The following is a 144,179-nucleotide window of genomic DNA, read 5'->3' on the forward strand; positions in this document are numbered from 1 at the left end:
CTGTTTGCCACATGGGTTTTTTTTGCCTTCCTCTGGATCAACATGTTAGGGCAAGTTAGGATAGGATATGGGGTGAACTAAATGGACTTAAAGTCTTCCTTCAACCTTAATAACCATGTTCTTATGTTACTATTTTAGAAAGTCAGCTACAGCTGCCATTGCTGGGCTTCAGCAACGTTTGCAGCTTCCAGCTCACCGACTGGTGTGTGATGTCCCCACACATTGGAACTCTACACTGCATATGTTGGAAAGGATTTGTGAGCAGAAGAGGGCAGTTGTTGACTACCAGCATCAACAAGGCCGTCGATATTCAGTTCAGATGCCACACATAAGACCTCTGGAGTGGACATAGATGTCAGACATATATACCATCCTCCAGAACTCTGAGGACTGCACCAAGATGGTGAGCGGCGATGACGCCATAATTAGCATCACCATCCGACTTTTCAGCATTCTGAAAACCTCTCTGCTCTCAATTAAAGATGCATTGCAAGGAGAGCATGAGGACATGGAGCAAGGAAACATACAGGGTGATTACACTCAGCCTAGCCCCATGTCGTCACAACGTGGATTGGTAGACAATGAGGAGGAAGAACAGAAGCTACTTTCATGTGCTATAGACGGTACAAACACAGCTGTCATACAGTCTGTTCACCGGGGATGGCCTGAGGACAGGGAAGAGGAGGAGGACAGCATGGTCAGTCATCCTTTTGGTGAGGACACGGAAGTCTTGCCTGTTAGTAGTCTGGCACGCATGGCTGACTTTATGTTGTGCTGTGCTTCTCGTGACCCTCGCATTATAAAAATTTTCAGTGACACTCATTACTGGTTGGTGACACTTCTAGACTCACGCTACAAGGAGAACTTTCAATCTCTTATTCCAGTGGCAGTCAGGTGTACAAAAATGTTGCTGTACCATAGGGCCCTTGTAGTGGAAATACTGAAAAAATTCCCATGTGAGAACGCTGGCAGCAGACGTCAGAGTTTGTTGTACAGCCAAGGAGTCCAAGTGAGAGAGACAGAAGTACAATCCAGCTCAGGCAGGGGAACAATGGCAAAATTCTGGGACAGTTTTCTCAGACTCTCCCATCGTGCCGCCAAGGGGTGTTGTCACAAGAAGTGCAATGTTTGGGAAAAATTGTTCCCAGATGGTGAGGGAGTACCTTGCCGATTGTACAAATGTCCTGCGGGATTCCTGTGTGCCCTTTATTGGGTATCCAAGCTGGACACGTGGCATGAACTGGCTCTCTACACCTTGGAGGTCCTGGCCTGCCCAAGTGCTAGCGTTCTGTCAGAGCGGGTTTTTAGTGCCGCTGGTGAAATTATAACAGATAAACACATCCGCCTGTCAACTGACAATGCTGACAGGCATGCAAAAACAAAAGCCGCGGAGACACCATCACATGTTTCTCAACGCAAGCAATGACTAGCCAGGTCTTTCACCGGGAAGGAACAACCACGGGAAGGGCAGTCTCCAATGAAGGAAACCACCTATGCCAAAACATGGTATCCATCCACAGACAGCTGTTTCGGGGTATTGCCCCTCATCAGTGTGGAGTAGGAAACTGGCTAGTAGGAGCAATGCCTAGTAAAAGACTATTAAAAAATAAGGATGATTGACCTCATGGAGATCAACATCCGACACTGCGGAGACACCATCACGTGTTTCTCAACGCAGTGATTCTAGAGCACTGCCCCCATCCCTTATGGGAAATATGTAAAACATGCAAAAACAAAAGCCGCGGAGACACCATCACATGTTTCTCAACGCAAGCAATGACTAGCCAGGTCTTTCACCGGGAAGGAACAACCACGGGAAGGGCAGTCTCCAATGAAGGAAACCACCTATGCCAAAACATGGTATCCATCCACAGACAGCTGTTTCGGGGTATTGCCCCTCATCAGTGTGGAGTAGGAAACTGGCTAGTAGGAGCAATGCCTAGTAAAAGACTATTAAAAAATAAGGATGATTGACCTCATGGAGATCAACATCCGACACTGCGGAGACACCATCACGTGAGAAACATGTGATGGTGTCTCCGCGGCTTTTGTTTTTGCATGTTTTACATATTTCCCATAAGGGATGGGGGCAGTGCTCTAGAATCACTGCGTTGAGAAACACGTGATGGTGTCTCCGCAGTGTCGGATGTTAATCTCCATGAGGTCAATCATCCTTATTTTTTCATAGTCTTTTACTAGGCATTGCTCCTACTCGTGTTTTTATGATGGACGTTACTAATTTGAAACCGAAACAAATGTTAGTCCCCCAGTGGGAAATCTAATCAAAATAAGATGTACTTATATTACTCCCATTTATTCTTATATTTTCTATTTTTCCTATTTGTGGAACATTCTCTTATTACCTAGTGTATACCTCGCCAATATAAAAATAGTGAAATCCTATCATATTTTTATTTATATCCCTGTCTCTGAGCTGTTGCTAAGGAAAAACATATCTCGTTGAACACAATCTGGCGTCATATTTATGAACCTGTGTTCGCCCCTCCCTTTTTTTATTTTCTTTCATAGGTCGATTCACCTTTTCTTATTTAATATTTTGATTTCAGTATGATTTATCATTATGTCTCCTCATTCTCCGCCACTAGATGACCAGGGTTAACGTTTTCTGTGCTGCTAAAGGCAGTCCAATTTTTGGCAAGGGTGTCTATGATGCCCATAGTATTTTTTAATTTTTAAATGTACCCCCATGGGGAAATGTTTATCAGCCCATGCACTGCGTATATGGACATTACAAGTCTAGGAGACCCGTTCCTTTACATTGGGCCTAGTTTTTAATAAAGCCTTCCTCCACGTCTCATCATCTGCCGCCACTAGATCAACAGCATTAACGTGTTCCGTGCTGTCACAGCCAGAGTCGAATTCTGAAATGTTACGCCGCTCTCACCGCGTACCTCCGGAGCTGGTGCAAGCCGCCTGACTTCACTTCCGGTCTCACAGCCAGCGCTGATGTCCTGTAGGGTGTACACGCATGCCCGGTTCCAACCCGCAGCTCTGACTGCGCCTGCACGGACTCTGACGTATCTATGGTCCTGGAGGACCGGACCCGGAAGTCCCAGCACACATTCCCTAGATTAGGCTGCCTGTTCCTGTAGGCTTTCTTGGTGCCTGCATGGTGGCTCTCTGTACTCAGGTCCACTACCTTGTACTCTGGTGTGCTTCCCAGCATGTGCTCTGCTACGTCTTGTACCCAGGCGTGCTTCCCAGTACGTGTCCTGCACCATCCTATACCCTGCATGCCCCTGTGTACACGCTCTATGCACTTTCATACCCAGCGTGCCTCGACTACACACTTTACATATTCCTGTACCCTGCGTGTCCCCATCTTCACCTTGCTAAACACGGTCTCTCATGCCTCCTTCGAGCCGGCCACCTGGTTCCAGCAGGCGTGGAACTTTATTCCCCTGGGCCTGCCTCTGATGCTCCCTGTATAGGGGGTGGTCCTCACTAGGTCAGCTCGCCCGGGTTGGGTTGGCATCACGGCCCAGAGTGTCCACTCCAGGAGTCGTCACATGAACAAGGGTGGGTGGGTTTGCTGGGCATAAAAGGCTTGTTATGGAAAAGGTTGAGGTGTAACCCACAGGGGAAAATGTTTGACAGCCAACACTTAGTGTTTGGGCATTCCAAATCTAGGAGACCGTCTCCTTTCAATTGGGCATAGTTTTATAATCAGGCCTTCCTCCACGTCTCATCATCCACCGCCACTAGATCACCAGCATTAACGTGTTCCGTGCTGCTATAGACATTGTCAAAATCCTAACAAGGGTGGGTGTTTTTGCTAGGCGTTAAGTACTTGTTATGGAAAAGGTTGAGATGTACCCCACAGGGGAAAATGTTTGTCAGCCCAATACATTTAGTCTATGGCCATTACAAGTCTAGGAGACCCACTCCTTTTTAATGGGTCTTTTTTGTTATGAGGCCCTTCTCCATGTTTCTTCCAAGGGGGGACTGGGGTTATTGGGGTGCATATGACTTGGTAGCAGGGCAGGCCTTGCAGTCAATGCATAAGAAAACAGAATGGGAGTAAAAAATGAATAATGTGAATTGGATTTTCCTGTGCACATCCACTAACTGGATTCAAAAGCTTACTGGGGTGCATATGACTTCATAGCAGGCGAGGCCTTGCATTCAATGCAACATTTTTTATAGAAGCCCTCCTGGACATCTCGTGAAAGGGGTATTGGTGTGTGTCGTAATTCTTGGCAGCCCATCCACTCACTGCATAGGTTATAACAGTTTAGGAGACCCACTGTTTAATAATTGCATTTTAAGCAGATTAATGCTGCCAGATGCCCCTGTAAAAATAGGCTCTGCGACGCTAAGAGTCCCTCCTTCATAAATGAAAAAAAGATGTGTCTGCTTATGTGTCACACACCACATGGCCAGCTAGGGTTGGTAAATGTTACAATGACATTTCCCAGTGAATGCATTTGTTTTGGTTGAAAGCAATGTTAAAGTTGAAAAATGCTTCAAAAACGCTGTGTGTGAACATAGACCAAGTGGTGGAGGAACATTTTGATCAGGGGTTAATTATTTTGCCTTATATACAAGTCATTAACCTGGAAAGGATGTGCCTTAACATATTTCCAAGCAAAATCCGTTTTCGTATGTTTTTTGTTGCACCAGGTAAAAATGGCATGAAACTCTGACAACATTGTTTAAAGCTGTGAACTAGGAGTCAGGAATGCTTCCAGGGGCTATCCCCATGATGTCCCTGTGTCCATTGAGCAGTGTTTCGATCATTTTCAGACCTTAAAAGGACCCCCGGGGGGAGGATCACGGTAAAAATGCTCGGGTCTCCATTAGACTTACATTGGGCTCGTTGTTCTGTCTTGAGGACGAGTATTCCAATTTGCTCAACCCGAGCATTTTAGTGCTTGCCCATCACTGTTAGCAATGCAGTTTCTGTACACTGACCTGGAAGACTTCCTGACATGCACTGCGCATGACAGGAAGTCTCTCAGCTCTGGAGACCCGGATGTGGTCATGATGACATCGGGTTTCCATGGCAGCGATCGCGACCCCACGTCACGCTGTTGGGTCTCAGATCCAAAGGCAGAGGGGACTGTCAGCCCTCTGCCTGCTCTGGAATGTTGCGATCATGTTCGATCGCATAATTTCATGGGTTAAAGTGTCGGGAGCTGTCCATGCCAGGTGTCCGCTGTGAGAAACAGCTGACATCCAGCCGCAATCGCCAGCGCACCACCCGTGTGCGCGGCCGATCTGCGATGACATACTATTCCGTCCATGGGAAGTAGAGCCCAGGTAACCTGGATGGAATAGTACATCGGATGACAGAGAGGGGTTAAAGTGAAAACAGGCTTCGTCACAAAGGGGTTAATTAAATTTTACTTGATGGTAAGGGGGCATGGCCAGATGTGGAGCTGAGCGGACTTGTACAGCGCTAGCTCCGTGCATTCATCAACCTGCACAGCGGCTTACAAGATTTTAAAATGCTGGAGACACAGCTAAGGGGAGAGTCCAGTGGAAAGATCATCTCATGAAGAGATAAGAGACCCCATCAAGCAGCCTGATCCATGAGCTGCGGCCACTGATAACAACATGCCGTGCCTGCCCTTCAAACTAGCGCCATCTGGTCACACAATGCCTATCAAGCAGCCACCAAGCTCCACAATGATGAACATACTTTACTGTAAGTTTATTCTTCTCCCCTTTGCAAACAGTTCAGAGGTCCCACCATAATTACAGACACTTGTATTGTCCACACCTAACAAAAGCCTGAAAACAGCCCAACTGAGATCTCTCCTAGTGGATTAGAAACAAGCTATCCATAAAAATATCACAACAGCCTTCACGGATCTACAAAATGAAAGAGTGCAAATTGATGACAGAAACTCACATATAGAAGAGAAACTAGAGGAGTTCACCAAAGGACATAATAAAATTGGAAACTTTTGGGCATTACACCAATTGGAAATACATATGAAAAGGAGGTATTAACTTCCTTCTCTTCATTTAAAATTAAATGTAATCTACAAAATAAAGAATTCTACATATTTACATACACACAGCTCTGCTAGATACACACATTTACATACACACAGCTCTGCTAGATACACACAATTACATACACACAGCTCTGCTAGCTACACACATTTACATACACACAGCTCTGCTAGCTACACACATTTACATACACACAGCTCTGCTAGCTACACACATTTACATACACACAGCTCTGCTAGCTACACACATTTACATACACACAGCTCTGCTAGCTACACACATTTACATACACACAGCCCTGCTAGCTACACACATTTACATACACACAGCCCTGCTAGCTACACACATTTACATACACACAGCTCTGCTAGATACACATTTACATACACACAGCTCTGCTAGATACACACATTTACATACACACAGCTCTGCTAGATACACACATTTACATACACACAGCTCTGCTAGATACACACATTTACATACACTCAGCTCTGCTACTTATGCACATTTACATACACACGCATCGCTGCTATACACACACTTGCATACAAAAAACTCTGCTACATATGCATATTTACATACACAGCCCTGCTACATATGCACATTACATACACACAGCTCTAAACCTACAAATACGATAGTCAAGGTTTTAGTCAAGAACTAGCAAAGGCAAAAAGCAGGTATGGCATCTAAATGTGTTATAGATAGTAAATTGCAAATGCATGAAAGCAAGCAGCAGTATACTGACCACCAATGGACCCTGAACCAGCCTGAACCTGACCCGACGTGCGTTTAACCTGAGCTTTGACGAGGGGATCCTTTGCACTTTACTATCTATAGCACCTTTAGTTGCCATACAGGCTTTTTGCCTTGCTAGTTCTTGACTAAAACCATGACTCTTTAATAACACTTTTGTAAGTTGTCTTCCACATTAATTTATTTTTTACCCTTGTGGCAGCTATACTTACTGGATCAATGAATTTGTGTCCCATGGTCTTATGACATATTCAGAAAAAGATTATTCCAGCAGCTGACCCTATTATTTTGCACATTTGATATCATACATATTGTACATTTATTTATACTAATCCTCTTACATGATGCTCGTTAATTTTTTTATGCTTTCTAAATCATATTACAATTATTTGTTTACTCATTTATTGGGCTAGATAGGCATCATATTCTGGATTTAATCAGGATCATGTATTTATTTATTTGGATCAGGTTTGTGTTTTGTTATGGTGATTTAACACTTTTAAGTTGTGCATATACTTACATATTGATGCACTTACCTGTTGATGTTCAACACGTCTGAAGGCGGGAACAGTGAAGCTGGTGCTGATTGGGTGCAGTGCTCATGTGATCTAATAACCCACGAACGCGAGTCCAGAAACTGCTTCAACGGCGATGGCAAGGAAGGTGAGCATGAGTGCTTTTATTTTATTCAGGCCAAACATGAGGAATGACAAGAAGTTGTCTTGGTAGTGGACAACCCCTTTTTAGAAGATACAATTTTCAGTTAAAACATTTGCAAAATTCTGAACATTAAAAAGGCTTTTTCCCTGTGTGACATCTCTGATTTTTATTAACAGCTAATTTATAGATAAAACATTTCCCACATTAAGCACATGAAAAAGGCTTCTCCTCTGTGTGGATATGAAGGTGTCTTATAAGATTTGATTTCCTGTGAAAACCTTTACCACATTCTGAACAGGAAAAAAACTTCTCCCCTGTGTGACTCTTATGGTGAGTATTAAGATTCGCTTTCCGGTTAAAACATTTTCCACATTCTGAACATGAAAAAGGCTTGTCCCCTGTGTGGGTACGAAGGTGTCTATTAAGATATGATTTCCGGTTAAAACATTTTCCACATTCTGAACAGGAAAAAGGCTTCTCCCCTGTGTGGGTTCTCTGGTGCTTAACAAAATTTGAGTCATTTGTAAAATATTTGCCACATTCTGAACAGAAAAAAGGCTTCTCCCCTGTGTGGATTCTCTGGTGCTTAACACAATCTGATTTACTGTTAAAACATTTCCCACATTCTGAACAGGAAAAAGGCTTCTCCCCTGTGTGGATTCTCTGGTGCTTAACACAATCTGATTTACTGTTAAAACATTTTCCACATTCTGAACATGAAAAAGGCTTCTCCCCTGTGTGGATTCTCTGGTGCTTAACACAATCTGGTTTATTGTTAAAACATTTCCCACATTCTGAACATGAAAAAGGCTTCTCCCCTGTGTGAGTTCTTTGATGGATATTTAGATTTGCTTTCCGGTTAAAACATTTTCCACATTCTGAACAGGAAAATGGCTTCTCCCCTGTGTGAATTCTCTGGTGCTTAACCAAATCTGATTTCTGGTTAAAACATTTCCAACATTCTGAACATGAAAAAGGCTTGTTCCCTGTGTGAAATCTTTGGTGTACAACAAGATTAAACTTCTGGTTAAAACATTTCCCACATTGTGGACACGGAAAAGGCTTCTCCCCTGTGTGAGTTCTCTGATGCTTAACAAAATCTGATTTATGGTTAAAATATCTCCCACACTTGGAACAAGAAAATCTATTCTCTGCTGTGTGAATCTTTTGATGTTTAAGAAAATAGTTTTTGAGGGGAAAAATATTTCCATATTCTGAAGGTGAAAATGACTTCTTTGCTTTTGAAGCAATTCGTGTTTTAATGCTTATTTTGTGATTTTGATTTTCCTTAGTTATCGCTAATGAGTCAGAAGACAGGACCTGTTTCAAAGGATCAGATGAGAGATCTTTGCTGTGAAGGGATGATGGTATATCTGGAGTAATGGCATTCTCTTCAATTGTATCCTGTGTGATCTCAAGTTTATCTGATTTAAAAATTGATGATGTCAGCTGTCTCTCTGATCTCCTGGTACAGTCATCTGCCAAAAATAAAATCAATTACTATTTTTTAATAAAATATCCTTGAATTTTATATTTTTGAACAGTTCTACTTAAACTGTCTGTAAAATTAGGTTATGTAAAAAAAAAGAATTACAAGACAAAGACAGTTCACAGTCTAATAGAAAACCTCATAGCACGAACCAATGGAGCGCGGTGTTCAACTGTTTGTTCTGCCTCTCAAATTTAGATTAAAAATCCACCAATGTTATGCAGGTGAAAATTATACCAATAAAAATTCATCTCACAAAAAATCCCCCACTCAGGTCCTCATCTGTCAATGGAAAAATAGAGGTTTCCACATTATTAGTGGTTCAAAGGCTGTTGAAAAGCAATATGGCTTCCACAAACCAATCCAGCAATATCCACTATCCGAAAATTCAACTCTTCCCCTCACTTCTGAGCCTTGCAGTTTGCTCAAACCACATATAGCATTCATGTATTTGGCATTATGACAGGTAGAAGCCACTTACGCACCATAAATTATGTCTGTCCTGAAGCACAATCTGGCCACTATATGTTCGATAATAAAATGGCAAATGTCCTATTTTTACTCTCCAACATCTACTGGGTGCTAAGTTCTGGATAGTGGTTATGGAGTCAAAATTGTCACTACTCCTATAGATTAATTCACTGAGGGCTATAATTGTCAAAATTGAGTCACTTTATGGGAATTTCTACTGCTCTGGTTTTCTGCCATTTTGTCATATTAGGGATTCTGCAAATGGTGTGTACCATCTCCTGTGGGATCTGCTACTGCGACATCTGCTTCTGTCACCAAAAATATGTACGGGGACAATACAAAGACCTTTCTAATGATCTTTTACTCTTAGACCTGTGACGGGGGCATCCTCTACGTCTGGATGAAAGAAGGTTTAAGCATACTCACAGACTCGGATTCTTTACTGTAAGAGCAGTGAGACTATGGAACTCTCTGCCATATGATGTTGTAATGAGTGATTCCCTACTAAAATTTAAGAAGGGACTGGATGCCTTTCTTGAAAAGTATAATATTACAGGGTATATACACTAGTTTCCTTAATATTGCGTTGATCCAGGGAGCTAGTCTGATTGCCGTATGTGGAGTCGGGAAGGAATTTTTTCCCCAATGTGAAGCTTACTGTTTGCCACATAGGGTTTTTTTTGCCTTCCTCTGGATCAACATGTTAGGGCAGGTTAGGATAGGATATGGGTTGAACTAGATGGACTTAAAGTCTCCCTTCAACCTTAATAGCTATGTTACTATGTTACCAGGAGACACCTTATTAATTCTGCAGGTGACACTGGTGAAGTCATTGAAACTAGAAGTTCTGGGTGGCACAGGCCCTGTCCAGCCATTAAGATTAGGGTGCCTGGTACTTCTAGTACCATACAGTCTGGAAGCTGTCAGATACAGCGTTGTTCTCTTCTGGTTCAGTCCTCTGTGCTCAGCTCTCGCTTGTGTATTTGTTTCTTGTTGTAATCCTGGCCCGTTAACGGACTACTCTTGTGTCTTCTGATTTTGTATCATCTATGCCCTTCTGGCCTTGACCTGGCTACCTCATTATTCTTCTTCCCATCTCCCACCACGGAAGAGCAGCTAACACTGTGACCGAAGCCTAGGAGTTTCTGTGTAAGTCCAGATTTATGTATAGGAGTTAAAAGGTGATGAACAGGGCAATCCATGGGATCCGGAAAACACAGTAGATAGTGCCAAACCTGTTTGCAGTGCACATCTTTTGAGCTGCCAGGTGACCACGAATAGTGCTCCCAATACATTGTGTCTGCAAAATATTCCAGAAAGATCTGCATTCAAATAGCTAAATGGTGCTCCTTCCCTTCTGAACACCGCCATGTGCCCAGGCAGTAATGCACAACTGTATATGTCATGTCAGATTTAAGAGAAGCTGGAAAATAATTTTTAAGGTCCATTTGTTTTCTGTTATGATTTCTGAACAATTCCAAAGTTATCACCACATAAAGTGACACACGTCAGATTTGAAGAACAGGGTCTGATTAGGAACACAAAACTGGCAGCAAGAAATGGTTAAATCAAAGCATCTTGGCCACTAACTACTTTAGTTAAACTTTGAGTATAGACAATAAAACATCTACTGAAGTGATCAAACTCAACAGACTTTATCATAGAAGAATGAGAAACTAGTGGTGAAACGGCTCTTAGTCTAAATTATGATAAGGGCCAATAATTTCAATCAGATGAGTTTCTTTAAAAAATATTGGACAATAAAACTTTTATTATTTATTAGTGTAGAACTGAGGGGTCTTAAATTTAGATCTCAGGAATTTGGAAGAGGCGATGGAGACCTTTTTTTAAAGCCTATCAGGGAGCTACAGACTCACAATAGTGAGGCAGGCCGATCCCACCACAATAAAACTATCATACAGAATGAACCTGTAAAATAAGATATAGAATAAAAAAAAAAATGTTACATTCCCAACAACAACGTATGGTGGGGAGAGATTGTGCAGTAATCTGAATTCCTTAGAGTCAAAAATGTAATGGAATTTATGATGTGAAGTGAGTCCCTAAAACCAGGGCTCGAGTCATGCCAACACATCTCCTGCAGGGGTGAATAAATGTACCGTATATTACAGCCATCAGCCACGCACAGCTTAGAGATATATCATGGCACAGGTGTAATGGTTTTTGTATAGTTTGTCGCAATCTTGTTTAAAAGTAGTCAGTTTTAAAAGAAATGGAAAAGTTAGAATAAAAGGAAACTGTCAAGATATCGTACAAAAAATTCACACTTGGCCTTGACTGCAAATTTAATGTTGGCATTCATAAAAGCGAAGTTTGGCCAGAAAGACTGGACCTGGTCTTGGAGGGACCATATGAGCACATTCAGCAGCACAGAAGGGCGAGAAGGGAGATTCATCCAATAAGAGATCAGGGATCTAGGAAGCCAACAGCATCATTACCCTCCGATTTCTCTTACAGACCCATCGTAATAGTTTTCTTCAAGTGATTTTCTAACTTGTCAGCACAGTACACTGAAATTTGGCTTTGTAATTTACAGATCTGGGTACATAACGGTCAGCTTCTTCTAATTGATGTAAGTGAATTTTCCAGTTTGTAAGTTCTATAGAAAAGGGCTTTCAATGCCCAAAGTCAATTGAACAGTTTTGGGTGGAGAAGAATGCTGTGGTCTAGAGGCAAAATGGTGATCATGGTAATACGGCCGGATTACACCAACGATATAGCAGCCACAGCCGGTGACTGAGAAGAATCTGTGACTTCTCTGCATTTAGTGGTTACTACTCACCTGGGTAGTCATATGTGGGAATCTCCTCTTTACACCGCTCATCACCTCTCACATATGTCTCTGTAATATTAATATGGGTCAGATCTTCACCCTGAAACAAATATTGTAAAAGTCACAGACAGATGGAGAAGTCACATCTATGATCAGCTCTAATCCTGCCATCTCCACCGTTCTCATTACACAAATATAAAACCTATAATACTGGTGGATAAAACAAGACTGAGCACAAGACCTTCACAGCCGTCTACACATCATAGGGGAGATCTCATGACACCTTCTCTCCATCTACCTGATGATCCTGAGGAACATTGGGATCTTCTTGTTTACAGTCCTGTGGAAGTAGAGGATGGGGACATCTCTCTGGTATTGTCCTCTTACTGGATAGAACTGGAGGAAACACATACAGGGACTGAATTCATTATTTTCATATAGATATAGGCTGAGTATATTTAGTCCTGTCTATTACCTGGTGATGTGAGGGACTGGGGAACCTCCATCATGACACTCTTGTACAGATCTTTGTGTCCTTCTAAATAGTCCCACTCCTCCATGGAGAAATAGACGGAAACATCCTGACACCTTATAGGAACCTGACACATACAATGATACCGTCATCCCCCCGATCCCTTCATAGTGTTACTGTATAATGTCCCAGTATTCCCAGCAGTGTCACCTCTCCAGTCAGCAGCTCAATCATCTTGTAGATGAGGTCTAGGATCTTCTGGTCATTGATGTCCTCATGTATCAGGGGGTGAGGCAGAGGCCCCGTGATTGGGCTCAGGGGTCTTCCCCATCCCTCAGACACAGGGTCCTGACAGTGCTCACTAGAAGTCTTCTTCACTACTGTGTAATCCTGGTTATGGAGAGACACATTAAATCTCACTACAGACATTTCCAGAGTCATCACCTCTCCAGTTCTGTCCATCTGTTATTCCCATAGATAAGAATGATGTAATGTGACGTCATCAGAATCTCTCACCTCTCCAGTAAGCCGGAAGAGGATCTCTAGGGTGAGGTTTAATATCCTCTCCACCATCTTTTCTCTGTCCATATCCATCTTTCATGGGTAAATCAGGAAAATTCTCTTATGTATAAGATCTTTACTGAGAGGATCCGATATTGTAGAGACCTGAATGAGAAGAAGATGAGCCGATGTAACATCATAAAATCCTGTGTAATAATGTGGCGCCCCCAGGGGTATGGTAGCCACACTGGCTTTGCCTTCCTCCAGGGGAGGGTAATGCCAGGCTTGGAAGCAGTGATGGGTCTCTCCAGCAGTTTACCTATACATGCAATTCAGTTCCACCCCAGGCCAACAGGGGGAACTCTGAACCAGGATTAAGGGGAGGGGGGCTTTCTGAGGGCCAAGAGAAAGGAGTGGTCAGTTAGTTTGAGGAGGTCCACGTGTGCAGACGTGTGGAGAGAAGTGGAGGTTGAGCTCCGGGTGGAGGGCCCCCTGACTTCGAGAGCGCAAGAACTGGAGCCTGGTCTCCACGGTGGTACGGATACTAACGGTCCTGCCACAGATACCAGAGGAGTAAGAGGCTGTAAATGTCCTACTCCCATCAAAGACTTTGGAAACAACAGCAACTGAATAGAGAGCCGGGATCCAGGAAGTCCTCGAGCAGGCTACAGCTGTCTGTCATACAAGTAGAGTTCTAGGAACATCTGAAGAGAAGCATTCCAGAGTAACTAAGTACTGGAGTGCTTCACACCACCAGGCACTAGGAAGGAAACTGCACAGCCCTTCTGCGGAGAGAGAATCCTGATCTGCTTCCAGGATAACCTGCTCCAATACCATCTGTAATCAGGACCCTGGACTGCATATACCGAGTAAAGGTACATAAACTGCAACCGCTGTGTCTTGTCTGTTCCCTACGCTTTCCGCACCGCTACATCCCCGTGCCGGCAACATCTACACTGCCCTGGGACTACAGCTCCACCTGTGGGGAGCTACACCATCTTGCTGCACCACACCATCGTCCCAGCGGATCTGTATGCAGCGTTGGCCTAACACCATACTTGCCGAACACCACGGGTGGCGTCACAAACTATTCTACCATTAACTACATCTCCCCATTACTTGGGCGCCCAGGGCCACGGACCGGGTCACCACCACCGCAGCACATTCCCCTGACACCGGCCCGGTACCGAGTACCCCACAGCCCTGGGAGGGCAACCCAACTTGGCCTCACAAACAGGATTACGGAGCCCGGTATCCCCGGGTCCTGTGTGCCATAGACTGTGTTTGTGAACTGTGTGAATTTGGCGCAAGCTGCCGCCATTGCCGCGCTGCTTGGCGCGCACGGGAAGAAAGGGGAGCGGCCTTCATGGGCGGAGCCTGCTGCAGAGCGCGAAGAAGAGAAGTGCCGCGCGGGAAGAGGACAGCGCGCGAGAGGGGTAGGAGCTGAGGGTTAGAGCCCGGAGTGTCGGGCCCGTGAAGCGGCCGCCAGTGAGCTCACCCCAATCCCCCAGCCTAGCTAATGTTAACTAAGGGGGAAAGAAGATGTCTGACGATAACGACGATGGAGCGGGGGGCGCTCCCGCTAACCCCGCAGCGGTCTCCATAATGCCGCTGTCCATGCCCTACATACCAGGAGCGGCCTGGTTACCGCAGTACTCGGGTGAGTCACATACCCTGATTGAATTTAAAGAAAGACTTTGCAGCTTGTTTAGAGTTTACCCCCTGTCCGAAGACCAGAAAGTGAATATCCTGATTGGACAGTTAACGGGTGCAGCACTGAGGGAGGTGAAAGCCTGGCAGGACACCCATAAAGAGACTGTTGCAAAGGTCCTGGCCAAGCTGAGAAGCACCTTTGACACCCGTACTGCAGCTGAAATCAAGATGCGATTCTTTGGCTGTAAACAGAGGGCGCAAGACAATATCAGGGACTATGCCCTCAACCTGCAGGAGGCGCTGCGAGCAGTCAAGCAAGTTGATTCTGACAGTGTGAAGGAGGAAGATAAACTGTTGAAGGAGCAGTTCATTGAAGGACTCCTGTCTGGTACCCATAGGGGGCAGTTATGCATCCTGACAATGCAAGCCCCTGATCTGAACTTTGCTGATTTTTAAGGACAGGGCTATACGGGTACTGCAGGAACCCGCTGACAGCCGTCCAGCGCCCCAGAGGCACCTAGCGATCACCTACCACCAGGAAACAACACCTTATCCTTCCATCCCTGCGGAGGCTCATGCCCAGACTCTGGATAAAGATCCAACAGAGGAGCTGCGTCTTCAGGTCCAGGAGTTGACCAAAGGAATGGCTGCACTTACCAGAACCGTGCAGTCCCTGCAGGAGTCCTCCAAGGAAAAGGTCCAGCTTGCTTCCAGTCCAGAGGATGTCCCGTGGCTCCGGAGGATGAGAGCCCCGCCACTTCGAGGAAGGAATAACGATCGCTATCACCAGGACGGACGTCCCATCTGTCGTTGCTGTTACAAGGCCGGTCATCTTGCAAGGTACTGTCCTTTAAATGAGCAACCCCTGGGGCAGAGGGCCAACCCCCAGGAGTAGGATCAGCAGGCCCAAGGAACTGGAGAGCCAAGTATGTGGGAGGGAGACCGATCCTTCCTGTGGTGATTGACGGCATCCCCATGAACGCTTTGCTGGACATGGGCTCCCGGGTGACCACTATGCCGTACATTTTGTACAAGAGGTACTGGGCTGATTCTGAACTGATGAACAGTAGTTGCCAGTAATGGTCATACCTTGCCGCAGATTGGATGCAAGGAGATTACTGTTAAAGTGGGGCGGATAGAGCTAAAATCGCAAGGTCTGATAGTTGTTGATATTGATCGACATGAATGTAATCCCATGATGACTCTTGGTACAAATGTAATTGAAAACTGTCTGTTCGAGGTTATTGTCTTGTTGCAACAGGTGGCTGAGACTGCTGGTTCCGGTGAACAAAGAGTCCTGCAGAAGGAGATCCGAGCCCTGATGCAAAGACAACAGGTAGAACTCTCTGGCGGAGAGATTGGCAGCGTCAGAGTGATTGATGCTTTCCCCATTGTAATACCCCCCAGAAGTGAAATGTTGATATGGTGAAGGGCAGCTATAGGCCTTAGAGGGAGGGATTACCAGGCATTGGTGGAACCAGTATACTCCGAAAGTAGGCCCACTGTCCTGACAGCCAGAGGGGTGGTTGATATACAAAAAGGGAGAGTACATGTACACCTTTTGAATTGTGGGGAGGAGGAAGCCACAATACCTCGGTACGCCACAGTTGCTAAGCTGCTCACTGTTAATAACAATTCATTGCAGGCAGCAGAGCCCTTGGTCTCATCCGACCAGGTGGAGGACAATGGCTCTGCAAAGCAGCTAGAAGAGTGGTGCCAGCAACTGCAGGTGGGAACTGACTCCATGCCCTCATACCAGAAAAAAGGGGTTTACAGAGTGACAAGAGTATGAGCAGGTATTCGGCAAACATCCACTAGATTTTGGGCAGGCAAAAGGGGTGCAACATCATATCCCCACTGGAGACCATCCACCCATAAAAGAGAGGTACAGACCTATACCCCCAACACAGTACCAATGTGCTAAGAGTATGTTGAAAGAGATGAAGGAAGCTGGGGTTATCAGGGACAGTTGTAGCCCATGGGAAGCTCCCATAGTTTTTGTAAAGAAAAAGGATGGTACCATGAGAATGTGTGTTGATTACAGGAAAATTAACAGTATTACACATAAAGATGCCTACCCATTACCTAGAATTGAGGAGTCATTAGCTGCACTTAAAACTGCTAATTACTTTTCCACCTTGGATCTCACTAGTGGGTATTGGCAGGTTCCCGTGGCAGAGGCAGACAAGGAGAAAACCGCATTTACTACTCCAATGGGTTTCTGTGAGTTGAATTATATGCCATTTGGGCTCTGCACTGCTCCAGGGACATTTCAACGGCTGATGGAGTGCTGCCTGGGACACATGAACTTTGAGACCGTACTGCTGTACCTGGACGATGTCATCATTTTCTTCAAGACCTATGAAGAGCATCTGGAACACCTGGCTGAAGTATTTGAAGCTTTGTCCAATTTTGGCCTGAAGGTGAAGCCTTCCAAATGCCACCTCCTGAAGCCTAAGGTACAGTACCTTGGTCACGTGGTCAGTGCAGAAGGTGTGGCACCAGATCCTGACAAGGTCACAGTCATCTGGGACTGGACGAAGCCCAGCAACCTACATGAAGTACGCCAATTCCTTGGACTGGTAGGCTACTACCGAAGGTTCATCAAAGGCTTCACTGAAATAGCTACTCCTATGCAGAATCTCCTGGTGGGGCAGTCGAAGAAGGCCAAGCAGAAGAATTCCACATATGAATGGACTGAGGCGTTGGAGAGGTCCTTCACCAGATTGAAGATGGCTCTCACAGGTGACGAAGTTCTGGCCTACCCAGATTATGACAAACCCTTTGTGCTGTACACGGATGCCAGCAACGTGGGATTAGGAGCAGTACTGTCGCAGGTACAGAATGGAAAAGAGAGAGTGATCTCCTACGCCAGCAGGAAGCTGCATCCCACTGAGAGGAACCCTGATAATTACAGTTCTTTCAAGCTGGAGTTCCTTGCCATAGTCTGGGCTGTCACCGAAAGGTTCAAGCATTACCTAGCTCTGGCCAAATTTACAATCTTCACGGACAACAATCCGTTGACCCACTTGGACACTGCCAAACTGGGTGCCCTGAAGCAGCGGTGGATGGCTCCGCTGTCTAACTACGAGTTTACTATCAAGTACCGAGCAGGGCACAAGAATGCCAATGTGGATGCGCTTTCCAGGATGCCTAATCTGCCAGATGCAGGAAAAGACCCTGAGGCTCTTGAAGAGGTAGAATTGCCTCCCTTCCACCGGCCACTGGCGGCCCAACGTGCCCAGGGAGTGAGAAACAGGCGGTCTGGCTTGAAGGAAGTCACCCTGAATCCATTGCCCCATCATGACTGGGCAGAAGCGCAAGATAATGACCCTGCAGTCCACCTGGTGAAGGAGCTACTGCTACAAGCTGACTAACGCCCAGATTCGAATGCTCCTGAAGAAACCCAGCAGTTGTGGAAAGAGAAAGGTCGGCTGTTCATGTATGAAGGGAAGCTGTGTCGGAGAATAAATGCCCGCACACATGAGCTGGTCTGGCAGGTGGTGGTCCCAAAAGAGAGAGGCATCAATGGTCCTGGAAGCATACCACAATGGAGCTGGACACTTCGGATGGAAGAAGTTGGAAGTATTGCTCTGAGAGAGGTTCTACTGGACTGGCATGAGGAAAGCCATTGAGTGGTGGTGCTGGGAGTGTGGACAGTGTAACCTGCGCAGAAAGGATCGAGACAGCCAGAGAGCTCCCCTACAGCCAATCATCACCAAACAGCCACTTGAGTTGGTGGCACTAGACTATGTGAAGCTGGTTCCAAGCCGGTCAGGCTACCTCTATGCCCTTACCATTGTGGACCACTATTCAAGATTCCTGGTAGTTGTGCCTGTCAAAGATCAAACCGCCAGGACGGCAGCCAGAGCATTCCAACTGCACTTCTGTAGACCACATGGGTACCCTGAGAGAGTGCTTACTGATCAAGGTCCAGCTTTTGAGGCAGAAGTGTTCCATGAGTTCTGCAACTTGTATGGTTATAAGAAGATCCGGACAACCCCTTATCACCCACAGACGAATGGCATGTGCGAGAAGATGAACCAGGTAGTGATTGATTTACTGAAGACATTGCCTTTGGAGGAGAGGAATCTGTGGCCAGAAAGGTTGCCAGATCTGGTAGACCTCTACAACCATATTCCAGTGAACTCTACCATCTGTACTCCAGAATACCTGATGAGAGCAAGACCGGGTAGGCTGCCTGTGGATTTGGACATGGGAGTCCTAACACCTGAAGTAACGTCGCCAGATGCTGACTGGGACAAGGAGAGGCAGCAACAGTACAGAAGAGTACAGGAGTGTGTGGAGATGAGTCTGGCCCAGGCAAGACAGAAGCAGAAGCTTTACAATCAAAATGCACCTGCTGTTCCCTTTTCGCAGGGAGAACAAATCTTAAAAAGGAAGAGGAGGTTGCACAAGCTGGATGACCAATGGGAGGCTGAACCTTATACCATCCTGCCCTCGAACTTTGATAATACCAAAGTCTGCCTTATTAGCAAAGATGGGGGAGAAACCTCGGCAGCCATTTCCAGAGATCACCTGAAGCTGTGTCCTGACTTGTTAAAAGAAAGAACAGAGGAACCAGATAACATCCAGTACGTAGAGGAAGAAAAGAAGGTCAGCACAGTGCTTGGAGAGTTCCCTGCGAAATGGACTAGAGTGAACAATGAAGTAGTGGTACCAGTGTTATTTCCCCAAGTGGTAGCACAGGAAGACGGGACTCGAGAAAACCCTGAAGATCAGGAAAATCAGGTAGCAGATGCCACACCAGCAGTGGAGCCAGAGAACCCTCGCCCTGCCAGTGGTGAACCTGTAGTGCCCATGGTGAGTCCAAGAGTCTCTAGACAATCACGTATCCCTGTGCCATGTAGAACCACCCATAGTGTATCTAGAGCATTACACACTACACCGGTAGTTAGAACCAGACAAACGATAAGGCCCATTACAGCACCAGTGTTGCGCAGATCCACTCGTACCACACAGGGTATCCTACCAGTTAGGTTCCGCATCTAAAGTAAATGTGAATATTGAAATTGAATGTAAATAGGTAACTGTTTGCCAAGTTTCTTGCCTACAGGTAACCTGTAAGAGTTTCTCTTTTGGAGTTACCAGTTTTGTTTTATGGACACTGAACCACAGGACTTGTGTGTGGTCAAAAACTTTCTTTATGAATAGTTCACCATTTGTAAGGAATGGACCATGGACATTGATGCTGGACTTATCAAAGGACCATTTTTGCAGCACTTGGTTTTTGTACATTTTTCCTTTTTCAAAATCTTGTACAATTATTATTGTTTTAATGTTTATATGTTATTCATGTTTTCAATGTTTTGTTCAGCCCAGGAGTGCTGACTTGCACTAGGGGGGAATGTGGCGCCCCCAGGGGTATGGTCGCCACACTGGCTTTTCCTTCCTCCAGGGGAGGGTAATGCCAGGCTTGAAGCAGTAATGGGTCTCTCCAGCAGTTTACCTATACATGCAACACAGTTCCAGTTTCAGCTCTGGGTGGAGAGCCCCGACTTCGAGAGCGCAAGAACTGGAGCCTGGTCTCCACGGTGGTACGGATACTAACGGTCCTGCCACAGATACCAGAGGAGTAGGAGGCTGTAAATGCCCTACTCCCATCAAAGACTTGGGACACAACAGCAACTGAATAGAGAGCCGGGATCCAGGAGGTCCCCGAGCAGGCTACAGCTGTCTGTCATACAAGTAGAGTTCTAGGAACATCTGAAGAGAAGCATTCCAGAGTAACTAAGTACTGGAGTGCTTCACACCACCAGGAGCTAGGAAGGAGACTGCATAGCCCTTCTGCTGAGAGAGAATCCTGATCTGCTTCCAGGCTAACCTGCTCAAATACCATCTGTAATCAGGACCCTGGACTGCATATACCGAGTAAGGGTACAGAAACTGCAACCGCTGTGTCTTGTCTGTTCCCTACGCTTTCGGCACTACTACATCCCCGTGCCGGCTACATCTACACAGCCTTGAGACTACAGCTCCACCTGTGGGGAGCTACACCATCTTTGCTGCACCACACCGTCAGTCCCAGCGGATCTGTATGCAGCGTTGGCCTAACACCATACTTGCCAAACACCAAGGGTGGCGTCACAAACTATTCTAACATTAACTACATCTCTCCATTACTTGGGCGCCCAGGGCCACGGACCGGGTCACCACCACCGCAGCACATTCCCCTGACACCAGCCCGGTATCGAGTACCCCACAGCCCTGGGAGGGCGACCCAATAATACAATTACCAGAGATAATAAGGGAAACATATGAGGAGAGAGAACATGTACATATCGTATTCTCTAGTCTTATATGGATTGGAACACAAGTTGAATTGCTAAGACATCTCCTCCATGCTCCCAATCACTCCCTAAGTTACTCTCTGCTTCAGCAACTGATTAGCTGTAGGAATCACAAAATCGTTGGGAATGACCAAGAAATTCAGAGACCAGCGGGGAACCTAGCAGCAATGGTATTTTTATTATTTTGAAATATTCTTTTTTGCCCCTGACATCTAGTAATAAAACCTATATATTTTAGGCCACAGACAACAAGCAGTTTCTTCCTCGGAGTCGGCAGCTGAATATGTTTCTCATAGACTCATCTTCCATAACGCTAATTCTCGTCTAATTTACCGACACTGGAATCGGCATTAGCAATACTGCAGGAGATATTCATTACACGTGACAGGAGGAATAACTACTTCATGATAAGGACGACATCTTCATCTTCTACTACGGCTCTAGAAACAGATTAATGCTGATACTATGAAGCTAAAGTGATTAAACAGACTTTCTGTCACCTCCATAAAGGGGCACTTTTCTGTGTTTGCCAGAATTGTTTAAGGATTATTAGAGGTGATCGTTTCCCCCCAATTAGCAGGGACACCTGTGGATATTGGGGTCTTTACCTGCTACAGTCCTGGCGGGATTTACTCAGTACAGTGCTGGAATCACTTTCTCCCCAAGAGTTAAATGGCGTCTGTAACTTCAATGTCTTTCTATGAAGCTTCTTCTCTGAACTTTCTTCCTGTTTTCTGCCGTATTTCTATTACTCTCCGAAATCAGGAAAGTATTAAGTCCTATAGAAACTGCGGAGAAAGAATCATTTCTAATTCTGTGTTTCCGTGAATTGGCTGTGATATCCCCTGTGCAATAGATTTCTAGTATTATTGCGCCAGTAATGGGGAATCTCCACATCCCCCCACATAGAGAATAATGGAGCCTCCAGCACCGACCTCCACCCGCAGAGCCGCACTCCACATAGAGAATAATGGAGCCTCCAGCACCGACCTCCACCCGCAGAGCCGCACTCCACATAGAGAATAATGGAGCCTCCAGCACCGACCTCCACCCGCAGAGCCGCACTCCACATAGAGAATAATGGAGCCTCCAGCACCGACCTCCACCCGCAGAGCCGCACTCCACATAGAGAATAATGGAGCCTCCGGCACCGACCTCCACCCGCAGAGCCACACTCCACATAGAGAATAATAGAGCCTCCGGCACCGACCTCCACCCACAGAGCCACACTCCACATAGAGAATAATGGAGCCTCCGGCATCGACCTCCACCCGCAGAGCCGCACTCCACATAGAGAATAATGGAGCCTCCAGCACCGACCTCCACCCGCAGAGCCACACTCCACATAGAGAATAATGGAGCCTCCAGCACCGACCTCCACCCGCAGAGCCGCCCTCCACATAGAGAATAATGGAGCCTCCGGCACCGACCTCCACCCGCAGAGCCGCCCTCCACATAGAGAATAATGAAGCCTCCGGCACCGACCTCCACCCGCAGAGCCGCACTCCACATAGAGAATAATGGAGCCTCCGGCACCGACCTCCACCCGCAGAGCCGCACTCCACATAGAGAATAATGGAGCCTCCGGCACCGACCTCCACCCGCAGAGCCGCACTCCACATAGAGAATAATGGAGCCTCCAGCACCGACCTCCACCCGCAGAGCCGCACTCCACATAGAGAATAATGGAGCCTCCGGCACCGACCTCCACCCGCAGAGCCGCACTCCACATAGAGAATAATGGAGCCTCCGGCACCGACCTCCACCCGCAGAGCCGCACTCCACATAGAGAATAATGGAGCCTCCAGCACCGACCTCCACCCGCAGAGCCGCACTCTACAGAGAATAATGGAGACTCCGGCACCGACCTCCACCCGCAGAGCCACACTCCACATAGAGAATAATGGAGCCTCCAGCACCGACCTCCACCCGCAGAGCCGCACTCCACATAGAGAATAATGGAGCCTCCGGCACCAACCTCCACCCGCAGAGCCGCACTCCACATAGAGAATAATGGAGCCTCCAGCACCGACCTCCACCCGCAGAGTCGCACTCCACATAGAGAATAATGGAGCCTCCGGCACCGACCTCCATATAGAGCACGGTTCCCCAACTCCAGTCCTCAAGGCCCACCAACAGTTTTCAGGATTTCCATTGTATTGCACAGGTGAAGCAATTATCAAGTGAGCAATACTAAGGAAATCCTGAAAACATGATCTGTTGGTGGGCCTTGAAGTCTAGAGTTGGGGAACCCTGGCAGAGAATAAAGGAGCCTCCAGTACCTACCTCCACCCGCAGAGCCACACTCCACATAGAGAATAATGGAGCCTCCAGCACCGACCTCCATCCGCATTATTTATTTATATAGCACCATTGATTCCATTGTGCTGTACATGAGAAGGGGTTACATACAAATTACAGATATCACTTACAGTAAACAAACTTACAATGACAGACTGATAGAGGGGAGAGGACCCTGCCCTTTTGGGCTTACATGGTGGGGAAAGAGACAGTAGGTTGGTGGGTTGCACCAGTTCCGGTGTTGGTTGAGGTGATATCTCCGGTAGTGGTGGGGAGGTAGTGGGGTCATTGCAGGCTGTAGGCTTTCTTGAAGAGGTGAGTTTTCAGGTTCAATCTGAAGGATCCGAGTGTGGTTTATAGTTGGACATATTGGGGCAAAGAATTCCAGAGGATGGGGCTATTCGGGAGAAGTCTTGGAGGCGGTTGGGTGAGGAGCGAATAAGTGTGGAGGAGAGGAGATCTTGGGATGACCGGAGATTATGTGAGGGAAGGTATTGGGAGATTGGCTCAGAGACATACGGGGGAGACCTTGTAGATGGCCTGGTAGGTCAGTATTAGTAATTTGAACTGGATACACTGAGGGAATGGAAGCCAGTGAAGAAATTTGCAGAGGGGAGAAGCAGAGGAGTAGCGAGGAGAAAGATGAATTAGTCGGGCAGTAGAGTTAGGCTATGTGCACACGTATGCAGAAAATTTCTGCATAAAAACAGGACTCCTTCCCAGAAAACGCACGTTTTGCCGGGATTTTTGCGCGTTTTTGCAGCACGTCCCCTGAAACATAGAAAATAGCCAGAAATGCAGAATGTACCGCGAAATTAATGAGCATGCTACGTTTTTTACCGCGATGCATTTTTTTCGCTGTAAAAAGCGCATCAATATGCACAATAAGTGCAAAATGCATTAAAATGAATGGGAAGCTTCTTTTAGGCTATGTGCCCACGTAGCGTTTTTCAAGCGTTTTTTTCCTGAGCAGAAATGCATGCCCTTGCCGGGGAAAACGCATGCGCTTTTTGACACGCGATTGTCAAGCGTTTTGACATGCGTTTTCCTATGCGTTTTTGCAATTACAGTGTCTGTATATGGAATCGCACGCGATTCCGCACAATTAATGAACATGCTGTGTTTTTTGCCGCTAAGCGTTTCCGCAGCGGAAAAAAACGCACCATTAGCACAACATGTGCGTTTTCAATTCTATTACATTAGATGCTTTTCTTAAGCGTTTCCGCAGCAGAAACGCTTGTCTAAAAGCGCTGCGGAAACGCTTAAAAAACGCAACGTGGGCACACAGCCTTAAGCATTTTTTGAGTGGATTTTTTTGTAAATCCGTGGGAAAAACGCGAAAAAAAACGCTGTGTGAACACAGCCTTAAGGATGGACTGGAGAGGTGCGTGGGTGTTAGCAGGGAGACCACAAAAAAGGATGTTGCAGTAGTCGAGGCGGGAGATGAGGAGGGCAGGCACAAGCATTTTAGTAGATTGAGGGTTGAGGAAAGGACGGATTTTGGAAATATTTTTGAGCTGGAGGCGACAGGAGGTGCAGGAGGTTTTTATGGACAGTGCAGAGTCAAAGATTACTCCGAGGCAGCAGACTTCCGGTACTGGGGAAAGCGTGATGTCATTAATTGTGATAGATAGGTCAGGTAAGAAAGATCTGTGAGATGGAGGAAAGATGATGAGTTCAGATTTGTCCACACTGAGCTTGAGGAAGCGAGAGAAGAAGGAGGATATGGCTGATAGACACTCCGGGATTCTGGATGGCAGAGAGGTGATGTCTGGGCCAGAGAGGTAGATCTGAGTGTAATCAGCATAAAGGTGGTACTGGAATCCATGGGACTAGAGGAGTTGACCCACGGCAAGGTTATAAATTGAGAAGAGTAGGGGGTCCTAGAACAGAGCCTTGGGGGACTCCAACAGAGAGAGGGTGGGATGAGGAGGTACTATGGGAGTGGGAAATGCTGAATGTGCGGTTGGAAAGGTAAGAGGAGATAAAGGATAGGGCGAGGTCTTTGTTGCCAAAGGAGTAGAGGATCTGTAGTAGGGGGCAGTGGTCAATTGTGTTGAATGCAGAGGACAGGTCTAGAAGCAGGAGTATAGAGTATTGTCCATTTGCTTTGGCTGTAAGTAGGTCATTAGTAATTTTGGTCAGGGCTATCTCAGTGGAATGCTGGAGGCGGAAATCAGATTGTAGATTGTCAAAGAGCAAGCTAGATGAGAGGTGGGAGGAAAGTTTAGCGTGGACGTGCAGCTCCAGGAGTTTGGAAGTGAATGGAAGCTGTGATATTGGGCGATAGCGGTTGGGTTGAGGGTTGGCTTTTTAAGGATAGGCGTGATTGTGGCATGTTTGAAAGCAGAAGGGAAGGTACCGGACATTAGTGATAGGTTGAAGAGGTGGGTTAGGGATGGGATAAGTGTGGCGGTGAGGTTGGAGAGGAAGTGGAATGGGGTCAAGCGCACAGGTTGTGAGGTGCGACTTGGAGAAGAGACGATTAAGCTCCCCTTCAGTGATGTTGGAGAGGGAGGTTATGGGGTTTGGGCATTGGTTTGGTATACAAAGGGGTTGTGGTGGTTGAACAATGAAGACTTGCCTTGTTTGGTCGATCTTATTTTTGAAGTGTGTGGCAAAGTCCTCAGCAGAGATGAGGGAGGTTGGAGGGAGCAGTGGTGGGTGGAGGAGGGAGTTGAAAGTTTTGAATAACTGTTTGGGGTTGTAGGATAGGGAAGATACGAGGGTTGTGAAGTAGGACTGTTTAGCAGAGGTGAGGGCAGATTTGAAAACGAGTGTTGCCTGTTTGAATGCAGTGGAGTCATCTTGCAAATTTGTTTTCTTCCAACGCTGCTCTGCAATCCTGGACACTTGCCGGAGCTTTTAGTGGTCTTATTGTGCCTGGGTTGTCTGTTGGTACATCACATTCTGCCATGAACGACAGGGGCGACCGTGTCAATAGTTGATGCGAGAGTGGCATTGTAGAAAGCAGTTGCACTGTCTGTGTCGTGAAGTGAGGATATGGATGCCAGTGGTAGAATAGAGTCAGAGAGCGTGTGGGTGTCTAAGTGTGCAAGGTTTCTGCAGAGGTGCCCATGTTGCTGGACATGGGTGCCAGGAGAGGACAGGGATGAGAAAGTGAGTAGATGGTGGTCGGAAAGAGGGAGGTGGTGTAGAAAGAGAGCAGAGTCGGGTGAAGACCAGGTCTAATGTATGTCCATCTGTGTGGGTGGCTGAGGAGGACCACTGAGTAAGTCCAAAGGATGAAGTAAGGGACAGGAGTTTGAAGGCTGCTGACTGAAGGGTATCAGTGGGGATGTTGAAGTCACCCATGATGATAGTGGGGATGTCAGTTGAAAGAAAGTGAAGAACCCAGGTAAAGAATTGGTCAATGAAGTGGTCGGGCCTGGAAGTCGGTATATGACAGCCACTTGGAGGTTGGAGGGAGAGTAGATGCGGACAGAGTGGACTTCAAAAGAGGGGAGGATTAGGGAGGGAAGAGGTGGTATTGGGTTGAAGGTGTAGTTGGAAGAAAGGAGAAGACATTCTCCTCCACCGTGTCTGTTGCCAGGGCAAGGAGTGTGGGTGAAGGCCGCCGTAACACAGAACATGAAGCTTATGGCAGATGGAGCGGGCATTCCAAAGTGCTTCAAAGAGAGGGAGCAGGGGGTTGGGTGTCAATGGCACGGGTTTTAAGTTGGAAAGATTGCGGTAGTTAATATTAGATAGAGAGTAGTAGGAAGGGGTAGTAATGGGGGTTATGAGCTGTGGGGGTCCAGGAGTAGTAGGAAGGGGTAGTAATAGGGGTTATGAGCTGTGGGGGTCCAGGATTGGGAGATATATCGCCAGCAGTGAGAAGCAGAGAAAGGGAGAGCAGATGGGAGAAGAAGAGTGGGCAGCTTGCTTTATGCTTCATTAGGACAGATTTGAGGTTGAAGAGCAGGTCAGCAGAGGAGGTCAAGTGGGGAGGGAAGGGGAGATGATTATTTGGTCATTGGGTGCTTGGTTTGGGGATAGCAAAGGAGAGTGAGCCATAAGGTAGCAAACACTGTGAGGGCATATGTAAACATGGTGAAAGAGTAGGAGCGTTAATAGAAAATAGAATTAGTCTTACTGGTAATTCGGTTTCTAGGAACCTTCCACGACAGCCATATCGGAGGATGTCTCCCCACCCTAATGGGGGACAGGAAATGCACAAGAGGTTAAATAACCCTCCCTTCCTGCTACCTCCAGTGTTTTTTCTGTACACACCAGCACGTATAGTTACCACCAAAGAGCAGGAATCATCCAGTAAGCATCATATAGGGAGGGAAATTAGTGCTGTCATGGAAGGTTCCTAGACTAATTCTATTTTCTCTAGTCACCTTCCTCGACAGCCAAATCAGAGGAATACCAACAACTAATTTCTTAGGGAGGGACAACAGCCTGAAGAACACATCTGCCAAACGTTAAATCCCTGTTGAAATTTAGTCTATAATGCCTGGTGAATGTATGGACAGATGACCAGGTGGCGGCTCTGCATAACTGCTCAGAAGATGCGTTCCCTCTTTCTGCCCACGATGTTGATACTGAACGAGTGGGTTTTCAAAGATGTAGGAGGGGGAACGTTCTGTGACGAGTAGGTGAGGCTATTAGCTTGCTTAATCCAATTCGCGATTGCATTTTTTGCCGCCTTTTTGCCTTTATTCCGACCGGAAATTTGAATTAATAAGTTCTGGTCAATCCTCCAACTCTCTGCCTGCTGGAGGTAGAAGAGAACTACTCTACAGACATCAAGGGTGTGAAAGGCTTCTTCTTTTGTGTTGGAGGGGTTTGCACAGAAGGAAGGCAAAACAATGTCTTGGAACCTGTTGAAGTTCGAGACTACCTTAGGCATAAAGGAGGGATCTAACCTCAGGATGATGCTATCCTCTGTGATGGTTAAGTATGGCTCTTGTATTGAAAGGGCTTGCAATTCTCCTATGCGCCTTGCGGTAGTAATTGTCACCAGGAACACAGTTTTTAGCGTTAAGTTTTTCAGAGTCATGGAAGACAGTGGTTCAAACGGCTCCCTGGTCAAGCCCCTGAGAACTAGGTTCAAGTCCCAAGGGGGAACCTGTCTACGGAGTCTGGGACGGATCCTAGAAGCTGAAGTTATGAATCGCTTGATCCAACGAAGGTTTGCCAGATCTTGGTCGTAGAATGAACTAAGGGCTGACACCTGGCCTTTTAGAGTGCTAGGTGTGAGCCCCAGATCTAGGACGTCTTGAAAAACTCTAAGATCTGTGCGATATTAGGATGGAAGGGATCTGGAGCATTTGGGGAACACCAAGATGAGAACTTATGCCAAACCTTCCAGTAAATGGCGTTAATCACTGGTTTCCTACTCTTCTGTAGAGTTTGGATTACTTTTTCGGATAGGCCTTTAGCCCTTAGAATTCCGGCTTCAGTAGCCAGGCTGCAAGGTTTATTTTGTGTGGGTCTGGGTGCAGTAGAGGGCCCTGGTGAAGGAGATTGGGGCAGAAGTATTGGACCTTCCTGAGCCATGTTTCGTAGGGCTCCGTACCAACTTCTCCCTGGCCACAAGGGAGCTACTAGGATTGTAGTGACTTGCTCTGCCCGTATCTTCTACAGCGTTCGCGCTATCATGGGAATCAGAGGGAAGGCGTAAGCCAGATCGAACTGCCACGGATGGGAGAAGGCATCTACTTCCCACACTCCATCGGTGGGTACTGAGGGAAAAAACGTTTCCACCTTCGCGTTTTGACCGCTAGCAAAAAGTTCCCCACCTTGACACCAGAGACAAAAAAACTGTTTGGTCTAGGCTCCATTCCCCAGGATGAACATCCTTCCTGCTGAGGAAGTCTGCCTCCACATTGTCCAATGCCCGTAGATGTACTGCTGATATGGACAGCAGATGTTTCTCTGCCCAAGAAAAAATTCTGTGAAAAGAAAAGGGGGAGACAGGGCGCTTCCAATGCGTAGGTCTGTATGGAAAGTAGATGAGTGCACAGCAAGTGTTAAGCTCACCTGATAGGGTTGTGAGAGTCACAACACCTATAATCGCATAAAACAGCTGCAGCAGTCTGCACGAGGTCCAAGGACTTGGTACAAAGAGAAGGCTGGTAGTGCAATAAGAGACTGTGCTGCTGTGGTAGAATTCAAGGTATCTTTATTGCCAATGCGTTTCCTGAGCCAGTCCCAGCTCACTTCATCAGGGCATGTTACAGAAGTTCATTGCAGGGGTATATATACACATAAAAAAAAAAAAAAAAAGGGGGAGGCGCCAAGAATAGTGAGGTGACACGTCAGCATGGATATATACACATGAATCATACAAAACAATAAAACTTTATTACAACCATATTAAAAACGATGTTTAAAATGCCATAAAAAGAGTGTTGGTATAGAAAATGTGATTAAAAAATAAAAAGACACGGGGGGATCACGAGGTAAAAGATTAAAAAATGGCTCTCGAGTCCTGGGGTGGATTAGAACTTGCCTCAGAGGATATAACTCTTGGTATTAGTCCACTATGCTACATGTGAAACTGGAAAGTAAGGAGAAAATGGTTAAAATCATGTGTAAATAGCTAAAACTACTCTCATATATCTTTTTTCTAGGTGGAGAAAAGAGAAGAACAACAAGAAGAAACTCTCTGGAATAGGTGATATAAAAATGGTTAAAAATTGAGTGTTAAGACATAATAAAAAAAAAAAAAAAAAATTCATGGGTGAAAAAAAAAAAAAAAAAAAGTGCATAAAAATCCTTCTCAAAATCCTATAGCATCTTTGACTTTTCTTTTACTTTTGACATATCCCAAAAATCCTTTATTATTGCTTTTGACATCTCTTGCAAGCCTCAATTCATTTTCAGCTTTAGCTAATCTGATTTGTGCCCTGCAGGTTCTGCAGACAGCATTATATTCTTCTTTAGATATGCCTCCTTCTTTCCATTTTATAAACATTTTTTTCTTCCTTTTTAGCATGTGCTTAAGTTCTGTGTTCATCCATCCTGGTTTCCTTAAATGCTTCCTATTCTTCCCTCTTTTCGGAATTGTTAACAACTGTGCTTTGAGAATTTCATTTTTCAAGATTTCCCATCCTTCCTGGACATTTTTGACTTTAAAGGAAATCCAGCCATTGGATCCCTCCAATTCTCTTTCTGAATCCCTTAAAATCTGCCTTTCTGAAATCTAACCTTGACGTCTGAGTCTTCACAGGTCTTCCGCCTCTAGTTATCCAAAATTCTAAAATAGCATGGTCGCTACCTCTTAGGGTCCCAGCCACTTTTACCTCCTCAACCATTTCCTCCCTGTTTATAAGGATTAGATCCAAGGTAGCAGTTCCCCTTGTTTTCTCCCTTACCTTTTGGAAGATAAAGTTGTCAGCAAGAGAGGATAAGAATTTCCTTGACCTGTTAGTTTTGCCTGAGAGAGATTCCCTACAAATGTCTGGATAGTTGAAATCTCCCATGACAACTATGTCATATTTTTTGGAGAACTTGGCCATTTGATGCATAAAGAGTTCATCCATATCTTCAGCTTGCACAGGTGTCCTTTCCATTGTTCTGTCCTTGTATTCTTACCCAAACAGTTTCCACAGAACTCCCAATCTCTGAAGCTTCAATCTCTGTGCAGATATACGCATTTCTAACATACAATGCGACACCTCCTCCTCGTTTATCAAGTCTGTTTCTTGCAAATAAGTTGTATCCTTCTAGTCTTGTATTCCAATCATGTGTATTGTCCCACCAAGTTTCAGTGATTCCAATGACATCATACTTCTTTTCCTGTGTTAGTAGTTCCAATTCTCCTTGTTTGTTGCCCATGCTATGTGCATTAGTATAGAAACATTTTAGTTTGTGATTGGTTTCTCTTTCTCCAATATTTTTATTAATTAGATTCTTTCGTCTTTGTTCTTCCTTTCCACTTCTAATAGCAGAGTTCTCAATAGCATTTGTCAGGTGTATGGCTTTTTCTGGTCTTTTGCTTCCCTTCCCATGTTGTTCTAGTTTAAAGCTCTCCTTACAAGTGTAGCAAGGCGACTTCCAAATACATGCTTTCCAGTCTTCGTAAGGTGCACCCCATCTCTAGCAAGTAGTCCATCGTATAAGTAGTTCACTCCGTGATCCAGAAATCCAAATCGTTGCTGACGGCACCATCGACGTAGCCAGTTGTTCACCTGCAGAATCTTATTCCACCTCCTTGTTCCATGGCCATCCACTGGGAGGATGGAAGAGAAGACCACCTTCGCTCCCAGTTCTTTCACTTTCTTGCCTAAGTCTTCAAAGTCTCTGCAGATGGTTTCCAGGTCGTTTCTTGCGGTGTCTTTTGTCCCCACATGTAGTAGCAGGAATGGGTAGTCATCTGTAGGTCTGAAGAGTCCTGGTATCCTGTCAGACACATGTTTAATTTTTGCACCTGGAAGACAGCACATTTCTCTTGAAGTTATATCCGGTCTGCAGATAGCGGCCTCTGTTCCTCTCAACAGGGAATCCCCCATGACCACCACTCTCCGTTTCTTCTTCACAACATTTTTCTTTCTCCATCCAGGAGGACTCTGAAGGCGTACAAGGTTGCTGTTTGTTGGCAAAGTCTTATCCTGATGTATTTCTTCATCGTTTTCCTGCGTGAGAGCCTGGTACTGGTTTCTGAGCAGTATGGGTGCTGACTGCCTCCTGATCCTCCTGCTTCTCTGGGTCACATGTCTCCATTCCTCTGTTTCTTCAGGTGCACTTCGAATTTCTTCTCTTTCTGTAACATGAAGAGATAATTCCGTTCTGTCCAAGAACTCTTCAACGTAGCTAACCTCTCTTCGAGATTTTGCAACTTTTCCTCCAACAGGGACACAAGCTTGCATTTGTGGCATGTGAAGTTTGGCTTTTCCACTGGTAAATCTGTGAACATGTAGCAAGAAATGCAGCTCACCAAATGGCTCCTGGCCTCTTCCATCTTGAGATTTCTTAAAAACGATGAAAGATTAGCCAAAATTCGGCGCGCGGTTTTTCCGATTTCCTCTTTTCAGCTGCAACGGCCAAAACCCAGTGATCGTTGAGCTCGCGGAGACTCTTCACTTATCCCAGAAGGCACTGGGAATATGCAAATGATCTCCTCAAGACTCTTCCCCTGGTTACTTCTGTAACATGCCCTGATGAAGTGAGCTGGGACTGGCTCAGGAAACGCGTTGGCAATAAAGATACCTTGAATTCTACCACAGCAGCGCAGTCTCTTATTGCACTACCAGCCTTCTCTTTGTACCAAGAAAAAATTCTTGCAGCCACCAATTTCAGGTTGAAGAATTTCATACCTCCTTGGTGACGGATGTAGGACACTGTAGTCATATTGTCTGAGTAGACACGTACATGATGGTTTTGGACAAGGGTTGATGCTGCCTTCAACGCTTCCTCTACCGCTTTCAGTTCTCTCACATTTGAGGAGCTGGCTCTGACGTCTGGGGGCCATATTCCCTGGAAGTGTGATTTCTCCACTATAGCACCCCAGCCTCTCTGACTGGCGTCTGTGGTGACGAGTTTCAGGGGGAGCTGATCCCAGCTGACACCCCGTTGGAGATTCTGGTAGTTCAGCCACCATAGAAGGGACGCCATCACATGACCTGGAAGAGGTGTTCTCTTGGTCAGTGTATTCCGACATTTCTTTGAGCATCGGAGTACATAGGACTGAAGGATCCGATTATGGGCTTGAGCCCAGGAGATGGCTTAGATGCATGCTGTAATCGAGCCTAGGATGGACATTGAGTCTCTTAGGGTTTGTGTCCTCTGGTCTCTGAACTTGGAGACTCTCTGGACGAGGTCGAGCTGTCGTTCCCTGGGTAGAAAAGATGTTCACTTTTCTGAGTCCAGGAGTATCCCCAAGAACTTTTTCCTTGCAGAGAGATGAAGGTCTGATTTTTCCAGGTTGGGAATCCAGCCCAAGGACTGTAAAGTTTCCAGAGATTTCTCTACATCCTGGTTCAGGCGAGATATGGATGGAGCTATTATTAGGTCGTCTAGGTATGGGACAATGCAGATCCCCTGCCAGCGAATGAAGATCATTGCTTCTGCCATCACCTTGGTAAACACTTGAGGGGCTAACAACACCCTGAACGGCAGGACATTGAACTGGTAGTGGTTGACCTGGGACCCCTGGGACACCGCAAACCTGACGAATCTCCTGTGGTCTGGGTGAATCGGGATGTGATAGTAAGTGTCCTTCAGGTCTATAGTGGCCATCACCCAATTTTGTCCTATGAGGGGGGATTGCGGATTTGACCGACTTCATCTTGAATCGTCTGTACTTCACTCAGTTCAAGGGCTTTAGGTTTATTATAACCCTGTGCTTCCCTGAGGGTTTCACAATTATGAAGAGGTGAGAGTAGTGGCCTCTGCCTATCTCCTGTTGTGGAACTGGGGAGATCGCTCTTGCTTGCAGAAGTATTTTTATGTCTGACAGCAAGGATCTTTGGAGATGCGCCTGTAGGTTATTCTCAGGCATTGAGGGGGAGGACTCTCGAATTCCAAACTCAGTCCGTCGCGAATGGTGTGAAGAACCCATTGGTTTGAGGTTATGGACTGCCATTGATCTATGAAATTCGAGTCGGCCCCCGACCGGAATACTGTCATTGTTTGTCAGTAGGGTTTTGTTGTTGGGGGGGGGGGCAGAATATTTCTGCCCTTACCTCCTTTTGGATAACTCCACCGGCCCGTTTTGCCCTCCCCTTTGAAATCTCTCTGGGAGGGCTGGTCACGGGGGGGACGAAAAAGTCGATACCTAGGTTTCTTTTGTTCTGGAATCGACTTCTTATCCATGGCTTTCTCCAGGATGTCATCCAGAGCTGGGCCAAACACATAATTCCCCTGGAAGGGAATTGCACAGAGTTTTGTTTTTGTTGTAATGTCTCCTCCCCAAGATTTCAGCCACAGTGTTCTTCTGGCGGAGTTGGAGAGGACCGCAGACTTTGCTGCTACTCGTATGGATTGCGCAGAAGCATCAGCTAGGAACCCTGTTGCTTTTTGTAATAGGGGAAGAGAGTCAAGTATTTCTTCCTAGCCAGCAAAATAGCACCCTGGCTACACACGTAGAGGCTATATTGGCCTTAAGCAGGGTTGTGGAGGCGTCCCAGGATTTCCTGAGCAGGCTCTCTGTTTTCCGATCCATGGGATCCTTGAGCTGAGATGAATCTTCGAATGGAAGAGCCGTTCTCTTAGTCACCCTGGACACCTGCATGTCCACTTTAGGGACCTCCCATTGGGAGCAATCTCCTAAGGGAAACCGATTCCTCAGATCTGCGGGGACACTAAGCCCTTTCTCGGGGAGGGCCCATTCCTGCATAACCAGGTTTCGGATGTTTTCGTGAATGGGAAACCCCTTTTGGTCTGTGGGCTTCAGTCCCCCAAACATCTCATCCTGGATAGAGCATTCCACTTCCGCCTCCTCCAATCCCTTAGTGCCCCTTACCATACTAACTAAATCCCCCATGTCCTCAGAAGAGAAGTAATATTTTTTGTTATCGGGTCTGGGGGTGGAAGTGGAACTCTCATTTTCCCATGCATCCTCCGAGTTAGAGGTATCAATTTTGCCCAAGTCAGATTCCACAGGGGCCTCTTTCCTTTTCCTAGCAGGAGGGGGCTGCGGCGTCGGGGTCTGGGCAATGGTCATCATAGAAGTTTGGACTTCTTGTTTGATGAGGGTTTTTATACATAGAATAATGGAGCCTCCAGCACCTACCTCCACCCGCAGAGCCGCACTCCATATATATGGCTGCTCTGTGCGCACAGGACCTGTGATGAGGTCACAGGAGGGGAGGAGTCAGGGGTCACATGATCAGGGGCCTCAGTGTATGCAGGACTCTGCTGTCCTGGTTGTCATGGTGCTGGATGAGGGGAAGTTTATGTGTGGGGTCAGGAGGGGTTTACAGTGTGGATGTAGCAGAGCCGTGTGTGTACGGGGTGTACGGAGCGGAGCCGTGTGTGTACGGGGTGTACGGAGCGGAGCCGTGTGTGTACGGGGTGTACGGAGCGGAGCCGTGTGTGTACGGGGTGTACGGAGCGGAGCCGTGTGTGTACGGGGTGTACGGAGCGGAGCCGTGTGTGTACGGGGTGTACGGAGCGGAGCCGTGTGTGTACGGGGTGTACGGAGCGGAGCCGTGTGTGTACGGGGTGTACGGAGCGGAGCCGTGTGTGTACGGGGTGTACGGAGCGGAGCCGTGTGGGTATAAGGTGTTTGCAGAATGGAGCCATGTGTGTATGAGGTGTACGGAGTGGAGACGTGTGGGTACGAGGTGTACGGAGCGGAGCCGGGTGTGTACGAGGTGTACAAAGCAGAGCCGTGTGTGCATGAGGTGTACGGAGAGGAACCGTGTGTGTACGAGGTGTACAGAGCGGAGCCGTGTGTGTACGGAGCGGAGCCGTGTGGGTATAAGGTGTTTGCGGAACGGAGCCATGTGTGTATGAGGTGTACGGAGTGGAGACGTGTGGGTACGAGGTGTACGAAGCAGAGCCGGGTGTGTACGAGGTGTACAGAGCGGAGCCGCATGTGTACGGGGTGTATGGAGTGGAGCCGTGTGTGTACGAGGTGTACGGAGTGGAGACGTGTGGGTACGAGGTGTACAAAGCAGAGCCGGGTGTGTACGAGGTGTACAAAGCAGAGCCGTGTGTGCATGAGGTGTACGGAGAGGAACCGTGTGTGTACGAGGTGTACAGAGCGGAGCCGTGTGTGTACGGAGCGGAGCCGTGTGGGTATAAGGTGTTTGCGGAACGGAGCCATGTGTGTATGAGGTGTACGGAGTGGAGACGTGTGGGTACGAGGTGTACGAAGCAGAGCCGGGTGTGTACGAGGTGTACAGAGCGGAGCCGCATGTGTACGGGGTGTATGGAGTGGAGCCGTGTGTATGGAGCAGGTTTTTGTTCCACCATGTTTTGGTTCATTTATCAGATTTTTTATAAAACAATGATTGGATCCATCTGAATATTCCATGTTTTGCTCTCCAGTATTTCCCGTCTATTATTCCCTTCTGTGTATTATTGTGTTGTGTCTTTTTCCTTCCTCCTAATCTTATACTCTGCTCTGCACAGGTCATCTTGCTAAAGACCATTGACTACAAAGCCCAGGAACGGTCTTGGCTCGGTCACGTAAATCAGGTTTCCAATAAGATAGCACCAACAACCTGGGACTCTAAGGCTCAGAGTATGAAGGATTTTAACGGTTTGATTAGTGATAAGCGAGCACTAAAATGCTCGGGTTCTCGTTGCTTGGGTCGAGCAAATTGGAATACTTTGGTACTCGGACAGAACAACAAGCCCAATGTAAGTTTATGGGAGACCTGAGCATTTTTACCACGATCCCCCCCGGGGGTTCCTTTAAGGTCTAAAATCATCTGAAAATGATGGAAACACTGCTCAAATGACACGGGCAGCTTCGGACTGGAGTACCTTGCGCCCACCTGAGAAAAATTATTCTTGGGGCCCACCATCATACCTCCCAACTTTTGAAGGGAAAGAGGGACAAAGGTTGAGTCGATCTGCTGCAAATTTTAGGCCATGCCGCGACCATACCCATTTCACTAGTCACACACATGTCCACGCCCCAACTGCAACCATTTAGCACTGCTGAACATACCGACTGGTACTGAGGGCACAGTGGCTGGCATTATGGGCACAGTGGCTGGTACTGAGGAAAAGAAAGAAGAAAACACAGAGACAACGAACGGAGGGAGAGAGAGAGAAAAAGAAAAGAACGAACGGAGGGAGAGAGAGAGAAAAAGAAAAGAACGAACGGAGGGAGAGAGAGAGAAAAAGAAAAGAACGAACGGAGGGAGAGAGAGAGAAAAAGAAAAGAACGAACGGAGGGAGAGAGAGAGAAAAAGAAAAGAACGAACGGAGGGAGAGAGAGAGAAAAAGAAAAGAACGAACGGAGGGAGAGAGAGAGAAAAAGAAAAGAACGAACGGAGGGAGAGAGAAAAAGAAAAGAACGAACGGAGGGAGAGAGAAAAAGAAAAGAACGAACGGAGGGAGAGAGAAAAAGAAAAGAACGAACGGAGGGAGAGAGAAAAAGAAAAGAACGAACGGAGGGAGAGAGAAAAAGAAAAGAACGAACGGAGGGAGAGAGAAAAAGAAAAGAACGAACGGAGGGAGAGAGAAAAAGAAAAGAACGAACGGAGGGAGAGAGAAAAAGAAAGAACGAACGGAGGGAGAGAGAAAAAGAAAGAACGAACGGAGGGAGAGAGAAAAAGAAAGAACAGAGGGAGAGAGAGAAAGAAAGAACAGAGGGAGAGAGAGAAAGAAAGAACAGAGGGAGAGAGAGAAAGAAAGAACAGAGGGAGAGAGAAAGAAAGAACAGAGGGAGAGAGAAAGAAAGAACAGAGGGAGAGAGAAAGAAAGAACAGAGGGAGAGAGAAAGAAAGAACAGAGGGAGAGAGAAAGAAAGAACAGAGAAAGAACAGAGAAAAAGAAAAGAGAGAAAAAGAAAAGAGAAAGAACAGAGAAAAAGAAAAGAAAGAAAGAACAAAAAAGAAAGAACAAAGAAAACGAAGAGAAAAAGATTAGAGATAGGAAGAACAGAGAAATAAAGAGGGGAAAGAAAGAACAGAGTAAGAAACGGAGAAAGAAAGATTAGAGTGGGAAGGAACAGAGAGGAAGAAAGAACAAAGAGAAAGAAAGAGGGGAAGGAAAGAAAGAGGGAGAGAGATAGAAAGAACAGAGAGAGAAAGAACAGAGAGGGAAAGAAAGAAAGAACAGAGAGACAGAATGATTAGAAAGGGAGAGAACAGAGAGAAAGAACAGGAAAAGAAAGAGAAAGATTATCGTGGGAAAGAACAGAGAGAGAAAGAACAGAGAGAGAGTGTCACGGAGTCCTTCTCCGATACCACACAATCAACAGAGCGAGGGAAGTGTGAACAAGCCCAAGACCTTTATTACAGGCAAAATTAGAAGGTCCATAAATAATCCACCACACTGAGGATACAATAGTCCAGAACAAGAACGTAGTCCCGTAACAGGACAAAATGTCCAGGGAGAGGAGATTCCAAAACTAGCACAAGAGGATAAAGTAGGTCCTTCTCTCTGAGGTGCAGTCTTTACACGATCCTCTCCACACAGGAATTGACTTGACCAGCTCCTGTCAAGAGGGGAAAGAAAGAAAAAGAAAGAACAGAGAGAGGGAAAGAAAGAACAGAGAAAGAATCAGAGAGAGAAATAGAGAAAAAAAGAAAGAACAGTGAAAGATAAGAGTGGGAAAGAAGAGAGAGGAAAACAGAAAGAACAGAGAAAGAAAGAACAGAAAGAAAGAAAGAACAGAGAGAGAAAGAAAGGGGAAAGAAAGAACAGAGAGAAAAAAGATTAGAGAGAGAAGGAAAGAACAGAGAAAGAGGAAAGAAAGAAAAAGAGAGAACAGAGACAGAAAGAAAGAACAGAGAGAGAAAGAACAGAGAAAGAAGGGAAAGAAAGCGGGGAAAGAAAGATTAAAGAGAAAGGAAGATCAGAGAGAGAAAGAGGGGAAAGAAAGAACGGAGACTAAGAAAGAGGGGAAAGAAAGAACAGAGGGAGAACAGAGAGAAAGGGGAAAGAAAGAGAAGATAAAGAGGGAAAGAAAGAACAGAAAGAAAAAAAAGATTAGAAAGAACAGAGAGAAAGAAACAGAGAGAGAAAGGAAGAACAGAGATAAAGAGAAAGAGGGGAAAGAAATAACAGAGAGAAAGAAAAAGGAAAGATTAGAGACAGAAAGAAAAAGAAAGAAAAAGATAAAGAAAGTACGAACGAACAGAGAAAGAATGAAACAAAGAGAAAGAAAGATTAGAGGGAAAGAAAGAAAAGAAAGATTAGAGAGGGGAAGAAAGAACAGAGAGAGAAAGATTCTATAAAGATGCTATAGCAGCCCGGCTCCCATTTTAATGCCCACCTGAGCCTCCCGATGCAGGACATACATGATCCGCTCACATGGCCGGCAACACCGATACCAAGGCAATCCCGCTGTCCGCGCTGTCGGAGAACACGGTGATGGTTCTGAAGCATTCCCTGAAGTACCTCCGTGGTTCCATCACAATCTCCTCCTGAAATTACCTCATTTCCCGCCAGCTTCCAGCATGTCACTTCCAATGGAACGTCACGTGCAAGTTTTAAAGTGCTCATCAGGGCTCCGCCGTGTACTCCAGTGTCCGCGGGAAAAGAAAGCTCCCAGCCATGACAGTGTGGCAGACTCAAAATCGGGACAGTCCCGCTGGATCCGGGACAGTTGGGAGGTATGAATGCTCCCCACCATACACCTTGTACAAAAACGGCTCCGCACTCCTCATACACACAGTTCCGCTTTATTATGCCTCTTACACACATGGCTCCACTCCGTACACCTCACACACACACACACAGCTCCACTCAGTAAACACATAGTTCCACTCAGTAAACATCATACACACGATTCTGCTCCGCACACACATGGCTCAGCTCCGTACACACAGGGCTGTTTCGTACACCCCATACACACACACACACACACATGACTCCGTACACATCATACACACAGGGCTCAGTTCTGTACACCAAATACACACACGCCTCTGCTCCGTACAACTCGTACGCACGCGGCTCCGCTCGGTACACTTCATACACTTCATACATGGCTCTGCCATGTACATCTCGCACACACATGACTCTTCTACATCTACACTGTAAACCCCTCCTGACCCTACACAGACTTCCCCTCATCCAGCACCATGACATCCAGCACAGCAGAGTCCTGCATATAGAGGCGCCTGATCATGTGACCTCATCACATGTCCTGTGCACACAGAGCAGCCCAGCGACGTAATTACTGGGATTTATAGGATGATGTGGAAATGGCTGGCACAGTGCTTTCAGCTGGATGACGGGAGTTTGCGCCTAGTCTAGGAGTTGTGCCCAGCGGCTGCTGCACCTGACATCTGCACATAGCATGGCCGGTCAGTTGTAGGCACTATTGACAAGCAGGGCAGGGACTAATGAAGAAGGCAGGAGATGGGGGCGGGGCCCACCGGCGGATGCTCAGGTGTCCCAGTGCTTCAGTCCGACCCTGAGACACGGGGACATCATGGGGATTGCCCCTGGAAGCATTTCTGACTTCTAGCTCACAGCTTTGAACAATGTTGTGAGTTTCATGCCATTTTTACCGATGCACCAAAAATCACGACAAAACGAAACCCAAACGGATTTTGCTGTGAAATATGTTAAGGTACATTTTTTCCAGGTTAATGTATGGTATATAAAGCAAAATAATTAACCCCAGACCAAAATGTTCATCCCCCATTTGGGCTATGTTCACACACAGCATTTTTTAAGCATTCTTCAACTTTAACATGGCTTTCAACCAAAACAAATGCATTCACTGGACAATGTGTAACATTTACCAACCCTAGCTGGCCATGTGTTGTGTGACACATAAGCAGACATATCTTGCTTCATTTATGAAGGAGGGACTCAGTCACAGAGCCTATTTTTACCGGGGCATCAGGCGGCATTAATTTGCTTAAAGGGCCATTACTAAAGAGTGGGTCTCCAAAACTGTTATAGCCTATGCAGTGAGTGGATGGGCTGCCAAGAATTACAACGCACCACAATACACCTTTCACAAGAGGTACAGGAGGGCTTCCAGAAAAAATGTTGCATTGAATTCAAGGCCTGGCGTGCCCCAAAGTTACATGCACCCCAATAAGCTTTTCAAGCCATGTACTGGATGGCCACCGGAAAATCCACTTCACATTATTCATTTTGTACTCCCATTCTGCTTTCTTATGCATTGACTGCAAGGCCTGCCCTACTACCAAGTCATATGCACCCCAATCCCCCTTGGAAAAACATGTAGGAGGGCCTTTTAACAAAAAATCTCCCATTAAAAAGGAGCGGCTCTCCTAGACTTGTAATGGCCATAGACTAAATGTATTGGGCTGACAAACATTTTCCCCTGTGGGGTACATCTCAACCTTTTCCATGACAAGTATTTAACGCCCAGCAAAAATTCCCACTCTTGTTAGGATTTTGACACTGGCTGTAGCAGCACAGAACATGTTAACGCTGGTGATCTAGTGGCGGTGGATGATGAGACGTGGAGGAAAGCCTGATTAAAAACTATGGACAAATTAAAAGGAGTGGGTCTCCTAGATTTGGGATGCCCATACACTTAGTGTATGGGCTGTGAAGGATTTTCCCCTGTGGGGTACACCTTATCCGTTTTCAGAACAAGTATTTTACGGACAACATAAACACCCATCCTTGTTTGTAATTCGACACTGGCTGTAGCTGCACGGAACACGTAAACCCTTTTGATCTAGTGGCGGTGGATGACGAGTCTTGGAGGAAGGCCTGATTAAAAAAATAGTCACAATTTAAAGGAGCGGCTCTCCTAGACTTGGAATGCCCATAAACTTAGTGAATGGGCTGGCAAACATTTCCCCTGTGGGGTACACCTCAACCTTTTTCAGAACAAGTATTTTACGCAAAGCATAACCATCCACCCTTGTTAGGATTTCGACACTGGCAGTAGCAGCACGGAACACGTTAACACTGGTGATCTAGTGGCGGTGGACGATAAGACATGGAGGAAATTCTGATTAAAAACTCTGCCCAATTCAAAGGAGTGGCCTCAGACTTGTAATGCCCATACAATAAGTGTATTGAGCTGGCAAAAGTGGGGTACACCTCAACCTTTTCCATAACAAGTATTTTAGGCCCATCAAAACCACCCACCCTTGTTCAGAATTCGTCACTGGCTGTAGCAGCATGGAACACAATAATGCTGTTATATTGTGACAGCAGATGATGAGATGTGGAGGAAGGCCTGATTAAAAACTATGCCCAATTTAAAGGAGCGGGTCTCCTAGACTTGCAGTGCCCATACACTAAGTGTATGGCCTGGCAAACATTTCCCCCTGGGGGTATATATCAACATAGTGTGTCATTTTTTTTTTTTTAGGGGCATCAAACACCTTGCAAAACTGTAACGTGGTTTCTTACACTGTTGCTGCTGGGAAGGTGCAGGTTTTTAGTAAAAATATGGCGGACGAATCGTTGGATGAAGTGATCTGGAAAAGGGGCATGGTGATGACAGGAATGGGAACGTACATGATTAATAACAGCAGTGGCTATGGGAGGTATGAGATCCAGGATACAGCCTACAATGATTCGCCGTTTAGCCATCATCAATTACTAGAATCGGTTTCATGCCCGTTTGAAGATTGGTGTAACAGATGCGCGTGAGAGACCCGGCCTAAGAAATGCCCGTCCCAAATATGTTGCCAAAGACACACGTGTCTGTATAAAAGGGTAAAGTGCAACATGTTTGTGAGATGCTGAATTAGAGAAAGCAGATCAGTGTTGGAGGAAAACCAAACAAACTAATGAATGCTCGTGAAAAACTAAGTTTAAAGAGCAGTGCACTGTCCGTAACTATAAGGCTATGTGCACACGCAGTTCCAGACCCATAGAAATGGCCAGAAATGCGGAAAAATCTGCGAAATTAATGAGCATGCTGTGTTTTTTACCGCGAAGCGTTTTTTTCACGGTAAAAACGCATCAATGTGCACAAAAAGTGCAAAATGCATAGAAATGAATGGGAAGCTTATTTTTAGTGTTTTTACAGCGGATTTATTGGAAAATCCACTAAAGAAAACGCTGTGTGCACACAGCCTAAACACACCCATGACACAAGCTTCTTCATCTTCACTAGTAATGGGCGAGCACTAAAATGCTCGGGTCGAGCAAATTGGAATACTCGGGTACTCAGACAGAATGAGACCAATGCAAGTCTATGGGAAACCCAAGCATTTTTTCCGCGATCCCCCTTTTAAGGTCTAAAAATGTCAGAAAATGATGGAAACACTGCTCAAATGACACAGGGACATCATGGGGATCGCCCTTGGAAGCATTCCTGACTGCTAGTTCATAGGTTTAAACAATGTTGTCAGAGTTTCATGCCACTTTAAGTGGTACACCAAAAAACATACCAAAACAGCTAACATAGGAAAAAATAAAAAACACACATGAAAGGAAGACTCACCAAACCCTGACTAATGCCCTAGCCGGATGCAGCAGACCTCCATTGATAAAGGTTGGGGCAGCACATGTGCAACCCACCGATGAGGATAGCCAGTAACCCAACAAAAGAGGGGCTGGCTGCCTAGTGGGAAAAATGCACACAGATAAGGCTTGCATAGGACATCAGTCACACAGATCAGTGGGGTGCAAAGTGTCTGAACAGCCTATTGATCACGCCCATAGTATTAGCAGGCGGGCTGCCCAGCACTATATACATGCATCATACAGAAAAAAACAAGCCAAGCCAAGCTCTGTTTTTGTTTTTTTCTTTTACATGTTTTTAATTAGTTTTTATCTTTGCAGGTTAATACTATATCCAGTTGTGCTGGTGTGTTTTGGTTCTTGTCTTTAATGAAGCTTTAACTGACATCATAAGAACACTTCGTCATTCTGCTCAACGTTGCTTCCTCTGGAGGAATTTTGATTTGAATTATATCTTGCTCTTATATACATTTCATGGAGTGATTATGTATCTATGTATTTTTATTATATATACTCTTTTATGCCATTCCATGTTTGTACATTATATATATATGTGTCACTCTGTCATTTCATGTATAAGCCCTTATTTATACAATTATATGTCTTTTTATGTGCACCTATACTATTTTAACCTTGATTTCACATATTACACTATGCACATATATGCATTTTATATATTTTTCATTGAGTCATATAGAGAATAAAATCTTTTAGATCAGTTTAATAATTTCCCCCTTTTTTTCACCCCTTGCACATTTCTTTCTTCTTTTATATTTTATACCATTTATCACTTTGGCATTTATTGCCATCCCCCTTCAGTTCTAATATTGTTGCTTTAATCACGGAGGCTTTAAACATGAACTGCGGCTGCGTGCGCTTCTCTCTAGGGACTGCACCCACGTTGCTGTGGCTACGCATCTCCATGCAGTCACTTCATCCTTCCTGCTCTGACATGCCAGGCTGGAGGGGGGCATGGCTTTGCATGATGCTGATACACTGTGATGTCGGGCAGGAATCCTGATTAGAAGCGCTGCTTCACAGCTGCTGCTGCTATTAGCATTTGCATTCATAAGGGACTCTGCCATCACACCACCTCACCTGCCCCTGGAAAAAGCTAACGCGAAACGCGCATCAGGGTTTTCAGCCGACTCTCCCAAGGTAATGTGCCTTCACTAATTTGCCTGTTTTCCGATTCAGCGCTATTTGCCTGTTTACACTCTCTTTCAGTCTCATGTCTGCATCTCATGAATGCTCATTCCATTTGCACTACTTCAGTGCCTTATGAATAGCACTTTGTTCACACACTCCTTCATTAACCATTTCATATGCTAATGCACTAGCATTTCACCATTATATGGGGTTTATTTTAACCCTTTGTACTTCATGAATAGTGCTTTGTTTATACACTCCTTTACTACCCATTTTATAGGGTAATGCACTGGCATTTCAACATTATATGGGGTCCATTTTAACCCTTTGCATCTATGGTATTTGATAGGAGGCACACTTTTTTGTATTCACTCTTTTGTATTCATTCATGGTTTGTTTGCCATATGGGCAATTTCACATTGTCATCCATGCATATTGCTGTCAGGGGGCGGCTTGTACTAATTTGTCATTGTGTCCACAATTTTATATGTCTATAATTCTATTTGAAATTTTTTAAAACTATTTCAATAAAAAAGTTTATTCTATTTTAGATAAAGCTTCCCTTTTTTCTTGTGATGGTTATTGTTTGAAGCGGTCTCCTAGGTATTCACTGTTTGGAATTTGCTTTTCCATAACAAGTATCTTACACCCAGCAAAACCACCCACCCTTGTTCGTTTGATGACTCCTGGAGTGGACCCTCTGGGCCGTGATACCAACCCATCCCGGGCGAGCTGACCTAGTGAGGATCACCCCCTATACAGGAAGCGTCAGGGACAGGCCCAGTGGAATAAAGTACCACGACTGCTGGAACCAGGTGGCCGGCTCGAAGGAGGCACGAGAGACCGTGATTAGCAGGGTGAAGACAGGGGCATGCAGGGTACAGGAATATGTAAAGTGTGTACTCGGGGCACGCTGGGTACGGAAGTGCAAAGAGCATGTACACGGGGGCACACAGGGTACAGGATGGTGCAGGACGGGGGTGGACTGACCTATGGACCTGTCTGATAATGAGGAAAATGTGAAAGAGATGATGTACACAATGCTTTATTCTGACTTGTATGTATATGTGTGGGACAACAGCTAGAATTAGGGAAAGGTGTAGTACTGGATTTTGGCCACAAGAAGGGAACAGAGTAGTGAGAAAAGGACTCAACAGCAAGCTTTAGGCTATGAAAACTGCATAGTCATGGTGGGCGGAGTTACGGGACTGGGAAGGGGATTTCCAGAAGGAGGAGATATAAGAAAGGAGAGCCCCAGGGGTAGGGCAGACACCCAGGAGGAAGAGGGAAGAGCTCAGGAGAGGACAGAGGAAGAAGCTCAGGAAAGGCAGAAGAGAAAGATGGTTTCGTGGAGAAGGGGGTAGCCCTGAGAGGACAGCTGCAGGATGGGGCAGCAGTGACTAACGAAGGTCTGGGGTACAGGACAGCTGGACACCGAAGAGTGAGTAGGTGTTGCGGCAGGCAAACTCGGTCGGGGGAAGCGCTGTGGCCATGGGCCTAACAGCAGCTACAGTGAAGGAACCTGGGAGTCTTCCTGAACAACAGCAGAAGGGAGGTGAGAGGTACCCAAGCCAGGTAGCAGAAGCTGTTGTGTCTGCTGTGGATGTCAAGAGGACACCTAATAAAGTTTGCACCTGATTGAACGGATTTCTGCGTCTGTCTCCCGTCTGTTCAGCAGCCGAAAGGGACCACCCCCCAGTCGGCCCATGTACTACAAAGTGGCGTAGTCGGCAGGATCATCACCGCCTAATACACCAACGCCAGTGGTGAGACCGCACCGAAGATTCAAAGGACCTGATCTGAACAGGTTGAAGATTTACCGGAGTGGATTACAAATTAAGACCTGAGCTGAACAGGTTGAAAATTGTGCCTGAGTGGATTACAATTTGGACTGTGAGTGGAATTGCCAGATTTGACCCAGAGTAACACTGCTGGAAAAGCTGGGCGCCGTTGCAGAAAAGCTGGGTACTCTTCTACATTAACGGACTACAAACCGGATTTGACTTAAAAAAAAAAAATTATATATATATATATATATATATATATATATATATACACACACAGTATATATATATATATATATATATATATATATATATTTATTTCCTGAAAGAGACTTTGCGCACCTCCAGAGATGGCGACTGTTGGGAAGGAGGTTGATGCCAAATTGGACTACCAGGGGCAGCTAAGCCAAGCCCACCCCTAGGGGTAGCAGTGCACATCGAGTGACAATTGCCCCTTTGGGAAAGCTGGGTGCCGCCGCAGGAAAGCTGGGCACCCTCCCACGTTAAAGGCCTACAACTGGAGCTGGGAGCAGTTAAAAAAGCAGCAAGCTCTCACCCGTCCTCAAGACCTGCCGCAGATGGAGTCCTCGACATCTGAGCCTGAAGCCTTGGAGCTGGATCACCTAGCGGAGACAGTGCGGGAAGCGGGACCTGCTCTTCAGCCATTGGATCAGACGTCGCTGATGTGTCCTGCAGAACCATCGGGCCTGGAGGCCAGTCCTGCCGGACGGCGGGATGAAAAACAGCAGCGGACACCAGGCGATGGAACCGGAAGCAGCAGAGGACCGGCGGGACCCTTCCCGCGGGTGATGGCTGAAGACATCGAACCCGTCCAGCGGTAGGAGGCCGGCGGTATTGTGGAAACTCCTGTCGCTCAGGTGCCCAAGTCCCCCAAGGAGCAGCCGGAAGGAGGCCGCGGCCCTGGGGAAGGTGAGCATCTCCCCGCCCTGGCCGGTGACACCGCCGGCAGCCCCCGCTTCCGTGCCTCATCCGGACGCTGGGCCCAAAATCCCAGTTAGTGATTTCCAGCCTCCCCGCCCGGCCTCCCGTATGCAGCATCACCGACAGAAGCTGAGGGCCGGACGGAGCAGAGCCGCGACATCAGAGGGGGTGAGTGCATCCTTACCCTGGCCAGTGATGGACCACGTAGCCTCAATGATGTCCCACTGCAGGGACATGAGGCCCAAGGTCCGCATCACCGGGCCCCCGTTCGGCATCCCCTGGAACCACCGTGCCCTACAGAGAAGATGTCGGTCCCCGTGCAGAGGCAACTGAGGATGCCTCTGCCCGTTTCTTCCCCTCGGTTTGGGGGCTCTGTGGTTGCAGAGTCCCCTTCGGCCCGAGTCAGGGCCCGGGTCTCCCGCAGTGATGCGGCCCGTGATGTACACCGCAGAACCCTCCGTGGCCCCTTCTTCCCCTTCTAGTGCATGTTTATACCATCTAGGACTTCCCCGCATTCCCCCAGGGTAAGGAACCCTACAGTGCTCATCTGGAGAGTCCATGACAGTCCCCAGGACCTGAGGAAAAATTGTTTTGGGGCGCCTGTTGCGCTCCTGTAGCAGAACTACTACAGGGGAAGTGGACACTCATGGCCCAGGGACTGCCAGACATCTCGGGGGCCCCACAGCTGTGGGGTGACCCTCTGCAGGTGGAGAACATTGGCCGTCAGACGGCCCAGAGCACCGTTGATGTTCGCTGACTACCGGGACTGCTGCGCACCATTGCGCAGCTTAGGGGACTGTTCCAAGTCCTCTCGGGGTAAGGAGCCCTCTTCCTGATGCAGCTGGGATGTGGTGGGGGGTACTTTCCGCAAAGGAAGGGGGAGCTCGTGATTACAAATGTTTTCGTAATAGTTGATAATGTCTACATAAATATTTGGGGTTATTATTATGTCAAGGTGTATTAGCAGAAATGCTGAATAGTTAAAAAGGAAAGTTAATTAGTAGGGATGGTGAAATAAATATTTAAAAGTAGAGGTAATGAGCGTATGTAACAGAAATAGTTTGAATGTCGTCAGAAAAGTTGGTTAAATTGTTATACTAGAAAATATGTTCAAGAAGGAGGTCCAAAATGTTAAGCGCAAAATGCCTGCCATGACTAAATTATAAAAGAAGGGGTAAGAGTTTGTGATTTGGAACAGACAGCAGTCCACAGGTCAGGTCCTAGGTGGAAAATACCCAGAACAAAGGAAAAGGGAAGGAGGTGACCTGGTAGGCCAGAGCCTCGGTCATCCCACCCTAGAGTGGAATGCAATTCTGGAAAGTGAGAACAGTGGGGGGAGAGCACCCATTAAGGAGTCCGGGTGCTCCCACCCCAATGAACGAAAATTGCACCGGCGAGTAGCCATCAGCTACTCAGAGTTTAACTACTCCCAGCTCTGCCCAGCACCCCGTGTCGAGCTGGAGGGCTCCAGGCGCTGCTTAGGCAAACCGGCCACATGGGCAAAAGAAAGTGGGAAAGGAAAAACAAAGGATACGGGATTGTCGGGGACGACAATGGTCAAAGGAAGGAAGTATGTAGAGGGTGGACCTGTCTGATAAAGAGGGAAATGTAAAATAGATGTACACAATGCTTTATTCTTACTTGTATGTATATGTGTGGGACAACAGCTAGAATTAGTGAAAGAAGGTGTAGTACTGGGTTTTGGCCACAAGATGGGGACAGAGACTAGTGAGAAAAGGTCTCAACAGCAAACCTTAGGCTAGGGAAACTGCAAAGTCATGGTGGGCGGAGTTACAGGACTGGGAAGGGGATTTCCAGAAGGAGGAGATATAAGGAAGGAGAGTCCCAGGGTAGGGCAGACATCCAGGAGGAAGAAAGAAGCGGGAAGAGCTCAGGAGAGGATGGAGGAAGGAGAAGCTCAGGAAAGGCAGAAGAGAAAGACTGTTACGCGGAGAAGGGGGTGGCCCTGAGATGACAGCTGCAGGATGGGGCGGCAGTGACTAACGGAGGTCTGGGGTACAGGACGGATGGTGTTGTGGCAGGCAGACTCGGTCGGGGGAAGCGCTGTGGCCGTGGGCCTAATGGCAGCCACAGTGAAGGAACCTGGGGTCTTCCCAAACAACAGCAGAAGGGAGGTGACAGGTACCCAGGCCAGGGGGCAGAAGCGCAGGCATGAGGAAGCCTTCTGCACTGCCTGTGACAGATCGCTGATCTGTCACAGTGATCTGTGATGTGACAGATCAGCGATCTGTCACAGGACAGTGATGTCCCACCTGGGACTATTTAATAAAGTTAGAAAAAAATAAAAAAAAAATTGTTAAAATAAAAAAAAAAAAAAAAAAAAGTATTCCCCCAAATAAATCCATTTTTTGGACATAAAAAAAAAAACCCAATAAAAGTACACATTAGGTATCGCCGCGTCCGTAACGACCCACCCTATAAAACTGTCCCATTAGTTAACCCTTTTAGCGAACCCCTTAAAAAATAAAAATGAAAAACGAAGCAAAAAATAATGATTTATTATACCGCCAAAAAGTGTATTAACGCGCGATCAAAAAGACGCATATAAATATCCATGGTACCGCTGAAAACGTCATCTTGTCCCGCAAAAAATGAGCCACCACACAGCATCATCAGTGAAAAAATAAAAAAGTTATAGCTCGCAGAATAAAGCGATGCAAAAATAATTATTTTTTCTATAAAATAGTTTTCATTGCATAAAACCGACAAAACATAAAAAAAAGACCTAAATGAGGTATCGCTGTAACCGTACTGACCCGAAGAATAAAACCGCTTTATCAATTTTATCGCACGCGGAACGGTGTAAACGCACCCCCCCAAAAGAAATTCATGAAACGCTGGTTTTTGTTCATTCTGCGTCCCAAAAATTGGAATAAAAAGCGATCAAAAAATGTCACGTGCCCGAAAATTGTACCAAAAAAAACGTCAACTCGTCCCGCAAAAAATAAGACCTCACATGACTCGGTGGGTCAAAATATGGAAAAATTATAGCTCTCAATATGTGGTGATGCAAAAACTATTTTTACAATAAAAAGCGTCTTTTAGCGTGCGACAGCTGCCAAACATAAAAACCGCCATAAATAGTAAATCAAACCCCCCGTTATCACCCCCTTAGTTAGGGAAAAATAATAAAATAAACAAAAAATGTATTTATTTCCATTTTTCCATTAGGGTTAGGGCTAGGGTTAGGGCTAAGATTAGGGTTAGGGGTGTGTTGGGGTTCGGGTTGGAGTTAGAATTGGGGGTTTCCACTGTTTGGGCACATCAGGGGCTCTCCAAATGCAACATGGCGTCTGATCTCAATTCCAGCCAATTCTGAGTTGAAAAAGTCAAATGGTGCTCCTTCCCTTCCAAGCTCTGCCATGCGCCCAAACAGTGTTTTACCCCCACATGTAGGGTATCAGCCTACTCAGGACAAATTGCATAACAATTTTTGGGGTCCAATTTCTCCTGTTACCCTTAGGAAAATAAAAAATTGGGGGCAAAAATATCATTTTTGTGGAAAATGATTTTTTTATTTTCACGTCTGAGCGTTATAAGCTTCTGTGAAGCACTTGGGGGGTTCAAAGTGCTCACCACACATCTAGATAAGTTCCGTGGGGGGGTCTAGTGTCCAAAATGGGGTCACTTGTCGGGAGTTTCAATAGTTTAGGTACATCAGTGGCTCTCCAAACGCACATGACACCCGCAGACCATTCCATCAAAGTCTGCATTCCAAAACGTCACTGCTTCTCTTCCGAGCCCCGACGTGTGTCCATACAGTAGTTTTCTCCCACATATGGGGCGTCAGGACAAATTGGACAACAACTTTTGGGGTTCAATTTCTCCTGTTACCCTTGGGAAAATAAAAAAATTGGGGACTAATTGATCATGTTTGTGGAAAAAATACGAATTTTTTATTTTCACGCCCGGGCGTTATAAACTTCTGTGAAGCACTGGGGGGTTCAAAGTTCTCACCACACATCTAGATAAGTTCCTTAGGGGGGTCTAGTTTCCAAAATGGTGTCATTTGTGGGGGGTTTCCACTGTTTTGGTACATCAGGGGTTTTCCAATCGCGACATGATGTCCGATCTCAATTCCAGCCAAAAACGTCAAATGGCGCTGCTTCCCTTCCGAGCTCTGCCATGCGCCCAAATAGTGGTTTACCCCCACATGTGGGGTATCAGCGTACTCAGGACAAATTGCACAATAACTCTTAGGGTCCTATTACCCTTGGGAAAATAAAAATTGGGGTGAAAAGATCATTTTTGTGGAAAAAATATGATTTTTTAATTGAACCGCTGTACGTTATAAACTTCTGTAAAGCCCTTGTGGGTTCAAAGTTCTCACCACATATCTAGTTAAGTTCTTTGGGGGGGTCTAGTTTCCAAAACGGGGTCACTTGTAGGGGGTTTCCACTGTTTAGGTACATCAGGGACTCTCCAAACGTGACATGGCGTCCGATCTGAATTCCAGCCAATTTTGCATTGAAAAAGTCAAACGGCGCTCCTTCCATTCTGAGCTCTGCCATGCGCCGAAACAGTCGCCCCCCCCCCACATATCAGGTATCAGCGTACTCAGGACAAATTGCACAATAACTTTTGCAGTCCAATTTATCCTGTTACCCTTGGTAAAATAAAAAAAATTGAACCTGAAGTATTTTTTTTGTGAAAAAAAGTTAGATGTTCATTTTTTTTTTAAATATTCAAAAAAATTCCTGTGACGCACCTAAAGGGTTAATAAACTTCTTGAATGTGGTTTTGAGCACCTTAAGGCTAAGTGCACACGTTGCAGAAAATTTCTGCACAAAAACCTGAATCCCTTCCCAGAAACCGCACCTATTTTTCCCGCGGCGGTTTTTGCGCGTTTTTTTGCGCGGTTTTGATGCGTTTACCGCAGAGGTTTCTAAACGCATGGGAGAAGCCAAAACCGCGGAAAAATCCGCAAAATTAATGAGCATGCTGCGTTTTTTACCGCGATGCGTTTTTTTCGCGGTAAAAAACGCATCAATGTGCACAAAAAGTGCAAAATGCATAGAAATGACTGTGCAGCTTATTTTTAGCGGGTTTATAGCGGTTTTATAGTGAAAACTGCGGTAAAAACCGCTAAAAAAACGCTGTGTGTGAACACAGCCTTAGGGGTGCAGTTTTTAGAATGGTGTCACTTTTGGGTATTTTCTATCATATAGACCCCTCAAAGTGGCTTCAAATGTGATGTGGTCCTAAAAATAAAATGGTGTTGTAAAAATGAGAAATCGCTGGTCAACTTTTAACCCTTATAACTTCCTAACAAAAAAAAAAAATGTTGGTTCCAAAATTGTGCTGATGTAAAGTAAACATGTGGGAAATGTTAGTTATCAAGTTTTTTGTGTGCCGTATCTCTGTGATTTAAGGGCATAAAAATTCAAAGTTGGAAAATTGCGAAATTTTCGCCAAATTTCCGTTTTTCTCACAAATAAACGCAAATTATTTGAATTAAATTTTACCACTAACATGAAGTACAATATGTCACGAGAAAACAATGTCAGAATCACCGGGATCCATGGAAGCGTTCCAGAGTTATGACCTCATAAAGGTACAGTGGTCAGAATTGTAAAAATTGGCCCGGTCATGAACGTGCAAACCACCCTTGGGGGTGAAGGGGTTAAAGACTCTGCTGATGACCCCAAAAAGGACATTTGCACCACCGGCCATGGCCGCATCCGCAGGAGTAGTAAAACTACCAGCCTTACCACCACCAGCATAATCAGGCACATGGCAGCAAAGCAACAGACTTTGTTGGTTGAACACCAGGCTCCAAGAACAGTGTCTGCAGGTGATACCACTGCTTCTTCCGCTGTTGTGCGTGCAAGCCAATCCCCTGTCCACAGTGCATGCAAAGATGCCTCCTTCCCTGCACCTGCCGTTGACCACAGTCAAATAGCACCATCATCAAACACATCCATATCCTTGTCCCAGCGCAGCCTTCAGTTGGCCATACCCCAGTCATTGGTCCGTAAGCGGAAAGATGCAGCCAACGCCCCACAGGCCACAGTACTAAATTAACAAATTTCTCGTCTGCTTGCACTTGAAATGTTGCATTTTAGGCTCATGGGAAATGGACACTTTCCGCAACCTGATGGCAGTGACCGTAACAAGGTACTCGGTCCCCACTTGACACTATTTCTCCCGGTCTGCCATCACCACATTAGACAAGCAAGCACGTGTCCCACATTACCCAGGCCGTCAACAATGCTGGTACAGGGAAAGTGCACCTAACCACGGACCCGTGGACAAGTGCTTGTGGGCAGGGACAGTACATCTCGCTGACGGCATACTCGGTTTGCTTAGAAGAAGTCATGAGCCAGTCGGACATTGGGAGACCACGTCACAGATGTATGGAGGAGACAGGTTGTGGAAGGCTTTGTATGTCATATTTAGGGTTTTAAACTGTAGCATATCAGAGAGGAGAGGCTGGGGAATAACAGAGGGACAGCTGGATTACTCTGGGAGCAGAGTTTTGGATAGATTTGAGTGGGGCAAGAGTGCTAGAGGGGAGGCTAGAGAGTATAAGGTTGCAATAGTCTAGGCGAGAGATCATGAGGGCATGCACAAACATTTTTGAATTTTCTTGGAATGTACGGATCCAGGAAATGTTTTTGAGTTGTAATGGGCAGGAAGAGGCAAGGGCTTGGATCTTAGCTTGAAAGAGAGGGCAAAGTCAAGTATCACCCCGAGGGCACGAACATTTGGGAATATTTGTCTCAGTGTGCCGTTCCGGCATTACACAGGTATGTGTCCCACATTACCCGTGCCATCCACAATGCTGTTACTTGGAAATTCCACCTAACCACAAACACCTGGACAAGTGCTTGTGGTCAGGGATGGTACATCTCACTGAGAGCACACTGGGTTAACATAGTGGAATCCAGGACCCACTCCAACCTTGGCATGGTGCATGTCCTCCGAAACACCAAGTATTGCGGGTCCTACGTCAATCTGGGTTGCCCCTACAGTCTACAGCTCCTGCACCTCCTCCAGCTACAAAAAGGTAACACATCAGTCACAAGCTGGAAGCATTGCAGCACTGCCAAATAAAAGCAGGAACAGGCTGTGCTGAAGCTAAAAAGCTTCTGTGATAAATCCGAAAATGCTGAAGAGTTGTGGACAGCGCTGAGAGTCAGATCGATGGCTGAGATGGCTGAACCCACAGCCAAGCATGGTTGTGTGTGACAATGGCTGGAACCTGGTAGCTGATGTGTGGTGAGGCGAGCTCATACACGTGCCGTGCCTGGCTCATGCACTTAGCCAAATTTTTGAAAAGCGACACGGAGCTGGCAGATTTGCTCGGAAAAGTGCAACGCTCTAAATACCCATTTTATAAAGTCAGCTACAGCTTCATCCGCCCTTGCCGTGATTCAGCAGCACTTGCAGCTTCTAGCTCAACAACTGGTGTGGGATGCCCCCAGGCCTTGGAACTCTACACTGCAGATGTTGGAAAGGATTTGTGAGCAGAAGAGGGCAGTCTGTGAATAGTCTACCAGCATCAACAAGGTTGTTGGTATTCAGTTCGGTCTTCACACATAACATCTGAGGAGTGGACATGGATATCTGACGTATCTAACGTCCTACAAAACTTTGACAAATCCACAAAGAGGGTGAGCGTCAAGGACACCATAATTAATGTCTCCATCCTGCTTATCTGTGTTCTAATTTGAAGATTGAGAGTTATTATAGAGCAAAAACTTATTTACAGTTTAACAATTTCAAACACAACAGTCCTAAGTAACAGCGATAATAATCCAATAAATAAACCAAAAATGGTGACAGCTTGCAATCTACACTAAGTAACAACGATAACAATAATTAAACCCAAACAAAACAATCTTGTTCGTGACAACTTACAATCTAAAATGAGGTGAGGGAGATAAAAAAAATTCAGGGGTGTAGTTACAAGAAGGTATTTACAATTATTGTACAATGATATTACTAAGGTTAGTTCTAAGTGTTGGAGGCCTCAGGACAAGGAGGAGGAGAGGAGAGCATGGTCAGTCGTCCTCTTGCTGAGGACACGGAAGTATTGACTGTTAGCAGTCTTGCACGCATGGCTGCGTTTATTACGCTGCCTTTCCCGTCACCCTCGCATTATCAAGATTGTGGGTGACGGACAATACAGATTGGTGACACTTCTAGACCCACACTACAAGGAGAACTTAACATCTCTTATTCCAGAGGCAGACAGGTATACTAAAATGTTGGAGGATCAGAGGGCCCTTCTTGCGGAATTAAAAAAATTCACATCTGAAAATGTTGGCAGCAGAGATCAAAGTTTGTTGGCCAAGCAAGTACAGGTGAGAGAGACACACAACTCCAAGCCAGCAAAGGCAGTGGAACATTGGCAAAGTTTGGGGAGAGTTTTCTCAGACCCTCCCATCGCCCTGTCCTTGAGGTGCAGGGAACTCTCACATGGAGTGCAAGTTTTGGAAAAAGATGAGGGAGTACCTTACTGACCATACCAAAGTCCTCTGTGCTTTCTAATTATTCATTATCCACGCTGAACACGTGGTGGCATGAACTGGCTCTCTACTGCACACGTGTGCTGTACTCACAAGGACAAGGAGCGCACGGCGGGAAGTACTGAGTGGGGATTGGGGACACTATTTCCCTCTCCTCTGATGTGCAATCACATCAGAGGAGAAAAAAAGTAAATGGAAAATCTGATTTTTTTTTCACGATCACAACACCGGGGTCGGCAAAAACCAACCCGAATCATGTTCTCTGCGGTCTCTGCTACCCCCGGCAGCTGAGACCCCAGAGAAATTCCAACTCTGGGGGTGCTATACACTTTTTCCTCAGCACCGTTTCTACGCTGTGGTTTAAGTATCCTTAACTGCAGCCATTAAAAGGCGTATCGGCGGTCGTTAAGGGGTTAATCACTTGTAAGGCGACGTCATGGGATCTAGCCTTGGGATCTGATATTCAGAAGCTAGAGTAATGCTGAGTCACTTCTCGCAGACAAGCTGTGAGTCGGGATAGACAAAGAGGCTGAGGTCAATAACCAGGATGGTACATCATAGAGTGAAGAGACAAAGGTTAAATCAGGTAACGTCCGATGTCAAAATAGTGTGATGATAGTGGATCAGATCAAAGGGGTTAGCCAAATAGATGATCAGAACTAGGTCAAAATAAGTCAATGATAGATCACAAAGCAAAGCACTCGGTGCAGAGAAAACAAACCACACTGAGCTATAGCTATGGATGGCAGCAATCTTGGATTGCCAGGTCAGTTAAGTAGCTGAATAATCAAGGGAACAGGGATCACCTGACGAGTGCACCTCAAGGTCTCACATTGGACGGCAGAGCTGTCACAGAGCTCAGCACGCCCCTGCACTAGACTGGACGACTGAGCTATCAATAAGTGACCTAAGACACACTGAGGGGTAGAATCGCTACATAGAGTTAGTTCAAAGGCAGGCACCTAGGTTATTTCAAGAAATGGAAGGCCTCCCACATGATAAAAAGTTGAAAAAAGTTGAGCATGTTTAGCTTAGAGAAAAGACGTCTCAGAGGAGATCTCATTTATATGAATAAATATATGTGTGGTCAATACAAATGACTGGCACATGACTTATTCCTTCCAGAGACCATACTAATGATCAATGGCACTCATTATGGATAGAAGAAAAGTGATTCTGGCAGCTAAATAGGAAAGGGTTCTTTACCGTTAGAGCGCTGTGGAATGCCCCACCACAGGAGGTAGTAGTAATGGTAGACACTAGAACATCTTTTAAAAAAGGGCTGGATTATTTCCCCAGTACACATAACATTGTGGGTTACAGATAATGCCCCCTGATAAAATAAAATTGTGAAATGTACGTCAGGGCACCAGGACCACGCAATGACTCCAGTCTGCACAATATGCAAGTTATTTCATTGCCATTTGATTATCATTTAAGCAAACACCACCATTAGCTTTTTTTTCTTTGGAAGGTATTCATGTCTTAGGTGTGTCTATAATAGTTATTTGTACATGCTTTCTCTGTTGGTAGTCATGGGTTATAGATAATGTAGTGACAAAAAAAAAAAGTTAATTTGGTGGCGGCAAATGGTTTAATCTTTTGGACCTAGGTCTTTTTTCAATCTATGAAACTGTGAATTGCTTGATGAGCAAGTTCCATCAGCAACATCAGGGGTTTCTGAGGGTCCAGTGACTCCTCGTAGAAGTAGAGATATGGTCATAGCTTGTTTTGATTATGCAATCAGGTGACCTGTTGCTGAATGGTCAACTGTTGCCTCTTCTTCCCTGTCCAAATGCTGATGATTTGAATTGTCTTTCCTTTGTTGATATGCTCATCTTCAAGAATTTTTCATTTTCCCATTTTGGTTTGCCCTATCACAAACTGGGTGGGGTTTTATATGTTCACCCTTCCCTTCAATGCACTTCCTTGCTGGCTATACCTCTTGGTGGATGCAAGTTTACGAGTTCCAACCCTTAGACTAAGTGGTTTACCTTGCTTGGTAAAATCCAGTTGTATTCATGCAGCGATTCTGTTTGATTTTCCTCCCAGCACGTTTTCCTTCTACCACTGTTAGGATTCTGCGAGGTTATACTTGTTGCTTTTATTTTTGGTTCCTCTTAGGTTGCCTTCTTTGGCCTATATGAATGTGTTTTAGTTTTCATCTAAAGTTTTCATATCTTGCTTCACACTTTCCATTCCCCTTGTTGACAGTGTGTTGAGGCCTCCCCTATGTTTCCTTGAGCAGTATGAGAAACCCCTCAACGGCCTATTAGGGAGTTAGGTCCAAGGTGGTGTTTTTAGTCATGCAGCTATGGCCTTTCTGGTCTGTAGAGACCAGCTGGGTGTAGTTGCAGTGTTCTCTCCTGTGTGGTTATCAAGACAAACATTTCCCACATTCTCAACATGAAATAGATTTCTTCCTTCTGTGACTGCTCTGGGGTCTAAAAAGATACGATTTTGAGTTAAAAATTCTCCAACAATCTAAACAAGTTTCTCATTAATGTGAGTTTTCTGAAGTGCAGTAAAATTTGATTTCTGTATAAAACATTTCCCACTTTCTGAACATGAAAAAAGCCTTCTACCCTGTGTGAGTTGTTTGATGTCTAACAAGAATCCATTTCTGGTTAAAACATTTTCCACATTCTGAACAAGAAAAAGGCTTCTCCCCTGTGTGAATTTTCTGATGCTTGATGAGATTTGACTTCTCTGTAAAACATTTTCCACATTCTGAACATGAAAAAGGCTTCTCCCCTGTGTGAGTTCTCTGATGTTTGATAAGAGTTGATTTCCGTGTTAAACATTTCCCACATTCTGAACATGAAAAAGGCTTCTCTCCTCTGTGGGTTCTCAGGTGGCTCTCAAGATTCACTTTCTGGTTAAAACATTTCCCACATTCTGAACATGAAAAAGGCTTCTCCTGTCTATGGGTTCTCTGGTGGCTATCAAGATTTGTTTTCCATTTAAAACATTTCCCACATTCTGAACATGAAAATCGCTCCTTTGCTTTAGGAGCAATTTGTTTTTTAATGATTATTTTATGACTTTGATTTTCCTTAGTAGTCGGTAATGAATCAGATGACAGATCTTTGCTGTGAAGGGATGATGGTATATCTGGAGTAATGGAATTCATCTCAATTGTATCCAGTGGGATCTTTAGATCACCTGATTTAAAAATTGAAGATGTCAGCTGTCCCTCTGATCTCCTCTTAAAGTCATCTGTTAAGAATAAAACCAAATTATTTTTTAATAAAATATCCTTGAAATTTATATTTTTGAACATTTCTATTTAAACTGTATAAAAAATGGCAATGTAAAAATATTGAATTATTCACTAAGACAATGACAGTTCACAGTCTCATAGAAAACCTCATGAACCAGTAGAATGTGGCGTTCAAATCTTTGTTTCTTCAAACTTCCAAATATGGAATAAGACACCAAACAGTGTTTTGTAGGTAAAAATAATACTAATAAAAACTTCTACTCATCAAAAAACAAGCCCCCACTCAGATCCGCCATCTGTCAGTGGGAAAAACAGAGGTTTCCACATTATTAGCTGCTCAAAGGCTCTTGAAAAGCAACATGGCTTCCAGACTGGCAATATGGGTGTGTGCTTGTCCAGTTGAAGTAATCTGCTCCCTACTTCAGCCAATTGGAAAGTACTACACCCTACTAGAGCTTAAGGTATATTGCCAGAAACTGACAGATACAGCCTTGTAATCCTCTGGTTCAGTCCTCTATGATCAGCTCCCAGCTTGTCTATTTGTTTCCTGTTGTAAGTCCGGCCCATTTACAGACTACTCTTTCATCATCTGATTTTGTATATTTCTCAGCCAGGTCAGAACCAGAAAGGTGATCTCACTATTAATCTTCCTATCTCACGCCATAAAACAGCCGGTAACAACGTGGCCCAAACCTAAGACTCTCTGTTTAAGACCAGGTTCCATGTAGAGAGATTTAAGGGTGAAGAGCAAGACTATCCCAGGGATCTGGAAAATGGAGAAGATATTGACAAGCATGTTCATGGTGGCCATCTTTTAAGCTGCCAGGTGACCATGAACAGTGCACCCAATACATTGTGCCTGCACACTATTCTAGCAAGATCTGCTCTCAAATATCTAAATGGCGCTCCTTCCCTTCTTAACAGTGTCATGTGCCCAGCAGTGTGCAACTGCATATAGGGTATTGTCAGATTCAAGAGAAGTTAAAAAACAATTTCTAAGGTCCATTTGTTTCCTAACAACTTTTGCGAAGAATTCCAAAGTTATCATCACATAAAGTGACAAATGTCAGATTTGACAAATGGGGCTTCATTAGGAACACAAAACTGACTGCGGAAAATGGTTAAATCAGAGTATTTTAAGCACCAACTACTGTAGTCTAAAACGGAGTATAGAAAATAACATCTACGGAAATTATCAAACTCAACAGTCTTCATCAGTAATAAATGAATACGGTAACTAGTAGAGAAACCTCTCTGGGGTAATTAGAGTATGGGGCTCGGTGGCTCTTGGCAATCTAAACTATTGTAAAGGCCAATATTTTCTGTCAAATGCGCTTCTTGAAGAAAATATTACACATAGCTTTTTATAATGGTGCAGAGCAGAGATGTCTTAAAGTAAGGTCCATATATATTTGGACAGAGACAACATTTTTCTAATTTTGCTTGTAGACATTACCACAATGAATTTTAAACAAAATAATTCAGATGCAGTTGAAGTTCAGACTTTCAGCTTTCATTTGAGGGTATCCACATTAAAATTGGATGAAGGGTTTAGGAGTTTCAGCTCCTTAACCTGTGCCACCCTGTTTTTAAAGGGACCTAAAGTAATTGGACAATAGACTCCAAGGCTATTTCATGGACAGGTGTGGGCAAACCCTTCGTTATGTCATTCTCAATTAAGCAGATAAAAGGCCTGGAGTTGATTTGAGGTGTGGTGCTTGCATTTGGAAGGTTTTGCTGTGAAGGAAATATGCGGTCAATGGAGCTCTCCACGCAGGTGAAACAAGCCATCCTTAAGCTGCAAAAGCAAAAAAAAACCCATCCGAGAAATTGCTACAACATTAGGAGTGGCAAAATCTACAGATTGGTACACCCTGCGAAAGAAAGTAAGCACTTGTGAACTCATAAATGCAAAAAGACCTGGGCGCCCACGGAAGACAACAGTGGTGGATGATCGCAGAATAATCTCCATGGAGAAGAGAAACCCCTTCACAACAGCCAACCAAGTGAACAACACTCTCCAGGAGGTAGGCGTATCAATATCCAAATCTACCATAAAGAGAAGACTGCATGAAAGTAAATACAGGGGGTTCACTGCACGGTGCAAGCCACTCATAAGCATCAAGAATAAAAAGGCTAGACTGGACTTTGCTAAAAAAAAAAAAAAAAAAAAAAAAAAAAAATCTAAAAAAGCCAGCACAGCTCTGGAAGAACATTCTTTGGACAGATGAAACCAAGATCAACTTCTACCAGAATGATGGAAAGAGAAAAGTATGGCGAAGTCGTGGTACAGCTCATGATCCAAAGCCTACCACATCATCTGTAAAACACGGCGGAGGCAGTGTGATGGCTTCGGCATGCATGGCTGCCAGTGGCACTGGCAGCGGCGTATCTAGGGGGGGGGGCAGCCGGGGCAGTTGCCCCGGGCGCAGCCAGCAGGGGGGCGCAGTCGGGCCGCCTAATGCAGCGGTCCGCAGTGTCCCCCCGGCGGCTGCGTTCTGCCGCCCCCCCGGCCTGAGAGTCGGCGGTTCTCTTTGTCGGCCGTCAAGCTGACAGCCGGCGCAGAGAAGGAGGGCGTGCCAGCTCCCAGGCAGCAATTGTACTGGCGTCTATACAGACGCCAGTACAAATGAAGCTCTGACCGCCGGGCCAGAGCGACGTCAGTATCGTGATCAGGTCATGTGATCACGCTGCTGACGTCACTCCCCGGCGCCCAAAGCAAACGTTGGTGGTAAGTGTGCTCCTCTGTGGAGCTGAAGAACCACCGAAGATGGGAGATGAGGGGGAGTTGTAGAGGGGATGGCGGTTAATGTGTGGGGATATTTAGAGTGGGGATGGGGGTTAATGTGTGTGGGGGTTAATGAGTGGGGATGCCATGGGGTTAAAGTGTGGGGGGATTTGGAGTGGAGATGGGGGTTATTTAATGTGATGGGGGTTAATGAGTGGGGATGGGGGTTAATGTGTGTGGGGGTTAATGAATGGGGATGGAGGTTAATGTGTGGGGGTATTTGGAGTGGAGATGGTTATTTAATGTGGGGGGATTTGGAGTGGGGATTGGGTTAATGTGTGCGGGGGTTAATGAATGGGGATGAGGGTTAATGTGTGGGGGCGTTAATGAGTGGGGTTGGGGTTAATGAGTGGGGATTGGGTTAATGTGTGGGGGGATTTGGAGTGGGGATGGGGGGTTATTTAATGTGTGTGGGGGATTGGGGATGGGGGGGGATTTAATGTGTGGGGAGATTTGAGGACACAAAATAAAGAGTATGTATGAGGAAACAGTATGGGGGATTGGTGCAGACAGTATGGGGAGCGAATGGGTTAATGTAAGTGGACACAGTATGGGGAGTCAGGGATATGTGTGAGCAGACAGTATAGAGAGTGAGGGGGTAAATATATGAGGAGACAGTATGGTGAACAGGTGGGATGCTAGAGGGGAATAGTATGAGTAGGGAGGGGAATAGTGTGAGGCGACAGTATAATGCAGATATTTTTATTTAGGGGCATTATAATGACACTTCTATCTTTAAATCTTTAAGGGCATCGTGTGGAGATTTGCTGCAGAAGACCGGAGAAGATGGACGTCTACAGAGACGAGATGTGGATAAGAAAACTCATCATGGGGTCTAGAAGAAAAGGTGACTGACTGCAGAGACGACGTCATCTATAAGGTACCTGGATGTAAATGTTATTTGTGATACTGACTTATTCTCATGTTTTTATTTGTTAGGAACATTAAAGGGGATGTCTAGGTTTGTGCTGAGTCTGCAGTCATTCTATGTGACTGCAGACTTCTGAATTCTCACAGTGCTCACTGAACGCTGTCAGGATTCTCTCGTGCCGGTAATTTACATACATACGGTCACATGCTGACTAGACATGTGTGGCCTCACTCAATGAAAATGAACAGAGCGAGGCCGGGCACGTCTAGTCGGAATGTGGCCAGAAGTATATACATCACATACTTGTGCTGACATGACTGTACATCGGCAAGGGAGAATCCTAAATGTGTGCAGTGCATTCGCTGTGAGAATTCAGAAGCTGCAATGTCAGGATTCAGCTCTGCAGGTTCCAGTAGTCATCACATGGACACTTCACTCATATGCGATTTTCATAGGTATGGTCCTGTGACAACGAGCTTCTCTTCCTGCTTCTCTCAGTTTTTTACTGAACATTGAGAGCATTAGGAAGAGCAGCTCGCAGGTACATGGCCAAGTGTGCAAGTCGCATATGTACTTGGGCGGGGGGGGCACCGAACCGAATTCTTGCCCCGGGTGCCAGAAAGCCTAGATACGCCTCTGGGCACTGGGTCACTAGTGTTTATTGATGATGTGACACAGGACAGAAGCAGCCGAATGAATTCTGAGGTATCACAGCCACACTGTGTGCTCAGATCCGGCCAAATGCAGCCAAAGTGATTGGTTGTCGTTTCATACTACAGGTGGACAATGACCCAAAACAAAGTCAAAGCAACCCAGGAGTTTATTAAAGCAAAGAAGTGGAATATTCTTGAATGGCCAAGTCAGTCACCTGATCTCAACCCAATTGAGCATGCATTTCACTTGTTAAAGACTAAACTTCAGAAAGGCCCACAAACAAACAGCAACTGAAAACCACCGCAGTGAAGGCCTGGCAGAGCATCAAACACAGCGTCTGGTGATGTCCATGAGTTCAAGACTTCAGGCAGTCATTGCCAACAAAGGGTTTTCAACCAAGTACTAAAAATGAACATTTTATTTACAATTATTTAATCTGTCCAATTACTTTTGGTCCCTTTAAAAACAGGGTGGCACATGTTAAGGAGCTGAAACTCCTAAACCCTTCATCCAATTTTAATGTGGATACCCTCAAATGAAAGCTGAAAGTCTGAACTTCAACTGCATCTGAATTGTTTTGTTTAAAATTCATTGTAGTAATGTCTAGAACCAAAATTAGAAAAATGTTGTCTCTGTCCAAATATATATGGACCCAACTGTAAATTTAGATCTCATGCATTTGGAAGAGGTAATGGAGAACTTTTCCTTTTTTTAATAGGCTGATCCAGCCACAATCAAACTATCACACAGAATGAACCTGTAAAAAAAAAAAAAAAGACAATAAAAGAGCGACATCCACAAAAACAACATAAACCAACTAAACACATATACAAACACAACTCACTAAATCAGAGTTGCATTCATTTATGGTGGACCACTGGAGCTACTATGAGTCCTGACCAGAAGATTAGAGAAAATAATATTGCTCCCCCATTTCAGGAGAGATTGTGCAGTAATCTGAATTTCTTAGGATCGAAAACAGTGAAATTTATGATGTGGAATGAAACCAGGGCTCGATTCATGCCAACACATCTCCTGCAGGCATGGATAAATGTATATTACAGGCATAAACCACACACAGCTTAGAGATATATCATGGCACAGGTGTAATGTTATTATGTAGTTTATCGCAATCCTGTGCTGTTAGTTGGTTTTAAAAGAAATTGAAAAGTCAGGATAAAGGGAAACTCTGCTGTTATTGTACAGAAATTCACACTTGGCCTCACTACGCATTTAATGTTGCCGATCATAAAAGTGAAGTTTGGCCAGAAAGACTGGACCTGGTCTTGTAGGGACCATATGAGCACATTCAGCAGCACAGAAGGAAGAGAAGGGAGATTCATCCAATAAGATATCAGGGATCTAGGAAGCCAACAGCATCATTACCCTCCGCTTTCTCTTATAGGCCCATCATAATAGTTTTCTTCAAGTGATTTTCTAACTTGTCAGCACATTCTACGTACGCTGCCATTTGGCTTTGTAGTTTACAGACCTGGGCAGGTAATGGTCAGCATCTTCTATTCCCAGGAGTAGGTGGATCCTCCAGGTTTTAAGTTCTATAGAAAAGGGCTTTCTATGCCCAAAGTCATTTGAACAGTTTTGGGTGAAGGAGAATGTTGTGGTCTAAAAGCACCAATAAAGAAGCCACTAAGAAGAATCTGTGACTTCTCTGCATTTAGCAGTCACTACTCACCTGGGTAGTCATATATAGGAATCTCCTCTTTACACCGCTCATCACCCCTCACATATGTCTCTGTAGTATTAATATGGGTCAGATCTTTACCCTGAAACAAATATTGTAAAAGTCACAGACAGATGGAGAAGTCACATCTATGATCAGCTCTAATCCTGCCATCTCCACCGTTCTCATTACACAAGTATAAAACATATAATACTGGTGGATAAAACAAGACTGAGCACAAAGACCTTCACAGCCGTCTACACATCATAGGGGAGATCTCATGACACCTTCTCTCCATCTACCTGATGATCCTGAGGAGCACTGGGATCTTCTTGTTTACAGTCCTGTGGAAGACGAGGACGGGGACATCTCTCTGGTGTTGTCCTCTTACTGGATAGATCTGGAGGAAACACATACAGGGACTGAATTCATTCTTTACATACAGATAATTATAGGCCGTGTGTATTTAGTCCTGTCTATTACCTGGTGATGTGAGGGGCTGGGGAACCTCCATCATGACGTCCTTGTACAGATCTTTCTGTCCTTCTATATACTCCCACTCCTCCATGGAGAAATAGACGGCAACATCCTGACACCTTATAGGAACCTGACACATACAATGATACCGTCATCCCCCCGATCCCTTCATAGTGTTACTGTATAATGTCCCAGCATTCCCAGCAGTGTCACCTCTCCAGTCAGCAGCTCAATCATCTTGTAGATGAGTTCTAGGATCTTCTGCTCATTGATGTCCTCATGTATCAGGGGGTGAGATTGAGGCCCCGTGATTGGGCTCAGGGGTCTTCCCCATCCCTCAGACACAGGGTCCTGGCAGCGCTCACTAGAGGTCTTCTTCACTACTGTGTAATCCTGGTTATGGAGAGACACATTAATAAATCTCACTACAGACATTTCCAGAGTCCTCACCTCTCCAGTTCTGTCCATCTGTTATTCCCATAGATAAGAATGATGTAATGTGACGCCATCAGAATCTCTCACCTCTCCAGTAAGCCGGAAGAGGATCTCTAGGGTGAGGTGTAATATCCTCTCCGCCATCTTGTCTCTGTCCATATCCATCCTTGATGGGTAAATCAGGAAAATTCTCTAATGTAGAAGATCTTCACTGAGAGGATCCGATATTGTAGAGACCTGAATGAGAAGATGAGCCGATGTAACATCATAAGAATCCTGTGTAATAATACAATTACTGGAGATAATAAGGGAAACATATAAGGAGATAGAACGTGTAGATGTTGTATTCTCTAATCTTGTATAGTTTGGAAGATAAGTTGAATTGCTGACTAAAGGCCCCTTTACATTTAGCGATGCACCAGCGATCCCGACAACGATACGACCCGGTCAGGACCGCTGCTGCATCGCTAAATGGTCGCTAGCGAGCTGCCACACAGGCAGATCTCACAGCGATGTAGCGATGCAGCAGCGGTCGTTACTTACCTTTCAGACGCAGCGATCCTAACATCCTCCCGCCCGCGCCCACGCATCGCTCGTCGGCACCAGCAGGAAGCGCCCGATGAGAAATGGAGCTGCGCGATCAGCGACAGACAGCAGGGGAGCCGGTCGGAGGTAAGTATCACACATAGCAATATCGCTAGCGATATCGCTTCTGCGTCACAAAATCGATGACGCTTTAGCGATATTGCTATGTGTAAAGGCCCCTTAAGACATCTCCATGCTCCCAATCACTGGCTATGTTACTGCTTCGGTAACTGATCTGTAGGAATCTGAAGTCTGATGGACTGACCAAGAAATACAGAGATTGGTGGGTTACCCAAGAAGCAATGATAAATTATTTTACAACATTCTATTTTTTTAATGACATCTACTAATAAAACCTATATATTTAGGCCACAGACAACAAGCAGTTTCTTCCTCGGAGTCGGCAGCTGAATACGTTCCTCATAGACTCATCTTCCATAACGCTAATTCTCGTCTCATTTCCCGACACTGGAATCGGCATTAGCAATACTGCAGGAGATATTCATTACACGTGACAGGAGAAATAACTACTTCATGATGAGGACAACATCTTCATCTTCTACTACGGCTCTAGAAGCATATTTGTCCAGAGTCCGTCACTGACTCCATCCCCACCGGCCGTCTATATGAAGGTTTCCCGTCTTCCCCGGACTGTAATCTTCTATCACGTTAGATCTCAGCTCTGATTCACACACAGAAGTTTGAGGCTTTTATAAAAGATGGTTTGTAAGAACATCAAGACAGAAGCTTTTTGATGCCAAAGTCTCCATGTACATTTTTTTTTTTCCTCTGGATATGATGTCTTAAGGGGACATTTTACCATATGATTCTGAAAACCATTACACTGAGTATGGCGGCCCAGTACTATGAGAGTGATACATGTTTCCTTGGTTTCCATGTTTCATAGTCGGGTCGTATCTATTACTAGATAAGAAACAAAACCATTGTAAATCTTATAAGGAGGCAAAACAAAATCCCCCTAAATATAACATCTCTATCACATCCCCACAATTTGTGACTCTTCAGGGTAAATCGCTCTCTCACCATTGGATTAGAGCTGATACTATGAAGCTAAAGAGACTAAACAGACTTTCTGTCACCTCCATAAAGGAGCACTTTCCAGTGTTTGTCAGAACTATCCGAGGATTATTAGAGGTGATAGTTTCCCCCCAATTAGAAGGGACACCTGTGGATGTTGGGGTCTATACCTGCTACAGTCCTGGTGTGGAGCCTCCACCCGCAGAGCCGCACTCCACATAGAGAATAATGGAGCCTCCAGCACCGACCTCCACCCGCAGAGCCGCACTCCACATAGAGAATAATGGAGCCTCCAGCACCGACCTCCACCCGCAGAGCCACACTCCACATAGAGAATAATGGAGCCTCCAGCACCGACCTCCACCCGCAGAGCCGCACTCCACATAGAGAATAATGGAGCCTCCAGCACCGAACTCCACCCGCAGAGCCAAACTCCACATAGAGAATAATGGAGCCTCCAGCACCGACCTCCACCCGCAGAGCCGCACTCCACATAGAGAATAATGGAGCCTCCAGCACCGACCTCCACCCGCAGAGCCGCACTCCACATAGAGAATAATGGAGCCTCCAGCACCGACCTCCACCCGCAGAGCCGCACTCCACATAGAGAATAATGGGGCCTCCAGCACAGACCTCCACCAGCAAAGCCGCACTCCACATAGAGAATAATGGAGCCTCCAGCACCGACCTCCACCCGCAAAGCCGCACTCCACATAGAGAATAATGGGGCCTCCAGCACCGACCTCCACCCGCAGAGCCGCACTCCACATAGAGAATAATGGAGCCTCCAGCACCGACCTCCACCCGCAGAGCCACACTCCACATAGAGAATAATGGAGCCTCCAGCACCGACCTCCACCCACAGAGCCGCACTCCACATAGAGAATAATGGAGCCTCCAGCACCAACCTCCACCCACAGAGCCGCACTCCACATAGAGAATAATGGGGCCTCCAGCACCGACCTCCACCCGCTGAGCCGCACTCCACATAGAGAATAATGGAGCCTCCAGCACCCACCTTCACCCACAGAGCCGCACTCCACATAGAGAATAATGGGGCCTCCAGCACCGACCTCCACCCGCAGAGCCGCACTCCACATAGAGAATAATGGAGCCTCCAGCACCGAACTCCACCCGCAGAGCCACACTCCACATAGAGAATAATGGAGCCTCCAGCACCGACCTCCACCCGCAGAGCCGCACTCCACATAGAGAATAATGGAGCCTCCAGCACCGACCTCCACCCGCAGAGCCGCACTCCACATAGAGAATAATGGAGCCTCCAGCACCGACCTCCACCCGCAGAGCCGCACTCCACATAGAGAATAATGGGGCCTCCAGCACAGACCTCCACCCGCAGAGCCACACTCCACATAGAGAATAATGGAGCCTCCAGCACCGACCTCCACCCACAGAGCCGCACTCCACATAGAGAATAATGGAGCCTCCAGCACCAACCTCCACCCACAGAGCCGCACTCCACATAGAGAATAATGGGGCCTCCAGCACCGACCTCCACCCGCTGAGCCGCACTCCACATAGAGAATAATGGAGCCTCCAGCACCCACCTTCACCCACAGAGCCGCACTCCACATAGAGAATAATGGGGCCTCCAGCACCGACCTCCACCCGCAGAGCCGCACTCCACATAGAGAATAATGGAGCCTCCAGCACCGACCTCCACCCGCAAAGCCGCACTCCACATAGAGAATAATGGGGCCTCCAGCACCGACCTCCACCCGCAGAGCCGCACTCCACATAGAGAATAATGGAGCCTCCGGCACTGACCTCCACCCGCAGAGCCACACTCCACATACAGAATAATGGAGCCTCCAGCACCGACCTCCACCTGCACTCCACATAGAGAATAATGGAGCCTCCAGCACCGACCTCCACTCCACAGAGAATAATGGAGCCTCCAGCACCGACCTCTACCCGCAGAGCCACACTCCACATAGAGAATAATGGAGCCTCCAGCACCGACCTCCACCCGCAGAGCCGCACTCCACATAGAGAATAATGGAGCCTCCAGCACCGACCTCCACCCGCAGAGCCGCACTCCACATAGAGAATAATGGAGCCTCCAGCACCGACCTCCACCCGCAGAGCCGCACTCCACATAGAGAATAATGGAGCCTCCAGCACTGACCTCCACCCGCAGAGCCGCACTCCACATAGAGAATAATGGAGCCTCCGGCACTGACCTCCACCCGCAGAGCCACACTCCACATACAGAATAATGGAGCCTCCAGCACCGACCTCCACCTGCACTCCACATAGAGAATAATGGAGCCTCCAGCACCGACCTCCACCCACAGAGCCGCACTCCACATAGAGAATAATGGAGCCTCCAGCACCAACCTCCACCCACAGAGCCGCACTCCACATAGAGAATAATGGGGCCTCCAGCACCGACCTCCACCCGCTGAGCCGCACTCCACATAGAGAATAATGGAGCCTCCAGCACCCACCTTCACCCACAGAGCCGCACTCCACATAGAGAATAATGGGGCCTCCAGCACCGACCTCCACCCGCAGAGCCGCACTCCACATAGAGAATAATGGAGCCTCCAGCACCGAACTCCACCCGCAGAGCCACACTCCACATAGAGAATAATGGAGCCTCCAGCACCGACCTCCACCCGCAGAGCCGCACTCCACATAGAGAATAATGGAGCCTCCAGCACCGACCTCCACCCGCAGAGCCGCACTCCACATAGAGAATAATGGAGCCTCCAGCACCGACCTCCACCCGCAGAGCCGCACTCCACATAGAGAATAATGGGGCCTCCAGCACAGACCTCCACCCGCAGAGCCACACTCCACATAGAGAATAATGGAGCCTCCAGCACCGACCTCCACCCACAGAGCCGCACTCCACATAGAGAATAATGGAGCCTCCAGCACCAACCTCCACCCACAGAGCCGCACTCCACATAGAGAATAATGGGGCCTCCAGCACCGACCTCCACCCGCTGAGCCGCACTCCACATAGAGAATAATGGAGCCTCCAGCACCCACCTTCACCCACAGAGCCGCACTCCACATAGAGAATAATGGGGCCTCCAGCACCGACCTCCACCCGCAGAGCCGCACTCCACATAGAGAATAATGGAGCCTCCAGCACCGACCTCCACCCGCAGAGCCGCACTCCACATAGAGAATAATGGAGCCTCCAGCACCGACCTCCACCCGCAAAGCCGCACTCCACATAGAGAATAATGGGGCCTCCAGCACCGACCTCCACCCGCAGAGCCGCACTCCACATAGAGAATAATGGAGCCTCCGGCACTGACCTCCACCCGCAGAGCCACACTCCACATACAGAATAATGGAGCCTCCAGCACCGACCTCCACCTGCACTCCACATAGAGAATAATGGAGCCTCCAGCACCGACCTCCACTCCACAGAGAATAATGGAGCCTCCAGCACCGACCTCTACCCGCAGAGCCACACTCCACATAGAGAATAATGGAGCCTCCAGCACCGACCTCCACCCGCAGAGCCGCACTCCACATAGAGAATAATGGAGCCTCCAGCACCGACCTCCACCCGCAGAGCCGCACTCCACATAGAGAATAATGGAGCCTCCAGCACCGACCTCCACCCGCAGAGCCGCACTCCACATAGAGAATAATGGAGCCTCCAGCACTGACCTCCACCCGCAGAGCCGCACTCCACATAGAGAATAATGGAGCCTCCGGCACTGACCTCCACCCGCAGAGCCACACTCCACATACAGAATAATGGAGCCTCCAGCACCGACCTCCACCTGCACTCCACATAGAGAATAATGGAGCCTCCAGCACCGACCTCCACTCCACAGAGAATAATGGAGCCTCCAGCACCGACCTCCACCCGCAGAGCCGCACTCCACATAGAGAATAATGGAGCCTCCAGCACCGACCTCCACCCGCAGAGCCGCACTCCACATAGAGAATAATGGACCCTCCAGCACCGACCTCCACCCGCAGAGCCGCACTCCACATAGAGAATAATGGAGCCTCCAGCACCGACCTCCACCTGCAGAGCCTCACTCCACATAGAGAATAATGGAGCCTCCAGCACCGACCTCCACCCGCAGAGCCGCACTCCACATAGAGAATAATGGAGCCTCCAGCACCGACCTCCACCCGCAGAGCCGCACTCCACATAGAGAATAGTGGAGCCTCCGGCACCTACCTCCACCCGCAGAGCCGCACTCCACATAGAGAATAATGGAGCCTCCAGCACCGACCTCCACCTGCAGAGCCGCACTCCACATAGAGAATAATGGAGCCTCCAGCACCGACCTCCACCCGCAGAGCCGCACTCCACATAGAGAATAATGGAGCCTCCAGCACCGACCTCCACCTGCAGAGCCTCACTCCACATAGAGAATAATGGAGCCTCCAGCACCGACCTCCACCCGCAGAGCCGCACTCCACATAGAGAATAATGGAGCCTCCAGCACCGACCTCCACCCGCAGAGCCGCACTCCACATAGAGAATAATGGAGCCTCCGGCACCTACCTCCACCCGCAGAGCCGCACTCCACATAGAGAATAATGGAGCCTCCAGCACTGACCTCCACCCGCAGAGCCGCACTCCACATAGAGAATAATGGAGCCTCCAGCACCGACCTCCACCCGCAGAGCCGCACTCCACATAGAGAATAATGGAGCCTCCAGCACCAACCTCCACCCACAGAGCCGCACTCCACATAGAGAATAATGGAGCCTCCAGCACTGACCTCCACCCGCAGAGCCGCACTCCACATAGAGAATAATGGAGCCTCCGGCACCTACCTCCACCCGCAGAGCCGCACTCCACATATATGGCTGCTCTGTGTGCACAGGACCTGTGATGAGGTCACAGGAGGGAGGAGTCAGGGGGTCACATGATCAGGGGCCTCAGGGTATGGTTGTTGTGGCTAAATCCAAGTGGCCAGAGGGACCTGGTTCTTCTGTATACTCGGATATAGCTGGCTTACACTGAGAAAGCTAAATCCAATTGGGCTAAAGGACCAGGTCCCTTGAAGTAATGTAATTCCAGACATAAGTGGCAGCTTCCTTGCCACCCTTAGTGTGTGTACGGCAGACACGGGGAGAGTGCACGTTTTATGATGTCACTGTGGCCTCTGTATGTATTGGAGCCTTGTGACTTTGATGTGGATTTCTCGGGACCTGCAAGTGCTTTTTTTTCTGGTAAATAAATGGGTGAAAGAGGGTGTCTGTTTTTATGTTCGAAATCCATGTTTTAATCTGTGTTTGTTTATTTTTACTTTCAGTGTTACTAATCGGGGGGTTTCCTAGACACCTCTCTATTACTAACCCTGGGCTTGATGTCAGCTGTGATTTTTGTGAAGTCACAGCTGGAATTATACTTATATATTACCTCATTTGCCACAGCACAAAAGCAATCAGGAAGAGCTGAGGGGATACGAAGAATTAGCTCATCTAATAGATGCTCCATTTATCTTGCGGCTGAGGACTAGTCTTATTAGTGTGGGAAGGGGCCAATATCCATGGACTTTCACAACTTTTTAATATCAGCACTTAGCTGTCTGTTTTGTCTTAGCTGGCTGTTAAAAATGGAGGGGACCCCAATTAATTAGGCTGAAAAGATTTATGTTTGTTGGGCCCTTCCCAGCATAATGAGACCAGCTCACAGCCAGTAGAAGCCAGCGTGGTCTTGAACTTTCGTGCTGTAAAATGGGGGTCGTAAAGGGTAAAGCTTAAAAAGGGAACAAAATGGGGGTAAGCAGGACACTAGCCCTGAAAACAAATGTGGATAGTGAGATCACTTAAAATAACAGAGAATAAAAAAATTATAAGAATAATGTAGAAAAAAGAGGTGTAGGTCCAAATGTAAGAGGAGGTGTAGTAGGTTGATGAGCTTGAGGCGGACGTGATGATGAAGGTGGAAGAGGTAGGGGATGAGGTATCCAACACAGTTTTTTTGGGGTGGGATTTATATTACTTTTCTTTTTTTTTTTTTAGGGACAGCACTTAAAAAAACATAGTATAAAATTAAATAAAAAAATCAAAAGAACAATGTAGATAGAGTAGTCAGATGTCCAAGAGGAGGAAGAGGTGGTGTAGGTGGACCAGCAGTAGATGGACATTGCGGTGTAGGTGGAAGAGACAGGGCAGATGGTATCCAACATTATTTTTGTGGATTTTTTTTCTCTTCCTTTTTGGTGACGCCCCAAAATAAAATGAATGGCAAACAGAATATAACAATTGACTCTATGGCGTCATACTCCGTCTTCTATGTAGGTCTATATATTTCCAAGGGAGTTGCCCTTTTGTTTATGCCATTATGAACTTTCTTTTTTCTAGATAGGAAAAAGTACTATGTTCATTGCTATGTTGGATTATGTTAAATTGTCTATTTTTCTGTGTGTATTCACAGCCTCCTCCAGCAGCATGGATTACAAGGCACGTGAAAAGACGTGGCTTTCTAGACTTGATCAGGTCTTTGGTGATGACACTAGTGTGGTTTTAAATACAAGAGTAACGGATGAATCAGTATCTAGACTCAAATACCTATGTAATAAGAAAATACGTTTGTGGTGGAATAAGGCATTCCTAGAAAGATACTTGGATAAGGGCCTGATTCCAAGAGGCCTCCGTGTACAAGTTTTTCCTTCTTTTACTATTGAAGATGAAGCATTAAAAAAACAGTGGGAGGAATTGTCCTCGGGCTGTTCACAGGGATATATGGGGTTACTCATAAAATCCAATGCATCCTCCCTTCAAGAAATTGAATTGGAGATCAATAATCTGCAGGAATCCCTTAATAGCACGCTTTCCACAGAAGAATCTTCACAATTATTAAAACAGCTTGAAAATGATTTTTCGAAGTGGGAGAAGGAGATTGTGGCTTCAAAAACTAAAAAGTATCAGCGGGATCAGTTAGATTATAAGAACAATCAGGTATATTGATGGAGAAAGAAACAAATGCCAGTTCAATCTATGCCCAGAACTCATCACAATTCATTCTCGTCAGCCTCGTCTATGGATGAGGAGCCACAAAGTAGTGGCCATCGTGTTAATATTTATCAAGAGAGATTTGCTATGGGAAGACAAGGGCATTTTAAGGGTAAATCCTCTAATAAACGTAAAATGACCCCACCTCAATCACTGGAGAAAAAAACTAAATCTGGGAATGCCTTAGAGGTAATTAACCTTTCCACCCATTCCTTGACTAAAAACCAACTTGAGGTTTTGAGTCTGGGTCTGAATTTTGTTCCTACTAATGATTTTAACTTTTTTTCAGCCATGAAGGACATATAATTATTCCTAAGAAAAGTCTTATTACGCAAACTTCACACGAAATCGGTTGATAGTACCACCTTATGTTCGTCGGTGGAACAGGAAGCCTTGGGCATATTGGAGGAATTAGAACAGGAGGGATCACTCAACCCCTCAGGTATTTTTCCTACTTCTGTTATGCCGAAGTCCACCACATTCCCCCCTTTTTCCCTCTGCCCATCGATTGAGATCTTCAATAAATTGGTAGTTGAGGATATAAAAACTTTGACAAGGACACACAAGGGGGATAATTTGACAAGGGCCCATAGAGTTGCCCTAAAAGAGCTTAAATCCTTAAAGGATATTGTTATAAAATCAGCAGATAAAGGGGGGAATGTGGTCATTTGGCCAACATCAAAGTACGAAAAAGAAGCCTTTCGGCAGTTGAGAGATCGTGAGTCGTATGCCATCCTCCCACATAATCCCACCAATTCCTTCAGTGCAGCCATTTATGATATTTTGGACCTTGCCCTTAACCAGGGTATTATTCCTAAAAAGATTTTTGACGGATTATTAGTCAAGAACCCGGTCGTTCCCACCTTCTATCTTCTGCCGAAGATACATAAGGATCCAGTGGATCCTCCTGGACGTCCGATTGTCTCTGGCATGGGAGGGCTTTGTGATCCCATTTGTTAGTTTATTGAATATTACCTTCATCCTTTAGTGGAGACGCTGCCCTCCTATGTCAGGGACACTACGGACGTCCTGAAAAAATTAGATGGTCTCATCTTGAATCAGATATGCTGTTTGCTACGATTGACGTAGAGTCCCTGTACACATGCATTGGACATAGAGATGGATTGGAAGCTGTGGGGTTCTTCCTTGGCATGAGTAATTCAGACCCGGCTCTACGATCACTGATCCTAGAACTGCTTGAGTTTATTTTAACTCACAATTATTTCACCTTTAAAGACAAATTCTATCTGCAGCGACGCGGTACTGCAATGGGCGCGGCCTGTGCGCCATCTTACGCTAACCTCTTCCTGGGATACTGGGAGCGGGAGGTTTTCGGAGATGGTGCATGTGCCGTGTCCCATGTGCCGTGCTGGTATCGCTATATCGACGATGTCTTTATAATTTGGCAGGGGACCGAGTCTGGCCTCCTCGATTTCATCTGTGGTTTAAATCAAAATTGTCGTAACATTAAACTGACCCACAGGGTGGCGGCGGGTGAGATTGATTTTTTGGACATTAAGATCAAATTATGTGGGGATGGTGCAATTCAAACTGATGTATTTCGGAAGGACACGTCTGTCAACTCCTTACTACATGCATCATCTGCCCACAATGTTTCAACCATTCGAGCCATTCCTGTGGGTCAGTTTTTGAGAATGAAGCGAATATGCTCCACTGATGGGATCTTTGAGGATCAGGCTCGGGACCTTACCCAGCGGTTCAGAGATCGTGGATATAGTATGAGAAACATTAAGTCGGGCTACTCTCGTGCCAGGAGGACCCCCCGCCAACAACTCCTTGACTCTAAACAGCGTACCAATACATCTAGAGAACAACCACTGAGGTGCATTATGACTTACAATAATCAGTGGCACAGGATTAGAGAGATCATGGGAAAACACTGGTCTGTCTTACAAACAGACATGACATTAAAGGGATTTCTACCTGATAGACCCCTCTTGACTGCTAGAAGGGGAAGGAATTTGAAAGACTTTCTTGTGAGAAGTCATTATGTGGCTAAACCCACTAACCCTTTCGGAGCTAGGCCCCAGAGGTGGGGGTGTTACCCATGTGGCTCATGTGTGGCCTGCCAGAATATCGTTAGGGCAACCACTTTTAAGGCGGCTGATGGTAGTATGGAATACCATATTACAAATTACATTTCCTGCAGCACCACATATGTGGTTTATTATGCTGTATGTGGATGTAACCTGATCTACGTGGGCCTCACCTCTAGGGAGCTCCGTACTAGGGTTAGGGAACATGTTAGGGATATAAGGGTGGCTAAGGAGACTTTGGATGTTACAACATTGAAGACTATCCCTCGGCACTTCAAGCAAGTCCATAATTGTGATCCACGGACATTTAAAGTCAAGGGGATCGATCGAGTACATTTGGGGACCAGGGGTGGAGACTATAAGAAGATCTTAGCCCAGCTTGAGTGCCGATGGATAGTCACTTTGGGTTCTATGACACCACATGGACTCAATGAAAAGTTATCCTTTGCCCCCTTTCTTTAGTATTACTATGTCCTTCTGGCTATTATATACACTTTCGTGTATAAATTGTTTATGTTCTTGTTTTTAATTGTTGTTTTTATTCATCCTTTCTCAGTGTACAGTCAGTATGAGCTATTGGATGCTTTATGCGGGGTTACTTTTGACCGTATGTCCTTATCAAGTTCATCTGGAATTTTGGAGGAAATGGTGGATAATCAATCACGTGGAACTTTACTTTTTTGCGCACAGGATATGTTATTGTCATTTTTCTGTTTTCTATTTAGATTTTGGAATTATATTTTTATATTTGTATTTTTTTGTCTTTATAAATTATTTCAGTGTCGTAATTTTTTGTTTAGTTTTATAATATACAAAACGAGATTTTGATATCTTGTTAAGATGGCATGACATATCGCACTCTTTAGATATTATGATCTATGATAGATTGACTATTATGATTTATCTTAAGTGGGCCGTGTCCCAATTTAATGATGATGACATTATATTGAAAGAACAAAAGGGTGCTATAATCATTACCAGACATTATCTATACAAATAATTTGTTTAGACACCTTTGTGATTCCATTTTTCTATATCGAGCTTTATGCGCTTGTTCCGCGCTCCTATTTCCACTTGTCCCTTCCTCTGGCCAGTACTTAAAATGGCCGCTGCGGGGTTGCGCATGTGTAGGGAAGGTGACCTGACGGACGGACGGACTAGTCAGAGTGAAGAAAGATAGGTTTGCACAGTGTAGGTAGGAGTCAGTGATTACAGTGGGGAAACAACTAGGAAAGTGTAGTGGACGTGCAGTACCTTGGGATGACCATTAGATGGCAGGGTGGAGTGTGAGCAAAGGACTTTACAGCAGCTTAGGGCTTTAGAAACCGTTGGTCATGGGGGGCGTGGTGACAGTTAGAGTGACAGTTTCAAGGAACCGGGGGAGTTATAAATACTGAGGGAGGGTTCCAGAAAGTTCCAGTCCCCAGGGGGAGCTCAAGTGACAGGAGGACTACGACAGTCTGTGCACTCTGAGGAGAATCCAGACCAGGGGGACTGAGGAGAGAGGACGTCAAGGGGGTGGTCCTGACAGGAAAGGACCGCAGTTGAGACGAGGTACTGGGTGTAAGACACCGTATGTGACACGACGACTGAGCAGTAGAAGCGCTGTTGGTTAATGGGCCTAAGGCGGCCACAGTGACGGAACTGTCAGGAGCGTCGACAGTAAAGGAGGGGACGGTGTGTGCAGACACGTCTCCAGTGTACGGTGTGAGAAGCGGCTCTGGAAACGGAGGGCCGCGAGGTGTGCCGTCAGTCGGACGGCAAGTGAAGAAATAAACTTGGACCTGTTGCACCCAGAATCTGCCTCCATCGTGTCTCTGTTGTCATCTCTGCGCGGTATAAAAGTAGGACCACCCCCCCAGCTCGGCACCCCACCACCGACACTACATTTGGCGTAGTCGGCAGGATCGCCGCCGCTAATACCCCATCTTCTGCGGCAGACCTGCCTCAAAGAATGGAAAAGGACTTGGACTACTCTGTTTGGATTACAATTACCTGTGGATTACAAATGACCTACCTGTGGAATACAAATGGGAAGCGCTGTGGCGGATCTGTGTGGCCAGCAGAGGATCCGGGGCGGTACCAGGTACTGTGCAGTATGGCGGTGTTGCTTCAGCGCAGAGGAGAGGTCCGGGTGTTTGCAGTCGTGTTGAATGGACTGGGACCCCCTCCAACGTACCCCAAAAGGAAGCAGTATGTGCCTGGAAATCAACGCAGAGGACTTCTCAGCGGAGCCCCCGAGTTTAGGGGAAAAACCCGCGGGACAGTGGAGCGAGGGACAGAGGCTGCGGGTGAAGCCACGTATTGATGTGATGGAGGCCGCAGCGCCGGGGAAGGTGAGAGTACCCCCGGCACCACCAGTGCCTCCGCCAGCGGCCCTCATCATTCCGCCGCAGCACGCTGCCCCCTGCGCACCGGAAGGCCTGGGTACATCGGGCCCAGTGGTGTATGCAGAGTTGTGCGAGGCCCCTGCTCAAGTCCCTGAGGTACCCCGCCTGGAGCCGCCAGTGCGGAAGTCATCCAAAGTAGACGCTGCTGCGTTCCCCCTGCTGATAGCAGCTGCGTCGTTGGAACCGGCCGTTACTCCGGCTCCATTGGAAGTAGTGGATGCGGCCTGTCCTGAGGCCGCGGTTATGCCGCTGCTGAAGTCGACTGCGGCCGACTTAGTGGGCCTTGTGATTCCAGCCTCCAAGGACCCGGTTGTCCCCATATGCCACCTGGCCCCAGCGGCTGTTGAGCCGCAGGAATCATCGGCCGCCTCTGATCCACGTCCTTCCTCGGTTAAGTCCCGCCCACCGGACTCCAGGGCTCATGCCGGACCCTCTGTTTGGGTCGCAGAAGTTATAGAGAAGACGGCCAGGGGGCAGGAAGTCTGGAACCTGCTCCATGAGAGGGGAGAGGCTGGCATGGCGGCTGCACGACCCCCGGGACGGCTCGTTTATACTATCTTGCAGAAAGGGACACTTCTTGCATCCTGGGAGCTCCACGGTTGTGGGGTCCCATACTACTGACCACCGAAAGGAGGATTGAACTGTCAGGAGTTCGTTGCACCGTTGTGCAGGTCAAAAGGAAAGTTCGCGGTCAGCTTTTAAAAAAAAAAGAAATGTTTATCTGTGATTTTTATGTCTGTTTTTCTATGTTCCTCTTACAGGATAGATTGTGTTTACTTTTTAGACTGACAGAGCGCGGGATACTTAGAAGAGAGGGAGTGTCCATGTCCAAGGAAGGGAGGAGGAAAGGAGACATGCAATGTTATGTTATATTTTGGTTTTAAAAGCAAGAAAAAAAAAAAATTATAAAAAATGGGGTACTTGTGCTATTATAAAGTTGTATGATGTATAATATGCAAAGTAAAATGCAACAGGTCCGGGTAAGGGAAGGTCTGCGGGACCAAAGGAAAGTGTGAGATCCGGTAGGGATCTAAGAGTTGAGGCGGTCTGGGAGACCGGGACGCCGACCATGACATGTAATTGAAAGAAGGAAAATGAGTTGGAAGACGTGAGAAAGACAGCCGTCCTAGGTCAGGTCCCCAACACCACGGACACCCCTGAAGAAGGAAAGGCGGGCGCTGGCAATGATCTGGTAGGTGAGTGGCCTCGATCATGGCGTACCGGATAGTGAAAGGTAACAGTAGGGGAGAGTAGGGGAAAGATACACGCCGTAGAGAGAATACGGGTGTACCTTGCCCAATTTGAAAGACGTTGTCATGTGGCGTGCGCGCTGGTGAGTAGCAGTAGGCTGCTCAGAGCATAGTGCTCCCAGTATGGTTCGGCCCCCGCAGATAGTGGGTTTGGCTCAACTTCTGGTCCGACAACAGAATGTAGGTGTAGATTCAGAACGACGAAGGCAGGGATGACGATTGTCGAGGACGACAATGGACAAAGGAAGGGGGAGTGTAGGGAAGGTGACCTGACGGACGGACGGACTAGTCAGAGTGAAGAAAGATAGGTTTGCACAGTGTAGGTAGGAGTCAGTGATTACAGTGGGGAAACAACTAGGAAAGTGTAGTGGACGTGCAGTACCTTGGGATGACCATTAGATGGCAGGGTGGAGTGTGAGCAAAGGACTTTACAGCAGCTTAGGGCTTTAGAAACCGTTGGTCATGGGGGGCGTGGTGACAGTTAGAGTGACAGTTTCAAGGAACCGGGGGAGTTATAAATACTGAGGGAGGGTTCCAGAAAGTTCCAGTCCCCAGGGGGAGCTCAAGTGACAGGAGGACTACGACAGTCTGTGCACTCTGAGGAGAATCCAGACCAGGGGGACTGAGGAGAGAGGACGTCAAGGGGGTGGTCCTGACAGGAAAGGACCGCAGTTGAGACGAGGTACTGGGTGTAAGACACCGTATGTGACACGACGACTGAGCAGTAGAAGCGCTGTTGGTTAATGGGCCTAAGGCGGCCACAGTGACGGAACTGTCAGGAGCGTCGACAGTAAAGGAGGGGACGGTGTGTGCAGACACGTCTCCAGTGTACGGTGTGAGAAGCGGCTCTGGAAACGGAGGGCCGCGAGGTGTGCCGTCAGTCGGACGGCAAGTGAAGAAATAAACTTGGACCTGTTGCACCCAGAATCTGCCTCCATCGTGTCTCTGTTGTCATCTCTGCGCGGTATAAAAGTAGGACCACCCCCCCAGCTCGGCACCCCACCACCGACACTACATTTGGCGTAGTCGGCAGGATCGCCGCCGCTAATACCCCATCTTCTGCGGCAGACCTGCCTCAAAGAATGGAAAAGGACTTGGACTACTCTGTTTGGATTACAATTACCTGTGGATTACAAATGACCTACCTGTGGAATACAAATGGGAAGCGCTGTGGCGGATCTGTGTGGCCAGCAGAGGATCCGGGGCGGTACCAGGTACTGTGCAGTATGGCGGTGTTGCTTCAGCGCAGAGGAGAGGTCCGGGTGTTTGCAGTCGTGTTGAATGGACTGGGACCCCCTCCAACGTACCCCAAAAGGAAGCAGTATGTGCCTGGAAATCAACGCAGAGGACTTCTCAGCGGAGCCCCCGAGTTTAGGGGAAAAACCCGCGGGACAGTGGAGCGAGGGACAGAGGCTGCGGGTGAAGCCACGTATTGATGTGATGGAGGCCGCAGCGCCGGGGAAGGTGAGAGTACCCCCGGCACCACCAGTGCCTCCGCCAGCGGCCCTCATCATTCCGCCGCAGCACGCTGCCCCCTGCGCACCGGAAGGCCTGGGTACATCGGGCCCAGTGGTGTATGCAGAGTTGTGCGAGGCCCCTGCTCAAGTCCCTGAGGTACCCCGCCTGGAGCCGCCAGTGCGGAAGTCATCCAAAGAAGACGCTGCTGCGTTCCCCCTGCTGATAGCAGCTGCGTCGTTGGAACCGGCCGTTACTCCGGCTCCATTGGAAGTAGTGGATGCGGCCTGTCCTGAGGCCGCGGTTATGCCGCTGCTGAAGTCGACTGCGGCCGACTTAGTGGGCCTTGTGATTCCAGCCTCCAAGGACCCGGTTGTCCCCATATGCCACCTGGCCCCAGCGGCTGTTGAGCCGCAGGAATCATCGGCCGCCTCTGATCCACGTCCTTCCTCGGTTAAGTCCCGCCCACCGGACTCCAGGGCTCATGCCGGACCCTCTGTTTGGGTCGCAGGAGTTATAGAGAAGACGGCCAGGGGGCAGGAAGTCTGGAACCTGCTCCATGAGAGGGGAGAGGCTGGCATGGCGGCTGCACGACCCCCGGGACGGCTCGTTTATACTATCTTGCAGAAAGGGACACTTCTTGCATCCTGGGAGCTCCACGGTTGTGGGGTCCCATACTACTGACCACCGAAAGGAGGATTGAACTGTCAGGAGTTCGTTGCACCATTGTGCAGGTCAAAAGGACAGTTCGCGGTCAGCTTTTAAAAAAAAAAGAAATATTTATCTGTGATTTTTATGTCTGTTTTTCTATGTTCCTCTTACAGGATAGATTGTGTTTACTTTTTAGACTGACAGAGCGCGGGATACTTAGAAGAGAGGGAGTGTCCATGTCCAAGGAAGGGAGGAGGAAAGGAGACATGCAATGTTATGTTATATTTTGGTTTTAAAAGCAAGAAAAAAAAAAAATTATAAAAAATGGGGTACTTGTGCTATTATAAAGTTGTATGATGTATAATATGCAAAGTAAAATGCAACAGGTCCGGGTAAGGGAAGGTCTGCGGGACCAAAGGAAAGTGTGAGATCCGGTAGGGATCTAAGAGTTGAGGCGGTCTGGGAGACCGGGACGCCGACCATGACATGTAATTGAAAGAAGGAAAATGAGTTGGAAGACGTGAGAAAGACAGCCGTCCTAGGTCAGGTCCCCAACACCACGGACACCCCTGAAGAAGGAAAGGCGGGCGCTGGCAATGATCTGGTAGGTGAGTGGCCTCGATCATGGCGTACCGGATAGTGAAAGGTAACAGTAGGGGAGAGTAGGGGAAAGATACACGCCGTAGAGAGAATACGGGTGTACCTTGCCCAATTTGAAAGACGTTGTCATGTGGCATGCGCGCTGGTGAGTAGCAGTAGGCTGCTCAGAGCATAGTGCTCCCAGTATGGTTCGGCCCCCGCAGATAGTGGGTTTGGCTCAACTTCTGGTCCGACAACAGAATGTAGGTGTAGATTCAGAACGACGAAGGCAGGGATGACGATTGTCGAGGACGACAATGGACAAAGGAAGGGGGAGTGTAGGGAAGGTGACCTGACGGACGGACGGACTAGTCAGAGTGAAGAAAGATAGGTTTGCACAGTGTAGGTAGGAGTCAGTGATTACAGTGGGGAAACAACTAGGAAAGTGTAGTGGACGTGCAGTACCTTGGGATGACCATTAGATGGCAGGGTGGAGTGTGAGCAAAGGACTTTACAGCAGCTTAGGGCTTTAGAAACCGTTGGTCATGGGGGGCGTGGTGACAGTTAGAGTGACAGTTTCAAGGAACCGGGGGAGTTATAAATACTGAGGGAGGGTTCCAGAAAGTTCCAGTCCCCAGGGGGAGCTCAAGTGACAGGAGGACTACGACAGTCTGTGCACTCTGAGGAGAATCCAGACCAGGGGGACTGAGGAGAGAGGACGTCAGGGGGGTGGTCCTGACAGGAAAGGACCGCAGTTGAGACGAGGTACTGGGTGTAAGACACCGTATGTGACACGACGACTGAGCAGTAGAAGCGGTGTTGGTTAATGGGCCTAAGGCGGCCACAGTGACGGAACTGTCAGGAGCGTCGACAGTAAAGGAGGGGACGGTGTGTGCAGACACGTCTCCAGTGTACGGTGTGAGAAGCGGCTCTGGAAACGGAGGGCCGCGAGGTGTGCCGTCAGTCGGACGGCAAGTGAAGAAATAAACTTGGACCTGTTGCACCCAGAATCTGCCTCCATCGTGTCTCTGTTGTCATCTCTGCGCGGCATAAAAGTAGGACCACCCCCCCAGCTCGGCACCCCACCACCGACACTACACATGCGCGGCTGGTCCCGTGGTCAGTGGGCGTCTCGGAAGGCGTCTGTTCTGCCTGGGGCGGGACAATGACGTCAGGAGAGTTGTACCTCTCCCTGTCCCTCCCACAGGTTATGACGGCCGGATGTGACGCGCCGCGATCGGGGCCCGCCTCTCATGCGCTCACTTCCTCCCGCAGCGATGCTAATTTTGGACACCTGGTTCTTAGTCATTTATACCCCGCACCTCCAGCAGTATCACACATGCCCCCCGATGAAGCCTAGCGCGAAACGTGCGTAGGGGCTTTGGGGCTGGACGCTACGCACATGCACTTTTTTATGGGTAAGCATGATCACCTTTCTAATAATTCCCCCATCCGTTTTTTGCACATAGCACTTTACTGGAAAGTTTTTGTATGAATTCCCCATGCTTTGTGCTATGCACTTCACTTTGACAGCAATACTAGACGGTTAAGTGTGAGACCCTTCAGCATGGGTACCAGTTTTCATGCATTTCTTTGGGGCTTTGTAACCTCACTTTCTGTATCATTGCATTTACCATACATGTGCGGTGTATCCATCCCCTCTTTTTTGTAGTGTCATATCCGACATCTGATCGTATGATTATATTTTGTAATGTACACTTTTTATGCACCTGTATTAATAAAGAGCGAATAATTTTTGACATTATAACCAATCAACTTTATTGACTCTATGGCGTCATACTCCGTCTTCTATGTAGGTCTATATATTTCCAAGGGAGTTGCCCTTTTGTTTATGCCATTATGAACTTTCTTTTTTCTAGATAGGAAACAGTACTATGTTCATTGCTATGTTGGATTATGATAAATAGAATATAACAATGTCTGGGTGCAGATGGTACATTCGTCTGGTCAGCCAAAGGTACAGACAAGTCCTGTGGGCTCCACTCCTGGTTTATTTTGACGAATGCGAGAGTGCCCATGTTGGCTTTGGACAGGTGGATGCGCCTATGTGTGATTACATCCCCCGCTGTGATAAACACCTATTCCGACATTACAACTTGCCACAGAGCATGCCAGCACTTCCAAGTCAAAAAGTACAAGCCTAGGCATGTGTCCAGTTTGGATACCAAAAAGTTAAATGGGCAGACCCATCACTTAGTATGTGCAGATGTGTGGACATGGACACTTACTCTTCCACCATGTTATAATGCTGGCACCTGCTTGTACGGACGGTATCAAATGGTAGTGCTGGATTTTATGGCATGCTGATGAATTTTTTTTTTAAACATTTCAGCCATGCTAACCATCCCTTCCGAGGTGGTGCCCCAGCTGCGTTGGCGACTCCCTCCTCCTCTACTTTGTGTTTACTCTGTCAGGTGTGAACGGAGTCAGTAGTGCATCTACCAGCGTGTGCTTGTTTTCACACTTTTTGCCATCCCGCTACAGTGATGGAAGTAATGATGGTACTTTGTCTTTGCAGCAGGGATCCAGCAGGGTGGCAACCCAGTAATTAGTAGGGGTACGATCTGGGCAACTCTGTGGTCGTAGCACAGGCACAGCAGCATGTATTGGCTCATTTGTGCCAGGCTGCCCAGAGGCAAAGACAAGCTGTCCTCTGTGGGAGGTGTATGATCTGTGTCGTATATCCTCCCTACCATGCTCCAGTGATGCCCGTGAGCCAGTTTGAAGGCCACCCTGTTGTGTTCACAACATGATGGTTAAGTGGTATTGTTCCACAGAGCAACTCACCCGTGCTTGCTGCAGCTGAAACTCCAGTATTGCTTGCTTCTGCTCACACAGTCTCTACAGAGTATTCAACTTTTGAGTTCCACCTTGTTAAGTCGCATATGAGATACTGAGCGAGAAGGCAGAAGTGACGCTTGTCATGGTCTGTGGAGTTTGTGTGATTAGGTAGTTCAGAGGTTAATCTGGACAGCCTCACTCTGGGATTCTGGAAGGCTTCTTATAGCCTCATTGTGTGGTCAATCCTCATTGCTTATACTCTGACCCTTGGCCTAGTGTGTGTGACCCTGTTGTGCTTGTGCCTGTGCTACTTTACGCTTGTCTGGTTCTGATCTGGTTCTGTCCCCGTTAAGAGTTCTGCCTGTCCCTCCTATACTGCGCTGCCATCTCTATGTATGACCCCTTGGCTACGTCCTGACTATTCTCTGCTTACCCCTTCTGTACCGCACTGCCCTCTCCGTGTCTGATCACTTGGCTACGTCCTGGTTACTCTCTGCCTGCCCCCTCTGTACCGCGTTGTTCTCTCTGTATATGACCCCCATTTTGCCCTACCTGAGTTACCCTCCGGAGTCACCGCCGCATATCCCGGGTCTGCCATCTCCCAGCAGTGCTCCACGGTAGCCCCGCTCCCTCCTGTGTCACATGATCACAGGTCATTCTGCCTCCAGTTACCTCAGCATCACGGCTCACTGCGACTCCCAGGTCCCATCTGCCTGAGCTCTCCCGCAGCGCCAGACCTCGGGCTTCCTCATAGTGGTGGGTAAGTTACCCTGCTCAGCCATGGCAAGTCACCGGTGCTGACAGGATCCTGACAACGCTGCAGCGCAGACAGGCGGGCAGCTGCAGGGTGTGAACGCCATAAGGGTGCACAGACGAACTACAATTTCTGCAGCAGCTCTCACATGTGGGTAATTTTTAATAAAGATTTGCACCACTAAATTTAACCCCTATCTGACATCAAACGTAATATTCTATCCGTGTGACCTGGGCCTATTTGACTATGGATGGAATATTATGTCTGAGCGATCGGCCACGCACATGGGGGGGTGTGGACGTTTGCCAATGGGTGTCAGCTGATTCACACAGCTGAAACCCGGCACTAGGTGCCACAGACCGCTCCCGGCACTTTAACCCCCAAAATGATGCGATCGAAAATTATGGGAACGGAGATCAGTGACTGGAGGTTACCTCTATGTCACCCCCAGTCTCTGACGCCACGTTCCCAGCAGCTCATTCACCAGTGGTTTTCCCCTTGGATGGACCAATCTTGGCACTGTCCAGGTTTGAAAACTAATTATCTCACAGACATGGATTACTGCATGGGACAGGAAGACGGCCGGGTATGGTATATTGTTGTTTTATTATTTTACTTTTATTACAGGAGATCGAGGGCTTCGGTGGAATTAGGCCTTGTTTTAAAGGCAATCTGTCACCCTTTTTTTCCCCTATTAGCTGCCGGCATAGACATCGGGGGCTTATCTACAGCATTCTGTAATGCTGTAGATAAACCCCCGATTTAACCTGAAAGAGAAGAAAAACATGTTATATTATACTCACCGAGGTGGGCGGTCCGGTCCGATGGGTGTTGCAGTCCGGTCCGGCGCCTCCCTTCTTCATGCGATGACGTCCTCTTCTCCCATCCTGAAATGGCTCCGGTGCATTGCTCTGCCCTGTTGAGGGCAGAGCAGAATTCTGTAGTGCACAGGCGCCAGACCTCTCCCGACGCCTGCGCACTGCAGGACTCTGCTCTGCCTTCAACAGGGAAGAGCAGTGCGCCGGAGCCATTACAGGATGGGAGAAGAGGACGTCATCGCATGAAGAAGGGAGGTGCCGGACGGGACGGCGACACCCATCGGACCGGACCGCCCACCTCGGTGAGCATAATATAGCGTGTTTTTCTTCTCTTTCAGGTTACATCGGACGCTCATCTACAGCATTACAGAATGCTGTAGATAAGCCCCCGATGTCTATGCCGGCAGCTGAAAGGCCAAAAAAAGGGTGACAGATTCCCTTTAAGTATGGTTTAGTTAAGATCATTAAAAGGAGTCTGTCATTTTTTTCAAATAAAGTACTGTACTTTATTTTGGCTGTGTCTTTATTTACAATACAACTATAGGATTAGTAATGGATAAGAAGTATCTTATAGACACCTCTCCATTACTAAGCCGTGGGCTTGATGTTACCGGACAATACAAAGGTGACATCAACCCCACAAATATGAACCCCACTTGCCACAGCTACAGGGCAAGTGGTAAGAGCCAGACAAAGCACCAGAATTGGCGCATGTAATAGATATGCCTTTTCTGTGCAGCTGTGGGCTGCTTTTTTAGGCTGGGTGGTCAATATCCATTTCCCCTTACCAGCCTGAGAATATCAGCCCCCAGCTGTGAGCTTTAGCAAGGCTGGTTGTCAAAAATGGGGGGGACCCCACGCCATTTTTTTAATTTATTATTTAAATAAATTAAAAAATAACAGCGTGGGGACCTCTCTATTCTTGATAGCTAGTCTTGCTGAAGCTGATAGCTGAAGGTTGCAGCCCTCAGCTGTGAGTTTTGTCTGGCTGATTATCAAAAATATTTATTTACAGCACAGGAGCGGTAGATTAATACTCCCGTCCTCCGCTCCTGCTGTCACTGTTATTAGCAGCAGCAGGGGTAGGCTGATGGGAGTAATATTCCCATCAGCCACCGCCTGTCTCTTTCATCACTCAAATGTAACTCTCCTCATTTTCCCTGTTCGCGCCAATCTCCAGCAGAGCAGGGAAGAATGAGGAAAGCCGTGTTCTGCACCCGGCTCCGGGGAACAGCACTTACTGTAACACTTCTTCTCCAGTGCCGATGCATGTCACCTGGATGACATCCGTGTGTTATGTGTATGCGACATTTTATGGCCTGTGCTGACATTACAAAACGGACATGTCAGCATGGTCCGTGGAAACACACTGACATGTGCACAGATCCACTCACTTGAAAAGGCAAATAGCGGTCCGTTCCTCCCGAGTCTCTCCACATGGCTAAGTAGCACTGTACAGCCACATATGGAGTTCAGTAGAAATTGTGGGAAAAATTTTGTTGCCATTTTTACCCACTTCTTGTGTGAAAATGTAAAATTTTTGTTCAAACCAAAATTTTGGTGGTAAAAATGTAGTTATTTTTCCCTCACTACCCAATGGTAAAAATTGCTGTGGCACACCCATGGTGTCAATATGATCACTGTACCCCTATATGAAATCATTAAGAGGTGTAGTTCGTAAAATTGGGTTACTTAAGGGTGTTCTGCTGCTTTGGAACGTCATGGGCTCTATGCTATAAACTTCTGTGAAGCACTTGGGGGTTCAAAGTGCTCACCACACATCTAGATAAGTTCTTTAGGGGGTCTAGTTTCCAAAATCATGTCACTTGTGGGGGGTTTCCACTGTTTAGGCACATCAGGGGCCCTCCAAACGCGACATGGTGTCCGTTCTCAATTCCAGCCAATTTTGCATTGAAAACTCAAATGATGCTCCTTCCCTTCCGAGCTCTGCCATGCGCTCAAACAGTGGTTTACCTGCGCATATGGGGTATCAGCATACTCAGGACAAATTGCACAACAACCTTTGGGGTCCAATTTCTCCTGTTACCCTTGGTAAAAAAAAAATGGATCTGAAATAAAATTGGGGGAAATAAAGTACAATGTTCTCTTTTTTAAATTTCTAAAAATTTCTGTGAAGCACCTGAAAGGTTAATAAACTTCTTGAATGTGGTTTTGAGTACCTCGAGGGGTGCAGACTTTAGAATTGTGTCACTTTGGGGTATTTTCTCTCATATAAACAACTCAAAGTTACTCCAAATGTGATGTGGTCCCCCAAAAAAATTGTGTTGTAAAAAGGAGAAATCGCTGTTTAAATTTTAACCCTTATAACTTCCTAACAAAAAAATTTGGTTCCAAAATTGTGCTGATTTAAAGTAGACATGTGGGAAATGTTACTTATTAAGTTTTTTGTGTGACATACTGTGTTTATATATATATACACACACACACACACACACACACACACACACACACACACACAGTGTCTTGCGAAAGTATTCGGCCCTCTGGAACTTTTCAACCTTTTCCCACATATCATGCTTCAAACATAAAGATACCAAATGTAAATTTTTGGTGAAGAATCAACAACAAGTGGGACACAATCGTGAAGTTGAACAAAATTTATTGGCTATTTTACATTTTTGTGGAAATACAAAAACTGAAAAATAGGGCGTGCAATATTATTTTGCCCCTTTACTTTCAGTGCAGCAAACTCCAGAAGTTCATTGTGGATCTCTGAATGATTAATGTTGTCCTAAATGACTAATGATGATAAATATAATCCACCTGTGTGTAATCAAGTCTCCGTATAAATGCACCTGCTCTGTGATAGTCTCAGGGTTCTGTTTGAAGCACAGATAGCACCATGAAGACCAAGGAACACATCAGGCAGGTCTGTGATACTGTTGTGGAGAAGTTTAAAGTGGATTTGGATACAAAATGATTTCCAAAACTTTAAACATCCCAAGGAGCACTGTGCAAGTGATCATACTGAAATGGAAGGAGTATCATACCACTGCAAATCTACCAAGACCCGGCCGTCCCTCTAAACTTTCATCTCAAACGAGAAGACTGATCAGAGATGCAGCCAAGAGGCCCATGATCACTCTGGATGAACTGCAGAGATCTACAGCTGAGGTGGGACAACAGTCTGTCAATAGGACAACAATCAGTCGTACTCTGCACCAATCTGGCCTTTATGGAAGAGTGGCAAGAAGAAAGACATTTCTCAAAGATGTCCATAAAAAGGGTCATTTATAGTTTGCAACAAGCCACCTGGGAGACACACCAAACATGTGGAAGAAGGTGCTCTGGTCAGATGAAACCAAAATCGAACTTTTTGGCAACAATGCCAAAAGGTATGTTTGTCGTAAAGGCAACAGCGCTCATCACCCTGAACACACCATCCCCAATGTCAAACATGGTGGTGGTAGCATCATGGTTTGGGCCTGCTTTTCTTCAGCAGGGATAGGGAAGCTGGTTAAAATTGATGGGAAGATGGATGGAGCCAAATACAGGACCATTCTTGAAGAAAACCTGTTGGAGTCTGCAAAAGACCTGAGACTGGGATGGAGATTTGTCTTCCAACAAGACAATGATCCCAAACAAAGCAAAATCTACAATGGAATGGTTCACAAATAAATGTATCCATGTGTTAGAATGGCCAAGTCAAAGTCCAGACCTGAATCCAATCGAGAATCTGTGGAAAGAGCTGAAATCTGCTGTTCACAAACGATCTCCATCCAACCTCACTGAGCTCGAGCTGTTTGCCAAGGAAGAATGGGCAAGAATTTCAGCTTCTTGATGTACAAAACTGATAGAGACATACCCCGAGCGACTTGCAGCTGTAATCGCAGCAAAAGGTGGCGCAACAAAGTATTAAGTTAAAGGGGCCGAATAATATTGCACGCCCCGTTTTTCAGTTTTTGACTTCCCACAGAAATTTAAAATAAACAATAAATTTTGTTCAGCTTCACAATTGTGTCCCACTTGTTGTTGATTCTTCATCAAAAATTTACATTTGGTATCTTTATGTTTGGCTCTATGTTGGGGATGTGTGTGCATGCGTACTGTCTTCCCTGTGCTATCTCCTTCTTGCGTTTTCTTGTCTTCCGGCTTGTTGGGTTGCCAAGAGTGTGCAAAGCAGTAATCAACGCAAAAGGTGGCTACTTTGAAGAGCTTTAGAATATAAGACATATTTTCAGCTGTTTCACACTTTTTCGTTAATTATATAATTCCACATGTGTGAATTCATAGTTTTGATGCCTTCAGAGTGAATCTACAATTTTCATAGTCATGAAAATAAAGAAAACTCTTTGAATGAGAAGGTGTGTCCAAACTTTTGGTCTGTACTGTATATAGCTCTCTCGCTCTCTCAACTACATGAATTTAGACGTGTAAATAAATGTTAATTCTTTACAGATGTTGTGATGATAGTGGAGCCCAATACAGCGGAAATGCCGATAATTCCGTTCCCTGGCGACACACCGAGAAACAGTCCAGTTTCTAAAGACCCTAAAAAGCAACGACAGGCCGCGAGCAGCAACGGTAACGGTATGCATGGAATGAAAACATGTTTTGCACAACCCGCTGGAGAAAATTGCTGATGCCGCTACTAATAACTATATTTTTAGTTACAGATTCTAAACTGAAGCCTAGGAGAATTATATTTACAAAAGAGAATATACCGCTGCTAATGGAGAACCTCACAGGTGTTCCAGAAGACAGCACGTCATTCGTGCAGTCCACAACGCTGGCCCGTAAGTGAATATTTTGATATACCGCCATTGTCTTAATACAGGAAATGTTACACGTGCTTCACCAATGATGACGTGCTTCCCCACAAATCGGACACATGTACAATCTTCCTTAAAGCTAAATGTAAAGTCGTGTTGACACATGTACAATCTTTCCCTACAGCTAAATGTAAACTCAGGAGAAAAACACCCACAGCCCCTCTACAACCACTACAGCTCTCCGAGAATAACGTTGCACCATTGTGGCCACCGATACAGCCACAGCCATCGACCAGCCTTGTGAATGATACAACCGAACTATGCCCGGAAGTGATAGCACCACCACGAAAACACAAGCAAAAAACAAAGCATACTTCAGAGCCAACAGCAAGCACGTCCAGCGCCGTGAATACCACAGCCCAACAGACTCATGAGGCGCTTGACCGTGATATTGATCGGCTCGCTGATGGTAAGGAACCCGCCATAGAACAAATCATTATATGGGTGCCTCATACTATACAGCCGTCACCGGCATCTTTAACTATGTCTGCTAATTCCTCCAGTATCAATCTGTCAGATGCTGCTAATATGCCCGGCACATCTCATGGCGGTGCATCCAGTTCAGTTAATTTTATGAACCGGTTAAAGAGGTCCTTACCGGTTACAGTTAAGGTGTGTAAAAAGCCGCGGATTCATGCAACTGTGTCAGTAACTGCTAACAATACGGATTCTGTGGTGTCTGTACCTGCTAGTGATATGGATTCTGCGGTGTCAGTACCTGCCAGCGATACGGATTCCGTGGTGTCAGTACCTGCTAGCGATACGGAATCTGTGGTGTCAGTACCTGCTAGCGATATGGATTCTGCGGTGTCAGTACCTGCTAGCGATACGGATTCTGCGGTGTCAGTACCTGCTAGCGATATGGAATCTGTGTTGTCAGTACCTGCTAGTGATACGGATTCTGTGGTGTCAGTACCTGCCAGCGATACGGATTCCGCGGTGTCAGTACCTGCTAGCGATACGGAATCTGTGGTGTCAGTATCTGCTAGCGATACGGATTCTGTTGTGAGTTCATTTTCCCCTTCACCATTGAGGTCTGATGAACTCCCTCTTCTGGTGAAGGAAGGTAGGGAGGCTGATTACCAAGCACATGTGCAGGATGATGATGACTGGGTGACTGGAATTGCTGACTGGATATAAGGCAGCCGACGCCCTTCTGCCTTGCGGGTGATTTCTCTGAGGGATTCTAAGAGACCAGTCTGATTCCTGCTCCTCAAAAGCTAAGTTTTCTGCTCTGCTTTTTGCATTTGTGTTTTGGTTTTGTTTTGCCTTGTTTTTCTGGATTTCTGCCATTCCCTGCTGGGGTGAGCTGAATTCCTTTTTGCTCTGTCTTCAGAAAATACCTGAGTACTGATATAGTCTTTTTGAAGCCTAGCGTCTTCAGGGTTTTTTTCCCTATCAGTCTGTTGGCTCTTGTTTTGATCGGATTGCAGACAGCAGCTTTTCTATCCTGTCCTATTTAGTTAGCTTGGGCCCCATCATTTGCTCAACCTATCTTTCTATCTGTGTGAGTGTTTTTTCATCTTGCTTCACCGTCATTATATGTTGCGGGCTGCCTATTGCTTTGGGGTCTGCTCTGGGGCAGTTTAGATTTCCCTTTCTGTCTTTAGGCTATTTAGCTCTCCGGCTGTGATCGAGGGGTCTAGGGCACCGTAGGAACCCCCCACGGCTACTGCTAGTTGTTGTTGATAGGTTCGGGGGTCTGCAATCCGATAGCTGCCAACTTTTCTGGTTTTCTGGACTTAGCTAGTATTTCTGTTTTTGCCTCCTACGGTGACTCATTCATAACAGGATTCTGTGGTGTCAGTACCTGCTAGCGATACGGATTCTGTGGTGTCAGTACCTGCTAGCGATATGGATTCTGCGGTGTCAGTACCTGCCAGAGATACGGATTCTGTGGTGTCAGTACCGGCTAGCGATACGGATTCTGTGGTGTTAGTACCTGCCAGAGATACGGATTCTGTGGGGTCAGTACCTGCCAGAGATACGGATTCTGTGGTGTCAGTACCGGCTAGCGATAGGGATTCTGTGGTGTCAGTACCTGCCAGAGATACGGATTCTGTGGTGTCAGTACCGGCTAGCGATAGGGATTCTGTGGTGTCAGTACCTGCCAGAGATACGGATTCTGTGGGGTCAGTACCGGCTAGCGATAGGGATTCTGTGGTGTCAGTACCTGCCAGAGATACGGATTCTGTGGGGTCAGTACCGGCTAGCGATACGGATTCTGCGGTGTCAGAACCTGCCAGAGATACGGATTCTGTGGTGTCAGTACCTGCTAGCGATAGGGATTCTGTAGCGACAATATCTGCTAGCGATACCTATTCTGTACCTGTAGCAGCTACAAGACGGGTCCATGAGGCCGTCGACTGGGGAGCTGCTGAAACTGTTGTGCTTAAGGAACAGTTGGAGCACTACTTACGATACAAAATCTGGGCACCCAAAATACTGTTTTTTGTGATACTTTTGAAAGATTATTGTCAGCACCAATCACTACACATGCTAATAAGGCCGAGCTATACGCACTTTGGGACATGCAGGTGGACAGCGAGATACCCGATGCTGCTAACACATTATGACTAAATATGGTCGTCTACGGCCTGCATAAAGCAGCTAAAACGGCATTAGCCCGGTATAATAGGGCTAGAGTTATAAAACGAGCTCTGAATCTGCTGGTCAACGCTAGACGCGCACTATGCGCTAGGCGTCGTCGTGGGGGTACGTGTCCAGCAATACCTCTACAGACCCCCCAGTTGTCACCTCAACAGTCAGCTCAACATTCACATAGCCAAGATAACTCTGAAAATGCTAGTTCCACACCTACACAAAATTCACAAGCCACTGATGACGAGGCTGTTGGTGATGATGATGATGATGATGTAGGGGGCTCCGCTCATACAGTATTTTTACAACACTTCCATCATCATCAAAGGGACATCCGCAATTTCAACGCGTGCATACACACCGATCATTTCAGATTAGTAAATTTGGAACGTGTACAATCATTTGTAGAGGCCGTGAACATCGTTCATGACAGTATTCAGGCATTACTGGGTAGAATCATCAGGGACATTGAACCTGGTGACTTTGTACAGTTAAGACTTGAAGGTGGCGACGCTTTAGACCCTATTTTCACTACAAAGCAGACCCGAGAAGATTTTAATTCTGAATCTTTTTTAGATGCTGTCGCTCGCACACTTCAAAGTAATGACGAATGTTTGGCAAGCAACTCCCTAAAACTAGTCATCACTACCATTAAAAAGACGCTTGAAATCTATAGCGAGCAGTCGAATCATTAAACAAAAGAGCCAGTGGCTGTATGATTTTAACAATTACAGTACAAATCTGTGTTTGGCCGCTAGTGTGTGCGCCCTGATAGAGGATGCGAATGTCACTGGTGCTACTTTACTGAACCGCTCTAAAAACATACACATGGGCATCCCTGATGTGCAATTAGTGAGTTTTAGCAACATTCCAGCATTTGAAAAATATTTGGGGGGTCACCATTAAAGTACTGTACTACAGTCAGGGTGATTGGCGCTACTTTCAGACTGACAATGCAGCTAGTGGTAAAACCGTATTTATATTGTTCCATGATAACCATTACTACGGTATCAAAAATATGAAAGGTTTTATCGGGACTGATTACTTTTGTGAGCGCTGCAATTCGCTGTATACTCGCAAGAACAACCATTCATGTCAGTATTTTTGTAAAGCTTGTCAAAGAGATGGCTGTGTGGAGAGCACCGCCGCACACCAAACACCGCGTTGTCCTATATGCCGAGCTTATTGTCGCTCTAGTGAGCGTTTAGATTATCACACACAATTAGCTGTAGATAATCCATCATTCTGCAGGCGTAAAACATTTTTTGATGAATACCAGCGTTTTGTGTTCAGAGATAGTGAGACTGAGCATCGCTGTGGAGGTTTGCGTTGCTCTGTATGTCGCGGGCGTGTAAATAAATTTGACGCCCATCTTTGTTACATGCGGCGGTATGTAGCAGAGGACGATACAGATTGTTATATCTTTTACCATTTTGAATGTATGCAGGAGACAGGCACACACATCCCAAATTACATTTATGCTACAACACTGAGTGGTGATCAATCCTGGGAGTTTGAAGGTGATACCTGTACTCACGATTTTGTACTGTTCTTTACCAGCGGGAAATTTTCAGGCTATACATTTATAGCGCACAATGCAGGACGCTACGATTCGTACTTTATTGTTAAGGAACTGATTTTTTAAAAACTACAGGTTGTCACGGTACCAGCTCCTGCCTACCTCCCTGCGCGCTCTGTCCGGCACGCTCCTGCTTTCCGGCGCGTCCCCGCGCCTGGCCTCCGGCTCCCTCGGCGTCGGGCACCAGCACACAGCGCGCGGCCTCCTGGGTAAGGTGACGCACTAGCCCCGCCCCCAATATGGCGGCGCCCACCGCTACATATGCCCGGGGTCTGACAGGTAAGACGCCTGATTATCTCATGCGGTGACGCTGTCTGCTGCGGTGCTCACTGTGTCCTCAGGCCCCTCTTGTCCTCTGTCTGTTCTGTGTTAGTGCGTTGGTGCTTCCTAACCCGCTGTCTGCTTAATCTCGGTCTGCCTCTCCTGTACTCTGCACTCCCAGTCTCCCCAGTGCTTTCTCTCATCTGTCCTGCCTCCTGCTCTCCCCTCCAAGTCTCGGTTATCAGCCGTCCTGCACTTTATTCATTATTTTGCTTCCTTACCTCTACAGCCTCCGTTCCTGTGTTCCCCTGGCTTTCCGGTCCTGTACCCCACTGGGTCTCTGCCTTGCCCAGTGGCCTGCCTATCGTCCACGTCAGTGCCTTCTTTCTATTGCCTCAGTCGTCCCTTTGGTTCCGGCTGTTGCGGCCCTATCCCCTGGAGGTCTGTCCCTAACACTCCCTGTATAGGGGGTGGTCCTCACCTGGGCACTCGCCCCCGGGGGCTCTGGAGTCGTGACCCAGAGGGTCCACTTTCAGGTGCTTCCTTATTTTTCCTCAACACCGTAACACAGGTAAAGTTGATAACCCAAGGTGGCCGGCTCTTATGTGTGACGCTGCCCGATTTGTCCATGAGGTTCATAGACTCGCTAAATTTTATCCCCATGAAGCTCAGTAAATTACCGCAGGGATTTTCAGGCGGCAAAGGCCATTTTCCACACTTTTTTAAATACCCGAGAAAACCAAAACTATGTAGGCCCCATACCTGATGTGAAATATTTCGGGGTAGAGTACATGTCGGCTAGTGAGAAGGTAGAGTTCCTGGCGTGGTATGAAAATCAGAAACACACTTTTTGACTTCAAGGCAGAGCTAAAATCTTATTGTAAACAGGATGTTGAAATTTTGAGACGTTCCTGCGAGATCTATAGAGAGCGCCTTATGGAGATGACGCAAAAAAATGTTAAAAAATACAGTGAGCTTCAAAACCAACGATTGTGGTGAGCAGCTCATCACACTGGCCTCCGTATGTATGACAATGTACCGGTTTAAATTTCTACCAAAAAAGACTTTCGCCATTTTACCTGGTGATAATTATCACAAGACAAAAAAGCGCTACTCATCCCCCGCTATACACTGTCTCATGTATGTAGCCCACACTGAGAACATTGACATTCAACATGCCTTGAGAGGCGGTGAAAAACAAGTCGGAAAATATTTTCTAGATGGTTACGCCTATGTTAGCGGTCAACACCTAGCCTTTGAATTTCAGGGTTGTTTTTACCACGGTTGTCCGGCTTGCTATAATGAAAATGACGCAAATAAGGTCACAAACACTACCTACGGCCAATTATATTATGCCTTTTTAGTTAAAAAGCGTTACCTAGTGTGTGCCAGGTACACAATAAGAGTGGTGTGGGAGCATAAGTGGCGTGAAATGGTTGAAAATGATTCTAACCTTCAAACATTTCTCCGTCAAATGGAATTCCCCGTTCCATTAGACCCCCGCGATGCACTTTACGGGGGGCGAACTAATGCCATTAAGCTCTATCATCAGATGGAGGCTGGGGAGACTTTACATTGCTACGATTTCTCCAGCCTGTACCCCTTTGTAAACAAAACTAAAACATACCCTGTAGGGCATCCCGACATCATCTACGACAATTTTGGTTTCATTAAAAAATACTTTGGCATTGCTAAAGTCAAGGTCTATCCGCCGAGAGATTTATTTTTTCCTGTTCTACCTGTGAAACTCAACAAAAAAAATTAATGTTCGCCCTTTGCTACACATGCGCTGTAAATTCACAGGCAGAGGATTGCACACATAGTGACGAAGAACGCTCCCTGACAGGTACCTGGTGTACTATAGAGCTCGAGATGGCGATAGAGAAAGGGTATCGGATCGCCCACATCTATGAAATATGGCATTTTCCTAACACCACCGACGATCTCTTTGCTCCCTACATTAAACTACATCTTAGGGATAAGCAAGAGGCCTCGGGTTATCCTAGCTGGTGTACTGATGAAAGCAAGAAAAGGCAGTACATTGACTCCTTTCTTGAAAAAAAAAGGCGTACAGTTACGGCCTGAAAATATAGCTGTCAACCCTGCTTAAAGACAGATCTCCAAGCTTTTCTTAAATTCTTTATGGGGAAAGTTTGCTCAGCGATCTAATCTAACATGCACCAACGTTGTTAGGGACCCGGATGAGCTTTTTAGGTATTTGTTCCTACCCTACTGACATTTCAATGTTGGATTTTACCGATGCTGAAACCGCAACCATTAACTGGAAATATGGGGAAGGACACCACACAGTCAACAAAAACACAAACATTTTTATAGCCTGCTTTACAACAGCGTGTGCGCTAGGGTGACCGGATCTCATATGGGGGGGAAAAAAATGTCAGAATCTTGTTCGTCTGGACCTCACAAAACGATTCCCCTTTCCAGATATTGAGAGAGCCAAAATTTGAGCTCGATCAAACGACGTTAACCCGTGCCGCTCGTCGCTCAAAGTTTGAAAAAATCCAAATTGAGGTATTTTAAGATTTAGGTATTTTGCATAGTCTGTTAGACTATAAAGAATGTGACAACAACATTGCAGAAATAGCCCTGACCAAATTCGAACCATTTGTGGTATTTGAATGCAGAGTTGGTGGGATTATCGTTTTTTGATCCCACCATTACAGACAATGAAAAGTTGTTAATGGCTAATAAATTGCTCAGTAGCACAGATGAACCATCAGAGCACGCTAACCTACATGAGTTGATAATTTTACATAGTTATCTAATCTATTCTAGAGCTTTTGTTAAAGTAGTTTTTGAAACGTCAGAATATAATGCTCGGCATTTGCTTACAACTCGCAGGACATATTGCTTTTGTTCTTCATCTTTTGTCAGAAGGTCGTTAAAGTCGGTTACTTCCTACCTCTTTTAATTTTTCTTTCCTAACTTTTGGATTTACAACCCTAGCATGCTCTAACAGACTATGCAAAATACCTAAATCTTAAAATACCTCAATTTGGATTTTTTCAAACTTTGAGCGACGAGCGGCACGGGTTAATGTCGTTTGATCGAGCTCAAATTTTGGCTATCTCAATATCTGGAAAGGGGAATCATTTTGTGGGGTCCAGACGGACAAAATTCCGACATCAATTTTTTGCGGTCACCCTAGTGTGCGCGGCTAGAGCTCTTGGACCGGCTGCAAGAGAGGTGTCTTTATCACGATAGATTCAGTTATTTTTCTGCGTAGGGAAGGTGAGTGGCAACCGCCTTTAGGCAATTACCTGGGTGAATTGACGAGTGAAATACCCGACGGCACATACATCACACAATTTGCTTCTGCCGGCCCCAAAACATACAGCTACAAACTCAACACGGGGCAAACGGTCTTAAAAGTGACGGGAATAAAGCTAAATGTTGGTAACTCTCAATCTATTAATTTTAGCAGTCTGAAAGATCTAGTTCTGGACTACCCGCGTAATTGTGACGCAGAAACTCAGAAGCGCATCGTCGTACAGCAACGGGGCATTGTGAGAAATAAAAAAATATTGGAGTATTCAATCGCAGCGAGGGTGTATCTACGCCGCAGAAGCTAGTCCCCTCGCCCCGTGCAATTCATTCTCTGCACTCCCCGTCATTAGGTACCACGCGAGGAACGCTGCTACCTAAAAAATGGTCTCTACCGATACTACAGTCCATGTGACTCACAATGTAGACGATGTACTGTTTTAAATATTTATTTTGTATGAAGGGCAAAGCTGTATGTTAATTTACTTGTGATGCTTTTTATATCATTCTGTACGGATTTTAAATTATTGGACTGTATTTGAGCAGTATTTAATGATACTTTCTATATTATTCTGTATGAATTTTTATATTATTGAAGTGTTTTTGAGATGTATTTATTACAATAAAATCTTTTAAACTTTTACAATCCCGTGTCTTTGCTTCTTTTTAACAAGCGTATAAAACATCCGCTTTACACCCACTGATGTTGTAACACGGCCATATAGATAATATGCCCGTACAATGAGACCGATGTGTTATAAGTCTCCTATAAAATCACAATCCTACTGATAGGATATAATGTGGGGATCACTGTAGCCAATAAATACAATGCTGGGATATAAAGCCGTATCAAAATCAAATAAATACAAGGTTCAGGAATATAAATTCAACTCCTATGAAATCACGAAGGAAGCTTCCTCAAACCCCACATCTGCAAGCCAGCTGGCCTGGCAGGGGGCGCGGTACCTGTCAAATGTGATGATTGGGCCAGTAGATACCCTACTGGTAATAAAGAGAGGCAAGGTAGTCAAGACCGATGGAGTGGAATTACTAGCAGGGCATATAGCAGATGTACAGACATGCTACAAGTACCTCGGCATCCCACAGGGATATGGTAAGCTTGATGAAGAGGCAAGGAATGCAGCAACATCCAAATACCATCAAAGGATAAGACAGGTCCTGAAGAACCAGCTCAATGGGAAGAATAAAATCCGCGCCATCAATACATATGCCCTGCCAGTTATCAGATACCCTGCTGGCATAGTGTGCTGGCCAAAATAAGAGATGGAAGCTGCAGATGTGAAGACACAAAAGCTCCTCACTATGCATGGAGGTCTCCACCCTAAGTCTAGCACCCAAAGATTGTATACCAACAGAAAGGAGGGTCGTCGAGGCTTGATAAGCGTCCAAGCCACCATCATGGATGAAACAAGGCATATCTAGGAATACATCAGAAGAATGGCGCCAGAAGATGAGATGCTGAGAGAAAGCCTAAGGCTGGAGTCACACTAACCTGCGCAAAATGCGGTCAGTATTTTACATGCATAATACGGATGACAGACCCCTAAACAGTGCTCCGTATGTCATCCGTAATCAAGGTGTGGTCCCGTATTTTGCGCATGTCAGCATCCGTATGTAATCCGTATGGCATCCGTATGGTGAGATTTTCTCACAGGCTTGCAAAATGGACATATAATGGAGCCCTATGACAGTTTTAATAAAGAAAGGAAAGAATAGATATACACACATAGAATGCATATATATATATATATGTATTCTATGTGTGTATATCTATTCTTTCATTTCTTTATTAAAACTGTCAGTGTGAGTTTACTGTATAGCGCACTGAATTGCCGGCTTTGCTAAAAGACACCTGGTGCGTATTTCTCGCAAGTCACACGTGTGGTCCGTGTGTAATCCGTATTTTTTGCGCACCCATAGACTTGCATTGGCGTATTACGGGCGTAGTACGCTGACAATTGCAGCATGCTGCGAGTGGCACGGAGCGTAGGATACTGAGGAGAAATATACGGCTGGTGCGAGTGACCCCATAGAGAATCATTTGTCCGTGTCTAATGCGTGCTTTTTGCGCCTCTCACTCTCCCGTATTCCTCGCCAGTGTGACCCCGGCCTAAGGCAGCAACAACAGTTCTGGAAGGAAGAACAGGAACATGAAGCACCATGGAAAGACAAGCCGCTGCATGGGATGTACAATCGACAGATAATGGAAGTGGCTGACATGGAGAAATCCCACCAATGGCTGGAGAAAGCTGCACTCCGAGACAGCACAGAGGCACTAATCATAGCGACACAAGAGCAAGCGCTAAGTACAAGATTCATAGAAGCAGAAATCTACCACACAAGACAAGACCCAAGGTGCAGACTATGGAAAGAAACCTCGGAAACCATCCAACACATAGTGTCAGGATGCAAAATGCATGCAGGAAGAGCGTATACTGAATGCCACAACCAAGTAACGGGAATTGTATACAGGAACATCTGTGCAGCATATGGGCTAATTCCCCCTAAGTCCAGGTGAGAGACAGCAGAAAAAGTGATGGAAAATTAAAGAGCTAAAATCATGTGGGCCTTCAAGATCCAGGCAGATAAGCAGGTGTTGGCTAACCAACCAGACATTGTCATAGTAGACAAGGATCAGAAGACAGCAATGATAATAGATGTGGCAGTGCCAAGTGACAGCAACATCAGGAAGAAGGAATATGAGAAGCTGGAGAAATACCAGGACCTCAAAGGAGAACTGGAGAAGATGCGGAAAGTGAAGGCAGCAGTGTTTCCAGTGGTGATAGGAGCACTTGGAGCAGTGACCCCTAAGTTGGAAGAATGGCTACAACAGATCCCAGGAGCAACATCTGAGCTTTCTGTGCAGAAAAGCGCAATACTGGGAACAACTAAGATCCTGAGCAGAACCCTCAAACTCCCAGGCCTCTGGTAGAGGACACGAGAATGAGAAAGGACAACAAAGACCACCCCCATTAAGGGGCGAGGAGGAAGGATATACAATATTGACCCATATTCCAAGCGAAAAAGCCTAAAGAGAACTCCAAAATTATGTATCATGTTATCCGAAACAGTCAGAAAACGAGCCACATATTGGCAGACCCAAGACTTCAAACTATATACTTCATAAGTTTATAAGCCACTCCAGTGTCAAGAATAGATAGTATGTGAAAATACAGCATATACCACTCAGGGAAGACATAACTTCCAGAGATAATTTCCATATTCATACTAAATAAATGCACAGATCTCCCAGACATTATGGTTGAACATATCCCTAGTCTTTATAATGATATTGCACTCATTCCCTGACAGACCGCAGCATGGCCATTAGTTACAAGCTGCTAATGATCTTCGGAGCAGGTAAGTTTTCCCTGAGTGGTATATATTGGGTGGTCTGAAAACGGAGTCTAGTCTAGGACAATTTGCCTGTATTATTTGACACCTGTTACAATACCAAACTAGGGCAGTCCCTATAGGAGGAAAAGTACAATAATTATACTGCATTTTCACATACTTTCTATTCCTAACTGACCGCCACTGGAGTGGCTTATAAACTTACGAAGTATATAATTTGAAGTCTGGGGTCTCCCTATATATGGCTAGGTTTCTAACTGTTTTGGATATCATGTATAAGGATTTGTCCTCACTTAGGTGCAGCAGGAGGAAAAACAGGTGGGCTTCTTTAAAAGAGTCTGTGTGGGTTTATTTGCTCCATAAACCCCAAAGCAACAACACAAGGTAACAGATTTTCACAGCAGGCACAAGCAACACCAACAGTTCTTAGCTGGGCTTTGTTCCCTCAGGCCCTTTGAGCACTCAGGCTAGGGCAATGTCCAGCCCGGAGGCTCTATCTTGAGCCATACACACAGGAGGCCGTCTACTTCTCAAGTCTCAGACTATGTGCTAAAGCACAACCTCCATTATGTAGGCTGTAACCACACCCACAGGTTAGGTATGGATCCCATGGGCTGGTCACATGGTCATGACCTCACTGCAGGTCCTGAAGGAAAACAGGGGTACAGTCAGCACCCTCACCCAGAGGTGAGGTAATATGGGTAGCCAGACCCTCCCAATCTCATAGTTACCAGCAACCCGGACTCATGTGCACTAAAGACAAAATCTCTGGGTTGCATCGCAGGGAACATCCATCCCTGTGACATATACCTCCCATTAACCACGCGACCACCAGTCACACCACACATGATACATGACTTTAGTTTTTTTTGTCTAATCAATATTAAATAAAGTCTCCTGATGAATCGCCTTTGGTGAGGACGACAAAATCGGTAGAAATGAGAGGCTTGGAGAGTGAGTGTGAATCCGTCACCTCACCCTATATACTGAGACGTGGGGTATATGTTTAATCTATTAGTGACCTTCTGACTAACCTTCAGGGGGTGAATTATGGGTATAGTTTTACATTTGGAATAAAGTTTAGCTTCATCCTTTTGTCAGCAAACATGAGGAATGACAAGAGCCAACCCATTTAAGATCTAATTATGGTTAAAACTATTCCAACATTATGAACATAAAAAAGGCTTCTCCTCTATGTGACATCTCTGATGTTTATTAACAGTTGATTTCCAAGTAAAATATTTCCCACATTAAGAAAATGAAAAAGGCTTCTCCTATGTGTGAGTTCTCTGGTGACTAACAAGAAGTGATTTCCGGGTAAAACATTTCTCACATTCTGAACAGGAAAAAGGCTTTTTCCCTGTGTGGGTTCTTTGGTGTAAAATACAAGCTGTTTTATGTGTAAAACATTTCCCACATTCTGAACATGAAAAAGGCTTCTCCCCTGTGTGGGTCCTCTGGTGTATAATACAAGCTGATTTATGTGTAAAACATTTCCCACATTCTGAACATGAAAAAGGCTTCTCCCCTGTGTGGGTTCTCTGGTGCATAATGCAAGCGAATTTATGTGTAAAACATTTCCCACATTCTGAACATGAAAAAGGCTTTTCCCCTGTGTGGGTTTTCTGGTGCTTAACACAAGCTGATTTATCTGTAAAATATTTCCCACATTCTGAACAGGAAAAAGGCTTCTCCCCTTTGTGAATTCTCTGGTGTCTAACCAAATGTGATTTACGTGCAAAACATTTCCCACATTCTGAACATGAATAAGGTTTCTCCCCTGTGTGAGTTCTCTGGTGCTTAACACAACCTGATTTAGTGTTAAACCATTTCCCACATTCTGAACATGAATAAGGTTTCGCTCCTGTGTGAATTCTCTGGTGATCAACAAAATGTGATTTTTGTGTAAAACATTTCCCACATTCCGAACATGAAAAAGGCTTCTCCCCTGTGTGGGTTCTCTGGTGACTAACAAGACATGCTTTCCGATTAAAAGATTTATCACATTCTGAACAGGAAAAAGGCTTCTCCCCTGTGTGAGTTCTCTGGTGACTAACAAGATATGCTTTCCGATTAAAAGATTTATCACATTCTGAACATGAAAAAGGTTTCTCCCCTGTGTGAGTTCTCTGGTGCTTAACACAATCTGATTTATGTGCAAAACTTTTCCCACATTCTGAACATGAAAAAGGCTTCTCCCCTGTGTGGGTTCTCTGGTGTATAATACAATCTGATTTATGTGTAAAACATTTCCCACATTCTGAACATGAAAAAGGCTTCTCCCCCGTGTGGGTTCTCTGGTGACTAACAAGAAGCGCTTTTTGGTGAAAAGATTTCTCACATTCTGAACATGAAAAAGGCTTCTCCCCTGTGTGGGTTCTCTGGTGCTTAACACAACCTGATTTATGTGCAAAACATTTCCCACATTCTGAACAGGAAAATGACTTCTTTGCTTTAGGAGCAGTTTGTTTTTTAATGCTTATTTTGTGACTTTGATTTTCCTTAGTAGTTGGTAATGAATCAGAAGACAGGACCTGTTTCATAGGATCAGATGACAGATCTTTGATGTAAATGGATGATGGTATATCTGGAGTAACAGCAATCACTCCAGTTGTATGTTGTAGGATCTGAAGATCATCACATTTAAAAATTAAAGAGGTCAGCAGTCCCTCTGATGTTCTGGTACAGTCATCTGCTAAGATAAAAAACAATTATTTTTTTAATAAAATATCCTTGAGTTTTATATTTTTGAACATTTCTACTTAAACTGTCCATAAATATGGCAAGCTATGTAAAAAACTTTATTTACCGAGACAATGACAGTTCACATTCTAATAGAAAACCTTGTTGGATGAACCAGTAGTGTGTGGTGTTCAATTGTTTGTTCATTCTGCCTCCCAAATATCGAATAAAAAAAAAACAATCAATATTATGTAGGCGAAAATAATACCAATTCTCATCTCACAAAAAACAAGTCCCCACTCAGGTCCATCATCTGTCAATGGAAAAACAGAGGATCCCACACTACTACTGGCTCAAAGGCAGTTGAAAAGCAACAGGGTTTCTACAAATCAATCCAGCAAAAAAAAGCTCTCACTTCTGAGTCTGCTCAAACAACATTTAGGATCCCTGTGTATAGCAATATATAAAGCTGAGTGTGTGTGTGTGTGTGTGTCTGTGTGTGTATCAGCCCCGGCCCTCATTATGATGTCATAATGGTTGCCATGATGACGCTGATGTCATAATAGGTTGCAATGGCTTAGATTATGTCATAATGGTTGCCACGGGAACGATGATGTCATAATGGGTATATGGGCACGGGACTATGGGATGGAGGATATGTATGATGGGTATATGGGCACGGGACTATGGGATGGTGGATATGTATGATGGGTATATGGGCACGGGACTAAGGGATGGTGGATGTGTATGATGGGTATTTGGGCATGGGACTATGGGATGGAATATAATCATTATAATTGGTTATTACTAACCACAGTTAGTTAGTATTCCCGGGCAACGCCGGGCTCTTTAGCTAGTTTAGCAATATTATAGTGAGAAGAACTCACTTAAAGGGAATCTGTCACCTACTTTTGGCGGGCGCTGAAAACGAGGTCAGTCCGATGGGCAGGTGTTCCCGATGTGTGCCGCCTCCCCATCCTTGGCCGCCATCCACAGTTTTTTGAGGAATAGGAGTAGGTGTCCGCCATTTTTTGCGGGTGCGCTCAGCATTCTTGGCTAGCGCACACGGAGTATGCTTTGCCCAACTGCGGGCAAAGCCGAAAAGCCTGACTGCGCATGCGCGGGTTAACTAAGCCCCGGAAGTATTTTTCTGTGTTCCGGGGCTTAGTTAACCGGCGCATGCGCAGTCGGACCAACCTCGTTTTCAGCGTCCGCCAAAAGTAGGTGACAGATTCCCTTTAATTTGTGGTGTGTGTCTTCTGGAGCACAATCTGGGCACTATGTGTTGGGTAATAAAATGGCAAATGTGTAATTTTCACTCTCCAACATCCACTGCGTGTTAATTTCTGGAAAGTGGCAGTGAAGACAAAATATTTACTACTCCTACACTCGTGGTCAAAATTTTTGGTACCCCTGTGATGCTAATTAGTGGACATACCGCGATTTAACACGGAGGTCTCAAACTGCATTCCTCAAGGGCTGCAAACCATGCGTGTTTTCAAGATTTCCTTAGCACTGCACAAGGTGCAGGCGATTAAATTACCACCTGGGCAATACAAGGAAATCCTGAAAACATGACCTGTTTGCAGCCCTTGAGGAATGCAGTTTGACCTCTGATTTAACATGTCCCTTTTGTCACATTATTTTCAGGGGTACCATCATTTCTGTCCAGGCCTATTTTATAGGTTTTATTTTTAAAAAATTCTGTGGAAGCATGGTTGTGTCTGACTTTCATTTGTTCATTTTTCATAGAATTTTTATTTATTATTACTTTTGTCAGATTCAAGTTAATTCTGTGACGATTGTGGGTTTTTCTGTCATTAAATGAGGGGAACCAACAATTTTGACCATGTGTGTACAGATTATAACCCTCAGTGAATTAATTTATAAAGTGGAATCACTTTATGGGGATTTCGACTATTCTGGTTTTCTGTCATGTGGTTATATTAGGGCTCATGCATAAGGTGTGTCCAATCTCATCTGGGATCTGTTCCTGGGGTCCAGCTGGAGTAATCTGCTCCCTACTTCAGCCAATAGGAAAGTACCACACCCTACTAAAGCTCAAATCATATGGCCGGAATCTGCCAGATACAGCGTTGTTCTCCTCTGGTTCAATCCTCTGTGCTCAGCTCGCGGCTTGTGTATTTGACCGTGGCCCGTTTACTGACTACTCTTGTGTCTTCTGATTCTGTATTCTGTCCTTCTGGCTCTGACCCAGCTACCTGACTATTCTTCTTGCCATCTAAAAGCACAGAATAGCAGGTAACACCATGGTCCAAGCCTAGGGGTCCCTGTGTAGGTCCAGATCCATGTAAGGGTGTTAAAGGGCGATGAGCAAGGCAATCCTTGGGATATGGAAACCAGAGAAGATAGTGCCAAGTATGTACATGGTGGGCGTCTTCTGAGCTGCCAGATTACCCAGTGTCTGCAAACTATTCCAGCTAGATCTGCAGTCAAATAGCTAAATGGCGCTCCTTCCCATCTGAACACTGCCATGTGCCCAGACAGAAGTGTACAATCGTATATAGGGTATTGTGCGAAGTTGGAAAATAATTTATAACATCCATTTGTTTTCTATTATCCTTTGTGAAGAATTCCAAAGTTATCACCACATAAAGTGACACACGTCAGATTTTAAAAATGGGACCCGATTAGGAACACAAAACTGGCTCCAGGAAGAGGATAAATCAGAGTATTTTGGACACTAACTACTGTAGTCAAAAACTGTGACTATAGACAATAACATCTACTGAAATGATCAAACTCCACAGTCTTCATCAGTAATAAATGAGCAACTAGTGGTGAGACCTCTCTGGGGTAATTAGCACATGGGTCTCGGTGATTTCACAATCTAAACTATCGTAAGGGCCAATATTTTCTGTCAAATGAGTTTCAAGAAGAAATATTGGGCAGTTAAAGAGAACTGTGTATAATAGTGCAGAGCTGAGATGTCTTAAAGGGAACCTGTCAGCAGGATTGTGCACAGTGAGGCTGGTTTCACATTAGCGCTTTTTAAGCGCACGCACGGCCGGGGGTAGCTCCGCCCCCGAGCCGGCTCTCTGCCCGGCGTGCCCGCCCCTTGCTTGTAGCGTCGCCTCCTAGCGCACAGCGGCGCCTGCGATCGGCGCACCCTATCTTTAGCATAGAGTGCGCAGATCGTGCGCAGGCCGTGCGCTAGTTGCGCTTTGACCTGCGCTGCGCACTTTTGACGGTGCGCCGTGCGCGCCAAAATCAAACTTTTCGGATTTTGGCGCGCACGGCGCACCGTCAAAAGTGCGCAGCGCAGGTCAAAGCGCAACTAGCGCACGGCCTGCGCACCCTATGCTAAAGATAGGGTGCACCGATCGCAGGCGCCGCTGTGCGCTAGGAGGCGGCGCTACAAGCAAGGGGCGGGCACGCCGGGCAGAGAGCCGGCTCGGGGGCGGAGCTACCCCCGGCCGTGCGTGCGCTTAAAAAGCGCTAATGTGAAGCCAGCCTAACCTACAGACACTGTCAGGTCGGCGCCGTTATACTGATTACAATGATACCTGGTGATGAAATCCGTCTTGTGGTTATTGTTGAATCTGTATTTGTAGCTTTCAGTTAATGAGATTCTCGTGCTTCGGGGCGGGGCTGTGGGCGGGGCTTTATGTGGTGCTCTGAATACATATTCATCTGTATTGGCTTATGACGTGTCACTGATCCATCACTGACCTGCCCCCCACTGTTACATAATACATATAATAGCATTGATATTATTGTTGATCATGCCTATAATATTGTGGCTATTGTGAAGCTTAGAAAAAAAAATACATCCAGCAAAATGTCACCGGCGATGGCGGCGCCTGCGCAGTAGCATCTATAAGTAAGAGATAGATGATCAACACTATTATATGCATTATGTAAACATGGGGGGCAGGTCACTGAGGGACCTGCCAAGACCTGTCATAAGCCAATACAGATGAATATATAAGCAGAGCACCACTTAAAGCCTCAGCCACAGCCACGCCCACAGCCCCTCCAGAAGCCCCGCCCCAGAGCACGAGAATCTCATTAATCTTTATTTGTAGTTTTCAGTTAAACAACAACTACAAGACGGGTTTCATCACCAGGACTATCAGGGAGTTACAGACTCACATAAGTGACGCAGGACAAACCCAACACAATCACACTATCATACAGAATGAACAGGTAAAAAAAGACATAGAATAAAGAAAAAGTCACATCCCCATCAACAACGTATGTATGAGGGGAGAACTCCCAACAGTAAACCGGAGTTGCATTCATTAATGGTGGACCATTGGAGCTACTATGAATCCTGACCAGAAGATTAGAGAAAATAACATTGCTCCCCAGTTCAGGAGAGATTGTGCAGTAATCTGAATTCCTAAGAATTGAAAACATAATGTCATTTATGACGTGGAGTGAATCCATGAAACCAGGGCTGGAGCCATGCCAACACATCTCCTGCAGGGGTGAATAAATGTATATTACAGCCATCAGCCTCGCACAGTTTAGAGATATATCATGGCACAGGGGTAATGTTTGTCCTGTAGATTATCACAATTCTCCTTAAATTAGTTAGCTTTAATACAAATTGAAAAGTCAGGATAAAGGGAAACTCTGTTGTTATTGTGCAGAAATTCACACTTGGCCTCACTGCACATTTAATGTTGTCGATCATAAAAGTGAAGTTTGGCCAGAAAGACTGGACCTGGTCTTGTAGGGACCATATGAGCACATTCAGCAGCACAGAAGGGAGAGAAGGAAGATTCATCCAACAAGATCTCAGGATCTAGGAAGCCAACAGCATCATTACCCTCCGCTTTCTCTTACAGACCCATCATAATACTTTTCTTCAAGTAATTTTCTAACTTGTAAGCACATTCTACATACGCTGTCATTTTACTTTGTAGTTTACAGAACTGGGCAGGTAATGGTCAGCATCTTCTAATACCAGGGGGTAGATGGATCCTCCAAGTTCTATATAAAAGGGCTTTCAATGCACAAAGTAATTTGAACAGTTTTGAGTGAAGGAGAATGTTGTGGTCTAGAGGCAAAATGGTGATCATGGTAATACGGCCGGACTACACCGATGAAGCAGCCATAGCTGATGACCGAGAAGAATCTGTGACTTCTCTGTATTTAGTGGTTATTACTCACCTGGGTAGTCATATGTGGGAATCTCCTCTTTACACCGCTCATCACCCCTCACATATGTCTCTGTAGTATTAATATTGGTCAGATCTTCACCCTAAAACAAATATTGTAAAAGTCACAGACAGATGGAGAAGTCACATCTATGATCAGCTCTAATCCTGCCATCTCCACCGCTCTCATTACACAAGAATAAAACATATAATACTGGTGGATAAAACAAGACTGAGCACAAAACCTTCACAGCCGTCTACACATCATAGGGGAGATCTCATGACACCTTCTCTCCATCTACCTGATGATCCTGAGGAACATCGAGATCTTCTTGTTTACAGTCCTGTGGAAAAAGAGGATGGGGACATCTCTCTGGTGTTGTCCTCTTACTGGATAGATCTGGAGGAAACACATACAGGGACTGAATTCGTTCTTTACATACAGATAATTATAGGCCGTGTGTATTTAGTCCTGTCTATTACCTGATGATGTGAGGGGCTGGGGAACCTCCATCATGACGTCCTTGTATACATCTTTGTGTCCTTCTAAATACTCCCACTCCTCCACGGAGAAATAGACAGCAACATCCTGACACCTTAAAGGAACCTGACACATACAATGATACCGTCATCCCCCCGATCCCTTCATAGCGTTACTGTATAATGTCCCAGCATTCCCAGCTGTGTCACCTCTCCAGTCAGCAGCTCAATCATCTTGTAGGTGAGTTCTAGGATCTTCTGGTCATTGATGTCCTCATGTATCAGGGGGTGAGGTGGAGGCCCCGTGATTGGGCTCAGGGGTCTTCCCCATCCCTCAGACACAGGGTCCTGACAGCTCTCACTAGAGTTCTTCTTCACTACTGTGTAATCCTGGTTATGGAGAGACACATTAATAAATCTCACTACAGACATTTCCAGAGTCCTCACCTCTCCTGTTCTGTCCATCTGTTATTCCCATAGATAAGAATGATGTAATGTGACGTCATCAGAATCTCTCACCTCTCCAGTAAGCCGGAAGAGGATCTCTAGGGTGAGATGTAATATCCTCTCCGCTATCTTGTCTCTGTCCATATCCATCCTTGATGGGTAAATCAGGAAAATTCTCTTATGTAGAAGATCTTCATTGAGGATCCGATTCTAGAGACTTGAATGAGAAGATGAGACAATGTAAAAAATCCTGTGTAATAATACAAGTACTGGAGATAATAAGGGAAACATATGAGGAGATTTATTATTTTACAGTATTTAGTTTCTTCTTTACATCTACTAATAAAACCTATATATTTAGGCCACAGACAACAAGCAGTTTCCTCCTCGGAGTCGGCAGCTGAATACGTTCCTCATAGACTCATCTTCCATAACGCTAATTCTCGTCTCATTTACCGACACTGGAATCGGCATTAGCAATACTGCAGGAGATATTCATTACACGTGACATGAGGAATAACTACTTCATGATGAGGACGACATCTTCATCTTCTACTACGGCTCTAGAAACATATTTGTCCAGAGTCCGTCACTGACTCCATCCCCACCGGCCGTCTATATGAATGTTTCCCGTCTTCCCCGCACTGGAATCTTCTATCATGTTAGATCTCAGCTCTGATTCACACACAGAAGTTTGAGGCTTATATAAAAGATTTTTTGTTCCCACAAACACCAAGGACAGAAATGATCTGATCCCAAAGTCTCCATGTACAGTGATTTATGGGGTTTATTTCTCGCCTTAGACTTTACTACATTACAAAAAAAACACCACAAAAAAAGCATATGTTAAAATGTTTCTGAAGAAAATTGGCTCCAACAATTCTTGTAAAAAGAAAAAAAAAAAAAATGGAAAAAGCAGAAGACACATTTTATTTTTTTCACACAAATTATTGTTTAAGATTTTTTTTTAACTCTTTTGGGCCCCAGAACATAGATATACACCACAGGGACGGCACAGGTGCGGCTGCAACAAAAACCCTGGCAGTTTCACCACTTGCTGCTGCCAAAAGCAAACATGGCATCTCAGAAGGTGGGACAGAGTCTGGCTGAATGCCCCCTCGCCCCCAAGTACTCGATAGTATGGGGCGGCCTAGATACTACGATACTTACATGCCTAATAATGGGTTCTGTGATAAAGAAACTTGGCGCTCAACTTTTGAAGATATGAGGTAATTGAACGCAGTCAAAACTGTAGAACAACATCCAGACATTTCAGTCAAACAGTGGCCTTCAGCAGTGTACTAACAATGGAAAGAAAGAATGCAAATTAAATAATAAAATCAAACATATATATACACTGCTCAAAAAATAAAGGGAACACTTAAACAACAGAATATAACTCCAAGTAAATCAAACTTCTGTGAAATCAAACTATCCACTTAGGAAGCCACACTGATTGACAATCAGTTTCACATGCTGTTGTGCAAATGGAATAGACAACAGATGGTTAATTATTGGCAATTACCTAGACACCCTCAATAAAGGAGTGGTTCTGCAGGTGGGGACCACAGACCACATCTCAGTACCAATGCTTTCTGGCTGATGTTTTGGTCACTTTTGAATGATGGTTGTGCTTTCACACTCGTGGTAGCATGAGACGGACACTTTTGAATGTTGGTTGTGCTTTCACTGTGACGGATTCAGCTTTCGCGGAGTCGTTTTCTAGAGTGGACCCTCTGGGTCGTGGCATCCACCCACCGAGGGCGAGCTGACCTTGTGAGGAACCACCCCCTATACAGGGAGTGTCAGGGGCAAGACCAAGGGGGTGAACCACTACGACTGCTGGAACCAGACGGCCAGCTCAGGTAGACACAATGTGTGAGTGTCTGACGACAAGGGAAGTGCAGGAAACAAGACAAGGCGTGATTTCAAGGTATCTTCATTAAGGTGAACTCAGGGTAACATCAGGTGCAAGATGTGATAACAGGGGAACACAGCAAGGTGGGTGCGAGGGCACGCCAATGTCCATGGCATGGTACGTGCCAGGTGACACGCCTGGGTACAGGCAAGGGCTCAATGGCATCGGACTCCGGACAGCTGGTGACGATCGACAGGATCAGGGCATCAGGCTGCGGACATCAGCTCCGGACGTCAGGCCGCAGTCGTCAGGCTTACGATCTCTGGCAGCGATCGGCAGGTTCCGGGCATCCGGCAGGCAAACCAGGGTTCAGGCAAGGAGGCACAACAGTGCTCCAGACATAGTGCATGTTAAGGAACACGCCAAGGTCCAAGGCAAAGTTTAAGGCAGGGTGCGTGCTAGGGACACGCCAGGGTCCAAGGCAAGATGCAAGGAAGGATTCAACACACTAGGCATGGTGCGTGTTTAGGGAACACACCAGGGTTCAAGGTCCAAGGTCCTGCGCATGCAGAGGGGCACGCCAGGGTTCAGGATAAGGCAAGGGCCTGCGCGTGCTAGAGGACACGCCAGGGTTAAGGCTAAGGCCTGCACATGCTAGAGGCATGCCAGGGTTAAGGCTAGGGCCTGCGCGTGCTAGAGGACACGCCAGGGTACAGGCTATGGCCTTTGTTTGCTAGAGGGGATGCCAGGGTACAGGCTAGGACCTGTACATGCTAGAGGACACACCAGGGTACAGGCTAGGGCCTACACGTGCTAGGAGGCACGACAGGGTACATGGCAGGACCTGCACGTACTTTCAGAGAAGCACGGGGAGGTATGCCAAGGAGCAAGCTAGGGCCTGCGCGTGCTAACAGGGCATGCAAAGCACAGTGCGGGGCAGCGTGGGTGCAAGGAAGCACAGAGCACGGCTGGGGCACTGGCTAGCAGGTCGGGCTGGGGCTCAGACCGGCGGCCAAGACTGAGGCGAGCACGGCTGAAGCACAACAGGCTTACACAGCTAAGTCACTGGCCGACGAGCACAGCTGAGGCACAAGCAGGTGGGCATGGCTAAGGCGGGCACGACTGAGGCACAAGCAGGCAGCCGAGGGAAAGCCAGGCGCATGCAAAAGGCACGCGAAGAAACAAGGCAAGGCAAGAAACAAGGCAAGGCTAGGCAAAGTACAGAACAAAGAGCGGAACGAAAGCAGAAGCACAGAGCTGGGTCAGGGAGAGTATAGGGATAGCAGCGGAGCGTAGGCCGAAGACCAGAGCCGGGTCAAGGCAGAACCTTGAGACTAGCCAGGAAATGTGCTAGAGAGCACCATAGGGCAGAGCAAGGAAAACCAGGCAAAGACAGGGAAGCGGAAGTACTAAAAGGCTAAGAATAGCAAAGGCAAGACATGGCGAAACAGGCAAAGGCAGCGAACATAGGAAGTACTACAAGGCAAAGAAAAGCAAGGACAAGACATGGCACAAAAGACAACACAAGACATGGCACAGGACAAGAGGCAGAATACAAGCACAGAGCGTGTGCAGAGAAGCACGACAGGGAGCGACCGAGCAGACCAAGCAGCCATGCAGGGAAGCAACACGATACTCAGGCCCCGACCATAGGAAGGGGCGGTCTGATATAGGGCATTAGCACCTGCACTTCCGGGTCAGGACCAGGAGAGGACTTCCTGTTCAGATCCTCCAGGATCATAGAGAGGATTGCTGGATCAGATTCTGCTGAACTATAGAGAGGATCACATGGTCGGGTCCTCCAGGACCATAGAGAGGATAGCTGGATCAGATTCTGCTGGACCATAGAGAGGATCACATGGTCGGGACCTCCAGGATCATAGAGAGTATCACAGCAGGCAGAGCAGAGATGGGCGCGCACAGAGCAACGGCATGCAACCATGAGGAGGTACGCGTGCACACTAGTGATGGCGCACAGCCATGAGAGGTAGCACATGTGCGCACGAGTGTGCACCAGCAACGGCAGGCAGCCATGAGGTGAGGTGCGCGTGCACACTGCTCCAGGAGTCACGCAGTATAACAGTCATAAGGTGCGTGTGCACACTGCTCCAGGGATCACGCAGTATAACAGTCATGATGTTCGTGTGCACACTACTCCTGGGATCATGCAGCATAACAGTCATGAGATGCGTATGCACACTGCTCCAGGGGTCATGCGGCAAAACAGACATGACGGGCAAGACAGTTAGGTGCGCTTGCACACTGCTCCAGGGGTCATGCGGCATAACAGACATGGCGGGCGTGACATTCACACTCGTGGTAGCATGAGACGGACTCTACAACCCACACAAGTGGCTCAAATACTGCAGCTCATCCAGGATGGCACATCAATGCGAGCTGTGGCAAGAAACTTTGCTGTGTCTGTCAGCGTAGTGTCCAGAGGCTGGAGGCACTACCAGGAGACAGTCCAGTACACCAGAAAATGTGGAGGGGGCCGTAGGAGGGTAACAACCCAGCAGCAGGACCGCTACCTCAGCCTTTGTGCAAGGAGGAACAGGAGGAGCACTGCCATAACCCTGCAATATGACCTCCAACAGGTCACAAATGTGCATGCGTCTGCACAAAAGGTTAGAAACAGACTCCATGAGGATGGTCTGAGTGCCCAATGTCCACAGATGGGGGTTGTGCTCACAGCCCAACACCATGCGGCCCTCCAAAGAAATGCCAGCCTACAATATTACCCACTGCCAAAGCGGTCATGCTGAAGGATATTGCAGGCAGCAGATCGCTCTCCACGGCATCTCCAGACTCTGTCACGTCTGTCACAAGTGCTCAGTGTGAACCTGCTTTTATCTGTGAAAAGCACAGGGCATCAGTGGCGAATTTGCCAATCCTGTTGTTCTGTGGCAAATGTCAAGCGTCCTGCACGGTGTTGGGATATATATATAATGGGTATATGGGCCTGGGACTATGAGATGGAGGATGTGTGATGGGTATATGGGCACTGGACTATGGGATGGAGGATAATCATTATAAATTGTTATAACTAACCACAGTTAGTAACTATGCCTGGGCAACGCCGGGGTCTTCAGTTATTATAATATATATCTAATATATATGTTTCATAGGCACATCTTCTTGAACACAACAGGTTACACTGCCTGTTTAAAACAGCTGACATGTCGCGGCTTTGAGGTGGGCTCACCGCCGGAGCCCACCTCAAAGCGGGGGATACTGACCGCTGACGTACTATCCCATCAGCGGTCAGTAAGGGGTTAAGAATCTTTACTTTCACCAGAGCTGTTTAAAAGATGAAAGCTGAGCTGTGATTGGTTGCTATGAGCAACAGTTTTCTTTGTAGGCAGTTGTGGTAAAGCTGGAAATCACAAAATTTATTATGGTGCCGACACAGACCACCCTCTGACACAAACTGCAGGGGGGGAGCCCAGAATCAAGATCTTCTCTTTGTCTGGCATGAAGCATCTCATTAACTAAAAAATTCAAACACAAATTAAAAAAAGAAACACAAGACGGATTTCTCCAACCCAGGTATCATTTTAATCGGTGTAACAGCGCCAACCTGACAATGCCTGGTTCGCTTTAAACTTATTTATACAGCTACAACTAATAACACTTTAAATTAGTCCTTCTTTACAATTTCTGACTAAATAGTATTACACTCAGGGGCACTGAAATGCTCTGTGCTGCGGTGACACTGCGCCTCCATAGTGTACAGACGGGATGGAACCTGGAGATGACATACAGGTATATACTATATACAGGAGGAGATGACACACAAGTATACACTATATACAGAGGAGATGACATACAGGTATATACTATATACAGGGGGAGAAGATGTACAGGTATATACTATATACAGGAGGAGATGACACACAGGTATATACTATATACAGGAGGAGATGACATACAGGTATATACTATATACAGGGGGAGATGATATACAGGTATATACTATATACAGGGGAGATGACATACAGTTATATACTATACACAGGAGGAGATGACACACAAGTATACACAGGAGATGACATACAGGTATATACTATATACAGGGGGAGATAACATACCTGTATGTACCTGTAGTACATACAGGCATATACTATATACAGGGGGAGATAACATACAGGTATACACTATATACAGGAGGAGATGACATACAGGTATATACTATATACAGGAGGAGATGACACACGTACATACTATATACAGCAGGAGATAACATACAGGTACATACTATATACAGTTCAGAGAAGAGCGACCAGAATGGTGACCGGTCTGCAAACCATGGCCTATGAGGAACGGTTACAGGACTTGGGAATGTTTAGCTTTTGCTTGGGTCAAAGGTCACGTACGTTCAGCATGAAACTCAGGCGCACAGCCGGGGTCCGGGTATAACTGACACTGGGTCAGGTTTATTAAAGGTGAAAGCAATGCATAAAGGAAATAAAACATAAAACAAATCCTTGCCTGTCCGGCACTATTGTGGGGAGGAGGACCCCCATATAGTGATTGGGCCGGAACCAAGGGGACCGCCATCAGAGTTATTGAAGGAATCACATCAGGAGGATTACAAAGGGAGACATGCGACTGGGGTTGTCAGGGCAACAGGGGGCGGGGCTAGGGTAAAAGGAGCAGGGAACGCGCTGAAGTGGCAGTTGGAGAGGAGCCAGAGTGAAGGCAGGGAGGAGAGTGACTTGCAGGGGCACCGACTAGAGCCTGTGAGGAGAAAGCTGTGCATTTATCGACGAGAGAGACTGTTACCGTAGACTGCTACCCACCCCCGTTCCCAGAGAATCGTCCCCGCTGTCCCCCGCCTTGGCGAGAGAGGAATTTTTCCTCAGGTTGTGGCCGTGAGTACCCGTAACCAGGCCACAGAGGCCTGGGCACTTCCCCCCGGCCTTCCCCCATCACGCCGACCCGGCCGTCACCGGCTTGAAGGTACGCCACCTCATCACAGGCAAGATAAAAGGCTTGCTACCCCAGCTTTGGGAGAGACTCCTTGATAAAGGACGGCTACAGGTCATCTGGGGAACTGCGTCATCACCGCGCCCCACCGTCATCGCTTTCTTCAGGGCCTGTTGCGCCCCAACGGTATCGCTTCCTTCAGGGCCTGTTGCGCCCCAGCGGCAGCGCTTTCTTCAGCGCCTGTTGCACCCCAGCGGCAGCGCTTTCTTCAGGGCCTGTTGCGCCCCAGCGGCAGCATTTCCTTCAGGGCCTGTTGCGCCCCAGCGGCAGCGTTTCCTTCAGGGCCTGTTGCGCCCCAGCGGCAGCGCTTACTTCAGGGCCTGTTGCACCCCAACGGCCTCGTTTTCTTCAGGGCCTGTTGCGCCCCAACGGCCTCGTTTTCTTCAGGGCCTGTTGCGCCCCAACGGTATTGCTTTCTTCAGGGCCTGTTGCGCCCCACTGTCATCACTTTCTTCAGGGCCTGTTGAGTCCCACCCTCCCAGGAGTAACGAGGCGTCAGGACAGCCGCCTCAGCGACCTCTACGCGGCCACGTTCACGAACCTGTCAGCCCCTGGAAGGCTAAGTACCGCAATAGTGTTGTTAAGATTGCTGAGTCCCTGCGTGGACTGTTTGTCCCAGTATATCTTGTTTGTTCAGTTAAGCCCCAGTGGCTAGTTTGATAAAAAGTTATTTCACCAACCACCATCCGTCTAGTGTCTCGTCACTGCATCCTGCAAACCTGCAGAACCCCACACTTGGCGTAGTCGGCAGGATGCAGTCTCCGAGCGTAGACGGTGGTGGCGCAGGTCAGGGGGAAGCTGTAGACTCTGTAAATAATGAGGGCCCCCGTACTAGCATTTCATTGGGGGCCATACTGAACAACCTGCCTAGATTCTCCGGCTCCAATACTATGCTATGGAGCTGGACAGAGCGAATGCAGGGGCTCTTTTGGATGCACCCAATGACCCCTGACCTGGAAGCTGAAGCGGCACTCATGGCCCTAGACGGGGAGGTGCGGAGGTCAGTGATGTTGAAACCTCCGGGGCACCGCAACACTTTTGAAAAGGTGTTGCAGATAGTGGAACAGACCCACGGGGATCCCACTAATGTGGGAGAGTTAAGGACCCGTCTGTTTAGCCGGATGCAGGCAGAAGGGTAGATGATTACTCAGTATATGAATGTACTCCAAGAGTTGCATACGGCTATTGAAAGAAAAGACGGGGTAGGGGTAGGACCTGTTGACATTACCCTACGTGACCTACTGGTGACTGGACTGCGAGATCCACTGATAAAGCAGGCATTACGGGAACAGATCAGAATGAATCCCCAAATAGACTTTTCAGAAGTGGGAAGTCAGGCACGGGTTCGGGAGCAAGAGCAGGGGATGGTGGTCCCCGTGGGGAAGGTCCGAGGTGTGGAGGCCTCCTCGAACACAGTTGAGGAACCTCAGTGGGTGGAGGAGATGAAGCGAGAATTGAAAAATATTAAGAGCGAGTTGGCTGAAGCAAAGAGAAGAACCGAACCGGAGACTGGGCGACCCAGTGTTAATCCCGGTCCCTGGGGGTCACGCTCTCCGTGGGGTGGTCAATCTCTACCGGCCCGGTGTTATGAGTGTGGAGAACCAGGCCACTTCGCCCGAGAGTGTCCGCGGTGTGGGAGATACCCACCCCGGCGGCCATTAAACTAAAGGGCTCCGGGCTGGGGGGACGCCGCTCGGAGCCGAAAACCACAACTAGGGGTGGTGGAAGTCCCGAAGATTTGGTAGCAAAGTGTCCGGTAGTTTGGGCAGAAGTAGAGGGCCAGGCCGTCCGGTGTCTGGTGGACACGGGGTCACAAGTAACCACTATGCCCGCAGCGTACTTTCAACGAAACTTTCCAGAGGCAGCAAGGCCTCAGTGGGGGCCCATGATTAGACTAGTAGCCGCCAACCAACTGCCGGTCCCGGTTGCCGGGGTAGTGTGGGTGCAGGTGACGTTGTGCGGTAAACCCCTCGGCCGCAGAGGGGTGGTGCTGACTCAAGGAGAAGCTGATCAACGACACCCCGTAACCCTAGGCATGACTATTTTAAAAGAGTTTGGTAACCTGTTGCTTAATGATCCCACACAAAGGACACTGAAGCAGTGGGGTTCTCGCACAGCTCAGGGACAGGTATTCCAGCAGCTGGTGCGAGGTGCGCGGGTGCATCGGGACTGCCAGGAGGGTGAGGCTCTGGGCAAGGTCATCGCGTCAGCGGCACCCCTGCTTGTGTTGCCTCCTGGACAGACAGTGGTGGCCCTGCCAATTCGGGCCCCGATACCTTTGGAAGGCGTAGAGGTGCAGGTGGAGCCGTGTCACTCAGAGCACTTACCTCCTGGCATATTGGTGGCCCGTTCCCTCGCTACGGTGCAAAAAGGAACCGTCCTGGTCCGCTGTGTTAACCTTGAAGACCGAGATACCATTCTGAAAGCACGGCTTGTACTGGCCAAACAAGTAAAGCCTTTAGAAGAAGTGCTGCCCGCTCCTGCGGTTCAATTACGAGTACACCCCGAGGATCCTTGGGAGGTAACAATACGAACCTTACAGGCCCACGAAGTCGCGACACAAGAGAAGGGCCGAAATATTTTGGAGCAGATGCGGGCCGAGCTTTCTGGACTAACTGCGGCCCAACTTTCACAAGTAAAAGCATTGCTGGGACAGTACCATGAAGTATTTGCTAGTCATGAGGACGACTTTGGGTGTACCACCGCCCATCACTCATGAGATCCCCACAGCAGGAGCGGCCCCTATCCGAGAACGATATCGACAGATTCCGCCACAACTCTATCAAGAGGTGAAAACTTTGCTGGCTCAGATGCTACAAAAAGGGGTGATACGGGAAAGTCAAAGCCCTTGGGTGGCCCCCATCGTGTTGGTCCGGAAGAAAGATAGTACACTATGATTCTGTGTGGATTATCGTAAATTGAATGCTTGCACTATTAAAGACTCATACCCACTGCCCCGCATAGAAGAATCTCTGTCTGCATTGGGCAAAGCAACATATTTTTCGACCCTGGACTTGGCCAGTGGGTACTGGCAGGTGCCCATGTCAGAAGAGGACAGAGCTAAGACGGCGTTCATAATGCCCATGGGACTGTTTGAGTTTAATCGAATGCCATTCGGGCTGGCCAACGCCCCCGGGACATTTCAGCGATTGATGGAGCGATGTCTAGGGGATCTTAATTTTGAGGCCACGTTGATCTACCTGGAAGACATCATTGTCTATGCCGCCTCCTTTGAGGACCACCTGAAGCGGTTGGGACAGGTACTCAGCCGGCTGCAAAAGTACGGGTTGAAGGTGAAGCCTCAGAAATGCCACCTATTTCGCTCTCAGATTGAGTATCTGGGTCATGTCGTTTCGGCAGAGGGTGTGAGGCCATCCCGGGAGAAGATTGCTGCTATCCAGGAATGGCCTATCCCCGAGATGGTGAAAGATGTGCAGGCTTTTCTGGGGTTAGCTGGATGTTACCGTCGTTTCGTAAAGAATTTTGCATGTCGAGCTCGAGCCCTGCATGACCTGCTGAAGGGGGCTCCCGCTGGGGCCAATGGGCGAAAAATCCAGTGGCAACACCCTCAGGAAGAGGCCTTGCGAGATCTCAAGGCTGCACTCTCGGATGCCCCAGTGTTGGCTTATGCGGATTTCTCTCAGCCTTCATCCTGCACACTGACGGGAGTCTTCACGGGCTAGGGGCTGTGTTGTCACAGGTTCAGGATGGCCGGGAGAGGGTGATCGCATATGGAAGCCGTTCACTCCATGACTCCGAGCGTAACCCTGACAATTACAGCTCTTTTAAGCTCGAGCTCCTCGCAGTGGTGTGGGCTATGACGGAGAGATTCGCAAAGTACATAGCGGGCTCCGAGGTGGTAGTGTGAACTGACAACAACCCACTGGCTCATTTGGAAAACGCCAAGTTGGGGACTTTGGAGCAGCGATGGGTGGACCGAATGGCGAAGTACAACTACAGGATTATTTACAAAAGAGGGGCCGAGAATGTTCAAGCAGATGCTCTCTCTAGGATTCGACATACAACTCCCGGACAGAATCGAGACGAAGAATTAGAAGGAGAGGAAATACCGTTCGCTCTTACCGCTGCCGTGCTCACCAATGTTGATGCAAAAGTATCTTCCCCAGAGGCCCACAGGGGCATCCTGGAACAATCTCGTGATAAGTGGATACAACAGCAACAAGAAGATGAAGAAGTTGGACTTCTCCGGACATGGGTCGCCGCTGGTCAATTACCCACTGATACGCAACGACAAGCTTTGACCCAAGACCTGTCGCTGATGCTGCGACAATGGGAGAGACTGATTATCCGAAAGGGACTACTGTACCGTAAAATCACTTCGCAAACAACCTCAACGACTGTTTGGCAGGTGGTTACGCCCGGAGCACAACTACACGAACTGGCTCGAGAGGCTCACGAAAAAGGGGCCCACTTTGGAGTCAAAAAGACTTTGCAATGGTAACAACAGAAAGTTTATCACCCACGCTTGTCGGCTGTTGTGGATAAGTTTGCCGTACCTGCCGCTTATGTGAATTGGCCAAACCGCCTGCTCAGAGGGCCGCAACACAGACGATTGTGACTTCAGAACCCTTTGAGCTCCTGACGGTGGATTATCTGCACATTGGTCCCGCATTCCAGGGATACGAACACTGCCTCGTCATGGTGGATCATTTCACCAAGTTCGCTGTGGTCACCCCTACTCGAGACCAGACCGCGGAGTCAGCCGCCTCCGCAATTTGCAGAAACTTTATACAAGTGTACGGCTGTCCTCAACGTATACATTCCGACCAGAGAGCATGTTTTTTGGGGAAAGTTATGGAGGAACTACATCATCTTTATGGGATTGATAAATCCCGGACCACACCATATCACCCGCACGGGAATGGGGCTTGTGAGCAATTTAATCGGACATTGATTCAAATGCTACGCACTCTGGAGAGTGACAAGAAAGCTCGTTGGCCTGAATATGTTTCTGAATTAGTGTGGGTTTATAATAATCAGGTACATCGAGTAACGGGCTATACTCCTTATTTCCTGCTGTTCGGACGAGAGGGTAAAGGGATCACGGAGGTAGAGTTGGACCCCGAAGAGCCTCGGCCCTGGACCGGAGTGTCGTCTTGGGTCCGAAATCATCGCCACAGGTTGCAAACTCTTCACCGAATTGTACATACCAAACTTCAAGACTGGGAACACCCAGGGAAGAATACAACCTCCCCTCCCCATCTCCAAAGCGGGGACCGTGTGCTTGTACTAGATCAACGCCCCCAGAATAAACTGGAGTCACGTTGGGAAGAGAGTCCTTATCGGGTACTACGCCGTATCCATCCAGAAGGACCTGTGTACGAAATAGGGCCCGAGCAGGATGAAACACTGCCCACCCGCATTGTGCATCGTAATATGTTACGCCCGTGTATTTCCACCGACCCGAAGCAACTGGAACCCGTCCCGAAGACATCCGAACCGGAGTCCATATGCTGGGACTCGGACGATGAGGATTTCCCTCCAGTTCCCAAGGGCCCTCCACCCAATAATGAGCCAGTTGACACAATTAACCCACCGGCATCTTGCAGCCCACCGACGTCCACCACCCCAGAAGATTCCACCCCAGTCGAACTCAGACGCTCCGAGCGGTCAACAGCCGGCAAACCCCCCGAACGGTATGAACAAGACCAGTTCGTATGGCAACGAATATTGACACCTTTACAGGCCAATCTCAATAGACTAACTCCCTCGCCCGAGGACTGGCGAGCTTACAGGGTGGGGGAATGTGGGGAGGAGGACCCCCATATAGTGATTGGGCCGGAACCAAGGGGACCGCCATCAGAGTTATTGAAGGAATCACATCAGGAGGATTACAAAGGGAGACATGCGACTGGGGTTGTCAGGGCAACAGGGGGCGGGGCTAGGGTAAAAGGAGCAGGGGACGCGCTGAAGTGGCAGTTGGAGAGGAGCCACAGTGAAGGCAGGGAGGAGAGTGACTTGCAGGGGCACCGACAAGAGCCTGTGAGGAAAAAGCTGCGCATTTATCGACGAGAGAGACTGTTACCGGAGTCTGCTACCCACCCCCGCTCTCAGAGAATCGTCCCCGCTGTCCCCCGCCTTGGCGAGAGAGGAACTTTACCTCAGGTTGTGGCCGTGAGTACCCGTAACCAGGCCACAGAGGCCTGGGCACTTCCCCTCGGCCTTCCCCCATCACGCCGACCCGGCCGTCACCGGCTTGAAGGTACACCACCTCATCACAGGCGAGTTAAAAGGCTCACTACCCCGGCTTTGGGAGCGACTCCTTGATAAAGGACGACTACAGGTCATCTGGGGAACTGCGTCATCACCGCGCCCCACCGTCATCGCTTTCTTCAGGGCCTGTTGCGCCCCAACGGTATCGCTTCCTTCAGGGCCTGTTGCGCCCCAGCGGCAGCGCTTTCTTCAGGGCCTGTTGCGCCCCAGCGGCAGCGTTTTCTTCAGGGCCTGATGTGCCCCAGCGGCAGCGCTTTCTTCAGGGCCTGTTGCGCCCCAGCGGCAGCGTTTCCTTCAGGGCCTGTTGCGCCCCAGCGGCAGCGCTTTCTTCAGGGCCTGTTGCGCCCCAACTGCCTCGTTTTCTTCAGGGCCTGTTGCGCCCCAATGGTATTGCTTTCTTCAGGGCCTGTTGCGCCCCACTGTCATCACTTTCTTCAGGGCCTGTTGAGCCCCATCCCTCCCAGGAGTAACGAGGCGTCAGGACAGCCGCCTCAGCGACCTCTACTCGGCCACGTTCACGAACCTGTCAGCCACTGGAAGGCTAAGTACCGCAATAGTGTTGTTAAGATTGTTGAGTCCCTGCGTGGACTGTTTGTCCCAGTATATCTTGTTTGTTCAGTTAAGCCCCAGTGGCTAGTTTGATAAAAAGTTATTTCACCAACCACCATCCGTCTAGTGTCTCGTCACTGCATCCTGCGAACCTGCAGAACCCCACACTAACTAAACAAGGTACAACCTAACTACCAACTGGCGGGCTTCTCCTGTCCAGCCAAACCACAGGTACAGTGGGCACTGCTTTCACTCACAAGTGTCTCTCACACAGACAGGCTCTGTGTATCCCCAGGCTGAGACACTCACACAACCACCTGGCATCCTTTTATATCCGCATCCCATTATTCATTAGTAACCAGGTGAGACACTGACCAGACTAGGCCACATAGGAAAGGTATCTGGGCGAGATATACCTGCCCTCATCCACTACTCACACATTATTCTCACATATCCCCCCCCCCTGCTCAGACCACTCTGGTCGAGCAATGACACTCTCATAACAGTGCGCTTCGGACAGGGCATCTGCATTCCCCATCTGTACCCCTGGGCGGTGCTCCACCGTAAAAGTGTAGGCCTGCAGGGAAGGAACCACTGGGTCACCCGGCTATTCCGTTCCATGTGCAAGTGCATCCACTTGAGAGGGGCATGGTCAGTAATCAGCCTGAACTTTCGGCCCACCAGATAATATTTGAGGGCCTCTAGAGCCCATTTAATGGCTAGGCACTCTTTTTCTACGACTGCATACTTTTGCTCATGTTTATTCAGCTTCCTGCTGAGATAGAGGACTGGGTGTTCCACTCCGTCCCTCACTTGTGACAGTACAGCCCCGATACCAGTATCAGAGGCATCCGTTTGTACCACAAACTCGCTGCGGAAGTCCGGAGTCACCAGTACGGGTTGAGAGCAAAGTGCCAATTTTAGGCTATGGAAGGCTTCTTCAGCCGCTAAATTCCATTTAATCATGACGGAGTCTTTCCCTTTGGTAAGATCTGTCAGGGGGGTAGCGATGGCTGCAAAATTGGGTATGAACCGGCGATAATAGCCGGCGATCCCTAGAAAGGCTTGCACCTGCTTCTTGTTGACTGGTTGCGGCCAGTCCTGAACAGCTTGAATTTTATCGATCTGGGGTTTAGCAATACCCCTCCCAATTACATAACCCAAATACCGGGCTTCTTCTAGCCCGATGTGACATTTCTTGGGGTTTGCGGTTCGACCTGCCTCCCACAGGTCGTCAATCACAGCTTGTACTTTCCAGAGGTGAGTCTCCCTGCCAAGCTGTAGATGACAATGTCATCCAAATAGGCCGAAGTGTACTGCCTATGTGGCCTCAGGACTTGATCCATCAGTCTCTGGAATGTTGCCGGTGCTCCGTGCAGTCCAAACGGCATATACACATACTGAAATAAACCTTCTGGTGTAGAAAATGCCGTCTTTTCTCTGGCAGCCTCCGCCAGAGGGATCTGCCAATACCCCTTTGTTAGGTCTAGGGTCGTAATATACCGGGCTTTTCCTAACCGATCTATTAACTCGTCCACCCGTGGCATAGGGTAGGCATCAAATTTTGAGACTGCATTCAGTTTCCTGAAGTCATTGCAGAACCGGATGGTGCCGTCCGGTTTAGGAATTAACACAATCGGGCTGGACCAAGCACTGTGCGATTCTTCAATGACTCCTAACTCTAACATTGCCTTCACTTCTCGGGAAACGGCTTCACGGCGCGCTTCCGGGATTCTGTAGGGTTTCACGTGAACTGTGACACCAGGTTCTGTTACGATGTCGTGTTTCATTAGCGTAGCCTGCCCGGGTTTTTCTGAGAAAAACTTTTGGTTATGAAGTAGAAACTGCCTGACCTCAGTACGGTATGTGAGCAGACGGGACGGGCTAGCTCCGCTGACAAGGCAGACCGATCTTTCCAGGGTTTTATCAGATTTACATGATAAATCTGTTCAGGTTTCCGTTTACCTGCCTAGTATACTTTGTAGTTTACTTCACCAACTCTTTCCTTAATCTTAAAGGGGCCTTGCCACTTTGCCAGGAACTTACTGTCCACCGTGGGGACCAGGATCAACACCCTATCTCCGGGTGCAAACGTACGGATCTTGACGCCCCTATCATAGATCCTTTTCTGGGCTCCCTGAGCCTGCATCATGTGTTCTTTGACGATAGGCATAACAGCCGCAATAAGGTCCTGCATTTGAGTTACGTGATCTATCACCGTTTTGAACGGAGTGACCTGACCCTCCCAGGATTCTTTGGCGACGTCTAACAGTCCGCGAGGACGTCGGGCGTACAATAACTCGAAAAGCGAGAATCCCGTGGAAGACTGTGGCACTTCCCTGATGGCAAAAAGCAAATACGGAAGTAAATAGTCCCAGTTCTTCCCATCCTTGTCTATCGCCTTTCTCAGCATTTGCTTCAGAGTTTTATTGAACCGTTCGACCAGCCCGTCTGTTTGAGGGTGATACACGGATGTGCGTAACGGTTCGATTTGTAACAACCTGCAGAGCTCCTTCATTACCCTTGACATAAAGGGGGTCCCCTGGTCGGTGAGTATCTGTTTTGGTATATCGACCCGACTAAACACATGCACCAGTTCCTTGGCAATCATCTTGGTGGCCGTGTTACGCAGAGGGATGGCCTCCGGGTAACGAGTGGCATAATCCAAGAGGACCAGGATATGTTGGTGTCCACGTGCAGACCGTGGAAGGGGCCCAACTAAATCCATCCCAATCCTCTCAAACGGGACTTCAATAATACGCAGGGGACCAAAGGGCTACAGAACCGGGGCTTAGGTGCAGAGGCTTGGCAGTCAGGACAAGACTCACAATATACACGAATATCGTGATGCATGCCTGGCCAAACAAAACAGTGTAATATCCTTTCGGTGGTTTTCTGGACTCCCAGGTGACCTCCCATCACATGTCCGAGGGCCAGGTCCAGCAATTGCCGCCGGTAGGGTTTTGGCACAACTAATAGTTGCACCGTGTCTTCCCCCTTTTTCTCTATCTGATATAGTAAATCATTCTCCAGGACCATGTAAGGATATGCCAGCCTAGAGCCAGGTTCTACGGGTACCCCATTTATCACTTTTACATTTGTCCTAGCCTGAGAAAGGGTAGGATCCTTTATTTGCTCGCTTTGGAAGTCATCTTTCTGGACTTCCAAATCCAGCAAACGGGGAGGTGGATGGCCGTCGGCCTCCTCCTCTTCCCTGGTCTCCTCCGTATCACCCGCCATGACTGAAAATGGGAACTGCAGGTCATTCCCAGCAGACTCTTCCCCTGAGCCTTTCTGGGGGACCTCTTCCAGGGGTTCGGGACCCACACTCGCCCTGGGAGAAGAATCACGTACCCTGCTACCCTGGGGCATCAACCGATTTTCCCACAACTGCCAGAAGTGGGGAAAATCCCGACCCAAGATAACATCATGCAATAACGCAGGGACGAGTCCCACTTTATGCTGCACAGACCCATAGGAAGTAGTAATGCATATGACTGTGATGAGGTAGTAACCGGTGTCTCCATGCACACACGTTACAGAAAATTTATCTGATGGTCCAGTCGGGGCTGACACCAGACTGGCCTTCACCAGAGTCACCACACTTCCCGAGTCTAACAATGCCACCACATTTTTGCCATCAACAGTTAAATCACACAAGTGTTTTTCCACATCCCTTTGACCGACATTCACACTCACTACCCGTGCAACCATAGACATGCGGTTTTTAGAGTCTGTGATGTCACACTGCATGGGTTCAGTAGTGACCGGACAGTTCGCAGCAATGTGGCCCATCTCTTGGCAGCGGAAACACTTACTTAGACCATAGTTCGTTACTCTCGGCCTCGCAGTGCGGGCAGTCCCGTTTTCCTCCCCCACTGTCTTAGGGATTTTTCCTTCTCCCCTACTCCCTGGAACAGTCTTACCGGTTCCACGTGGAGATGATGAAGACCGAGGTTGGGTAGCATCGTCTCGGAGTCCTTCCGCCATGGAGTAACGTTCAACCAGATCCACCAGTTGATCTGCTGTCGTAGGATTTCCATGGCTTACCCACTTCCTCAGGGCTGGCCGTAGAGCTCTCAGGTACTTGTCCATGACGACTCTCTGGATTATCTCTGGCGCTGTCAGCACCTCGGGTTGTAGCCACTTCTTCGTCACGTGGATCAGGTCGAACATCTGTGACCACGGTGGTTTGTCCAGCTGATAAGTCCATTGATGCACTCTCTGTGCACGGACAGCAGTCGTCACTCCCAGCCGGGCCAAGATCTCGGCTTTTAGTTTGTCAAAGTCGTGCGCGGCTTCAGGTTCTAAGTCATAATAAGCCTTTTGGGCCTCACCGGAAAGAAACGGGGCAATAGGGCTGGCCCATCGTGCCTTCGGTCATTTTTCCCGCACCGCCGTCCGTTCAAATGTGGTCAGGTATGCCTTGACGTCATCTTCGGTCGTCATCTTCTGCCAGTACCGACTCACGTGAATCATTCTCGACTCGGCTTCCAGGTTAACCTCAGGTAGGCTTGCAAGGCACTGCGCCACCTGCTGGAGAAGCGAACGATCGGTAGCTGTCATGTCCACCAACTCCTTCAGCTGGGCCATCATCACCCGATTAGCTTCTTGCTGGATGGCGATGGACTGTACCAGCGCTTTCACCACGTCCTCCATGTTCATGTGTCCAACGTGATGCCCGCGTTCTCCACCACAATGTGATAAAACACTCCGGGATCGCCTTTGCTGGGATCAAAGGTCACGTGCGGTTAGCATGAATCTCAGGCGCACAGCCGAGGTCCGGGTATAACTGACACTGGGTCAGGTTTATTAAAGGTGAAAGCAATGCATAAAGGAAATAAAACATAAAACAAATCCTTGCCTGTCCGGCACTAACTAAACAAGGTAAAACCTAACTACCAACTGGCGGGCTTCTCCTGTCCAGCCAAACCACAGGTACAGTGGGCACTGCTTTCACTCACGTGTGTCTCTCACACAGACAGGCTCTCTGTGACCCCAGGCTGAGACACTCACACAACCACCTGGCATCCTTTTATATCCGCCCTCCCATTATTCATTAGTAACCAGGTGCGATACTGACCAGACTAGGCCACATAGGAAAGGTATCTGGGCGAGATATACCTGCCCTCATCCACTATAACCACATGATTCTCACAGCTTGCAAAAGAGAAGGCTGAGAGGAGACTTAATGGCTGTCTACAAATATCTCAAGGGCTGTCACATTGCAGAAAGATCATCTTTTTTCTCATTTGCACAAGAAAAGACTAGAAGCAATGGGATGAAACTAAATAGAAGGAGACAGATTAGATATTAGAAAAAAACTTTTTGACAGTGAGGGTGATCAATGAGTGGAACAGGCTGCCAAGAGAGGTGGTGAGTTCTCCTCCAATGGAAGTCTTCAAACAGAGGCTGGACAGACATCTGTCTGGGATGATTTAGTGAATTCTGCTTTGAGCAGGGAATTGAACCAGATGACCCAGGAGGTCCCTTCCAACTCTACTTCTTCTATCATTCTATGACATACAGGTATATACTATATACAGGAGGAGATGACATACAGGAGAAGATGAGATACAAGAATATTCTCTATACAGGAGTAGATGACATACAGGTATACACTATATATAAGAGGAGATGACACACAGGTATATAATATATACAGGAGGAGATGACATACAGGTATATACTCTATACAGGAGGAGATTACACACAGGAATATACTATATACAGGAGGAGATGTCATACAGGTATACACTATATACAGAGGAGATGACACACAGGTATATACTATATACAGGAGGAGATGACACACAGGTATACACTATAAGAGGAGATGACATACAGGTATATACTATATACAGGAGAAGATGACATACAGGTATATACTCTATACAGGAGGAGATGACACACAGGTATATACTATATACAGGAGGAGATGACACACAGGTATACACTATATACAGGAGGAGATGACACACAGGTATACACTATAAGAGGAGATGACATACAGGTATATACTATATACAGGAGAAGATGACATACAGGTATATACTCTACACAGGAGGAGATGACACACAGGTATATACAATATACAGGAGGAGATGACATACAGGTATATACTATATATAGGAGGAGATGACATACAGGTATATACTATATACAGGAGAAGATGACAAACAGGTATATACTCTATACAGGAGGAGATGACACACAGGTATATACAATATACAGGAGGAGATGACACACAGGTATATACAATATACAGGAGGAGATGACATACAGGTATATACTCTATACAGGAGGAGATGACACACAGGTATATACAATATACAGGAGGAGATGACACACAGGTATATACTGTATACAGGAGGAGGTGACATACAGGTATACACTATATATAAGAGGAGATGACATACAGGTATATACTATATACAGGAGGAGATGACATACAGGTATATACTATATACAGGAGAAGATGACATACAGGTATATACTCTATACAGGAGGAGATGACACACAGGTATATACAATATACAGGAGGAGATGACACAGGTATATACTACATACAGGAGGAGATGTCATACAGGTATATACTATATATAAGAGGAGATGACATACAGGTATATACTATATACAGGAGGAGATGACATACAGGTATATACTATATACAGGAGAAGATGACATACAGGTTTATACTCTATACAGGAGGAGGTGACATACAGGTATACACTATATACAGGAGAAGATGACATACAGGTTTATACTCTATACAGGAGGAGGTGACATACAGGTATATACTATATACAGGAGGAGATGACACACAGGTATATACTCTATACAGGAGGAGATGACACACAGGTATATACTCTATACAGGAGGAGATGACACACAGGTATATACTCTATACAGGAGGAGATGACACAGGTATATACTATATACAGGAGGAGATGACACAGGTATATACTATATACAGGAGGAGATGACATACAGGTATATACTATATACAGGAGGAGATGACACACAGGTATATACTCTATACAGGAGGAGATGACATACAGGTATATACTATATACAGGAGGAGATGACACACAGGTATATACTATATACAGGAGGAGATGACACACAGGTATATACTATATACAGGAGGAGATGACATACAGGTATATACTCTATACAGGAGGAGATGACATACAGGTATATACTATATACAGGAGGAGATGACATACAGGTATATACTATATACAGGAGGAGATGACATACAGGTATATACTCTATACAGGAGGAGATGACATACAGGTATATACTATATACAGGAGGAGATGACATACAGGTATATACTATATACAGGAGGAGAGGACACACAGGTATACACAATATACAGGAGGAGATGACACACAGGTATATACTCTATACAGGAGGAGATGACACACAGGTATATACTATATACAGGAGGAGATGACATACAGGTATATACTCTATACAGGAGGAGGTGACATACAGGTATACACTATATAAAAGAGGAGATGACATACAGGTATATACTATATACAGGAGATGACATACAGGTATATACTCTATACAGGAGGAGATTACACACAGGAATATACTATATACAGGAGGAGATGACACACAGGTATACACTATATACAGGAGAAGATGACATACAGGTATATACTATATACAGGAGGAGATGACACACAGGTATACACTATATACAGGAGGAGATGACACACAGGTATATACAATATACAGGAGGAGATGACACACAGGTATATACTATATACAGGAGGAGATGACATACAGGTATATACTATATACAGGAGGAGAGGACACACAGGTATATACTATATACAGGAGGAGGTGACATACAGGTATACACTATATATAAGAGGAGATGACATACAGGTATATACTATATACAGGAGATGACATACAGGTATATACTATATACAGGAGGAGATGACACACAGGTATATACTATATACAGGAGGAGAGGACACACAGGTATATACTATATACAGCAGGAGATGACACAGATATATACTATATACAGGAGGAGATGACATACAGGTATATACTATATACAGGAGGAGATGACATACATGTATACACTATATACAGGAGGAGGTGACATACAGGTATACACTATATATAAGAGGAGATGACATACAGGTATATACTATATACAGGAGATGACATACAGGTATATACTCTATACAGGAGGAGATTACACACAGGAATATACTATATACAGGAGGAGATGACACACATGTATATACTATATACAGGAGGAGATGATACACAGGTATATACTCTATACAGGAGGAGATTACACACAGGTATATACTATATACAGTAGGAGATGACACACAGGTATACACTATATACAGGAGGAGATGACACACAGGTATACACTATATACAGGAGAAGATGACATACAGGTATACACTATATACAGGAGGAGATGACACACAGGTATATACAATATACAGGAGGAGATGACACACAGGTATATACTATATACAGGAGGAGATGACATACAGGTATACACTATATACAGGAGGAGATGACACACAGGTATATACAATATACAGGAGGAGATGACACACAGGTATATACTATATACAGGAGGAAATGACATACAGGTATACACTATATACAGGAGGAGATGACATACAGGTATACACTATATACAGGAGGAGATGACATACAGGTATATACTCTATACAGGAGATGACATACAGGTATACACTATATACAGGAGATGACATACAGGTATACACTATATACAGGAGAAGATGACATACAGGTATATACTATATACAGGAGGAAATGACATACAGGTATATACTATATACAGGAGGAGATGACATACAGGTATATACTATATACAGGAGGAGATGACACACAGGTATATACTATATACAGGAGGAGATGACACACAGGTATATACTATATACAGGAGGAGATGACACACAGGTATATACTATATACAGGAGGAGGTGACATACAGGTATACACTATATATAAGAGGAGATGACATACAGGTATATACTATATACAGGAGATGACACAGGAATATACTATATACAGGAGGAGATGACACACAGGTATATACTATATACAGGAGGAGAGGACACACAGGTATATACTATATACAGGAGGAGGTGACATACAGGTATACACTATATATAAGAGGAGATGACATACAGGTATATACTATATACAGGAGATGACATACAGGTATATACTATATACAGGAGGAGATGACACACAGGTATATACTATATACAGGAGGAGAGGACACACAGGTATATACTATATACAGCAGGAGATGACACAGGTATATACTATATACAGGAGGAGACGACATACAGGTATATACTATATACAGGAGGAGGTGACATACAGGTATACACTATATATAAGAGGAGATGACATACAGGTATATACTATATACAGGAGATGACACACAGGTATATACTATATACAGGAGGAGATTACACACAGGAATATACTATATACAGGAGGAGATGACACACAGGTATACACTATATACAGGAGAAGATGACATACAGGTATATACTCTATACAGGAGGAGATGACATACAGGTATACACTATATACAGGAGGAGATGACACACAGGTATATACAATATACAGGAGGAGGTGACATACAGGTATACACTATATATAAGAGGAGATGACATACAGGTATATACTATATACAGGAGGAGAGGACACACAGGTATACACTATATACAGGAGGAGATGACATACAGGTATATACTATATATAAGAGGAGATGACATACAGGTATACACTATATATAAGAGGAGATGACACACAGGTATATACTATATACAGGAGGAGGTGACATACAGGTATACACTATATATAAGAGGAGATGACATACAGGTATATACTATATACAGGAGGAGATGACATACAGGTATATACTATATACAGGAGGAGATGACACACAGGTATATACTATATACAGGAGGAGATGACATACAGGTATATACTATATACAGGAGGAGGTGACATACAGGTATACACTATATACAGGAGGAGATGACATAGAGGTATATACTATATACAGGAGGAGAGGACACACAGGTATATACTATATACAGGAGGAGGTGACATACAGGTATACACTATATATAAGAGGAGATGACACACAGGTATATACTATATACAGGAGGAGATGACATACAGGTATATACTATATACAGGAGGAGATGACATACAGGTATATACTATATACAGGAGGAGATGACATACAGGTATACACTATATATAAGAGGAGATGACACACAGGTATATACTATATACAGGAGGAGATGACATACAGGTATATACTATATACAGGAGGAGATGACATACAGGTATACACTATATACAGGAGGAGATGACACACAGGTATATACAATATACAGGAGGAGATGACATACAGGTATATACTATATACAGGAGGAGGTGACATACAGGTATACACTATATATAAGAGGAGATGACACACAGGTATATACTATATACAGGAGGAGGTGACATACAGGTATACACTATATATAAGAGGAGATGACATACAGGTATATACTATATACAGGAGGAGATGACATACAGGTATATACTATATACAGGAGGAGATGACACACAGGTATATACTATATACAGGAGGAGATGACATACAGGTATATACTATATACAGGAGGAGGTGACATACAGGTATACACTATATACAGGAGGAGATGACATAGAGGTATATACTATATACAGGAGGAGAGGACACACAGGTATATACTATATACAGGAGGAGGTGACATACAGGTATACACTATATATAAGAGGAGATGACACACAGGTATATACTATATACAGGAGGAGATGACATACAGGTATATACTATATACAGGAGGAGATGACATACAGGTATATACTATATACAGGAGGAGATGACATACAGGTATACACTATATATAAGAGGAGATGACACACAGGTATATACTATATACAGGAGGAGATGACATACAGGTATATACTATATACAGGAGGAGATGACATACAGGTATACACTATATACAGGAGGAGATGACATACAGGTATATACTATATACAGGAGGAGGTGACATACAGGTATACACTATATATAAGAGGAGATGACATACAGGTATATACTATATACAGGAGGAGAGGACACACAGGTATATACTATATACAGGAGGAGGTGACATACAGGTATACACTATATATAAGAGGAGATGACACACAGGTATATACTATATACAGGAGGAGATGACATACAGGTATATACTATATACAGGAGGAGATGACATACAGGTATATACTATATACAGGAGGAGATGACACACAGGTATATACTATATACAGGAGGAGATGACATACAGGTATATACTATATACAGGAGGAGATGACATACAGGTATACACTATATATAAGAGGAGATGACACACAGGTATACACTATATACAGGAGGAGATGACATACAGGTATATACTATATACAGGAGGAGATGACATACAGGTATATACTATATACAGGAGGAGATGACACACAGGTATATACTATATACAGGAGGAGATGACATACAGGTATATACTATATACAGGAGGAGGTGACATACAGGTATACACTATATATAAGAGGAGATGACATACAGGTATATACTATATACAGGAGGAGAGGACACACAGGTATATACTATATACAGGAGGAGGTGACATACAGGTATACACTATATATAAGAGGAGATGACACACAGGTATATACTATATACAGGAGGAGATGACATACAGGTATATACTATATACAGGAGGAGATGACATACAGGTATATACTATATACAGGAGGAGATGACACACAGGTATATACTATATACAGGAGGAGATGACATACAGGTATATACTATATACAGGAGGAGGTGACATACAGGTATACACTATATATAAGAGGAGATGACACACGTATATACTATATACAGGAGGAGATGACATACAGGTATATATACTATATACAGGAGGAGATGACACACAGGTATACACTATATATAAGAGGAGATGACATACAGGTATATACTATATACAGGAGATGACATACAGGTATATACTATATACAGGAGGAGATGACACAGGTATATACTATATACAGGAGGAGATGACATACAGGTATATACTATATACAGGAGGAGAGGACACACAGGTATATACTATATACAGGAGGAGGTGACATACAGGTATACACTATATATAAGAGGAGATGACATACAGGTATATACTATATACAGGAGGAGATGACACACAGGTATATACTATATACAGGAGGAGAGGACACACAGGTATATACTATATACAGCAGGAGATGACACAGGTATATACTATATACAGGAGGAGATAACATACAGGTATATACTATATACAGGAGGAGATGACACACAGGTATATACTATATACAGGAGGAGATAACATACAGGTATATACTATATACAGGAGGAGATGATACACAGGTATATACTATATACAGGAGGAGATGATACACAGGTATATACTATATACAGGAGGAGATGACATACAGGTATATACTATATACAGGAGGAGAGGAAACACAGGTATATACTATATACAGGAGGAGATGACACACAGGTATACACTATATATAAGAGGAGATGACATACAGGTATATACTATATACAGGAGATGACATACAGGTATATACTCTATACAGGAGGAGATTACACACAGGAATATACTATATACAGGAGGAGATGACACACAGGTATATACTATATACAGGAGGAGATGACACAGGTATACACTATATACAGGAGGAGATGACACACAGGTATATACAATATACAGGAGGAGATGACATACAGGTATATACTATATACAGGAGGAGAGGACATACAGGTATATACTATATACAGGAGGAGAGGACACACAGGTATATACTATATACAGGAGGAGATGACACACAGGTATATACTATATACAGGAGGAGAGGACATACAGGTATATACTATATACAGGAGGAGAGGACACACAGGTATATACTATATACAGGAGGAGATGACACACAGGTATACACTATATACAGGAGAAGATGACATACAGGTATATACTATATACAGGAGGAAATGACATACAGGTATACACTATATACAGGAGGAGATGACATACAGGTATATACTATATACAGGAGGAGATGACATACAGGTATACACTATATACAGGAGAAGATGACATACAGGTATATACTATATACAGGAGGAGATGACACACAGGTATACACTATATACAGGAGGAGATGACATACAGGTATATACTATATACAGGAGGAGATGACATACAGGTATATACTATATACAGGAGGAGATGACATACAGGTATATACTATATACAGGAGGAGATGACATACAGGTATATACTATATACAGGAGGAGATGACACACAGGTATATACAATATACAGGAGGAGATGACACACAGGTATATACTATATACAGGAGGAGATGACACACAGGTATACACTATATACAGGAGGAGATGACACACAGGTATACACTATATACAGGAGGAGATGACACACAGGTATATACTATATACAGGAGGAGATGACATACAGGTATATACTATATACAGGAGGAGATGACATACAGGTATATACTATATACAGGAGGAGATGACATACAGGTATATACTATATACAGGAGGAGATGACATACAGGTATATACTATATACAGGAGGAGATGACATACAGGTATATACTATATACAGGAGGAGATGACATACAGGTATATACTATATACAGGAGGAGATGACACACAGGTATATACAATATACAGGAGGAGATGACACACAGGTATATACTATATACAGGAGGAGATGACATACAGGTATATACTATATACAGGAGGAGATGACATACAGGTATATACTATATACAGGAGGAGATGACACACAGGTATATACAATATACAGGAGGAGATGACACACAGGTATATACTATATACAGGAGGAGATGACATACAGGTATATACTATATACAGGAGGAGATGACACACAGGTATACACTATATACAGGAGGAGATGACACACAGGTATATACTATATACAGGAGGAGATGACACAGGTATATACTATATACAGGAGGAGATGACACACAGGTATATACTATATACAGGAGGAGATGACACACAGGTATATACTATATACAGGAGGAGATGACACACAGGTATATACTATATACAGGAGGAGATGACACACAGGTATACACTATATACAGGAGGAGATGACACACAGGTATATACTATATACAGGAGGAGATGACACACAGGTATATACAATATACAGGAGGAGATGACACACAGGTATATACTATATACAGGAGGAGATGACACACAGGTATATACTATATACAGGAGGAGATGACACACAGGTATATACTATATACAGGAGGAGATGACACACAGGTATATACAATATACAGGAGGAGATGACACACAGGTATATACTATATACAGGAGGAGATGACACACAGGTATATACTATATACAGGAGGAGATGACACAGGTATATACTATATACAGGAGGAGATGACACACAGGTATACACTATATACAGGAGAAGATGACATACAGGTATATGCTATATACAGGAGGAAATGACACACAGGTATATACAATATACAGGAGGAGATGACACACAGGTATATACTATATACAGGAGGAAATGACATACAGGTATATACTATATACAGGAGGAGATGACATACAGGTATATACTATATACAGGAGGAGATGACACACAGGTATATACAATATACAGGAGGAGATGACACACAGGTATATACAATATACAGGAGGAGATGACACACAGGTATATACTATATACAGGAGGAAATGACACACAGGTATATACTATATACAGGAGGAGATGACATACAGGTATATACTATATACAGGAGGAGATGACACACAGGTATATACAATATACAGGAGGAGATGACACACAGGTATATACAATATACAGGAGGAGATGACACACAGGTATATACTATATACAGGAGGAGGTGACATACAGGTATATACTATATACAGGAGGAGATGACACACAGGTATATACAATATACAGGAGGAGATGTCATACAGGTATATACTCTATACAGGAGATGACATACAGGTATATACTATATACAGGAGGAGATGACACAGGTATATACTATATACAGGAGGAGATGACACACAGGTATACACTATATACAGGAGAAGATGACATACAGGTATATACTATATACAGGAGGAAATGACACACAGGTATATACAATATACAGGAGGAGATGACACACAGGTATATACTATATACAGGAGGAGGTGACATACAGGTATATACTATATACAGGAGGAGATGACACACAGGTATACACTATATACAGGAGGAGATGACACACAGGTATATACAATATACAGGAGGAGATGACACACAGGTATATACAATATACAGGAGGAGATGACACACAGGTATATACTATATACAGGAGGAGGTGACATACAGGTATATACTATATACAGGAGGAGATGACACACAGGTATACACTATATACAGGAGGAGATGTCATACAGGTATATACTATATACAGGAGATGACATACAGGTATATACAATATACAGGAGGAGATGACACACAGGTATACACTATATACAGGAGGAGATTACACACAGGAATATACTATATACAGGAGGAGATGACATACAGGTATACACTATATACAGCAGGAGATGACATACAGGTATATACTATATACAGGAGGAGATGACATACAGGTATATACTATATACAGGAGGAGATGACACACAGGTATACACTATATACAGGAGGAGATGACACACAGGTATACACTATATACAGGAGGAAATGACATACAGGTATACACTATATACAGCAGGAGATGACATACAGGTATATACTATATACAGCAGGAGATGACACACAGGTATACACTATATACAGGAGGAGATTACACACAGGAATATACTATATACAGGAGGAGATGACATACAGGTATACACTATATACAGCAGGAGATGACATACAGGTATATACTATATACAGCAGGAGATGACATACAGGTATATACTATATACAGGAGGAGATGACACACAGGTATACACTATATACAGGAGGAGATGACACACAGGTATACACTATATACAGCAGGAGATGACATACAGGTATACACTATATACAGGAGGAAATGACATACAGGTATACACTATATACAGCAGGAGATGACATACAGGTATATACTCTATACAGGAGATGACATACAGGTATATACTATATACAGGAGATGACATACAGGTATATACTATATACAGGAGGAGATGACACACAGGTATATACTATATACAGCAGGAGATGACATACAGGTATACACTATATAAAGGAGATGACATACAGGTATATACTATATACAGGAGGAGATGACACACAGGTATATACTATATACAGGAGGAGATGACACACAGGTATATACTATATACAGGAGGAGATGACATACAGGTATATACTATATACAGGAGGAGAGGAAACACAGGTATATACTATATACAGCAGGAGATGACATACAGGTATATACTATATACAGGAGGAGATGACACAGGTATATACTATATATAGGAGGAGATGACATACAGGTATATACTATATACAGGAGGAGATGACACACAGTTATACACTATATACAGGAGGAGGTGACATACAGGTATACACTATATACAGGAGATGACATACAGGTATATACTCTATACAGGAGGAGATTACACACAGGTATATACTATATACAGGAGGAGATGACACACAGGTATACACTATATACAGGAGGAGATTACACACAGGAATATACTATATACAGGAGGAGATGACACACAGGTATACACTATATACAGGAGGAAATGACATACAGGTATATACTATATACAGCAGGAGATGACATACAGGTATATACTATATACAGGAGGAGATGACACACAGGTATACACTATATACAGGAGGAGATGACACACAGGTATACACTATATACAGGAGGAAATGACATACAGGTATACACTATATACAGCAGGAGATGACATACAGGTATATACTCTATACAGGAGATGACATACAGGTATATACTATATACAGGAGGAGATGACACACAGGTATATACTATATACAGGAGGAGATGACATACAGGTATATACTATATATAGGAGGAGAGGACACACAGGTATATACTATATACAGCAGGAGATGACATACAGGTATACACTATATACAGGAGATGACATACAGGTATATACTATATACAGGAGATGACACACAGGTATATACTATATACAGGAGGAGATGACATACAGGTATATACTATATACAGGAGGAGATGACACACAGGTATATACTATATACAGGAGGAGATGACACACAGGTATATACTATATACAGGAGGAGATGACATACAGGTATATACTATATACAGGAGGAGAGGAAACACAGGTATATACTATATACAGCAGGAGATGACATACAGGTATATACTATATACAGGAGGAGATGACACACAGGTATACACTACATACAGGAGGAGATGACACACAGGTATATACAATATACAGGAGGAGATGACACACAGGTATATACTATATACAGGAGGAGATGACATACAGGTATATACTATATACAGGAGGAGATGACATACAGGTATATACTATATACAGGAGGAGATGACACACAGGTATATACAATATACAGGAGGAGATGACACACAGGTATATACTATATACAGGAGGAAATGACATACAGGTATACACTATATACAGGAGGAGATGACACACAGGTATATACAATATACAGGAGGAGATGACACACAGGTATATACTATATACAGGAGGAGGTGACATACAGGTATACACTATATATAAGAGGAGATGACATACAGGTATATACTATATACAGGAGATGACACAGGAATATACTATATACAGGAGGAGATGACACACAGGTATATACTATATACAGGAGGAGATGACACACAGGTATACACTATATACAGGAGGAGATGACATACAGGTATACACTATATACAGGAGAAGATGACATACAGGTATATACTATATACAGGAGGAAATGACATACAGGTATACACTATATACAGGAGGAGATGACACACAGGTATATACAATATACAGGAGGAGATGACACACAGGTATATACTATATACAGGAGGAAATGACATACAGGTATACACTATATACAGGAGGAGATGACACACAGGTATATACAATATACAGGAGGAGATGACACACAGGTATATACAATATACAGGAGGAGATGACACACAGGTATATACTATATACAGGAGGAGGTGACATACAGGTATACACTATATATAAGAGGAGATGACATACAGGTATATACTCTATACAGGAGATGACATACAGGTATATACTATATACAGGAGGAAATGACATACAGGTATACACTATATACAGGAGGAGATGACATACAGGTATATACTATATACAGGAGGAGATGACACACAGGTATATACTATATACAGGGGAGATGACACACAGGTATATACTCTATACAGGAGGAGATGACACACA

General features: G+C 46.0%; 2 protein-coding genes across 8 annotated transcripts; both read right to left on the reverse strand.

Annotated features, from left to right (window-relative positions):
* Window positions 1–7,403: 7,403 nt before the first annotated feature.
* On the reverse strand, window positions 7,404–68,949 carry LOC141094273 (uncharacterized). Of its 6 annotated transcripts, none has more exons than XM_073580107.1 (7): window positions 68,865–68,949; window positions 65,981–66,130; window positions 65,672–65,851; window positions 65,465–65,588; window positions 65,284–65,381; window positions 12,168–12,258; window positions 7,404–8,882 (listed from the first exon to the last, which is right to left on the reverse strand). In XM_073580107.1, exons 2-7 carry the CDS (start codon window positions 66,056–66,058, stop codon window positions 7,609–7,611), a joined length of 1,845 nt encoding a protein of 614 aa, XP_073436208.1. In that variant the 5' UTR covers window positions 66,059–66,130; window positions 68,865–68,949; the 3' UTR covers window positions 7,404–7,608. The 6 variants fall into 6 exon arrangements, with proteins under 6 accessions (XP_073436208.1, XP_073436207.1, XP_073436206.1 ...); XM_073580106.1 differs by lacking the exon at window positions 68,865–68,949 and adding an exon at window positions 67,687–67,844; XM_073580105.1 differs by lacking the exons at window positions 65,284–65,381; window positions 65,465–65,588; window positions 65,672–65,851; window positions 65,981–66,130; window positions 68,865–68,949 and adding exons at window positions 12,457–12,554; window positions 12,634–12,757; window positions 12,841–13,020; window positions 13,147–13,296; window positions 35,083–35,200.
* A 35,389-nt stretch (window positions 68,950–104,338) lies between these two features.
* On the reverse strand, window positions 104,339–113,176 carry LOC141094253 (uncharacterized). 2 transcript variants are annotated; one of them, XM_073580073.1, is made up of 7 exons: window positions 113,050–113,176; window positions 111,952–112,096; window positions 111,643–111,822; window positions 111,436–111,559; window positions 111,255–111,352; window positions 110,966–111,056; window positions 104,339–105,833 (listed from the first exon to the last, which is right to left on the reverse strand). In XM_073580073.1, the coding sequence occupies exons 2-7, from the start codon at window positions 112,027–112,029 to the stop codon at window positions 104,416–104,418; spliced, it is 1,989 nt and encodes a 662-aa protein (XP_073436174.1). In that variant the 5' UTR covers window positions 112,030–112,096; window positions 113,050–113,176; the 3' UTR covers window positions 104,339–104,415. The 2 variants fall into 2 exon arrangements, with proteins under 2 accessions (XP_073436174.1, XP_073436173.1); XM_073580072.1 differs by having other exon boundaries at window positions 104,339–105,836.
* Between the last annotated feature and the right edge of the window lie 31,003 nt (window positions 113,177–144,179).

This window comes from Dendrobates tinctorius, unplaced genomic scaffold (genome assembly GCF_039654945.1).
Source record: "Dendrobates tinctorius isolate UK_male_01 unplaced genomic scaffold, ASM3965494v1 ptg000063l, whole genome shotgun sequence".
Taxonomy (NCBI): domain Eukaryota; kingdom Metazoa; phylum Chordata; class Amphibia; order Anura; family Dendrobatidae; genus Dendrobates; species Dendrobates tinctorius.

Coding starts and splice junctions, on each gene's coding strand:
- LOC141094253 (XM_073580072.1), bottom strand. CDS start 112,029: ATGGATATGGACAGAGACAAGATAGCGGAGAGGATATTACATCTCACC. Junction 111,353..111,435: donor CCAGCCCCTCACATCATCAG/GTAATAGACAGG, acceptor TGTTTCCTCCAG/ATCTATCCAGTAAGAGGACA. Junction 105,837..110,965: donor TCCCACATATGACTACCCAG/GTGAGTAATAAC, acceptor TTTTTATCTTAG/CAGATGACTGTACCAGAACA.
- LOC141094273 (XM_073580107.1), bottom strand. CDS start 66,058: ATGGATATGGACAGAGACAAGATGGCGGAGAGGATATTACACCTCACC. Junction 65,589..65,671: donor TTGAGCTGCTGACTGGAGAG/GTGACACTGCTG, acceptor TGTATGTGTCAG/GTTCCTATAAGGTGTCAGGA. Junction 8,883..12,167: donor TCCCACATATGACTACCCAG/GTGAGTAGTAAC, acceptor TATTTTTGGCAG/ATGACTGTACCAGGAGATCA.